We start from the raw sequence: 142,396 nt of genomic DNA on the forward strand, positions 1-142,396 counted from the left end.
AGCTTACATAAAATGGAAAGAGTTGAAGGAGTTCAGAGGTGTCAGAAGCCTGGCAGGACGCCGACGGTACACACACCCACGGCAGCAATGTGATGCCTGTCACTTACCTGTCAGTTATAAAACCATGGGTAGTGCTCGAGGAGCGGACTCAGGAGTTTGTCGGTTTGAATCCCGCTGCTGACGGTCGGCGCTACGGCTCCCTGACCAGGACCTTTGACCTCAACTGCTCTCCGGGCAGCCGATCGCTCCTTAACGTTAGCAATGAATGCGGTGGATTAAACACAGAATAAACCCCCCGAGGGGATCAGTGAAGAGTGTTTAATCCATAGTTGTAGCTGCGCGCGGCGATGCTTATTGACAGTGTTTGTATTACAAGTCAAGTACGTAGAGGTATTTAAAATGGCACCATTGTTTGTTTAGAGGCGAAGTTGAATTTGTTTCGCTTGTTTGGTGTGTGAAAGGGTTCAAAGTCGTGATAATCAGAGGTATAGCGCATTATAATGCAGCAGTTACCTGTTTCATTTAGACCAAACATGACTTGACGATAAACTGAGGCGTGTGGAGAACGGGTCTGTTTGGGATTCATCTTCCAACAAAGAAAGACAGAGACGTGATCAGTGAATGACTCGATCCAATATTTCTTGTTGAGAATCATGAAAAAAACCTTCCCGAACCATCTCCGTCCATCTCATCCTGTCAGATGTCTCATGCAGGTTAATTTACACTTTGGAAGTTCACCACTCTTTTACGTATTCTGGCACAATTTTACTCCGTTTTGATCTCTGTGGAATCATGAATGTTTTACTGCCTCTGCAGTCTCACATTCACCCATTTACTCACTCAATCACCCCCACATTCAGTCGCCAGAGGTAGATTTACATGACACTTAAGTGAAAATGGAAAACTTTTGTTGTGTGTGTTTGTCTGTTTATGCAACAACAGAGCAAGTAGTTTCTGTGCAAACTGCTCAAACGCCATCAGGAGCAACTTTGACCTGTGGACAGACGGACAATCGAAAGCTGCGATGTTGGAAACGGACGTCGACCCACACGACCGACTCCACGTCTGCTGCACCAACTTCTGAATAAAAACAGTTTTGTTTCATGTGATGCTACAGCAGAGGCTGCAGCCGTGACAGTGACGACCCTCCAGGTCAGGACCGAGGGGGGCGGCTCAATCGGCGCGCTCTGGTAATCCGGCGAGCGACGCAGCCGCGGAGCGCCTCGTCCACTTTCATCTCCATGCGCTGCCATGCGAGTCCTGGCCTGGGGAGACTCAGGAAATCAGCTGGCTGGGGAGAGTGGCGTCAGCGGGGCTGCGTGGCTGAGACCAGCCCGGGTGGATTTAGGGTCACACCCAGCGTTTGAAATTAACACCAGCCTAACGCCAACCAAATGCTGATAGATGTAATCTGCAAATGGTCTCCAGCTTTCTGGAAGGGGGAAAACCTTTAATATTGTCTGTCATAAAACAAAACAAAAAAAAAAAAAGGTGATTTGGAGGCATGAGAACTGGACTGAATCAATATTAAAAATCCCTTTCTCATGGAAATGAAACCTTATATGAAAACACGGTGTGTGTGTGTGTGTGTGTGATATACTCTGCCGTGAACACGCTGCGCTCCAGCAGTGTGTCATATGGAGATATCAAGCCTTCTAACAGCTTCTCTTTTTTCCCTCCTGCCCGGAGTGCAGCTCTTGTAAATCATGAGTTCAGCCGCCTGTCAATCAGCTCTTGTTTATTTGTCCGCGCCGCAGCTTAACTGAAATCGCCGCTGAGCCCCGAGTTATTTTGGAACTGTTTGTCACTTTGTTCGCGTGCGCGCTCACGCCCTGCTACACGCCCTGCCGAAGCCCGGGACTTAGCGATACAGTTGGACACAAAGAACGCACGCTCACCTCCCTGCGCCGCCAGCGTGCAGGCTTCCACTCGTTTACAATACCCGCTCACGCACAAACATGCACTACATCGCTAACTTTTGCCCAAACGCATGCCAAACCTGAGTCACGCCGTTTCGACTCGCCCTGAGATAAGCCTCCACCCATCTTCTTCCTCCTCCGCCCTGTCCTGCTGGGTGGGTGGGGGGGTTACCTGTCTGTTTTGTCAAGGCGTCAGAGCTTAGAGGTGCGATCCTCCCCATCTCTCTGAGGGAGGTGAAGATCCCAATTAGCCGAAGGCCGCCGCTCCCCCTCCCGGGCCGGCGCCAGGATCACAGAGGACGGTAACGCCGCCATCGCGGAGACTTTACATTTTTGCGGCCTGCTTGTTGAAAAGCTGGCCAGCTGTTGCCAGCGCCTCCCAGATGTGCCTTTTTCCTTTCCTCTCATTTCTATGACTTTGCGTGAGTGTGTGTGTGTGTGTGTGTGTGTGTGAGTGTGTGTGTGTCCCCTACACTTCCACCCCAGCCTGGTTGTTTCTTCTCTCCGTTCGGGCTCTTTCTTCTTGCCAAACCTCCACGCTTTGATACCCTTCATTTAGCATGTCAGCGGCGATGACACATGGACCCATTCATCCACCCCTGACTGCTCTGTCCAAATCAAGCAGCAACAAGCTCAGCCCTTTGCTCCCCATTCAACATTTTCTGCCCAACAAAGCCTCCAGACATTCACCCGGCTGAATATTTGGCCTGTTCAAAAGGGTTTCTTCTCGGAGATCTCCCGCACAAAGCCGGCAGAGAGTGTACTTTGCGCGGTGTGTTTTCAGTGGGATCCCCTCCTGTCAGGGGTGAAGGGTCTTTTATCTCCGGGGGCGTCTCCAGTGGCTCTGCCGTCTGCCTCGCAGTGACGGGGCAACGCCGGCTTGAGTGGCAGCGAGGTCGGCAGCGGTGCCTCCGACAAATCCTCCTCTATCTGTCCCAGGATCCTCCGGGGCTTCTCGGTGAGCAGCGGCGAGTCACCTTGAGCTTAATGATTTGCAGATATCCAGAGAGAGGAGCGCCGGATCCTCCGGGGCCGGAGTTTATCTGCTGGACCTGACCCTTTGATCTGGCCTGCAGATTAACCCTGCACACAAAGAGATGCCCTCTGTGTGTGTGTGTGTGTGTGTGTGTGTGTGTGTGTGTGTGTGTGTGTGTGTGTGTGTGTGTGTGTGTGTGTGTGTGTGTGTGTGGAAGTGACAAAGATCCTGAGAGCATGCATGCAGAGTGTGACTGTGTGTGTGTGTGCAGATGTTGTAGTGTTGTATAACCTCAGCGTAACCTTAAAGACGCTGGCGAGGCCAATAAAAGCAGTTTACAACGCGGCGGTGATGCTTGACTGACCCTGTTGTTCTGTTCTCACTCTCAGCGTTTGTCTGAGATTCTTCATGCAGACGTTTCTGTGTTCGAGACCCTCCGTTCCACATCTTATTCACTAAAACGCGGTAAAATATCCAATAACTGACGGGTTTAATGTCTGCTAATGAGACAATTCAGACAAAGATATTGATCGATCATTTGTAATATTGATGACGCGTCTTGGGTGAAAGTACTAATTTCCATTTCTATAATTTAGAATATGTAATATTTCAAGCGTTATTAATGTATAAACTAAAATAATGGCAACATCATAAAAAGCTCATTTGTAAGTAAAAAAGATTCCGTTATTATCCTTTACTTTCAAAGCTGTGAGAATATTTTAATATTTCTTAAGCCATAAAAATAGAAGTGCAACATGGTGACTGATTTTCTTTGTACCAGCTTTTCTATTTCAATATAATCAACCCATTAATTTACGAATTGCTGATTATTGCAGACCTGCACGAGTCCTCAGATTACATAAAAACACTTTGAGCTCAGTACTGAGCCACCGCCTTACCAAGCCTGGATTCCCATCAACACTGTTCATGTATTCAGGCTAATATTACTGATCGTGATGGAAATTATCACATTAGAACTTAAAGCATTAATTCATTCTTCTACTTTATGTGTTCAGAAACAAAGGATCTTACAATCAAGATGTCTTGATCTTTTTTCAGTCGACTCCAAAGTCTTTTGAACATCCTCAACATTTATCTCACATTTATCAACTCAAAGCACTCGAACACATTCCGTGTTTATTCCACCTGCTCTCCTCTTATAGGCTGTTCCTGTAAAACGCCTGATGAAACTACAATCCCGCTGTGATCAAAGCGAGCTGCTCAGACTGGTGTGAAAACCAGCAGCAGATCAATGAGTAAAAACGCCACAACACTGCCAGTGTTGTTTCAGTGGCGTATTAGTGCCTAAGCCAGTTTTAACGTTTCTAATCTTCAGATTGTCATCAAATGATAACTTAAAGTAAAGTTTATTTAGAAAGATCCAGTATCCCCTGTTTGAAGGTTGCTTGGTGAATGAGTCATGTGTCTCTTCTCACTTAACGCTGTGCAGATGGACAAGTCTGGGTTTCGGTCGCATCTCTCGGAAAACTGCAGCAGGAAAAGGAAAAAAACATATTTTCCAGTACGTCGACATATTGAATTATTTCATCTAGCTCTGGCCTTTTAATCTCAAGAATAACCTCCCTTGTTTCCTTCATCGCGGCGACAGTTTCGCTGATTTGTTCCAATGTTTCAAAAGCTCCTTAGAAACTCTGATCCTGCTCGGCTTAAAGTTTTTACTCTGTTTTTTTGGACACCACCATGCTTTCAGGCGTCAGTGTAACATCATTTTTTGTTGGTGCTGTAGCAGCATTCGGCTGTCGTACAGAGCCATCTAGTGGTAGCTGATGGTATCTACTGGTATTTTTTTTAATAAAACTCAAAGAATGGAGAAACACAAAGTGTTCATTTATTCTCAGTAGCTGAAATATTGAAGAGAGACTGCATTGTGTCCTCCCCGGGTATTCTACTCAAAATATTTTGTGGATCCACTGAGGAGAGGTAATAAAGCCGACCCAGAAGAGGAAAAGCAGCCGTACAGAGCGGGTGCAGCAGTCTCTGCCATAAAGCCCTCAGGCCTCATGTCCTCCATGGACAAAACTGCTCTGTCTTTATTCCAGTTAAATGAAATTCTGTTCCGGTTTGATTGCTCAGCACACTGTGGATGAAGCTCATGCGGCGGCCACCCACCGCCGCTCCGGGATCACACAGGAACAGCTCACCATCCGTGTTTGTCTGCTGCTGACAGATGAAGAAAGACGGGATCAAACCCTCCGTCTCCATCCCCAGGCCGACGCTAAATGACTCATTTGAATTCATAATTGAAGGCGCTGCAGCGTGAATTCCCCTCCCGACAGCCACATCGGGCGACGGCCTCGGTTGGTAAAGTGAGAAGGAACCTGTCAGTTCAGCTGGAGAGCCGCTCCACCGAGCAAAATAACATCCTGGTGTCTGAGAGCAGAAGACCAGTTAAGAACAATTAAGACTCAGTTTACATGTGAAGAAGTTTTCAGGTGAAGAAGCGTCTTTTTTATGTCTTCATTTCAGAAAAGTTTCTTGCTTATGCAGCAACAATATCTGTTTACATGGAAATGGAAGAAACACTGAAAATTATATCTTTTTTTTATATGTTTGGCCACTGGTGGGTGCTGTTGGGGGATTTTGTAATGAAACCACACACAGAAAAAAAGGAGAATTAGGGTTCATGAAGTTGCGTTTCTACTCTGGGTGTTAATAGAACCTGTGTCTCCATTTTGAAACGGAGGTGCGCTCGTGTTTCATCCTCCCTGAGCGGCTCTGCCAGGCGACGCTGATCAGTAGTCTAAAGGCGTCTTACCGCCTTGTCCTCCCTCCTCGGCCATAAGACCGGTGGCTCTCAGAAAGCCTCTCACACTGCGGCGCGGCGTCGGGGATCAGGACTGAATATTTTGTCTCTCAGGCTCTTGAGCCACTGGGTGACACGTCTCCATCCCCGTCCTCGCCGCGCTCTCTCCACGGCGGGGGTTTATTCCCCTGTTTTCTCCTTCCTGACCCCTCGCAGTGACTGACAGCTGAACACAGCCTTCATTATTGCCACACAAAAGCCATATTTTAAACCATATTTACCATTTTCCTCAGCGGGGCGGAGATTGATGGAGCGGGGCGGTGGACGACGGGGGGGCGGTGGACGGGGGGGGGGGGGGGGGGGGGGGGGGGGTGGTGGGGGAGCAGGAAGGGAGGGAAAAGCTCCCCAGATGAAAATCCTAAATCAGTATGCCCTGCCGCTGCAGCTGAGGCCTAGGTGGGGATTGCATTTAATTTATTCTCCTAAGCCTGGGAATCAGGCCATCAAAAGGAACCAAACTATCAGGTTTCCTGCACTAAATGGCCCAACAGTATGATGTGGCCAGACCGCCGTCCCACTTAACCCTTTCGAGGTGGCAGGCGAGCGGCGGCGGCGGCGGCGGCCTTCCCTGTCCGGTCCGAGGCAGCGGGCAGAGGGACGCCCTGGTGACACGGCGGCGGCGGGAAGCTCTCCCCTCCCACTGGTCGGTAGATGCTGCATATCCCTTCTTTAGCCGTGTTTAATGGTCATGGATCAGGGGATTAAGGGACACGGGCTTCCTTTTTAGTAACCTGCTGAAACGCCAACGTGGTCCGTCCGGGAATTCACATCCCCATCAGGCAGCCGGACATATTTTCCCTCCGATGCCAACGTACGGGAAAGAGAGGCAGGAAAAGAAAGAGGGGAGAGGTTGTGGGGCCGATGGACGGGTATGGAAAGCAGCGGTTATGTTCTTCATCTAAAATCAGCTGCATTAACACTGACATGGAACGAACGGCAACAGTCGACCTTGTTCTGCACATTATGAACATAAATGAACAGTTTGACTGTATAACTGATATAAAGTATATTGAAATGAATGAGCCTGATTACTCAGTTACTTTTTCTTGTGTACATGATTTCATATCGTTAGATTTTATGTTCACGCCAGCAGATTGCTCCTCCGTGTGTTTGATTGAAGAGTAAACCAGGAGGGGCAGCTTGTGCAAACAGCAGCGTTCAAACCAGGGCTTCGGCGCGTCACACGGTGTTTACTCTGATGTGATCTGTTGGAAACTGTCGCTTCGGTTGGGAGCGTTTGGAAGAAGCGCGGAGCCTCACCGAGCTGCACGTTCAGGAAGTGGTGGAACGCGTGGGAACGTCGCAGCGAGTAAACCTGAATTTAAAAAAGAAAAACAATCCAGGAGAAGATCTGCCACTAAGAGTCTGAGGAAGCACGTTTCTGTGTGAAGTATAAATGCTTTTCCTTGTTTTCTTATTTATCGGTCCAGATTTGAGCCTCTTGCGGGCCAGTTTTGGCCCACGGGCCTTATGTTTGACGCCCCTGGTGGACATGCGTTCACCCAAACTGAGCTGGGATGAATTCCAGTCTTAAGTGGATAAAGTGATGCTGAAAGTGGATTAATCATAACATTATCCATCCGGTTGGAATGGGGTCACTCCGATCCCACATTTCTGGGTCACCTGAGGTCAAATCAACCCCTCCCCCCCTCCCCCCCATCCCGTGTAAATCCTCCTCCTGGGCTCTTGGACATTATCAGATTTGGTGTTGTGCTTTTGTTCTGGACCGCATGAGAACCGGCTCTGACCAGAAAACAACCGAAGGCTGCCGCTGAGCCTCCGCCGAGAGGCACAACACGACGGCCGCGGCTTTATTTCCTGCTCCGGTTCCACCGCAGAGGGCTTACCAGGTTTTTTTATTAACTTATTCAAACATGAGGAGCAGTCTGGCACACAGGACTCCACAGTGAGGACAGTGCATATCGATGTGTCCCGATCTGACTCTGGACGTCCAGGAGCCTCACAGGGGCTGGGTAAACGCCCCAATAACCCTGCTGCGGCGCAGAGTTCGCATCGTGACGATGTCTAACAAACAATTACCACTGAAAGTGACTGCAGTCTCGGCACAAAGCCAATCCAGTTTATTTAGTAATCCAGAAAGGAGTTTGGTTTCTTACTGGAAACTGCAATTCAAAGTGAGTCGTGACCTCTTGACCTCTGAATAAAGTCTTGACTTTCTGAAGCCTGTTTTCTGAGTGACATTAGAGCAGTTTGAATGTCCCGTGGCCGCCGCCGCCGCTCCACGCCGGGCCGCCGGGGCCTCGGAGCCCGGCAGCACTTCCAAGCAGACGCTTGTTGTTGTTCTCGGGCTCCAGCCATAAAGAACATAATATTGCTTTCTTCTTATGAACACAGTGCAGCGCGGGGCAGATCTGCGATGACCAGCTCCTTACCCCCTCATCTCCTCTCCTCCTTGATCTTCCCACACTGTTTGCTTTACTTTATTTTCTGTTTTTTCTCCCCCCCCCCTCCCCCCGTCATTTTTTCGTGCAAAGAATAAAATTTCATCTGCGCGGGCTCTGGGAAAGGCGGCCCTCGGATTGGCCCTTGCCCGTACAGATGCTTTGAATTTACGGGGGCTTTTCTGCTCGCTGGTGGAAAGCGAGGGAGGGACGCGGGGATGGATGGCGAGATGGGAGGGGTCGGGGGGGGCGGAGGGGAGGCGAAACCTGCCTGTATTTCCTGGGGATTAGGCGTCAGATGGGCGCCCTCAGAGGAGGTCTCAGGTCCCGGCCTCCCTGGATGGCTGGGAAACTGACCCCCGTCTGACTCCGCCGGGCCCCCGGCGGCATGTGGCCCCGGGACAGGAGCGGGGCCCCCGCTGCAAACCTCCACACCTCCATCTGGCTCACTCAGCTTCAACCAAACCGCCGCCACCGGAATCAATCCGGCTGATTAACTTTCTGACCGAATCCCATAATCTGAATATGAAGTTTACGTCTGATTCAGGGAAATCAAACAAAAGACCCGCAGGACGAATCCGGAACACGAGACACTCCAGACCTCACCGAGCAAATAAGACACCGATTCCTTTTTAACACATTCGCAGCAGACGACACAACACTGCCGACCAGCACGAGCCTCAAGGCCATGCTGTCAGGGTGAGCTTGTAAAAACACCCATAATGCAACAGCTTTACGGACATTTCACCAGAAGGTTTCATTAAGATTAGCTTTACGTTCAGATTTTTGTCCTTCTCTGCAAAAATTTAAACATTTACATGACATGTAGCTGCATGTCACAATAAAGAAAATATTTTAAAGTTTAAATTCAAAGGTCTTTCTGGCACTTTGTTGCCAGGCCAGCCCGCTCAGGGCTGCTGCAGCCCCTCAGCTGACTCCCTCCCGACTCCTTTACTTCAGGTCATCAGGTTCTGATTCATTGAAAATGGAAGTTTAAATATTAAATATCAGAGAATTCCAACAATCTGCTAAATTGCTAATAATCTTTGAAGACACACTTTATTTTTAGTGTTTGTAGCTTTTTTAGAGTCACTCTAATGCAACAAAATGTCAATAATACAGAATAAAAATCAGAAATCATGAAATCATGTCATATTTCACAACTTTTCTCTAAACTGGCTGAAATTCTCTCAGATTTCCTTCAAATAACTTTTATCATCCTTTGATATAATCCTGTTGTTTTACAGAAACACAAAGCTTCAAGTGACCAAATAAAGAAACAGACCTCAGCAAAAGCTCTTTCCTCTTCCACCATGTTTCTGCTCCATCTGTAACTTTTAAATAAAGGAACATTTGGATGCTCAGAAGCAAGCAGGCCATATTTCCATTTAAAAAACTGTCCATTTCCAGACCCAACCGAACACAGCTGGCAAAAAAATACTCACATTCTTTGATTTAAAAAAGAAAGCCTTTGGTAAAAAGTACAGACCGAACTCCTTGACTGAAAGACTAAAGTCCTTTCCTGGCACTCGGTACCGTTTCAAGGCATGTTGCACCTTGTCTTTTGGTTGTTAGTGGTTTTGCACAAACATGTTTCTTGGTGTGTTTTGCCAGTGTGGAAACAGCAGATCAATCACTAATGACACAGATCAGGACTTAACTTGTATCCCAGCCGTGAGTCGGAAATTAATTTATTTCTGAAATCAGAACGGAAAGTGTCCACGCTCAGCTGTTTTTAATGCAAGCTGTCATGAGACGGTTTGAAGGCTGTCGGCAGCAGAAAGAACAAATATCTCCGTTCAAATGTGGGTAGAAAGAGAAAAAAATGAAAAAATTAAATATAGACAGCTGAAAAATCAGCTTCTGATATAAAAAAATGACTGATGGAGCCGAGAGTGTGGTTCAAAATAAAAGCCGAAGGGTCTTTATCAGCACTGCTCCTCCAGAGATCTTCAGCTTTCTCTTCATTTCTTTGATGGGCCTGATGCCTCCAGAAAGCCTTATCCAGACAACTGTTTCTACAAATACAGACATTAAGAGCTGGGGTGTCAAACATAAGGCCCGTGGGCTAAACCTGGCCGTCAAATCCACAGAGCAAATTGAAGAACATTGATTTTTAAAGATCTCGGTGATGCTGCTATGAAGGCTATCAAACTGCAGCACTCGTCTCAAGGCCATGATGTAAGACGTTTTCATGACATTTCACTGAACTCTGCATCATTAAAATTAGCTTTAAGATTGCAGCAATTTTTTTTAGCATTATTTGTTCAGCTTTGGAAAAAAAACTGACATTTTCACCACATATCTTCTGCACCACAACAAAAAAAAAAACCCTCTAAAATTTTAGTTTATTATATCAATATAAATATATTCAGATATTGTGATTTTTTTTGTAGTCACAATTTTCCCCCACTAACAATGTTTGATCCCCACATATTTCCACAAGCGCTCTAAAAGCTTAATATGGCTCCATCATGTGAGAAATGATTTTGTAGTATTTCTGACCCCAGTAGACGATGGCGTGGGCTTGTAGAATATTTTAGAAATGATGTCTTGTCAGACCTGAAGCCCTCCTGACCTTCACCAAACACAGCAGAGATAGAAGAGGAATACTTTAATAATCCCGGGGGGAATTCTCGTGGAGATCGGAAGGTGCCAGTGGAGCTGTGGACTCTCATCTTCCTTCCATTTGTTCTGCAACACTCCAGACTGATCCGACTTCAGTCCAGCTGACGACTCTCTCCAGAGGCGGCGTGAAGCGCTCTGTCAAAACTCAAGCACAGACCGCTGTCAGAACCGTGTTTTTAAAGATATTTTATTACCGTAGTGTGTACAGACCTTTTGTAGAATCATCAATTGTAGCAATTCTTTAGAAAGCGTTCGATTTTTTTATTATTCATTTGTCTCATAAGAAAGATAAGCTGCTGAACAGTCCAAATGCAGCAGAGCGGTCCGGTTCCTCGTCAGCGTCCTTCAGTCCCAATTCAAATCAGCGTGAAGAGGTCTGCTGCTGCTGCTGCTCTGAAGGAGCCCACGCAACAAATCCAACTGGTGAGTCTACAGCGCCACCTGGTGGCAGAGCAAACCAAAAGCAGCAGCAGCAGCAGCAGGGGAGCTTCTCAGTTCCACTACAATGATGGCTTAACAGAGACAAAACACACAAAAAACCTCAAATGCTTCTTCTTCTTTTTTCCTTCTTAGAATGATTGTGAAAATTAAATTAAATAAAAATCTGTGGTTAAAGTCCAATATTTATACTAGAACATTTCACAAATACTCCATCTATTTGAACACTTATAGGAACACACCATATAAACTATCGGTGCCCTGCAAAAACCTCCAATCTCCAATTCTCGGACTTCGCCTGATCGAGTGTGAATCAGTTTTTGTGGTATTTGAACTGGTCTGGTATTTTCAGTACATGCGGCGGGTATTTTACATTACACAGTGATTATTTGTCTTTGCTTGGAAATTCAAGGTCTCTGCAGCACACTTAAGAAAAAAAACGTTACTTTTGCCAGTGCAAAACAAAGGCAGGAGGAGGAAACTGCAACACACAACACAAAAACTGTCTCCTGAAGACCAAAGAAGAGCAAATGGGAACTTTTCTTGAAGCGTTTACCGATACTGTAATACAGTACTGAACCAACAGAGATCCAAAACCAAGAACACACACCACAGAACCCGGTGTCTGGCGCTAAGAGCCGTCTTTCGCGTCCTCACCGCCGTCACATGCATTAACCCGTATTGGCTGGACTTCCCAGGAAGCCTGTTAACTGAGGTGTAGCTACGTCTCCTAACCTCCGTCTACCTCTGATAGTTTCTTGAAAATTAAATCTGTTTTTTTTCTCTTTTTTTTTTTTTTTTTTATCTGTGTAGCACTGTCTCGAATAAAAGACCGCAGAATCAGCAGTGCCGCTTCTAACATTTAAACACGGAAATAAGAAATTGAAAATATAGGAAAAATATCAAACGTAATGCAAAAAACGAGTTCCCGGCCTGGAGAGGGATCCTTCATGTTCACGCCGCCGCCGGCGTCTCTTAGCTGGCCTCCAGCTTGGCCATCTCCTGCACGTAGATGCCGATGCTCTCGCTGTCGAACAGCACGAAGTACACCGTCTTGATGGTGGAAGACATGGTGGCCACGAAGTAGCTGGAGATGGCCTTGAGGATGAGCTGGGCCGCCGTCTGCTTGGGGAAGCCGTTCCTGAGCGGAGAAGGTCGCCGTTACCGGACTGCGGCCGCCGCCGGACAACACACAAACAATGTCGGCGCGTTTTCCGGCGTTTCTACCTTCCGCTGCCGATGGACGGGAACGCCACGGACTTGAGCTTCTTCTCGTCGGCCAGAGCCAGGCAGTTCTTCACCGTCTTGTCCAGCATCTCCTCGCACTTGTCGGAGCCCCACACCGGACTGTTGCAGTGGACCACGTACTTGGCGGGCAGGCTGAAGCCGCCGGTCAGCACGGCTGAGGGGAGAGGAGACGAGGCAGGACTGACTCACACACATCTGGAAGACTGATGAGAGGCAGGGAATTATCAAAAAACACTTCTTCAAAAACACACACAGCGTGTTTTGTGACAGTGGGAGGAAACCGGACGGCCTGAAAACTCCGAAAAGCACCGAAAGCCTCAAATCTGACATGAAACCCACCATTATTCAAACTGTATGTTTAGACCGTTTTCCTCCAAAGTGACGTGAATCTGAGAGAATACTTTGATGTTAAATGTTGAAAACCTCGCTCGCAGCTGCTGTCAGGGTTCTGTCAAGATTTCCACGCAGCATGTGTGATTTTAAAGCGATTACGGCGCTGCGGCGTCATGCTGAAGCCTCCAGGCTGTGAACTTCCTCCCGCCGGAGCGAGTGAAGTCCGCTAACCAGTCCTGTCAGGAGTGGAAACCCGAAAGCCGAGTCCGGAGACCAGAAGATGTTGAGAGGACTGAGTGCAAAATGAAGGGGTTGGACCGCAGTGTGGCAGAGAAATGGATTCTCCAGATGGCTGCGAGGGACAAACGGGAAGAAGGAGGAGAAGAAGAAGAACACGGAAAGAGGAGAGCAGAGAGAAGTCTGATCTCTGGAGTTTAACATTCGGTTTCGTTTTCCACCGACCCAGCAGCTGCAGAAGGTGAAACGCGGCCAAAGCTGAGACAGTGGAGGGAGGAAGCCTTCGGCCACAGAGACGGAGACACTTAACAGCAGGTAGAGAGACACGACTGAGGGTTTCACCACCGCCCGCACTGGAGGACACATCAGGAAGTCACCTTCCATCAACTGTTGGAGTTTATTCTTGTGCCTGCACCAGATTCTGACCTTTTGAGCTGAATTTGCCGCCCAGGTCACTGGTTACACCGTCACTGAGAATCAAAGATTCCATTTATGCTCTTAAGGAGCGAGCATGAACGGATTCACTGGATGTCGGGAGTTACTGAATGTTACAGAAGGTGTCTCGGCGGTCAATACATCCGATCATCGATCCATCCCTACTTCCTGGAAATCAAAGATCCAAACTGTCTCAATGCTTCACATCAGAATGCCAAACATTTTTCAATTTGAGTAACCTTATTCGCAAAGATAAACTAAATTCACCAAGTATTTGGCATTATTAATAACCTAATTATAATATTTTAATTTGATATTTGCAGTTAAAGGTCTGTTTAGTCTTTCAACACCAGCTTACTCTAATTCAACATTTTCTGTTGTATGTTCTTCAGAAAGTGTTTCACCGTCTTCTTCATTATTCCTAGTTTATTTGCATAAAGGTATTTTAAGTGCAGTTTTACTCCATTTTAATCATCACTACAGTACATTCTAATGCTTCTTTTCTGTTTCGATTCCTTGTTTACTCCCATTATGTTGACTGTCTGTGATTCTAAACACCGTTTGGTTGACAACCTGATCTAAACCGACGTGAGGATCTTCCTCCTGGTACCTGCTCGGTGCTGAAATTAGCCCGATCTGTATAAACCTGTTTCAGGGCTGCTGTGGAGTCGGTCTGTTCGGGACGAGCGCCGGGCTGATCCAGATCCGCACAATCCCTGACAGGCTCGGCTGGCTCGGTGTTCAGTCACCTGGTAATCTATTTATGAGCTCCACGCCGAGGCCGGGATTAGGACGCGGAGCTGACTTGGCTGAAGGTGGGGAAGTGTTTGAGAAAGTGAGCGTGAGGGACGGGTAATGAGAGAGACAGACGGAGCCAGAGAGAGTGAAATGAACGGCCGGGCAGACGGAATGACCCGTGAGGGCTCGAACTGCGCGGCCCTCTGAGGACCGAAGCCTGTTAGACCAGAGTCACCGGGAACAGACACCGGGTGTCCGGACACCGCGTCTCCGGTCAGCGCCTTCATTATGGAACGCTGAAACTCACAAAACGCTCCACTTTCTGCCATTAGAGGTGTGAAATCTGTGTGTCCCCGTCCAGAGAGCTTATCCTGGCTGAAGGTGTTCCAAATGTGGAAGAAGACGCCAAAAGCTGCAGCTGGGTGTGTGTGTGTGTGGTCCAGCATCAAAACTGATGTATTTTTCATGCTGGGCCACCAGTAGGTGCTGTTGGTTGTTTCTGTAAAGAAGCCACACACACCTGTGCACAGAGAACACACACACTAACAGCGACTGCAGCCTGCAACAGGACTTTCCAGCCAACTAGAAAGTGCCAGGAGAACAACGGACTGGGAGTCACGACACTCTGGAGGGAAACGCTCTCATCGCACGGTCGCAGCGTTTTAGAAATAAACGCACACATCCGCATAAATGTGTGGCTGAGGTGGCCTCTCGCCCTGTGTGCGAGTCAGGTGCAAAACCTGGTTGCATTTCAATCCATGGGGATTTCTGCCAACATGGGACTAAAACCCAGCTTTAAATGAGAAAATTGTGTTTTTTAAAACCGGTTTTATCTTGTACTCAGGTTCTCATTGGACTAAAGGTTATATTTAGACAAGTGGTAGTTATGGATCAGTTTTTATTATGTCTGCAGGAAATGAATGAAAGAGAATAAAATGTCCGCAGAAGGTATGATGAACTGTGTGTGTGTGTGTGTGTGTGTGTGTGTGTGTGTGTGTGCTGAGGGATTTACTGGACGCGCTGACATCAGCCTCATAAAAGCTGGGTGGCGTCTGGCTGTATCAATATGGACTTTGTAAACTGTGTCACAGGGAGAAAGTCATGAAGCCGAGGAACCGGCCGAGTCCGTCGCAGCGCGGCGCTTTGTGGCGTGAATCTACGTTTAGACGCTACTGGTTATGTTTTTTTCTTCCTCTCCAGTGGTTTTGGAAAGGTCTCCTCTGAACCGTTTTTGCACAACAGAAAACAATCAGCGGCTTGTGATGGAAACACGTGAGGCTGTGATCCGGTATTGATTCATGTTTACTGTGAGTTTGTTAGAAAAACAGCGAGCTCCAGTCTGGGAGGAGCAGCAGAGTTCACGCTTCTTTCACAGGAAGCGTGTGACTCCACCTTGATCGGTGACTCTAAAAGGTTGGGTCTCGGCTGCTTGTACTCACCACCGGCCACCTCCAGGGGGCCGTTCTTCTTCTTCACCTCCTGCACCGCATCGCTGAACTCCTTCCCTCCCTTCTTCTCCAGGGCAGAGCCTGAGAGGCGAGAGAGGACGGAGTGAATCAATCGTCCTGCGTTCACACACACAAACGCGCGCACACACACACACACAGATCGACAGCCAGACAGACAGACCGACACCGGGGGAGGTGAGAGCTGATTGGTGGTCAAGCAGACAGGCGAGCAGGCAGATGTGAAGAGAGACACACAGGAAGACGAACAACGATGCTGTCAATCATTTCAACTGGCTTCTCTCCGTATCTTACATCTTTAACTTAAGATCACTCAGTTCAATCTTCACAAAGGTCAGTTTTTAGATATTTTATCAGTCAATTTGCGAGATAACGTCCTAATATCCTCCCATTCTGACTGATCTAGAGTCAGGCTCGAGGCTTCAGCTGCTCTGAGGAAGTCAAAATCTAAATGTCTGTGTCCCCTGAAAAAACAATTAAACACATTTTAAATTCTACAGCAGACTAGAGAAACTGTAGGATCCAGCGTTTGTCTTAACTGTGACGTTCCGGCCAATCACAGGCTGGAGAAGGGGACAAGTGCATTTCTGAAGGCCAATCTGACTTTGATTTCACGTGCATTAAAACTAAAATATAAACGGTGCCAGTCTAAACTGTCAGAGGAGCACAGATGCAAATTTAAAGGCTCTCGTCAGACTTTGACTTGTAGGAGTCGTTATTTGTGTTGAGATTTCCAGATTTACTGAGAATCAAATAGAGAAAGTGGAGAGGGAGGAGGCGGTCCATCTTCACCGGAAGCAAAGAAATACATGTTCTGGTTGAAAGTTCACTCAAAGAAAACTCAAACAACACATCTGTCAGCCTTTTAAAACACTGAAAAGATGCAGGTAATTGAGAAAAAGTCACGTTTTCAGGAAGGCTCGGCGTCTAACCAGCTGATCTGACAGCATGGTCGAGGGGTCAAAGGTCACAGAGATAAAAGCGATTCCCAGAGCGCCCACGTCTCAGTCCGGAGGAACAAAGCAACAACAAGCAGCAGCTCCAATTTCAGCACAGAATGTAAAGATGCGTGTGTGCGTGTGTGTGTGTGTGTGTGTGTGTGGGTGTGTGGGTGTGTGGGTGTGTGTCAGTCTTCTTTCTCCTCATCGTCTCTCTGATCGTGTTTATTACGATTCATCTGGGACGTACAGACTGCGTGACTTTAATCACACCAGACGAATGTCCGGGTATTTGCCGTTTATAACATGTTGCTCAACAGCACCACTAGTGGCCCAACATGCTAACTACAGCATGTAAACAGACAAGGTTTTTAAAAACACTGCAGTGGAAACGTGAAACTTGATGAGATGAAAATACAAAAAATGCTGGTTTTTAACTTTGATCGTCATGGAAACGGGGTCCAGATTAAACGATGTGTGTATCGTAACGAGTGTGTTTAAGCTGCAGACGAGTAGGACGACTTAAAACAAGTTTTCCCTGCATGACAATCGACAATTTTTTCTTTGGGGAAAACACCTCTGGGCAGAGATAAATTCTTAAATTAGCAGAAACCTGACTGGAAAGCATTTTACCTTCAGGAGTTTCAGACTTGTGAAGTAAAAATGTGATCAACAGCTTGTCTTTAAAGTCGTCAGGAGCTAAACTGATCTTTTTGTTCATGATTTCCTCATTTATTTTCTTCCCTCTGGGTGGACATGTGACCACGGCGCTCTCCGTCCAGTCCGGCTCGTTTCAAGCCTTTGCAGTTCCAGTCCCGACGCACTCGAGTGCTTTCTGTAAACGTGGAGCTGGGTTTGGAAAGTGTGCTGCTGCCGCGCTGTCGGTCCGCAGACGGCAGCGGTGAGCATGTGGATGTGCAGAGAGCGGGAGGGGGGAGGGGGGGAGAGACAGGCAGCCGTGGTCTCCGCGGAGCCGGTGGTTCCTTTACCTACTTCACCACCTGTATAGAGGGAGGAGTTGGTCGGGTGAACGACAGCGTCGCTCTCCACGATGGAAATGTCGGCTTGGACAACTTGCAACTACAGACGACAACAACAACAACAGACGGACAGGCAGACAGACATGGTGGCAGAAACACAGTGAATGGTCAGGAGCAACACAATGAGATAAAAGAACAAGAGAGACAAGGAGGAGTGGAGGTCCGGAGAGAGGAGAGAGGAGAGAGGAGTGGGCTCCGGTTCGCTGAGGATGACACAGGAAACAGGGAGGCAACAGAGGAAATGGTGAGTCATGTTAGTCATCTGGAAGCAGGACGGCACAGCTCCTTTAATTTGATCCTAGAAACACACCACCAGAAAAACAGCTGCATGTAGAAGTGCAACTTCAGATTCATCAGTGATTCATCGTTTATATTAACAGATTCTTTTTTTTTTGGTCCATTTGACTGTGTTGTCCTGCATCCTAAACTTTGTGGATCATTCCAGGTGAACGACCTCCCAGCCAGGCTGCACTCCCCCACCTCACAGTCTCACCTGAACTACGCTGCTGATTCTTGGAGCAGACGGCGAAGTGGCAGCCCGTCCGAGAGGACGACACCCGGAATGAAGCGTCCGCGGCGAGAACGAGCTCTGACGAGCCTCGACTGAAATCCTCCAAGCTCTCGGCAGAAACTCTTCCCTAAAAATTGAATCTGATCTTGATTTTCTACCCGTCTGCCCCTCGTGTCGAGGCTCAGAGCACTGTGGGTGACTTCAGGTCATGTGGCTTCAAAAGATCTCATCATTTATTCACACTGTGAGCAGCGCTTTGATTTCTGACCATTCTGCCCACTCACAGTATAACTACTAAAACTGCTCAGTTACTTATTCAAGCATTAACCATAATAAAAAATGACAATAATAATTCATTAAAGGTCATTTTTGATAGATTCACTTGGTGTTAATACATGAAATTAAAAGTGCACCTACTGAGAAGTATTTTCAAAAAAGGTCAAATTATGTAGATTTAGCTTAAAATCTTACATCACTGAATCCATCACAGCCAATACTGTCGCTTCATTTTCACACAAACTCCAAATAAATTCAACAAAAGGTGTGAATCAGAAGGATTTAAGGATCAGAAATGAACTCATGAGGCAGCTCTTCTTCTATGGTGTCGACCTGCATTACAGGCCATTATCGCCCTCTACTGCTTGGCAGTGTGAACAGACATTCAGGATTACGCCTCCCACTTTCGGGGTCGCCACCCACCAGTTGAGAAACACCGTTCTAAAGGCAGCGGACTCAATTCTGCTGCTCCCGCATCCGAATTCTCCCAAATTCGCAAAGGAGCAGTAAATTAAAAGCTGTGGTTTGACTGCTGGAAGATTGAAGGATTTCTGCTCTCGGAGGACGGGGCGGAGGTGGAGAGGTGGAGAGGGCGGGGCGGGGCGAGGGAGGGGTGAGGGTGGAGGTGGGGGGAGCTCACCTAGGTCGTCTTTAAGTTCGAGTTCAGCATTGGTGGGATTGATGACCCCCTCCACGTCAAAGCCAGCCAAGTTACTGACCTCGCTGTGGATGAGGTTGAGCTGCGGGGGGAGGAGGAGGAGGAGGAGGAGGAAGGGGGGGGGCATGCCGTTGAGGAGGAAGAGCAAGAAGGAAGAGGTGAGGAAGCAAAGCCGTTAAAAACCCGATTGACACAGCAGCTCAGAGGGTACCTTGACTTTCTGACTGATTTATTGTAATTTGTGTGTGTTTTCAAGTGCGTGCAAAGCACACACACACACACACACACACACGCACACACATTTGTACATGTGCAGTTGTATATCGGTAAATATTTCACCAGCGAAGCACTTTGGCCTGATTTTATTGTCCGAGTTTAACTTGACATATTTTCTAACTGTGCAATGCAAAGCTGTGTGCCATCACAGTCAGTCATCAGGCTTTTGATCATTTATTGCCTCCTGAAGAATGTTAATGTGCATTGTGCTTTTGAGAGAAACTAATAACGCTAACCTATAATTAGAACAAATAACATCTTACAACCTGAGTGCAGTTAAAAATGTCAGCTTTAAATCGATCTTTAAATCAGGGGTGTCAAACATGCGGTCTAAAAAGGTCTAACATTAACTAAGAAGATAATAACTGCAATGTTTCACAGAGTTTCATTTAGGGCAAAGGTCACGACGACACCCATAATTACTGTTGTGAGGATAAATTTGTAAAAACAAGCAGAAATCCTGATTTTCTGAGGAGCAATTCTGTTTTCATGAGTCTGAAAAGAGATTTAAAGTTGAATTTTATTGAAAAAACAAAAAGACCTGCTCTAAATGTGATCCTTTTCAAGACGTATTTCCTTCTTTGCCACTATAACATAAGATTTAGTGTTATTTTCAGTGATTTTTAAACTGTAATTAGATTGATATTTTTGATCAGGAACCACATGGATGTTATGAGTTTGACACCCCTCATCTATATTAAACTATGCAGTTTAGTATTTGTGTGTAATTTTATAAGCAGGTGCATTTAATAAATGCTGAATAATTTACCAGAACGAGACGAAACACTCAACATATCTGAACGTCAAATATATTTACAGATGAATTTAACTTGCTCTGTGTATGGACGCGCTTTTTGCAAAGCTTTTGTGCTATAAGTGGATAAAAACGAGCCAATCTGATTGATGTGTGTTTCACTGAAGGCCACCTCCCTCCCTGCTTCAGGCTAAAAGCAGGTCTTTCTTGATAAAACGATGTCAGAATGTCAAGGCAGCAATCCCTCTGAATGTTAACGCTGAATGCAGGCAGCGTCTCTAAATTTAGGATTAATTCATCATCGGTCCATCGAGCACCGCGTTCAACAACATGAAGAGGTAAACGGCCTCGAGAGACGCTGAAGCTCAACGCCAGAGAAGAAAAGAGCAGCTAGAATAATCGCGTCTATAAAACAGACTGAGGAAAGCGCTCGCTGCTCACGGCTTCATTATCTTTATCAGTGGGAGGTTAACTGCGATCCTCTGATTAATGATCATCCACTGATTTCAACGTCTGCGGTCACACTACACACACACACACACACACACACAATCACACACTCCAGCTCTGAGCTATTTCAGTAATGAAGAGAGTCAATGAGAAGAGACAGGCTGCAGCTCCACAAACAGCCTCCTGCTTGCTTCCGATTACTCCGGGTCACGTTTGAATTCTTTCCACAATCACACACACACAAAAAAAAAAAAAATACTAAGACTCTCTTGATGTTTTTCACCACTTGATCTCACATTTTGTTTCCCCCGCTGAAATATCTTATTCATCATCTGAAAAGGCAGGTCGATCGCGCCTCGCCGTGTTCGCGCCGCCGCTCGCCGTCTCAGCCAATACGCTTAAAAAATGACAGGAGCGGTGGAAGGCGGCGGCGCGACCCTCCACTCTACTACCGCCTGAACATCAGGTTACTTAGCATGAGCTGACAGTATCAGCCACACGAGCACAGCCAAGCAGATCATGCCATGCCACCAGCCGTCAAGCCACGGCCTGAGCTGAAACGTTCGATCCCAGAAGTAAACTTCCTCCGCCGGGGGTTTCCCCCGCTCGCTGTCGAGCGGCGGCGTAATGAAGCGCCGTCACGAGCCGCCACGTTGCAAAATAACTGCACATTATTTTCAGCGTCTGATCCAATACAGCGCTGCGATGTGGTGTTTACTGCGCAGCGCGGGAATAAAACAAGCGATCATGAGCTCCAGCTGTAAACATCTGTCTGCCTCGAGCAAACAGACGATTCAATTTCCAGCCGCCGGAATCACACTGAATCAGCCACTGGCTTTAAACGGTCATGACACGATCTTGCTTCGCTCTTGAGTCACTGGATCGTTTCAGATCGACTTTCATGTCTCCTCAGACCGGCTGGACTTTCAGGCAAATTTACTTCTGAGTTTCAGCTCAATCAGAAAAGGTTAAAAAGCAGATTTTGTGCTTGGCGGGAGCAAAGCGAAGGGAGCTAACAGGTCTGAGATAGGTAGACTCAACACAGTGGAAGAACTGCTTCTCATACAGAGGAGGTCCGCTTGAAATCAACTCCATGACGTCTGGAAACGACTCTATGAGGATACTTACTTTTATTGAACAATCATGACCAGATGACTATAATTAAACCACTTCCACGCCATCTTTGATTGATTTCAACTGGACCAGTCAGATATAATAAGCAGGTTTCAGAGTCAGTGTCTGGTTTAAAGTCTGCAAACATCTCAAGCGTTCCCTGATCCGCTCCGTCCACACCGAGTTTTGTCGTTTGTTTGCTTCAGAATGAGAGATCAGGTTTTCTCCAGATAAAACAAACATGCATCTTCTTTGCTTTGTGGAGGAAATATCTAGAATTGGAATTTAGGGATTTGCTCGCACTGAATATCTTGGATTTGCTTCGTGTTTTAAATAATGTCTTTTCACCCAAAAACAAAAGAAATGTGTAAAATTTACTAGCCTTTTAGCAAATGGCTCAACAAAAGTTACATTTTCCATATTTTCTCAAACAGCCACAACCCTGGGGAGGTTTTAAGCTAAAAAGAAAAAACAATTAATTGATTGCAATCATAGACAATCGGGCTTGTGGAACATAGATTCCCTCAGTCAGCCCTGAATGCTGCTCTGAAATCGAAATATCACACATGACGACCCTCTTCAAGTCTCTGGGCAGCTGCACAATAGTACGAATTACAGATGACAGATTCTCTAAATGGTCCCTGAAAGCCTCTTCAAAAACTGCAAAAAACATCTCGGGTGTTCTCCAACAGAGACTCGGGAGGCAATTTCTCTCTTTATACGGCATAAAGGACAAAAACAACAGCCTTGTGATTGAGGAAATACACACATCATCCTAGTTTTACACAAGCGCATGGCTGCCTCCAGGCGCTCCGGATGATGTGAAGTAATAACCTCAACTAGTCTGGCATGCTGCAGTCAGGACAATACCATGGGTTTTTAAGTATTATTACAAAAATACATTAGTATTTCTATTAAAAAAACAAACTAATGGAATGAAAAAGTCTATCAGGTTACACTCAACACCAGAAAAAGTAGGTTTTAATAAATTGGCCAGATTTAAATTTGGCAGCTTGAACTAATTAACATTCTACTCAAGCATTTCGACACATTTCTATTATTAATATGAAGCAAATCCAAGACATCATGGGATTCTCACCCAGTATAACCACTCCTGTCAAATCTGCACAGTCTCCATGTGACATGTGATTTAAGGCAGGTGGCTCAGCGAGGAGAGAGGGACTGACCTTTTGACCCAGGAAGAGGCTCTTGGTGGAGAGCACGGTGAAGCTGTCAGCCGGGGACCCCTCTGTGGTGCTGTCTGCCGACGCCGCCTTGCTCACCTCGCCCTGTTTCTGTTGATCACACGGAGAGCGGGACGACATCCGACACTTCATTTCTCGGCGTGCAGATTGTGTCTCGCGGCCGCGCCGCGGGGAGGTCAGAGGTCGGGGCTCGGCAACATCCTCACATCCGTGACTGAGACTTTAGAGCAGTGCCTCAGTTCTGTGTCTAAGATCTAAATCTCACTCACCTCTGACTTTAACCCACTTTAACATAAAGACATGTACGTGATTTTGATTTTATTGCTGCGGAATTATCTAAACAAGGTCATCGAGTATTTCAGCCCCGTTTTCCAAGACAATCTGCCCACATTACTGTGATGACACCGAGAAGCTCAGGTTAGAGACCTGTTTGTGATTAAACTACTGCAGAAGCTCGGGAGGACACTGTGAAGACATTTTTCGGCTGAATGTAACAGTTTTGTGCAGCTGTCCAAACAACAGCACCAAAAATAATTTAATGAACGCTGAGGGTGGGTCATCTCTGAAATTAAGAGCTCATTCGGTGTGCTGAGAACTTATCTCATGAATAAACCAGCATCCTAAAACAAAAGCGGTTCTATGTAAACCCAGAGCTGCGCCGTCATGGCGGGGGGTCGGTAACGACCTGTGACCCTCATCCTCCCGTACCTTGGCCCGTCCTCCGGCCTTCTTCCCGCTGAGCTTCTTAGCCACCGCTTTCTTCGGCGCCTTGGGCTTCTTCTCGGGGGCCGGGGAGACGGGGGTCTCCAGTTTGCCCTTGGCGCCTCTCTTTTTGGCCAGCAGCTCCGGGTGGATGTTGGGCAGGACTCCGCCAGCCGCGATGGTCACACCTTTCAGCAGCTGACACACACACACACACACACACACACACACACACAGGGGAGGACGTGAGTTCACATCTCCTCGAAGGCAGGACCGCCGGGGCAGCTCGCGGTGCCGGTGCCGACCTGGTTCAGCTCCTCGTCGTTGGCGATAGCCAGCAGGATGTGTCGCGGCGTCACGCGGCCCTTCTTGTTGTCTCGGGCTGCATTGCCGGCCAACTCCAGGATCTCAGCTACATGGATGAGGACAGCAGAGAAATCAACAAGGAATACTCAAATGTGCGAGAAGATACGAGAATCTATTTACAAGCTTGATTCAGTTTTAGCACGGTCAAATATATATTAATAAAACTAAATAACACCACAGTCCACTTCTGCTATATTCAGAGGAAACAGTGCTTCCATGTCACGGTTAACCAAAAATATGAACGTTGCAGCATGTCACCAGTCACCACAACAGGAGCTTGTGTGGCGAAATCAGTTGCTCTTTTCTGGCTACGTCTACGTTTTGTTTTCACACCAACGTCCTCCCGGTGGGTGTAGGAGTCAGTGTGAACATGTTTAATAGGCAAGAACCGGCTCATCGGCCTTCCTTCCTGGCTTGGAACTGGCTTGTACTCTGATCTGCAGATGCACAAAGGGGCCATAAAGCAGCCGCTCTTGTGATTTAAATGCTGATGTGTCAAAATCCGACAGCTTCTGTGTGAAAATGGGATCTGAGTACTGAAAATAATGGCTATCTGAATTTAAAAAGGGCTTTTACATAGTAGTAAAAATAACTCCAGTATTTACAGAAAGCTCTTGTTGTCGTCATCCATCAGCTTTTATCGCGTTGAATCTGAATGAGTGCTGCTCTATTGGATTTTTGAAGGACGTAACATGACTAATGGTCTTTATCCATTAACATCCTGACGGGCGCTTGAAGGAAGAGTCATTCGGCTGCCAACAGCATACGATTAGCTGTTGTTGCAACACACTGCAGTATTCCCTGACAACAACAAAAAAGATCCCCTGTGAAAAGTAGACATACCATTCTCCATATTTAATTATGCACTTGCAACATTTTACTCCTCGCTTCCGTCCAGAAGCAGGACTCACCAGTGAGATATTCGAGGACAGCAGCCAGATAGACGGGCGCCCCCACCCCGATGCGATATTTGGGTAATCCCCTCTTGATGTAGCGCAGCATGCGTCCCACGGGGAAGATGACGCCGGCCTTGGTGGACCGGGACGTCTTGGTCGTCTTCTTCTTTCCTCCTCGGCTGGACATGGTGCTTCAGACTGCGGCCAGTGTCGAGCTCTGCAGAGAAACGTAAACCACACTCCGTTCACAAACCTGAGAGAGGCTGATTTTCCCATTTCGACTTTTATCGCCTTGAAGTAATTCGACAAGAAAATGACAGATTAGAAAACGTTTTTGAACTTCCATTTTTACAGTTTCTCCCCGTGGTTCTTCAAACTGGTTAAACTGAAGAGTAGACGAAGGCTTTGACACTCCTACAGCGTAATTCACTCCTGAATGGGCTTTTCTAGTAAACTGATAGTAAAACAACCTGCATGCTCTCCAACTGTGGCACTTTGCAGCCTTTAGTTTGCATGTTTCACAGATTCAGCCTCACACTTTGGCTTTGATGCCACTTCCCGAGCTTTCTCTGCTGTGTCGTTAAGTCTGCTGCTACTCCTCTAATAACTGTGAACCTCAGGAATAAATCAAGAGCGTCCTGCAATTCTTACATTTACCACTGTTGTTACCTGTTCTTTAGAAGAGCAGGGGTTTCAAACATAATGGACCCTCTGATGGACCAGTTCTGGCCCCCAGGCCAGATATTGGACACCATTTGGGGGTTTGCACATACTGACTCTACAGTTTTCCTTCAATAGCACCAGCAGGCTTCATTAAAAACTACAAGATTTAATGGTGCTGACAACCCGAAGGTGACTGTGGACACACACACAATGAGCCGTTTTCAGTCATAACTCCCATTAAAATCGTATTTTGCCGAGTTAATTATGTTACACGGCCCTGAGGCCAAATAACATCTTAAATGTCACAGCCGCTGTGTGGGAAAACATGGACGAAATCCCTTCTGCTAACAATTATTTAATTAATACCACGCCGCTCTGGTCCTCGCATCCTCCATAGGTCAATGCATTAACAACAAATGTCACATGCAAAGTGGAAACTGTAAATGAAACTTTAACATTCAGAGACGGTCTTGCTGGGATTTTCTAAATGTGAATAATTAAAATCAATGCTGCTGCAGCAGATGCAGACTCCAATTATCCGGTGATCAATTAGCCCTCGACAGGCCAAACCTGCAGCCAAGCCAGATAATCACACCTCACAATATCGAAAGAAAGGTAAGAAGCAGATGGTGAACAGAGGAGGGGGAGCCGCGGTTATCCTGCTCTGACACAGAGACGCTTCCTGCACCCAGGTGGAGGTGAAGGAGGAGGAGGTGAAGGAGGAGGAGGAGGAGGAGGAGGATCGGCCACCCTGAGCACCATTTCCGCATGTCAACAGCCAGCAGAGCCCCCGACACAGGTGGGCTTCATTCAGCCTCGGCTCGGTCCGCTCCCATGTCCGCTAGAACCGAGCTGACAGCCGACCTACGGACGTCTCCCCCCCCCCCCCCCCCCCCCCCCCCGCCCCCGCTCGGGTCAGCGAGCTTTCCGGGGTGAAACACCCCGCCGCGGCTCCTCCTTCCCTCCGCTCCCAGCCGCTCGGTCGCCGCTGCTCCCTCGGCCTCCAACGTCAGAAATTACCGGGGAAAATAAACACACGGCTCGGTTTGACGCGCCGGTGGCGCCGCGGCAGCGAGGCAGCCGAGTGGCGGCGGCGGCGCAGAAAACCGGAGGGAATTACTCACAGAAACGGGAAACCGAGCGCAGCTGGAACGTTTGCGCCGTCCTCCGGTAACAAGCCTGGGCAGAGTCCCGGACTCCCACAATCCACAGCGAGCGGATACCGGAGCGAGCCCGCTGCCCGCGGAGCGCGAGAGCCGAGCCGAGCTGAGCCGAGCAGAACCGAACCGCCGCCGCCGCCGCCGCCGCTGCTGCTCACGCGCTGCTTTAACCCTTCACGGTGCCGGCGTGTCACACAGCGCCGACCCGAGCCGCTCCAGCTTCAGCAAGGCTTCCTGAGGCTGGCAGCGGGAGGCGGCTGACCTGGGCTGACCAGGGGCGGCACCACGAGCTGCCCGCGCAGGGGGCACCGGGGCACCGGGCCACCGGGGCACGTAAACACCTCACTGCACCACCATGTCATACAATGCATCAAAGAAACATTTTTTCATGAATGTCTATTTAAATCAAACACTGAAAACAGTGTACTTTATACAGGAACACTCGTGGCCACACACACGCACAGAACAAGACACTATAAACATTAAAGGTGCTGTAGGCAGGATTTTGCTAGTCAATGCTAATTTCTCTGTGTTTTCTTTGGATTAAATGTTAGAGTATCCATTGATAATCCTTTAGGAGTGCAGCATAATTGCACTACCGCGAGGGCGCAGCTTTTCCATCTGTCTCTGTTCTGAGCTGAAAAGGAATCTCAACAGCTCCAGGTATCTTTGACCAATCAGGAGAGCCCATGAGGCTCTAACCGTGATTGGTCGAGGGGCGTTCGTCACACAATCTTGTGGGAGGGGCTTAACTTGCGTAAGGGCGTGATGTCAGAGAAAACAGGACAGGATTGGCTGTGCTGGGTTTCAAATCGCCATCTTAGATGGGTCAAATCGCCATCTTGCTTAGGTAACCCTAAGCAAGATGGTGGAGATGCGGAATCCTGCCTACAGCACCTTTAAAGGGATACTTCAACATTTTGGCAAATTGGCCCATTTAGCGCAATTCCTTAGTCATTTCGAACCGCGTACTTACTTTTTTTTGTGAGGGTGAGCTATTGTTTATTCAGAGGTGAGTCGGGGAAGGTTTTCGGGACGGACACAATGGAAGTGAACGGTGTTTTTGGTTCCCCTCGTCAAACTCATCAAATACACAATCCAACAACCCCAAAACACTTTGGTGGACACGTTATAATCCGCACATTCACTACACTGTGAAATATTAATGCAAAATTACCAAATTGAGTTGTTTATGCAAAGATTGCTAAGACGGAACTACTTACTAAACATGGCGTCTGGGCGTAGTGATCTCAAAAGAAAAAGTATTTCCCAGTATTTGCTTCAGTGTCGTAACGCTACAATATTATTTGTTCGTGTTCCACAGTGTAGTGAATTTGCGGATTATAACATGTCCACCAAAGTGTTTTGGGGTTGTTGGATTGTGTATTTGATGAGTTTGATGAGGGGAACCAAAAATACCATCCACTTTCATTGTGTCCGTCCCGAAAACCTTCCCCGACTCACCTCTGAATAAACAATAGCTCACCCTCACAAAAAAAGTAAGTATGATGTTCGAAATGACTAAGGAATTGCGCTAAATGGGCCAATTTGCCAAAATGTTGAAGTATCCCTTTAACAATGGCGACTATATGAATATTCAAATAGGCAGACAATGAAGACGGATTACTCCCAAACGACCAAGTCCCAGGAGGAGGTCGCCATGGCACATGGCACATGGCATTGGCAGCATTTGGGCAGTTGTAGCGTTTTCCGAGGCGTAGTTGGAACATTTTAAAAGAGTTGTGTTTTCATAACACATAACTCGGAGGATTTTCAAGAAGTTTTACTTCCCCCTCCATAGACAGAGTGACAGAGTTTCCAAAATGATAGGCTTTGCCCCGTTTCCGCAGAGGCAGATTTGGAGTGTTTTCTAAAAGCTCCACCGACAGAGTGTGAGAATTTTCAAGAAGATCCATTTTCCCCGTTTCCATGGAAAAAGAGTCAAAGCATTTTGACTAAGTTCCATCTTGAGAGCCATTTTCCAAAAAGTTGTATTTTCAGAGTCTCAGAGCACCACTGCAGTAACCTAAAGACACCTAAAGCTCACCAAAAGTTTTCCCTTTTCACCTCAAAACACTCTTTTGTAAAGTGGGCCTAATTACAGAAGAAATAAGACAGAAAAAAGTTATCACAGCACAAAAGATTACAAGAATATTTAGGAATGACTGACAAACACATTGGAAATGTTTTTAAAAAAGTGGGAATAGATGCATATCTAGTTATTTACAGTGGATTATGTTGGACTGACAATGTTAAACCATCACGACTTGTTGGGATCAGAAAAATTCCACATTGAATATAACCGCTGTACATGTGGTAATGCCAGGAAAAAGGTTTAAAAGGCTGTAGTTTGTGTGTCAGGGTCACTGGGCTGCATTTTTTTGTCACACAAGCGCCCAACAATCGGTAAATACACTGTAATACCAACAAAGGTAAAACATATTTTTGTGGTAATAAAACCTCCTGCTCCAGAGAAAAGTACTATGTGAGCATTCAACTCATTTAAACTGTCTTTGTTCATCATGTAGGCTCCTCACTGTCTGGATTACCGAGACATTTGTCTCTAATATTTTGATCATAACAGATCAAGTTGAGCTCCCTTCTAATAAATGACTTTCTCCCTTGTACCACCAGAGGGCGCTCACGCACCACTGCTGGGACACCGACCACAGGTTTCTTCCTGGAAAGCAAATCTAAGCTGCATTGAAATGTTTTACTTACTTGATAATAAAATAAACGCAAGTCATCACTAAAGTATTATTTGTTGCTTGATTAAATTAAAATCATAAACTAGCCAAAACACACAAGAATTCTTCAAACTCGGCTGAGATCATTTAATAATTTCATAATAAAGTACATTTAAAGACAGTTCAGCTCCCAGTGTGGCAGCGAAGAAGCTGCGTGTGGCAGAAGTGCGCCAAAACTAAAACCCCGCAGAGAAATGATGCAGTGGCAGGATTTGATCCAGCAGAGGGCAGAACTGAGCCAGTCTGCTTGTTCTGTTTCGAGTTTTGTTAAAGCCTGTTAATAATAAAATCAGTATTTGCTAAAATGATTAAATAGATTTATCTTTCTTTGGCTGCTAAATTGGGGTGGCCCCTGACCTATTTGAAGTTTGCTCAGGAAAATATCTTTTTTTTTTATCTTTTGGGAAATACCGGCATATCTTTGTAAGTGGAACCAAAAGGGAGTTATGAAAGCAATCAACAAAACCTGCTTAGTGGTTCCACCTTCACATCCACAGAATGTACAAAGTTGGGAAAAAGGTACAGATGTTTGCTTTTGAAGGGTATTATCTGTGCACAGTTTATAACAGGAAATAACTGGAGTAGTGTCCATGTACTGCTTATAAACCAGTTATGTAGAAACAGTGTTTACTTTTTGTGTATTACATATTTGCTGTTCAAAGAATACAGTTGTGGGCGGAAAAGTTGTGTTTGAAGATGAGGTTCCATCAAAGCAATGTTTGTTTGTGAAAACTGGAGCCAGACTGCGTGTGTCAACAGAAACCACTCAAAGGTTAAGAACACAAAGGGAGAGCGTGGTTTGCATCTTCTCTCCAGCTCCCTACTAAAATCTTCAGACTCAAGCCATGAGCTTATCGGTCACTGTGCATCAGGCTGTTTTGCGTTACACTTTGCAGTGTGATGGAGATTAGCTGATACTCCGAAGAAGAAAAGTTATGGGAACCTTTTGGAAGCTTTCAGTTTTCTTTATTTATTGTCCTTAAAATCTAAAATCTGGATCTTTTAGTGTCAAAGAAGGTCATAACGATTAAAAAAGCTGAGTTTGCCACAAAAGAGTCATGTAATTCTACACGTGTGGTTCCAGCTAACAGAGGAACAACTCCAGTGTGACACTGATAGCACAAGCAGTCGCCCAGCGATAGGAATCTAGATCGAATTATGTAACTGCTCAGTCCCATTTGTGCAACATGTCACAACAGGTGTCATAAATATGTTGGAATCATGACAACAATTAAGATTTGTAAAGTAATAAAAGCAGACTGACACATGCTAACACAAGTCGGTGGAGGAAAGAAAAGGTTCTCAGAAATGTGAAAACAAGAAATTCACTCACTGTGACAAACATTTATGAAACCATATAAATCTTACATAATGATCACAGTGTGCCGGCCCCCTGCGGGGTAACGAAGACTGATAAATCAGGCCTGAAAGGAGCTGTGGTCAGGTAGGGTCAAGTGATAAGAGTGGAGGTTTTATGATGAGATTTCAGAGGAAAGCACATCGCCCCGTGACTGTCAACATGCTCGTTGTCTAAAAGCAGCACTGGAGGGTCATTTTAGTGAAAACACTTTCAAACTGCAGCTTAAAACAGCAACAGCAGGCCTGATAGCGGTGGGACGGATGCTCCTGGAGTTGTTGGAGGCTGTGCCAAATGAAGACAATTAAATGAAAATAAAGTGTAGAGGAACAAACCAGCTTAATGGTGAGAAAATACATTTTTAATGAGAAACTGGAGGAGTGTGTGTCCGTGCTTTGGCAGACCTGTCGCACTCGCCTGAGGGGAGCAGCTCAAACCGACCGTGGCCTGGGTGTGTGGAGTCTCTCAGGATGTTTGAAAGCTATTTTGTCCCTATACGGTACACCCAGCGGCATGTTCCTGCACGACGAATCGACACAACAACTCCTGGTTATTTATCAGGGTCCTGCCATTTATCAGCAGTTTCTATTTTTCTGTCTATTTATGTACAGCGCGATGTTGCAGCGGAGGTTGTTTTTAAAGTGTCAAGTTGAATATTGACCTTGATGAGGTGGGACAGCTGCAGGGTCCCACAGGGTCTGAGGAGGAACGAGGACAGCATTACCAGAAACAGTTACAACATCTTGACAAACAGACACAGAACAACCACTAAAATGAAGAATGGATGCATTAATGGTTCATTTCTGGTCATGGAAATGACCAAGAAAAGAAATCCAGTGGCTTATTTCAGCCCATCATTTAAATCCTGTGGCATAATGATGAATATGTGCACCTTAAAAATCCCAAACAATAAAACCATGCAATCAAAAGGCATACGAAAAGATAAGATGCAATAACAAACATCCCAACAAGCCAACATGAGGGAAAAGACACAAAAACATTGTTTGGAACAGAATAAAAGCAGCCATACAAACACACACATGATCTAAAACTGCCTGAATGAGTGAGGAAGAAACACGAGCAACTGAAAAACAACTTCAATCAATCATCAAACAGAGTGAAGTCATTCCAATCTGATGAAAAACAAACACTCTCAAGGGTTGAATCTGTCTAAAATATTCAGAAAAATAGCATAAAGGGACATTTAGGTGAACAGAAAAGATACTTAAGAGATGCATAACAGAGACAAACACAACAAAGTAAAAAAGTCAAAATGTGAAGTTGAAGTGAAGAAAAACAAGCAGAAAGAAAGAACAGGGCACAAAAAAGTGCATAAACATCCAAAAGTAAGACTCAAAGAGATGGAAATATTGATTCACAGTTCCCAAAAGTACTCACACTCTTTATTTAAGAGGTACAGACCACTGAGGGGAGCAGAATTACAGGTTCTGTATTAAGCTCAATACAAAATACAGTTTTAACTTTATTGATTCACAATATCTTCAAACTTTAATGTGGAGGAGGTTATCTTTTTGGAACACTGCCAGCACTGATCAAGAATAATTAGTTAAACACAGATTTGGGCCACAGCTTTGAATCAAGAACTAAACTTATCAATAAAAATCACTGAGCTCAAAGAGATGAAAATAACCACCACAGGGTGCAACAATGGATGTTTCGATTGAATTGGGGAAAAATCTAAATTGTGAATATTCTGTTGTAATATAAGCCAGTGAAGCAGCCTCCACTGCAGGTTAAAGCTGACATGAAGTGACCGTGGTGATGCTACTGATGCTGTTTCTGTGAATCTCCCATGTTGTTGATGATTAATTTTTAACCGAGACAGATATCAGTCAGCAAGATAAAGAACCACAACAGACAGAGACCACCCAGCAGTCTGAACTTCAACCTTGACCTGGATAAATCTCAGAGAGAGAGAGAGAGAGAGAGAGCGGGGCGAACACACACGCTGCATAACAACAGAGAGGCAGCAGAGACTCACTTCCGGGTACCACTTCGGTCAGCTGACCTTGAGTCAGCCAATCAGAAGAAGCCCGCTGGTGTAAATAAACCGAGCTTGTGGGAGGAGAAGCCGATACACACACACACACACAGAGGAACACACACACACACACTGAGACATGACGGCGGGGACTGAAGTCTGCGGTGAGTGTGTGCCTCATTTTCACGAAATCAGTATTTTATTAGATATTTTAAGAAGATGATGGTAAACAAGGTTTTCTAGGCTAACGAGTGATGCGTTCATGGAAAATCAGTGCAATTCACTTTCTTTTTCTCGTTCATCAATATTTCATGATCGATCACTCTTATCTTGTTCTGTTTGACCATTTTGCAATACATATTTATTTCAGCGTAATTGTTTTGAATTGCCTCCGTTAGAGCAGTTCTGTAGTGCATTAATTCTAAAAACTGCATATTATTATTATTGGTAATACCATTATATATATATATATATATATATATATATATATATATATATATATATATATATATATATATATATATATATATATATGAAATGTCTTCAATGTTGTTACTACTGTGGGAAACTAACTAGAGCTACTTAACTGTGTTTCATTGTTTTAAAGCAATGACAACAAAAAACTTGAACTATTAGCATCTAATGATTAAATAAATATAAAATCAGAGATGTGAATGTTTGACGATGCTCAAGCCTACTACCAGGTGTGTCAAGTTGTGTTGGAGCTCGTGCACTACAAGTTTAAAATATGTTTGAAATGACTTCCCTATTCCCAATCATCCTTTAAATTCTCTAATCATCTCTGAAACTGGTCCATGGGCTGTCGTTTCATCATGAAGTGAAAACGATGTCTATGGGTCTTAATTTAAAGGGCGTCCTAAGTTAAAAATAATTTCTGTCACAAATACTGTGTTTTGTGACGAAGCAACAATTTTGGTTCAAAAACCCAATAAACTGTAATCAGTTGAGTGTATTCAGTTGTTTTGCAGTGTGAGACTTGAAAATGTGGTTCACACACTTACACACGTCTTTAGAAACAAACGGCTGTTGTACTTATGGAAGGATTATAGAAGTTGGCTCTTGGTGAAAGGCACAGGGTCCCACAGGAATAGAGGGGCTACAAAGGCACACGAAAAGAGCAGAAACAGAAAGAAAACAACCACAAGTACATACAAATTGTTCAAGAACAGGAAGAACCACAGAGAGATTGCAGGCATGAAATTAAAAAAAATGTACACAAAAAGTTAAAAACTTTAAGATTAATCGATAACCCACCAAGTAATCGATTCGAGTTGTTAATAATTGAGTGTGAGAACCAGCCTGTATGTTTCTATCACTCGGCTGTTCTCTCTTCTTCTCCCCGTTTCTAAAAACAGAGAGACACAAAGTGGATGTGAGGCAGGTTGATCCCCAAGAATTTGACTGAAAAAGTGCACACTGGAAGGATGGATTATAATAGGATTATGTGTGCATAATCCTCCAGCTGTAATTTTTATTCACTGCACTTAGATGATTACTGTACCATGGAAAGATGAAAAGCTCTGAGAGATGTGAACATAACAAAAATAATGAAAAGGCTCCTATTAGTTGATGTCTTTTGCAATAAAAGAGCCACTGTTTAAACTCTGATATAGATTAATTCAGTCGACTTCATTGTGGAATGAAAGCTAAAGCTGTGACTTCTATTGAAAACACATCCAACGTTTCTCCCAAAATGTTACACATTAACATCAGTGATTGACTTCAGATATGTTCTGAAGCGGTTACACCTGGAAGCTGAGACGGCGAAATAAAGCACCTGTTTGATTGACTTTACAGACTCGAGAGGAGAGGAGGGGGGCACGACCGGCTGCAGCCGACAGGTAACAACACAACACCTGAATAACAAACTCTGCTATTATTATTGTTCATTAGAGCAGATGGACGGTCAAACAGTGACTCACAGCCAAACCCTTCATCTGTCATGCATTAGTCATTTTCTGAGTTTTCTAACATGTCGTTTGGTTTCTCTGCTCCTCAGCTGTTACATAAATGTAGGCATTGTTCAATCTGTGCAATCAGACGTCTCTCAGGTGTTTGAATCTCTTACATAAGCTGCTTCCAGCTGCTTCCAGGTGTCAGAAAGTCTGCATTCAATCCTAGAAATGTTTGTTTGCTACTGTGGGCTTTGGTCGCCCTCAGTAACGACTCACAGGCTCACTTTTTTTTATTCAAAAGTATTCAGGTGTCTTGTTGCTTAGTGCTGTGAAGGCTGACAAAAGACCTGGTAAGGTTCAGGTAGTTCAGGCCAGAGGAAAATGTCTCTATATGAGAAAAAACAAACAAACAAACAAACAAGCAAACAAAAAAAAAAACCAGATCTTTGAAAGACGCGTGCTTTGGGTTAAATAAAGTTCAAATGATCCAGCCTGCCAGTTCAGGCAGTCCTCTGACCAACTGCTTTCTTTCTTCCAGCGCTGACTCCTCTGATTGATGCCTTGTTCTTAACAACAGGTTCAACCTGACTGGGTGCATTTTTTCTTTTTTTTTTAACCCAAGCACATTTAGGGAGTCGTGCATAAAACAAAGCGGCAGTGGTGAATAAGAGACTGTCACGTTATATTAGGAAATATTTACACCCGATGGACGCTGTAATAAATGTTCTTTTGCATCCATAAGAGTTGATTGTGCAGAAATGGTGGAGCGTGTCGATGTTTGAGAGTCTTCTTCCCACGCCGCTGCCCCGCCGGCGCCGCAGGCGGTCTGCGTTAAAGCTGCTGTTTTACAGGGTCTGGCGAACGCGACATCAATCCCTGGACTTAATTCCTGCTGAGTGAGCTGATCCACTTTCTCTCTGCACTGCTGTCTCATGCTGGGCATCTGCCGACGCATTTGGCTTTTGGTGTCCGAAAGAAAAGAAATGAAACAGGAAACAGTTTAGTCATTTAATGTCAAATCTTCGATGAAGTGATGTTTTCTTTTCTTTTCATCTCTGTGGATCCGCCTTCTCCATCATATTATCTGAAAAAATAAGTCATTCCAGGCCTGAATGCTGAAAGATCCTCTGTTTTCAGGAACAGCCTCACTGTTGTTGTAGAGACGTCTCTGCACCGTGAGGGGTTTCCGTGGGAAATGCTAATGCAGCTCTGGATCAGGAGGTCTCACAGTTTGACCAGAGAAACAGGCCTCATGCTCTCCTCCCTGCTCTCTCTCTGCCCAGGGCAGCCCGGGGAGACTCTGGGACTCGGTCAAGAAAGCTGCTTTTGTCATCGGATCTGGGATCCTGTTCCTGGCGGCCTTCGGCAACTCCCTGACCTGGTAGGAGCCCCGCGCCGCCGTCCGGCCGTCCGGCATGAAGGAGAATGGGGAGCATGCTCGGGACGCGGCGCTGCGTAATGTGATGGGACGGAGCGTGACGGGATTTAATATCACGGGATTAGGCGTGACAGAACAGGGACTAAAAAAAAAATAAAAAAGTACCAAACATGACGGGACTTGATGGGATTAGATGCTGAGACTTGTCTCATGAGACCGGACCAGCAGAGGTAGTTTTCATCAGTGAGTTAGTCTTTCTAACTGGAGGGTTAACTCGTCTTTACTGAAGACATCCAGGTTTCTGACCATGAAGACACACTGGACCGGCCATGATCAGACAGCAAATAATATCACCAGACATGACGTACCACCGGAACAGACGTGTGTGTGTGTGTGTGTGTGTGTGTTTGAGAGGTTAAAACAACTGTGTTTACAATGAGGTCTGATCGAACCTGACTGGTTCTCTTCTCCAAGGCACCTCCAGAGGTTCTGGGGAGCTTCAGGAGATTTCTGGCAGAACCTGTGGACCAAGCTGTACGTGGCGTTCGAGGGTCACGATGAAGCTCTGTTCTACTTAGGTAAGAACTGAATGTGAACCTCAGAGAGAGGCTGCCTGTTCTGCTCTGTGAAGCTGCTTCTGTTCAAACTGGAACATCTTGAACGAGCCGATTTTATCGTTCTGAGTCCTCTGGCAGTTTCCAGCAGCTTCTTTCTGTTCGTCAGTCTGATCGACGGCCGGAGGAGCTTCCACAGCTCCACCGCTGATGTAGAAGAATTTTGTTTCCAATGTAGTTCATGAACATGTTTGTGGTTTCAGTATTCAGAGAATTAAAATGTAAGTTTTGAGGATAAAGTTCCACACAGTCATGAAGCCGAAGAGTTACCTTCAGTTCGGGTAGTTTGGATTCAGATGGGAAAACCAGGAATGTAAAGTCGCCTGTCTGTCCCTCCAGGAACCATGTTCGCTCCCACCGTGGTGTTCTGGGTGTCCAACGGGGTGCTGCTGATTGCCGACACCACCGGGAAACCCAACTTCATCACCCGCTACCGCATCCAGGTGGACAAGAACAATCCGGTGAGCTGGAGGAGCCGCATGAACCAAGTCAGACACCGACTGAGATACCGAAAAGCCCAAATGTTCTGGAGGGGTTGAACTCTGGTCCTGTTCCTGCGGCCAAAGTCCGCTCGCCGCGTTCGATCAACAGATGTGGAGATAAAGATTACTGACTGAAAGGTCGCTTCAAGAGCAAACCACTTCACATGAGCTCCGTTCATCCACGCACCCCGGCGCCGGTGTTTAGATGCTATCTGCTCTGTAAGTTCAGGTCGGATGAGTTCACGGTGTGGATGGAGGTAATCTCACTGGAGCGCCGTATCGCCACGACCGGGAATAGCACATCCCGTCTCTGCTTATCGCCAACGGGTCTGAAGTTCACTCTGAGACTTTATCTCGAGCAGACCTGGATCATAAATGAAAAGAGCTCAATTTACAGATTAAGTTTCCTTTTTATGGATTATAAAGTCGCATTGTGCTAATCTTGGTCAATTATTGGTCGAACAGTCGTCAGTAGATATTAACGTTTTGATAGAGTCCGTCAGATAGAAGCTTTCAAATCACAGATTATTAGATTTAAAATGTGTGTTTTCATTCAAACCTTCATATTTGGACACTCTTTTATGCTGTTGATCAGAGTTTGGAGCAATTTTCATACAAACCTTTAGGTAAACAAGCTGTCTCTTTGTGGTTGTTTTTAAGCTTTGGTTGGCTCACATGTGACATGCGAGGTTCATGTTGTACGTACAAACACAGAAACACGCACAGGAAGGGTTACTGCAGGTCGTGCGTTCTCAAGTCCAACGGTCGAAGGTGAAACGGTGGAGCTGCAGATATTTTTCGTTGATGGAAAACTTGCTGATGAATGTCTCTTTATTGCTGGAACTGATTTGGAGAAAGGCATGAAGCTGTTCTGTGTTTCCTGGCTGTCGTCTCCTCCCAGCGGGCCTCGGACTGAATCTGGACCGTGTCTCTGCAGGTGGACCCGGAGAAGCTGCGCCACGCGGTGAAGACGGTCCTCTTCAACCAGGTCTTCATCTCCGGGCCCATGGTGGTGGCCTGCTACCACCTGATGAGCTGGACCGGAGACCCCTGCGGACCCGAGCTGCCCACCTTCCACTGGGCGCTGACGGAGCTGGCCATCTTCTCCATCATGGAGGAGGTCATGTTCTACTACTCCCACCGGTGAGAGGCGCCGGCTCCGCCCCCTCCGGCGGAACGTAAAGGTGAAGTACAGGTGTTGACTGTCGGTCCCGTCTCAGGGTCTTCCACCACCCCCGCCTCTACAAGCGCTTCCACAAGCAGCACCACGAGTGGACCGCCCCCATCGGCATCGTCTCCATCTACGCTCACCCACTGGAGCACGTGGTAGGAGCTCCTCCCTGGACCTCGCGGTCTGCTGGATGCCCCCCCCCCCCCCCCCCCTCCCCCCGCTGACCGCTGCCGTTTCCTCCGTCAGATCTCCAACACGCTGCCAGTGGTGATCGGCCCGGTGCTCCTGGGCTCCCACCTGACCACCGCCAGCACCTGGTACTGCCTGGCTCTGGTCAGCACCACCATCTCCCACAGCGGCTACCACCTCCCCTTCCTGCCCTCCCCCGAGTACCACGACTTCCACCACCTCAAGTGAGTCCAGGCTCCAGGAAGACCCCCCTTCAGCCAGGTTTCTCTGACGTCTGGGGCTGTTTTCTGTGTGAAGCACTGGAACAACAGTGTTGTTGGAGTTACTGTTGTGAACTCTCCTGGTGATCACGGCTCCAGCTTCCTGTTACCACACAGCGACCTCTGGTGGTGCCAGCTGGGTTTTACTGCTGCAAAATTCAAAGAAGGGTCATTTATAGTCTGGAAAATTTTACAGAATCCACTAATTTAGGACTGTAACTAACAACTGTTTTTATAACCAATCCATCATTTTTAAAATCATTTGATTCATCAAATTCTTAAAAAAAAAAATACACCTCTTTTTGAAGTTTTATTTTATTTTATTTTATTTTGTGGTGAATGAAAACAGTTGTAAAGAAGATCATCCCTGTTACTATTTCACTAAACTCCTGTCTACTGCTGGAGCGCCTCAATAGTAATATTAAAAGCAGAGATCTGCAACTTTACGCACTGAAGGAGATGTTTTCACCAAGTCAAATTTGTCTGGAGCCACAATACATGGAAATTCTGTGAACATAATTTAAGAAAAACAAACATCTCAAATAAATAGCTACGCAAACAAAAATCTAGGTTGCGTTCATTAAGTGTCGAGGGTAGAATTGAGATATATTTTATTCCATATTTAGTTATTCATTTTTAGAGATTTTGCCATTTTTCATTGAACTGTTCACAGCTGTGTTTCCTCATCCGTCCAGCAGTTTTAACTTTACTTCATACTTCTTTCTTTTGTCATCTTTTCCCCATTCTTCTTTTTTCTTTTCGTCTGTTGTCTTTTTTCTTTCCATATTTATTTTCGTCCCCCTTTACTTTTTTCTTTTATTCTTTTTCATCTTCTTCATGTTGTGTTTTTCTTCTGTCATCTTTTTCCCTTTTTTCATTCCCTCTTTTGCATTTTCTTCTTTTACCTTTTGCCTTTTTTTAAGCTTTTTCCCCTTACCTGTTTTCCTTCTTTAAACCTTTTTCCTTCCTTTTCATTTTTCTGAAAAAAAAAAAACAACCTCATAACCATTTGTCACCTTTTTTTACCGTGTTATTATTTTACTGTTTTATTTCATTTCTCTGCTTTTAGACCATTGTTGAAAATCAGTTTTGTCGGCAAAACGTCTCCGTCTCCAGATGTAAAGTCACCTCCGCTCATCTTCTCGCCGGTTTCCAGGTTCAACCAGTGCTTCGGCGTCTTCGGCGTGCTCGACCGGCTCCACGGCACCGACGCCAAGTTCCGGCAGACGAAGCAGTACGAGCGCCACGTGCTGCTGACCAGCCTCACGCCGCTCAGCGAGAGCATCCCCGACCACCCCAAGAAGGGCCAGTGACCTCTGACCCCTCAGGCTCCTCGTCCCCCTCACGCAGTGTAACTCAGACTGGTAGGAATGTGATTGTAGCACTTTACCAAGAGTTTGGCCTCTGACTGCCTGTGAAGACGTTTTATCTTTTGTTTAAAACTCGTTTTATGATCATCGGTTGAGCTTTCTGACTTCTGACCGCAGGCGTGTCACATTTATAGGAAGGTAACGTGGAATGTAAAGAAAGAGGGTGAATGATGAGATGAGAAAAGCTGTCTTTACTCTGAAAACCTTGATGTAAAATAACTCAAATTAAATCGTTGTGATGCCTTAGATGAAAAATCTACCTTTTAACATTTTTATTCAGATCATCTGAACAGATTCTGGATTCATAGGAGTTTAATAACATTTTTCTATGGTAGGAAATGAAACTTTACCGTATTTCATCATACATTAAACTGACAGTGGGGCATCATGTTCTCATTTTTCTTAATTTATCTGAAAACCAGCTTTCTATTTCTGGCGCGTCTGGTGTGTTCAAGGACCACTCAGACTGTGGGAAATCTGCCTTCTATGATAAAACAGTGTTTTTGCACTTGGGTAGCGATTCACGTCGACTGTCGATGTTAAAGATGGTATTCATGTTGACATTTCAATCAGCTGATACTGGAACTACACGCAGCATCCGCTGTGTAATTTGACATCAGCCTCATATCCGTGAGAGAAAAGCATGTTTTGTACGAATGATGCCGTTCTGATGGAAATGTTTATAAAGTTTTTTTTTTTTTAAAAAGGAAATGAGCTTTTTGTCTTTTTTGCATGAAAGAAAACACGAGTCGCAGAGCAGCAGGTTTTTGAGGTTTTTTTGTGCATTTTCTGTTTTTTTTCTTTATTAAGGAAAAGCATTACTACAAATTACAAATAACACTAAGAGCGAATCACATCAGCCTACAAAGCAGATATTATGAATATTAAATGTTATAATACAAGATCTCATTCAAGTATTTTACATTTTTCCATTTTATATATTTTTTTGTTCATTTTTATTTTATTTTCATCTTTTTTTCCTCAAGACAAGCCTAGGATATTGTAATGTCATGAACTATTTTAATGGTTCATATACAGTTATTTCTTATTCATATGGCTTCATGGAATCGTGTCCTCTGTGTGTCCAGACATCATAACCAGCCATATTTCCTCCGGTCAGGCTTGTCCGTCTGGCCAGCGAGTGGTGGGGGTGGGGCGGGGCGGGGCAGCGCCCCCTACAGTCTGTGTTTGGAAAAGACGGGCGGAAAACTCCCAGAAACACCTGAATCCTCAAAAAAAAAAAAAAAAAAAAGATCAAGTCCAGAGTCCAGGTGACGGCAGAGGATGGTGTGACTGTCCCAGGAAGAAGACCGCCGCCTCAGATCACCCACTCAACGGCCAGGGAGGGGGGAGAAGGGAGAGGGAGGGGGGTTCTGCTCTTTAAGGGAAATGTGATTTTTTTCTGAGTATTTTACGCTTCCATCATAAATCCTCTCATCCGAACGTCCCTGAAGATGATCCAACAAAAGGAGGAAAATAAAGCAGCTGCAGGTTTGCATTTTGTTTTGTTTGTTTACGTCCGAGGAGGAAACCGAAGGAGGGAAACGCCGACGGGACACCGGTGGAAACACGGAGCCAACAGGCACAGGAGTACGGTTACAGTACAGTTCGTCTCAAAGCCTTCCTGCACATTCTGGGGAGAATCCTCCGAGCAACGGAAACACGGTTCATCATGTAGGAAATCATTGTTCTATTAAGACTTTATTCACTTTTTGATGACTCCAAACCCCCCAAAAATTGTTATTTTTGTATTTTTTGGACTCCTCAAACTCTTTGAAGAGCGTTTTGGAAAGAAAATAAGGAAGTCAAGTGTTGGTAAAACTGGCGACTTGGACATGAAACGAGACTGATTGGAGTTTTCTAAAAACACGTCGACTTTCCCTTTTTATGTTCCCGATACGAATCCCACCGTCCGAACGCAGCAACACGACAAACACTGCAAAATTGAAATTAAAAGCATTAAAAGATAATCATGAGACACTTAAACAAAAAAAAAAGAAAAAGAAAAAGTTAGAACATACATGTGTAAGGCAAATATATAATCTGTTATAAAACAACAACGCGGAGCAGGAGAAGCTGAAATCATTCCTCTTCATCTGAACAATTCACATTTACACTGAGAGGGGAGGCGGCGCTCCTCCGGCCGACCGCGGCAGTTCTGGAGGACCCGGGATCCCCGGCCGGTCCGAGCGTCCGTACCTGCGCGGCTCCACCCGCCGGCCGGAGGCCGGGAACGTCTCGGAGTTCCTGTTCTGTCGCGTCGTCTCGTCTCCACCCCGGCGCGGCGCGGCGCTCCTCGTGACTTCAAGTAATCCAGATTGATGATTCCAGTCCTGCGGCGCGGACTCGACGGATGGATGGATGACGGCTGGATGGAAGGATGGATGCAGCGGACAGAAAGAGAGGAAGCACCAGAGGGGAGATCGTCTGGGATTCTCCCATCAGACTGTTTTGTTTTTAGTTTTTGGCGGGGGGGGGGGGGGGGGGGAGTTAACGGTAACACACTTGACCCTGGTTGATGTGTTTCAGCACAGAAAAGCCACAGCTTTGCAAAGACGGGGAAGAATTACAGGACTTGTAACAGACCGAAGACACTTGGAAGACAGCTCAGAGTGAGAGAGTGAGGAAGAGGAGGAGGAGGAGGAGGAGGGCTTAGTGTGACGAGATATATGGGTGATTTTGATGCTGTACAATCGACGGTAAGGTGGCGGGCACAAGTTAGAAGCAGTAAAACCATTAAAATAAGGCAACTTTCAATGATCCAGTCCAGAGTGGCGGGGGAGTGGGGGTGGGGGGGGTGGGGGCACCAGAAGGGTCTCTATCCCATTTCATCGTTTGGTTCGCCCAGATTCTCCCCCTCGACGTCAGCCGAAAAAGGAAATTAAATAACTCTGCCGACGGAAAAGGGCCGCTTTGGTCCGGCGAGGTGTCGGCGGCGGGGGGGCGGCGGAGGGGGGAGGAGGGGGAGGAGGGCTTTTCCACGGCTCTGATCCCACCTCGTGCTGACCGAGGGAAAAAAAAAAAAAAAAAAAAAAAAAGTTATCACTACTCTGAAAATGAAATTCAGCCGGCAGCACAGCGACGATCAGAGGGGGGAGGGGTGAAAAAAGAAAAAGACAAAAGCCGATCCGGGATGTTAAATCTCCATGAAAGTGTCCGGCGCTCCCCGTCTTCGCCTCGTTAAGACAGAAAGAAACCTCTCAGCAGCTCCAAGCCGAGCCAGACTCAATCACTCTTCTGGTTTTGTCTTCACAGTTTTTTTTGGAGGCAAATGAAAAACGGGGTCATGCGTGGATGAAGAGCGGGAGCCCCTCCCCCTCCCCCGGCCCCTCCCCCTCCCGCGGCGCAGACACAACCGCCGGCTCGCAGATGGCGCTCGCTCCTTCCCCGGAGTTACTTCAGCGTCTTGGCGTCCGGGGCGGCGGTGGCAGCGGCGGAGGAGGAGGAGGGGGCGGGGCCTTTCTGGCCTCCGGGTTTGGCGTCGTCCTTGGCGAAGGGGGCGGGGCCTGAGCCGGCCTGGCTGTGGGGCCGGCTGGAGGGCTGCGAGGGGTGGCGGCGGCGGCCGTCTCCGCTCGACGAGTGTCTCCGGCGGCCTCCTTCCTCCATCGGCGGCTGAGAAACACACAGGAGAGCTACGTCACACACACACACACACACACACACACACCCAGAGCGGCGCAGCGCGGCGGAGGGTTTCCCGTCAAGGAAACACTGGACTCACGTCGATTCTGAAATCTTCCAGGCGCTTGAACTTGCTGAGGTACTCCTGCAGCTTGGGGTCGATCTCCATGGTCTTGGCTTTGGAGTACTTGAGGTACGCCCAGAACTTCTCCAGTCCGTAAAGCTGACCTGTGAGCGGCGCACAGAGGGGGAGGGGGAGGGGGAGGGTAAACAAAACATTTCATAGCAGAAGTGACTTTCGAAGCTCGTCTTGCTGCAGCGCGGCGTCTCGCTTCTCCTCACCGGCCTCGTAGTCTTTCATCGTCTCCTCCTGGAAGTCCTTGAAGATGTCCGGCCTGAACTTCTTCTCCAGCCCGTAGCTGTAGTACCTGAACAAGCACTCCAAACCGTACCTGAAACACACACACACACACACAAACACACACACACGCGTCTGGAGGTGAGCCAAGCGGCTGGCAGAGCGCCGGAGGAGACCCGGCGGCCGACGCCTCACCTGTACCCCTCCTTGCCGTCCTCCACCACCAGCTGTCTGAACTCCTCGTACATCTTCCGGTTGAAGTGGTCCCGCAGGAAGAACGACCAGAAGCGGAAGAGCGTGTTCATCTCCTGCGACTGGCCGATCCCCAGGCGCTTCCGCTCTGCGATCGGCGGGAAGAGGAGACGGCGGGTTATAGCCGGGAATCCTGAAGCGGGGGGGGTCACGGCTCGGCCGGTCTAGAGGGCTACGCACCGTTTAGGCAGCGCCGGCGGTACTTGTGGTAGACGTGTTGCGTGAAGCCGTTCTCCTTGAGCAGCTCGTGCGACGGGTGTTGGAACTTGGGCAGCGACTGCGGCGTGCAGCCGATGTTACTCAGGGCGGGGGTCCCCTCCGAGGGGCTGGCGTTCGAGCTGGAGGGGGGGGGGGGGGGGGGGGGGGGGGGGGGGGGGGGGGGCGATCACACACACTGCATGTTAGCTAGCAGACCGGGCTAGCTTTAAAATCAGATTATTTTTAATCCAGGAACTCAGAAAGCTTTGATCAGTAAAAATGGCACCAAAAACCAAAGCTAAACTTCAGATCGCCATGGAAACCAGACCAGCTACGACGTCTCAAACTTATTCAGATGTAAAGCCAAACATAACACAATCAACAGTTTTCACAATACAGTGTTTGGGTAATTAGATGACAGTCATAAGAACTAAAGGCTGACAGTTAAAAACCAATAAACTGTCGTCACTACAGTCAGCAAACAAACAGCGTCCATGTTGAACGTGTCAATTCCTGCATTTTTGCTTCAGTCTGTGATAAAAATGCTTTTTAAAGAAAAGCACATGTTCCTGACTGAAGCGGAGCGTGAGCCCACCTGACGGAGGCGGTGCGGGACCGGTGCTCCCTGGAGTCCATCACCCAGCCCACGTGGCACTCCATGGGCGGGTTGGAGCTGTGTCTGGTTTTCCTCTTCCGCGGCGTCTGGAAGAAGACGGGAAGATCTCTGAGCCGTTCCTCTGGGTAAACCTTTCCTCGCTCGCTCTCTCTCTCTCTCTCTCTCTCTCTCTCTCTCTCACCTTGGCGTCGACCGGCCGGCTCTCCTTCACCACCGGGTAGAAGCGCGGCGTCATGGTGGGGTCCTTCCTGTGCGGCGTGCGTGGCGTGCGCGGCGTCCGGGCACTGCGGTAGTTGGGCGAGTCAGGCACGGTGGTGGGGAGCGAGCGGGCGGTGGAGGAGGGCTCGGGGGCGCCGAACAGCTTGTTGGCCAGGGCGTCTGTGGGGACTGGGGGCGGAGGGAGAGGTCAGACCGGCGAACCGCTCGCCGCCGCGCTGGCGCCGGCGCCCGGGTCGGTACTCACTCTGCTGCGGCCGCGGGGGGCCGGGCGGGACCTCCTGGTTGGGGTCGACGGGGGGCTCGGGGGTCAGGCAGTCGAACTGCTCGCGGCTGATCAGGTGGACCTTCTTGAAGTTCTCCACCTCTTGCTGTGGAGCGGAAGAGACGGCGTTTTTAACGGGAGGAAGTCTTTCCCCAGAGCGCGGAGGAGCAGCGAGCGGCCGTCGACCTGATGTGCAGCAGTTTGGACACCGAGACGCAGCAGCAAAACATGGCCGCCAGAAACATCTTTTTCACCCTCATGTCGGCGCGTCCGTCCGTCTCCGCTCTGACCGGAGCGCGGCCGGCGGCGGGGGTTACGTCGGCGAGCGCGCACCCTGAACCTTCCACGGGTCCGGACCGCTGCCGCAGCTTTTGTACGTCGCACAACAGCAGCTCGCGAAAAACAACAAGGCGCGTACGTTCACGTCTGACTCACTCTCTCACTCTGCTCCTCGTCCCACCGGGGCTCCTCACGTCTTCCAGCGTCCATCTCTCTCTCTCTCTCGCTCATTCACTCGCTCTCCCCGCCCGCGGCCCGCCGCTCCGACCCCCTCAGGCCGCGGCCTCGTGTGCGGGGTTTATTTAAAAACACAGGGCGCCGCGCTGCCGCGGGCCGGCGCACTCGTGAAGGTCCCACAAAGACAACAGCGACAACAAAGCCACAATGGACAACAAAACCCGGACAGAACGCCGTGGACGCCCGGCTCCCACATCCAGAAGCCGCTCAAACCCGCGAAGAATATGAGCCGTCGGGACGCTCCCGGAGGCAGAAACGCCTCCAACATGACAGAGACGGAACCTGGAAACTGGCAGAACGACGGGCGCCAGGCAAACAAAGTACCAGAGACGTTATTCAGCCCGGCTTCTCGATCATTCGGCACGTTTACACGCTCCCGTATAGTCGGCTTATAGGGCGGAGCGGATTGTAAATGTGTCATGTAAACGACCGAGTGGATCCGCTTCACTCGGAGCGGATTGTACGAGGTGGTGTTCACCGATCGACAGTCCGCTCCGTGTCTCATATAAACGCCGCCTGACAGCGGAGCGATTAAACGGGGGATTATTTGTTCTGCGCATGCGTTCCCTCGTACGTAGTGACGTGTGCAGTAAACAGACAGTCAGAAACAAGCAGGGGAACACGACGGTGGTTGAAAAACACTTTTTTGATAAAAACCCCGAGAGAACAAACACTGGAGAGGAGAGATGGAAGCAAATCGACCAACAGCGAGTTGTATAAAGAGCTCCGTGGCAGAATACGAGCGACCGTCCGGCCGGTGTTATGGATTAACTGGTTCCCGTGTTAACAAATGACAGCGGAGGTCTGTGTAAACACAGGCTGATTACAGCAGCTGCTAAAGTAAGACTCACAAAAAACTTTAAATGTATTCACTCACTGTAACTGTCGATAACCGACCATCGCCAGAACGACTACAAGTTTCAGTCATCTATTGGTCACAAGTTAACACGGGCACCAGTTAATTCGAAACATCAGCATGGAGCAGAGCTCACACCGAGATGTGGCGCTCGGCGGCGGTGCTCCGGCCAGGGAGCCGCCGCTCCTTCAGCAGGGCATCATGGAGATGTTGGGACATTATTGGAGCAGATATCAGCAGATAAAAACTCTCTGCTCGGCGCTGAGGACTGCTGCTGCAGAGAGGAAGACCTGGAAGTTCCTCCAGAGACTTTGTGCGCCTGTCACAGGACGCTGTACAATCCGCTTCACCAGGACCCTTGTAAACGAGGATTCATGTGGATCGCTTTGTATGCCGTCCACGATGTATACACGTGCGTTAAATACGATTGTTTACAATCGGATTGAAGAAACACCCATGTAAACGGGGCCAGTGCGTCATTTATCGTCACCGTGCGGCTCGGCGGGTCGCGGCTCCCAGTAACTTCCTGTTTCTTCTTGCTGCTGGCGATCACAGAATGTTGAACTTTTCTCTCTGAACTCTAACTTTAATCTTCAGTCGCTTCACGGGTGTCAACCGTCTTTCCTCGTACAGATCTCTGAACAGCAGCGCGGCGGCCGGAGCTCCGGCTCTCACCTTGATGGTGGCGTACTCGGGCTCGTACGTGTCGTCCCACAGGTCCTGCTCGTAGTAGAAGAGCCCGTCGTTGATGACCTTGGCCAGCTCGCTGGTCAGCTTGGCGCGCGACGTGTGGTGGCCCGTGCGGTCGCCGCCCGGGTGCTTCCTCAGGTACGGCGGCGTCTGCGTCACGATGAGGATCTTGTTGACGTCCTGGTCGTCGATCTCGCCGTCCGTCTCCTCGTCCGACCAGTCGGTGAAGGTGTTGCGGCGTCCGTCCATCTGCTCCATCTCCTCGTCGAACATGAAGTCCAGCTCCTCGGGCTCGTCCGGCTCCGCCCCGTCCTGACGGAGGAGAGGAAGAGTCAGAAGCGTCCAGGTGGGGTTCAGAGTGTTTATGACGACTTGTCAGGGTCAGACGGCCGTTTCCCGCCTCACCTTATTCCCAGGAGCAGCAGCCGAGGGCGAGGAGCCGGGCGGAGGCGCCGGGGAGCGAGTCGACTCGTCTTTCTCCTTCTGCTGAGGCGGCGACAGCTGCTGATGCTGCTGCTGCTGCTGCTGCAATGAGGGGGCCTTCATCAGTCAACCCATCAGAGACAGCAGGAGGAGGAGGAGGAGGAGGAGGAAGGTGCAGAAAGAGATAAATCATGAGGGAATTAGGAATCATGCACAAAAAAAAAAAAAAGAAGTGATTCAATGAACAAAATTAAAAATAGCAGAGGTGTAATGAAGTACGTATAAATGACGTGTAAATGTCTGCTGTCTGTTGGGCATCAGGGCTCATAATATCCAGACTCAGGTTGTTGTGACGCTGTGTTCCAGGACATTGTCTCCTTTTTGTATCTGAACTTAAACTTCGCTGCCCCAGAACTTAAAAAAGCCACTTCCTTTTCTCTAGTCTGAAGCTCAATTTAGCAGATATGTCATCAAATTAAATCTTTTTACTTAATTATAGTTTTTCAGCCATAACAGAAGAAACATTTTGCCATTATTTGACTTATCTTTTGGTCCAGATCCAGACATTCCATTCGTTCAGTTTGTGTCATGTTTCAGTATCTTCAGTGTCAGACACTAGAAGTTACTTTTCTTCTAAAAACTTTTATCTTCATGAATTTCCAGAGCAATAAACTCTAAACAAAATCAGTGGGCCTATTTATGAGAGGGTGAATGTGACTGTCACTCTATTTCACCCTCTAACATCAGGTTTAAAGTGAAAACGTGTGAGGGCAGGAGGGCTGCAGAGTCCTCCACCAGCTGTGTTGCTCGACGGTTCCTCGGCGCTGACCTTGGGCCTGGCGGGAGACGGTCTGGGCCTCTTCTTCACCTCGATCCAGGACTCGGAGTCCAGGTCGGGCAGGCTGGCCGAGAGGCCTTTGGGCATGGTCTTGAGGTTGGAGATGTCGGACTCGGTCTTGGCTTGCTGCTGTGCCGGTGTGGAGGCCCCGGGAGACCCTGACCCCCGCAGAGGAGACACGGGATCCGTCAAGACCAGAACAACAGACCCTCCCCTTCAGGACTCCTGTGACCGCCGCTCCCGCTCACCTCTGAGCTCCTCCGTCAGCTGCCTGGGGACGAACTCGGGGCAGTTGATGAGCTGGGAGAAGTCGGTGTGGGTGTGGTTGGGCATGGCCAGGCCCGGCAGGGGCCACTTCTCCGGGTCCACCTTCCGGCGGATCTTCATGTCGATCAGCTCCACCTCCTTGCTGTCCTTCAGAGCCTGCGGGGGAGGGGGAGTCTGAGTCGCGGCGCCACGCCCTGGCTCACGAGCGGCGGGCGGGCGGGCCTACCTCCAGGATGAGGTTGACGTCGGTGGTGAGGGCCTGCACTCTGTGGAAGCTGGCGATGAGCCCGATGGGCAGGAAGCCCTCCTGGTCCATCTTCCTCCGCAGGAAGAAGTCCCGCTCCAGGTTGTCCAGGCTGAAGTAGTACTCTCTGTAAAGGACAACAGAAATGTAACATTTAAAATGACGCCGTCTCCCATCGAGGCGCGGCAGCGGGTGAGGCCGGAGCTGATCGGGTTAGAAACGCGCCACTCACATCTGCCTCTTGATGTAGTCCTTCAGCAGGTCCTGGTCCACGGTGTACAGGTCGTTGCTGCTCATGTTGTCGTAGTAGTAGGTGACGGAGTTGCTGAACTTCTGGCCGTACGGCCCGTCTTTCACGTCGTACGACTTGTAGCCGTAGTGGTAGTCGTAGTGACCTTCGGGAGGCAGAGGTGGAGCGGTTAGCGATTAACGCTATCGTCTGGCAGGACGGGCGAGCCCGGGAACCAACGGGAAGAGGAGTGAGGGAGGCAAGAGAGGAGAGGCGGGCGCTGCCAAAACCAGCAGGCCTTCGGTGGACCGGCTCACTCCGAGTCGGTACTCCGGCCTCGGCGGGGTCACGGCGGGGTCACGGACCGCCCCGTATGACAGCTCCAAGCGAAAACAAGGAAACACGAGGAGCAGCGGCTCCGTCCAGTTCAGGAGACCTAAGCTTGGCCTTCACTCGCGTTTTTAAAACTACTTTACTCATTTTAATGAAGATTAAAACCAAGTGCAACGGAGAATAAAGCATCGTATGACAAGAAACTGATTTTTATCATCACACTCTGACATTATCCAGCAAATAAACCGTTTTATCCCTGATTTTACTGGTTTACGATCTCAAATTCACTGGTATGAATTAAGAGTCGATGTTCTTGATTAAAAAACAACAATCATAGGAACTTAGATTTTAACACGATGATCAACATACTTAAAGATACTGAAGGTCAAATTCCACTTAAAGCAGAAACAATAATTGGAAGACACCAAGATTCACAACTGCAATAAACTTTGGGAAGCTCATTTATAATGGAAAAAAAAAAACAAAAAAACAAAAAAGACAACTATTACTGATTTCATTATTATCAAAATTACTGTATTTAACCAGACGGATCGATTCAGAATCAAATGTACTGCCTGTTTTAGAATCATTCTAAAAACTCTCAGAACCAAAACAAGAGCAGTTAACGTTTTATGAGCCTCTTCACTGATCCCAGACGGAGCGACGACCGCGAAGAGCAGAGCCGCCAAGCTTCTCTCCACGCGTGTGAGGCCTGGAGGTGACGGAGGCGTGTGTGTGTGTGTGTGTGTGTGTGTGTGGTGCAGTGATGTCGTACCTCTCCCTCCACCTCGGCCCCGCCCCCGGCCCCTCCCCCTGCCGCGCCCGCGGCCTCTGAAGCCGCCGCGGAACGGCGCGCCCTCGCTCTTCACGCTGGACACCTCGTCGTGGTCGTCCCGCCACTCGCGCTCGTACTTCTGACTGTGCCAGTCTGTCGGGAGACGGAGACACACTCCTGTTAGTGACCGGCGGCCGCCAGCGGACTCCCTCCCCGCCCCACGCCGTCCACGGCGGCCTGACCTCGCAGGTCGTTCCTGGCGTTGGGGGGCAGCCGCGGGTTCTCGTTCTGTCTGCTGTTGTTCCTGGAGGCCGAGCGCTCCCTGGGGCCTTCGGACTTCACCTCGATCATCAGAGGAACCCACTTCTGCTTGTTCCCTGCTCCAGAGAGAAAAATGACACATTTAGAGGCCAGATCCATGAATCAGGTCAACATCAAACCTTCAGCACCGAGCTTCGTCTTAATAAAGGAACAAACCGATTTTATGACTCAAATCCACATTTCTCCTGACAGCATTATATCTAAACACTACTTCATGATCGCAGATGAAATACTGATGCATCAGATGAATCGGCATCTTCAACCAAACAATTATTGATGGAAATCATGACGTTCAGCTGAAACCACAGGATTAACTGAATATTTCATTCATTTACATTTTCTATTTTTATAGAACATGAAGAAATCAAACTTTGCCATCACAATATGATTAAATTGAATTCACAAAATTATAAAATAAGCAAGCAACTAGCAAAACAAAGGGGAAAAAAAAAAAATCAGTGGAATTAATTATTTTACTTTGGGGACAACATTTTCCTACAAGCCTCTTGAATTTTCCCACAGAACATCAGAAAAACCAAAATGAAAATTATGATTACAATAATGCAGGTTGGAAAATCCAAAAGAGACATTCACATGAAAAAGTCTATTTTCTCCCGCTTCTTTTAAGCGGCAGTGAAATTCAAAAATATTTAAAACCCCTCAATTTCAATATGATAAACCTTTTCAGTTTAACAACTTCGATAACTTCATCATTTTAACTCAATATTTAAAATAAAATAAAAATAAGTTCAAACTTTTATGCAGAAATCATGACTGCAGTCCCTCCGATGACCGGCAGAGGGCGGCAGCGACCCGTTATTTCACATGACAATGTTGTGTGTGTGTGTGTGTGTGTGTGTGTGTGTGTGTGTGTGTGTGTGTGTGTGTGTGTGTGTGTGTGTGTGTGTGTGTGTGTGTGTGTGTGTGTGTGTGGTACATCCCACAGGCTGTCACACTGAGGAGAAGTGGTCAGGTGACGTGGCCTTTTGTGTTTCACAAAGAAATGCAAAATGTCAAATGATGATTTTAACCTATAAAGGGATCATTCAGCAGATAACTCATGTCTATAAAGGTTAAACAAGCAGAAGACTTGATGTCTTTAGCTTGATTTCAGCATTACTTTCCATGATATTTATAAGAGTTGATTTTATTAAACCACATCGAGCTCACGTCATTAAATCTTTTCTGGAGTTTAACCAAAACTAAACTCCGAACTGGTCGAAGTGAAAATGCGCCACAAACACAGCGGGACGATTCCCTGCCAGCACATTTGTATGCCTGCAATGTGGCAGAGAGGGAAACAAGAAGGAGAAAGGCTGATGACTATGAGAGAGGGAGAGAGAGAGAGAGAGCGAGCGAGAGAGAGCGAGACAGGAAGTTCCCCCTCCTCTGCTGCTCAGGTCAGAACCCGCTCCGAGCTGAACCAGCCCTCGTCAGTATTCCGGGATCAGCGGCTGCCGGTCGGCACCGACCTTTCTTCTTGGGCCCGTTCTTCTGGGAGTCGTCGTCTCCGTTCTTCTCCTCCCCGGAGTCGTCGGACTTGGCCTTCAGGTTCTCCTTGCTCTCCTCGTTGCTCTCCCGCTTCTCCTTGGACTCCTTCTTGGCCGCCGTCCTCTTGGGGCCCTGGAGAGTCGACAGGAGGACGGGCCATCAGGATCCCCGCGGATCACAACCCGGAAGGTCTTCACACACACCGCCGCGCCGTGTGTGTGAAGACCGAGCGAGCGAGCGGCGTCGGGCGCCGCTGGCCGAGTCGGGCCGGGGTTAGACTTCTTAACAACAGTAAAGTTTAGTGTCCGCTCCAGCCTCATGTGACGGAGCGGAGCCGATCACTCCCGCTGACCTCTCACTAACACACACACACACACACACACACACACACACACACACGCTGCTTATCTCGGCTCGCAGAGCTGATATCACAGTTTATTCAAACAGAGTGTGGCCGCTCCTCCGAGCTCTGCAGCTCGGCTATCAGCACACACACACACGCACGCACACGCACACACATCTCATCCGAACCTCCACACACACTGCAGAGTCTCGACCATCAAAGAGGAACCGAACAAAGAAACGATCACGACTCGGAGGAGCGTTCAGCTGCTTCCATGTGGAAAACTAAACGGATTTTTTTTAATAATACAACTGAACGATGCTCCTGCATCTTGAGGATTCCTAGTGTGAAGGCTGGCTTTCATTCACACAGGTGTGTGTTATGTAATTGCGCGTTGTGGCTTTTTGAAGCATAACCTGATTATTATGTAATTCTGTCGTCACAAACATCCCAGTTCGTCTGCATGATCTCCACGATAATGTTCATTTCTCTGCACAAAGACGCGGCGCTAAGAGGCGAGGGGGCACGGTGGAGCAGTGGTTGGCACTCCTGCCTCACTGAGCAGGGTCCAGTTAGTTTACCTGTTTTTCAATATTGGAAAGGAAGTGAACCGCAGCAGATTGATCCAATTTTCAGAAATTCTTCTAATCCTACACAAAGCTCCACGTGTCTCAGTGCATTGCACAACTATTTAATCTCGTATTATTTAATTCTGCAACAGCCGACAAAACATGAGGAAACACAGAAATGACTCAAACGTCCAAAAAAAACAAAGTGAACAGTGAGTGAGCAGCAGGGAGCGATGAGCGATGAATGGATGAATGAAGAACAGAGTGTCTATGAATTCCGTCTCTCTGGGTCTTTTCAGCGTTTCCAGCGTCGGAGAGACTCCGGCTGGACGCCCACACTGTGTGGTGCTTAAATTTGGGTGTTGGTCTGGTTAATAGAACAGCAGCGTGTCAGCGGGCAGCGGCGGTCCCGGTTCCGGTTCTGGTCCCGGTCCCGGGCCGCGAGGTCAACTTACAGCGAATCTCCACGAGTCTCTGACCTGCCTGACAGTCGGCGGGCAGGACACGGTCCGTGTCACCGCCTCAATCTGAACAGAGGGAGGAAGAGGAGTTTAGAAGACAATGAGGTGGACCGTGATATGAACACAGACACACACACACACAGACACACACACACACACATATTGTCAGCACCTGATGGGGGTAATGTGAGAGTGGTTTCAATGCGGTGGTTTTGAGAAATAAAAACGCTGATTTGCTGCTCAGTGAGTTCAGGAAACGAGACGAGACGATGGAATGAGAAGTGAGGCGGTGACGGGAGCAGGTGGAGGGGGTCGGCCGCTCCGCACGGCGGAGGAAAAACACGGACCGGGCTGAACACGTGAGGCTGTTTTCACTCTGCTGAGTCACTGAGAGCGGATTTCCCTACTTAACCCGCTGACCCACTGAAAACCCGGCTGGCCAAACTGAACTGCGGGAAACAGAAAGAGTCCCGGCGACCCCGGACCTGGCGTCTGAGCTCCACCTGCCGTTTCTATGGAAACGGGCATCGGCGTTTTAAAGTGCTGCTGCGTAACGTGAAACTTCTCTGAAAGGAAAACAATGAGTTTTTGATGAGAAACACTGCCGTGTAGACGGAGCCTGAATCAGCTGCAGCTGAAAATGTGAGTTCGTCTCCGCCTGTAATGGTTTATGTCGTTCAGGAAACACTTTCAGTGATCTAAACGTGGGAAGCAGGGTCAAAACGTTCGTAATCAGTCAGTGAATAGATGAAGCTGCCACATTTTCTGTTCCTATCAGGTAATATCTTTAATCGCTGCAGCTCAGAACACAACATTTTGTGTATTTCTGATTCAGGTGAGTCTCATTACAACATGTTTCCAACGAGCCTTTGTTGGGAGCAACTAATCTGCGTTTCCACTGATGAAACTGCTTCAGGACGGTTCGCAGCGGCTAAATCGTTAATGTAACGCTCCGTTAGACGCTCCAGGAATCTGGGGGGTGGGCGCCGCGGCCCGGAGGACCTGCGGGTCGATTTACGGCTCCGGCGGTTACGTGATGGAGGGCGCTCGCCGGCCCTCCTAAGAATAGCGGCGGCACGGATCCCGGGGTGGTTTCTGTGGTGGAGGGGGTCCCTAAAAGGACACCCTTTCCCAGGCTTCTGGCGTCCACCTCCTGACTCCGCCCCTCTCAACCCTGGATTTGTGTCACCGGACCCCCCCGCCCCCCCAGCAGGTTATTCCTGGCCCTGATGAAGTGACCCACATTTCCGCCCCCGGCTGCCTTAAATAGGGGAGGTGAGCCGGGTCGCTCGCCCGGTCACGGTATCAAACGGGGATCAGAAATAGACCACGGCTCTGGAGGGGGGAGGGGGCGGAGCTGAAGGGGAGATGTTGATCACCTCTCCCTGTTTCTCAGTTAACGGTAATACGGCAAATCTGGAAATCTTTCATTGCAAAAGCAGAAAACAGAAGCCGTTTCTTCATTAATCCGCGGTAATCGGCGCGGCGGCATTGCAGCGGCTCTGAAGGCCGAGAGGGACCGCTGGTCGGAGCGCGTCCCCCGCTTCCTGGTTCCTCTGCAGCTTCGCCGCTCTCGGCACGGCGGAGCGTCTCCACCGACCCGGGGAGGCCGGACCAGCGCGCGGTGCGGGAGCAGACGGCTCCGTCTGGGAGTGACGCTGAGCCGCGGCGCAATCACAGCCACTAAAACACCTATTGTAGAAAATTCCACACATTTAGCTCAGGAAAGTGGAGCCGCTTGTTCCGATCGGCTGCTGGACGCGACGCTGAAACTCCAAACTGCCGCCACAGCTTTCTGCTCTCCTCGCTTCAGCTGGATCATCTTTAAAATGTTCTTGTTGGGAAACATTTGGCTCCATCTGTCAGATTAGGACAGGCCTGCTCGCAGCATCTTTAGACGCCGAGTGCAGCACGAACAGGACGAGAAGCAAGTGGCCCGCATTACAACACCCGGAAACACCGTTTTCTGCTGGACACCACTTCAACTTTCACACACACACACACACGCGCGCGCGTTGAGGCTTCCTGCAGCCTGCCGTGCACGTGCAGCGCTCACACCGGCACATCCTCTGACTCTACACACACACACACCCCGAGCACCAGCACCTACCTGCATGTCTTTAGTGGCGATCTCTCCTGGAGTCGGCCAGCTGTTGGTGTCACCAAAATCTCCAACCTAAGTAAAAAACAAGAAAAAAAACAGATGAAACCTTTTTCCCAGGTGATACAAGTAAAGAAGTGCTTTGTTTTGTTTTTTTTTTAATCTAGAGCCAAGTGTTTCGTATTGTTCGATGCCATTGACTGATTGAAGCTTGATTTTTCAGGGAGCTGCGGTCGCCCAGCCCGGACTACTGCTGCCGACAATCAACGCCGGCTTTGTTTCATCTGCTGAGGGGCTTGTTTCATCTGGGAGGCGGCTTCATGCAAACGCGATATGCAAAACAGATGAAGATCAGCGCCAACACACCTTCGCTGGCCTGTTCGGAGCCGTTTTCACACTCACTTAGCAGACCTCTATTCCTAACTGCCGGAGACGCACCCATACCGGGTAGATCACACTCCCGACTGCTGCGAGATCCAAGATGTTTCAAAGGTGTACATCCTATTTGTTGTAATCTACATATCTACACGTTGTCAGAAAAAAAGATTATGCACTCGGCAAACAAGCGGTGGAGGGACGTGGCCTGGGAGCTGTGAGTCAGACAGAAACAAACCTCGGGACAAACATGTTCACCTTCTCAATACAAACATCCTGCGGGACCACGTTCTTCTCCCCGCAGGCAAACCCTATTTTTACCCAGCAGAGCCGCCGGCATCAAGCGCAAAACACACAAACTGAGGGCTATTAAAGTAAAAATCAAACTGTTGAATTCAGCAGCTGTGTGTTTGGATCGGCTTCGCTTGGCGTTCTAATTTCAAACAGAAACCTTCACTTTTTCTTGGCTTATTTTACTTTTGTGTTCCACTCAAGAACTGCTATTTCTCCGTATTAAATTCACTTTTATCCATAGCAGGTTTTCATTTTCCTATATTTTTGCATATCATCCTATTTCTTAGCAGTATAATTGATTTTTTCCACTCTAACAGTCACTTTTTGTAGTTTCACTGCATGCCGCTGCACCAGCCACTTACTGCATGGAAGCATTAAATTAACAATTGGGCTTGTTTATTTCTCAGATCACCTTATCAACACTCCACTAAGAACGTTCACATGTACTGAACTGCATCGAAGCGTTTGAGATACACTGATCTGACTTTTAACAGACTGAGTTTGACTACAAGTGTTCCCATCTGGGTTCCTGCCAATCCGGGGATGAATGTTTAATAATGCAATGACCATTCCATCATCTCCTGGGAGGGCAAAAACCACCATCTGGCGCTCTGCAGCAACAGTGACGCTAAGAGGAAAAGATGCCGAGAGGAAAAAGCAATCAATCCTGATCAATGCGATCAGTTTGATGTGAAAGAGCTCTGATGCCACTTTACAAGTGACCCAACACGGGCATCAATACATCCCTAATAGAAGCTTTGTTTTCCAATGAATGGCTGAATGTTGCACAGACACACACACACACACAGGAAGCGTTACCTTTCCTCCACGTCTGGCTTTCGGTGGGTTCCCAGCTCTCACCACCTTGGCGGGGCCGGTCGACTCTGCAGGAACACAAACACACCGGAGGTGAAAACCAGCTCTGCAATTTCTTCAGTCTCTTCAACCTCAAAATTAACAAAAATGAGACGTAATGATAGATTTCTACCAAGAAACTAGAAAAATACCAAATGTAGACCTGAAAAAGGACAACCATGAATCTAAACCCACAACACAACAATACACGAGGCGGAGTCCGGCGCCGGCGAGCAACGGTTCAACACTCCTGTTTGTGCTGGATCTTTATGGCCGGAGAAATTGCAGCTTTTTAAAATTAAGCTCCAGTAAGAAGCCCAGCGAGAGTGTTCGGGGGCCGGCGGGGGAGGCGAGCACAAACACTGCATTTACAGTTTGCTGTATGTCAGTGCTCCGGGCCCTGGGGCAGAAGGGCGACCTACCGGAGGTCACGTTTGTGGGGAGCATGACTGCAGAGAGAAGGAGCTTTGTACGGAGGCGCAGCGAGTGGAGCCGCCCACAGGAGGTGTGCTCCACGCGCAATCTGAAGACCGGGTTCCAACTGTACGTGCAAAAAAAATATGGAACTGCTCTCTAAATCGAGGGCTGAGGACGACGACTCAATTCAGGTTCAATCTGTGACTCGTGAACATTCAGGGAAATGAACAGCTAACAGGATCGTTTGTGGGTCAGTGTGGCTCAAGACCGGGTGCCGTCCAGGCCAAACACCCCGTTACAGAGTTCTAATAAATTTCCAAGAAAACACTTGTACTTAACGCCAGAGTGCTGGATTAATGCCTGTTAGGACTGAAATGGACTTACAGTTTAAGATAATCTGGACATGACTTCCGAAATGGAAACAATTATCTTTTAGCTGAAGTTGATGTCTGCTTTTTGTACATCCAGATAATAATACTTGGTTTTTTGCCAGTGTGCCATATATTCTTTCATTTTGCTTCAGGAGGAGAGCCGTTATGCTGTTTTTACCACCTTTCTCGCTCCTGCGTTTTGTCAGGTTCGAATAATAAAGTGAAATAGGCTCGGTTGTCAGTGCGATCCAGTGCAGCCATCTGATTGGCTCAAAATTTGCCAGCACATGTAAAGTTCTGTCGTCTGCGATGAATGCTGGCCTCGCAGCGACCACAGTTTCGCGATGTGATCTTCATCCTTAATGCACATCGACTTCAAAATGTGTTTTCTGCAGCAAAAATCCATCCAGTGACATTAAACAGTAGTAATCAACCAAACACACGCTGAAGCATTCTCCTGTCTAAACCAAACTCCAAACTTTACCCTGCACACTCAGATGTAGGCCAAAGTCCCAGAAATGCAGTGTGTGTGTGTGTGTGTGTGTGTGTGTGTGTGTGTGTGTGTGTGTGTGTGTGTGTGTGTGTGTGTGTGTGTGTGTGCGCGCCTTGTGAACTTTCAACCGTTTGTTTAATGTGGAGTCATGAGGTTGAGAAATGCTGCGGCGCTGGTCAGTCTGCAGCTTCGCCCTTTGCCTGAGTTAATCTGCCAGGTCACGCCTCGACCACCTCCTCAGCTGACGACACCCGGCGACAGATTCCCCCCAAACCACGGCGTTCTGCAGGTTTGGCTTTTCTCACTAATGGAACCATCACGCTTACTCCTCTACAGAAACCTGAAGCACGCTCATCAGCATCGGACCCTGCTGCTGCTGCTTGGAGCCAACAAAAACTCAGATTCAGCATTTCTGCCGTTGCCGTGTCAACGGACACCGTTATCAAACATTGCCGTGTGCATTAAGACATTCACTTGGCGGCGCAGGGATCTGATTGTCAGAAAGTCCCAGTCTCGGGTCCGGGTTCTTTTCCGTTTGCATGTTCTGCTTTTTCTACAGAATCTATGGTTTCCCAACACAAAACATGAATTCAAGGTGAACTGGTTACTCTTAAAATACCGGCAGAGTGAACGCGTGTGTGTGGCTGTCCCATCACTCAGTGTTTGTGCACAAATATTTGGCATTTGTCACGTTTTCACAACTTCGAACTTTCCAAGTTCCGAGCAGAAGGAAAGTCTCTTGTCTTTCTTTTTTCGCTGAAGTGGCAGCGGCTAACACGACCTACAAACGACTCTCACCCAACTGAGTCTTGTCTTCACTCAGTCTCCTTAAAATACCATCCTATCATATCCAGCTACCCGTAATGTAGGCCAGGAGTTGAAACGACACATTTGTGGTCTTTAGCAAGAGTGTTTACAAATTTCTCCAGCGATAAGAGAGTCGGCGTCACGGCGCCTTTTATTCACCGAGTCTGAGTTGAACAAGCACCGAAGTCCGTTTAGCTTGAAGTCACACGGTGAAAGACCAGAAGCTTACTCAGGAAAAACATGTTATCAGATGGAAGGGTTATGAGCACGAATGAATTTAAAGTGCCGTCAGCGAAGCTCTGACGGCAGCTTCCAGTCAACTCCTCTCCCATGAGCCCCAGCGGAGGCAGTTTTAATTCACGGCGGCCATGTGAAATACCCCAACAGATAAATGTTTGCTTTGTGCCGCAATCTTCTTAACTTCCTAACCTGCCTCCTTTTTCATAAAGAAGAATGAAAGCTTCTTATGGCGCGCTGCCGTTTTCAGGGGTCAACTCCGTGTCTCGCGCTCAACAAGCGTATAGTTGTTTAAGTCTAATCGCGCTTGATGGCGTCACGTTGTCCACGCAGTCGGTCAAAAATCACAGATGACCACAGAAATAAGAGGGTTTCCCCACAAGAGGGAGAGCAAATCCAGAACCAGACACTGGTTCCAGAAAGAGCTCAAGTTCCTCTGGGTTTTAAATGAGTGATCATTTAAAACCCAGAGGAACAGGCCTGCAAAAAATAAATAAATAAATAAATAACTGGCTTCTTTCAGTGCAGTCAGCTCAAATTCAAATAATAGACTTTTCGCTGTGAAGCAGAAGTCAGGAGAGTTTTAATATTTGAAGTCACAACGTGAGATAAACAGAAATCAACATGTCACATGTCTGAAGAGCCTGCAGACCGGACCCGGCATTTCAGGAGTATCTGATGCTACGACGAGCAGATTTTCCTGCTCCGTTAGCGTCAAGGTCAACTCTGACGGATTCCGACGCTCACTGCGGTTTCTGACCTTTGCAAGAATAAATGAGGGGTGAAAAATGTTGGACAACATGAGCGATGCCGCCTCCGCTCTCAGAGTATCAACAAGGACGGTTTCCGGGGCGTGAGGAGGCAGGAGTCACAGGTGCAGGAAGCGCGGCGGGCTCGGCGGACGACGGCTTTTTAATCTGATCAACTCAGTTACAGTACGTTCAATCGCAGGTTCTGACCAGCGCGAGGGAAGAGACGAAGCCCGTCAAAGCTGGAACCAAACGCTTCCTAAAATAAAAACTAAAGTCTATTTTTAACTGCTGCTTCACTCAAAGTCACGTTCACGGAGTTAATAGAGGTTTCTAGTGTGGTCCTGTTCTATTCTCAGCAGAACGAAGCAGCGGCGGTGGCGGCGGCGACGACGTGCTCCGGTAAGGCCAGGGAATCAGCCTGAATTCCTCCGGTGTTTAACACCTCTTATCTGCTTAGCTCGCGTCGCGTAAAGAACAGTGGCTTTAAAAAACGTCTCATGGCTCCTGGCTGAGCATGACGCAGCAGGTTTTCCAGGACGCCGAGCCGTCTCCAGGCAGACGCTTCACTGAGCGCCACGGCACGGCGCTTCGCGACCAAAGCGATCGTCAAGGAAAACAACTGGCTTCACATTTCACTGTAAGAACACTTCAGAGGTTTCCTTGGATGAACAGCAAATCCTGGAACTTCTCTCTTTCTTTCTCGATTAACTTTGATGCTACAGCTTTGAAAAGGGCAACACTTATGCTCCCGTCCGTTCGCTCTCTTCATGAGATCCAAGCGCAGGCCGCCATCTTGGACTATTGCGTCATTGTGACGGACGAGCAGAATGACCAGAATAAAGTCGTGGCTAATTTATCTGTCATTCCACTCCCCAAGGAGAATAAACCAGCTGGTTTATTTAGGTTTAAACTTAACTCCAAGAAGAGATTTCAGGCGTTTACATTGTCATTTCAGAGTGGAATTATTTTCTATTCGGATATAAAGAGGAATAAAAAGTCTCATGAAAACACACCGACTGTGGCGCGTGATGGATTTGTGAATTTTTAGAAATACAAGGCTTTAATATTTTGTCTTTATTTCCCCAAAAAGAGTGAAGCAGATACATGGAAAACCTCTGAACTCACATAATATTTTCAGGTTTTGTAACTGATGATGTGATTGAATGTCATATTGACTCCTTATTTTTTTTCACTCAAACAAACAAACTCATTATTGTAGTTTTATGGCTTCAGGATTGATGCACAGTTTGACTGTGGCCTGAGGCCAATAATAACCCGGCTGTTGTGAGGTGTTGGGCTTCGATCAGGCGCAGAGTGGTCTGACAGCACCGCACCAAAGACTTCCCAACATCTCACACATTGGGTTATTGTTACTTACAGCCGGCGAATCGGTGAAAAGGTCAGGTCCGATACTCCAACCCAAGACCATGACCAGTCACAAAAACACACCTCAAACCAGACCGGCTTTTTAAAATGCCAATTTACACACAGAGCCCACCAACCGCTAAACAGTCAGCTGTTAAACGATAAACTGGAGGGTATTTCGCTGCCAACGTCTCCAGCGATCGGCGAGTCTGCATCACTCCCAGGGTCCTCAGTGTCAGCAGCGCGTCAGATGACACCGGCTGATGTTTAGGGTCACAGGACAACCTCCCGGGGTCAAGGCGTCGCCAGCGGTAGGCTGCTGCTGCAGCTCGGGCGGTCACACGGTCAGCGACGCATTCAACTGAGACAGCTTTCTACGACTCTGCTTCTTTTAGAATAAAAAAAAAAAAAAAAAACTCTGGGAAGATTTGTCCACGCACAGCAGCTGTTTTAATATAGTTATTATACTAAACTTTCCACCTAATGCTGTACTTAGCAATTCCCTGCCTTTGATACTCTGTTTAAAAGGTACTTTTTAGAGTGCACACCTGTATATTTAGAAGCATTTAAGGAAACCCTGGAAACCACAGGAATCCACGTTCACATTTAGCTCCTGCCGCCCAAAAAAAGTCCCTGATCCGTCAGTTCAACTCCACTTCTGAAAATAATCACACAGCAGCTCTGCGAACTGCCTTTCTCACAGGAAAAACAAGCCTCGTGTTACTTGGACAACTTGTTTTTAAAAACAATATCGAGTTCTTAAGGTATACCACTCACTCTCTCAGTATGTTCAGTTTCACCTTTGAAAGAATTCTTCGAGAGAGTTTAAAAAGACTTTTTCTTGTGAAACAAGTCAAATATATCTGATGACTCATCCTGCACGAGGATATTTACTCTTATATGAACATGAAACCTTCCTCATCTCCTGACAGACTCTGGAGCTGTCCCGTCTGTGCACGAGTCTCATCTGCACCAACATGGGAATCAAACCACCGACTGCCGCAAAACCTTCAACACAGACTAGTTCTGCGTCGCCCCTTTGTGACAAAAGTAATCACTTCCTCAAATCAGGAAGTCCCTGACAAGAGTTTGATTCCACAGGTGGAAGAGTATCTGAGCGCTGCAGCAGCCCTGGTGATGGCGCCGTTGCGTGCCGTCGCCAACACTCAAGGTTTGTGTTTGAGAAACACGGCTGTGCTAGGAAAAAAAAAAAAAAAACACGGAGAGAAGACACAATGAAGACGGAGCATGAGAACCGGAGGAAAGGGGAAGGTCTGGCTTGCGTGCGGGTTAGCATGAGGAGCGGCGGCTCCACGGACAACATGTCTAAACAACGCGAGCAGAAACAAACCCAATCAATTGATAAAGACGCAGACGAAAATACGTCTACGGGACTCGCTGCGAGGACTCATGTCTTTCACAAAGCCCAACAAGCACCAGCCAACTGGGCAACACAACATGCAGACGGGTTGGTTTATTTAAGAAAAGTAGGGTGGCTGTAAAACCCAAAAAGCACGTTAATATTATAACAATCCTGCTCCATACTGAGCTGAGAGAGCTGTTTACGTCTGCTTCGTTGTGCTGAACGGCGGAGTGCAATGGGAACGCGGTCGTGTGCTTTCACCTACCAAACAAAGCTCGACCGCTGCCTCCACCCGACTGTTTACATGTGTAAACTGCTCCGCAACAACGGATCAAACAACGCACAGTCAAATACATTGACGGCTCTAAATCAATTCAGTCGATGGCGGCTCTCACCGCACCTCGCCAGTGTTACTTTGAAACGCGGAAAGATCAGCTGCCGAGTGAAACGCGACCCGACCCACATGACGTTCGGCCGAATTCGAGCCTCATGTCCAACACGGCGAGCAGCTGTAATGCGTTTACGTACTTAACATCAACTTAACCACAATATCAATTCCTGGTGATGTTTACAGGTGCTGCAGATGGAAATTAAAGTCTGTCAGCAAGAAAAAACAATCTCGTGGATGAACCGGTACCAGCATCGATTCCTTTGGGCAGGTACTTGTGGAATTGCTTGAACCGACACCCGCCATCAACTGAGCAGCCTCTCAGCAGAGCAGATAATGAGTTAAGCCTCTAGCGCCCCCTGCTAAGGAGGTAAAGGTCAGAGGTTATTTTCTGCCAAACAACAGACACAAAAGTGAAGCACTGAGCTTTTTCAGGGTGGCTGCTGAACTGCTGCAGCTGCAAGAACTCCGAGAAACTCCTGACGCGCTTTGGGGGTCGGTGGTTCGAGCGGCTGAAAACGGCTCCTGAGGTGCAACTTTTCGAAACGAAACAAACATAAACGTAAAGCTTTTTCCTAAGCAGCTTGTCCCCAGCCATCGGTTCGTCACACACACATTACAACCATCAGCCTGTCCTCCACACTCGGCGTCCGCCGCCTCACAGTTAACCACTGTTTTTCCAGCCTTACATGCGGACTGGAGTGAGTGGTTCAAATCTGGCAAAACTTCGTATTTATATTGGAATACGGTCACTTCCATTCCGTCCTCCAGTCGCCGTTATCTCCGCGTACCGTCCCGTTCCCAACACCATTTTTCTAAGAAAATAGGGCACACTCCACACACTCCTCAGGTGGAGGCCCAAGGCAAATTCCCACGGGTATGGAGATACCTGCGCCGAAGCCCACTGGGCATCGCCGGCCGGTCCTATAAATACACTTGATCAGAGACACCGGAGTGGCTGTAGTACAAACTGTTACAGCACTGAGAAACTGAACTGGTCTCTCACAAGCCTCATGGTGTATAAATCTTAGCAGCTTTAGTTTTTTTTAAAAGCTTCCATATGTACTTCATCATCACTTTAAGTTCATATCCTAAAGCACTGGCTTATACGCGACGTGTGGTGGACGTGGGGATTTTCCCAGACGGCAGCGGCCAGTCGACATGCAGCGGGTTTCTGCAGCTGAGGACTGAAACAACAGGACGGCGCGTGGCCCGAGCGCCCGCCGTCGCCGAAGCGCACTGGGACCCGTCGAGGAAACTCCCGGAGTCACATGATCACACTTCATCTCTCCAAGCCGCCGCAAAACCCACACAGACACAAAAGGTCAAAGGTCATGTAACAGGTGAGTGACCTGCGATCAGACGTGACCTCTCAGGTCAGCAGACGCCACACACGTCTTCATGAGCAACTCAAGAGTCGTCGGGTTTCCAGGGGGTGCGACCGGCTCGTGGTTCAGTGAACACACACACACACACTCCCGTTTCGAAGGCACACGCCATCAGCAGGCGCTGAGTCATCGTTTCTCTGGGGCTACATCATCAGGCGCTCACATCCTTGAGGCAGACGGTCCACACCCACACCTCCGCCAAGGGCCGTGCCGTTATCGCCGGGGCCAGACACAACACCGAGGTAGATAAAAGTCACTGGAGCTGCTCCTCCGAAGACAAGGACTCTCCTCCAACAGCTGACAGTGTGTGTGAGTGTGTGTGCGCCTGCGTTAAAGTGGGTGTGTGTGCAGCGGGAGAGCACGCACGCAGTAGATACAAGGCCGCCGCAGAGCTCGGCTTCACCGGCCTGGTTCATCTGGTCGGAGGGACGGCGGATCTGACGGTATATGCCGCTTTAGGTCGCATCAAAAGGCGAACAACTCAACAGGAACTCTGAATAGAATCGAAATCAAGAGTCAAAAAAACACGATCAGTCATCAACTTACTGGTTTATTAATCAGACCTGGTGTTCAAAAGCAGTTTTCAAAGTAATGCTCCCGACAATTGAGATGTCAGACAGCAGCAACTCCAGCTACAAGACAACTTAATCTCCAGAGCTCGATCAATCAGCCCCGCTTGCGTCAACACATTCTTTCAGCCGTTCATGATCAGCAGCTGCAACGGTAGTCCGCCTTCACCCGTTCACACATCAGCACTTCTCCCAGGACCGCGACCTTTGCCAGGTCCCGACACCTCGTAAAGCCCCGGGTAAACACGGGTCTGAGGCGTCTGGTGACAAGAGGGTGAAGGTCCGACTCGTCACCGCCACAACAGAGAAGGCAGGGTCCGACCGCCGGGAGGGACGGCGTCCTGTCGGCGCTAATTTAGAGAGACAAAAACCCCCGGCGGCGGCTGCAGGAGAGCTGAGCAGCTTTTAAATATCACATCTGACATTTCTGTCCTTCAAATTTACAGCTGAGAGACAGCAGGACGGCCCCGAGGCTGTCATGGTAATTAGCAAAAAGAAAAACCTCACAACTAACCTACACATTCACCGTTCACCAGCTGAAATCCAACATTTAACACACGATGACCGGAGGATCGGACCAAGAAGACAGCGCCGTAATAACCTGCAAGTTTAAACTAGAGTACATGTCATGAAAAGGTCTGACAATGTTGATGTGTTTTGTTTTCATGGTGCAAACAGCATTTACATGTCGGGGCAATCAGGTCAAACAACTCCAACGCGATGTTAGCTCTCGCCTAACACTTTTCACAAGGCCGCATTTGCATACACTGAAGGTTCCTCCGTAAACTGAAGGAATGCAACTGTACCGCAACCTTAACCGCATTGGTAAAGCAGCAGATCGGCTCGTCCTGACTGGAGAACCGAGACAGAAAGGCAACAGGCTGATACGCCATCAAGAACACTGAATTCTGCCGGAAAAAAATAAATAAATGAAACTTCAGTCTCGTGTTCTGCTGGTCGTTCAGGATGCCATGTGAAGGGAATCGTTTCTGGTGCCATCAGGCACCTTCTGTTTACAAGATCCACACTTCACGCTGCGGTGCAGAGCGTGACAGACACAAAACAACCACTTCTCCACCGCGCCAGTATTTCATAGTAAATAACGTGTGAGCCGGTCGGTGACGGCAGCCGTCACTTTCCGTCACGATTCTTTGAAAGACGCCGTCTTGAAGTCGATAGTTAAACATCAAATCACGTCAGTTGAACACGGAATATTGCTCAACTCGTATCTTTGAAGTTCGGCTGCTGGAAACCAAAACAGTGGTGAGTTCAGAGTCCAGACGTCCTTCTGTTGCTCCTGGGCCAAAACTGAGTGGGTTTGTTTTTTTCATGAGCTCAGATAAAACTGAGCTTCTGACAGGAAGAAAGCCAAAACACATCGAAACATCCTATCAATTAGAAGAACACCGCGCAGAGTCAAAATAACCCTGTTTGGGTGAAATCAACCAAAACCTCCTGACACTATTTTTGGAACCACACATCGCTAAATAAGTAACTGCTGGATTGTGGCGCTGGAGGCGCCGAGGCGGACACATAAACTACTGACAAATCAGCACAACTGCAGCCTCCTCACGGGCCATTTTCGGCTCGATTCACTGCCATTTCGGTCACTCCGCTGCAACAGTTGCAGCCACAAAACAGGAAACTAACTTACTTCACCAAATTAACTGCACTTTGGCAGCAGTTAGGAGTTGATTTTCAGCAGTGGAGTGATCGCCTTTATCATTTCTTCCTCACTGTGACCTTGTTAGTGGCTAATTTGCTTTCACGGGCTTTTGCCTTTATCTCCTCAACAGTCAGGAAAACACAAAACAACAACAACAATGCAGCTGCTGCAGGGAGCACAAAGCCGAGCAGTGACTCAGCTCAACGCGCTGGGCTTCGGCCCGACGCGATCCGGTAATGATGAAGCAGGACCAGGTCACACGCTGTGACGTACGCCGTGTGAATGAACAAAACTCAAGTCTGGAAGCGGAGCAGCTGAGCAGACGCTCCACGTCTTTACATTCACAGAAACTGGCTTACACGTGTTTTTGAATTGAAAGCCCATGAGAGTGAACACATCTGAATTCCAGCCACTCATGTGATTACAGTAGCTGGATTCATCTTCATTTTATGACTGTATAATATAGTACTGAGAAATTCATGTTATAAATACTGGCGAACCTCATTTGTGACGGCAACTAATTAATACCGACTCATTTTTCGGAGCTTTATAAAAGCTACACACGAACAAATCATACACACGTAGCTATTTTTCAACAATTCTCATTTTCTTCCCAATAAGTTGAGAAAGTGAAGATTTTATTTTGTTTGGACAAATCTCAAGGCTACACTTCCACCCTGACGTTATCCCCTGCCAGGGAAAACGAACCAAAGGTCAAGACATCACACCATTCTTTGTTTTGTTTTTTGTTTTTTTTTTAAACAAACTGGGACACCTGGCTCACATGGCGAAAAAACATGAATCTCTGACGTAATCAAACCGGTGAACATTAATCATGATTCAGCTGATGAGGCTCACATGTACCAAGCGGCGGGTGGTGATCCTAATCATCCTTAAACCATTAATTACTGGGAGGGATGGGGAAGGCGACATGCACCTCGGGCTCTTACACAAACGCCAGTGGTTCGTTTCACAACTTGAAGTCCATGTATGCGAGTCTGCAGGAGTTCCAGCTTCCCGAATGATGAATCCATGGCGGCGGCACAACAGAGCAAACTTTAAACCGCATTGTTGAAACGTGATCTTCCTTCAATCACTGTGATTCTTCTGAATATGTTCGCAGCCTTTCCGCTCGCCTGTAACTCAAGTCCGCGCCGTTGTTTGCCTGAAAATGACTCAGCGATTCATCTTCTCCAGATTTAAAAGCTATTTTGATCAACTCCCAACTTTTAAAGACATCACCGCTGGAGCTGCAACTATTAGCTGATTGGTGGAGTGACTGAGAATTTCCTGGATCGTCCATGAAAAGTTACTTTTCTTTAAGCTGTGGTTGACATCTTTACCGTCACCTGCTGTCCTCAAAACCAGTTACATACTAAACCTTCCATTTTAATCATACTGGTTCAAAGTCGCTGACGAAAATCACCAATCCAACCACACTGACCAATATGTAAAAGATACATATCTCCCTGTGTTAATGTAAGACTGACAACGTAAACAACATCACTGTCCTGTCTCACTAATCAGAGGGAAATTATTCAGACTTAGACATATTTTCCCAGAGAACACTGGAGCAGCAGCTCTTCTGTCAATGTTAATCATTCATATAAGATGTGGCTGTTAGCAAAAAAAGTTTGAAAGAAGTTATTGAATATGGTCATTTGCCCTATAAAGAGCACATAAACCATGAATTACTTTGTATTAAGACGAATCACAAGAAGGAGGAATAAGTTCAAACACAGCTGAGAAAACAGGTTTCCATTTGCATTAGAACATTTGCGGCCTTTAGGGTAAAGCGGAGCCTGTGCTGGTCTCTGCCACTGGACCCCCGCCAGCTTTACATGCTGATGTGACAGCTTCTGGAGCACATCCATCCAATGCAGCCCGATCAGTCCAGATCATGGGTACAGCCTGTACCCTCAAGTCTTCACGTGCATCGGCACTGCAAACAAACCAGCAGGCAAAAAAAAAAAAAAAAAAAAAGAAAAAGGGGGAAAAAAAAGTGGATCAGATAGCTGACAGGACCAGGTCCCAGCCAGGAGGATCTGACAGAGCAACCCCCTGAGAACAGCAACACATGGCTGACAGATCACTCACTCAGTTCTACACTCAGTTACAGTATATTTTGATGATGAAACGCAGTAAAATGCTCCTTTGCTGTCTTGATTAGGAGCCATGATGACTGTGCCTGCTAGCATCCATGCTAACGGCTGCTATCAGGGTGGGCCAGCTGACAGGAGCCAGGCATGACAGCGGACACACGGCATGACAACAGACGTGCTGGTCCCGACCCAGGCCTCCTGGGCCTGTCGGTCCACACGGGACACGCGGAAAACACCCCCAGCGGCGGGTCCGGCCGTGATACATCTCGCTGCTAACTAGCCGGCTAGCTAGCAGCGCCCATGCCTTTCTCTCGGGGAACACGTGGAGTGAACACGTGATGTCTCATAACAAACCTGCTCCTTTTTGGAGATTAAACGAGCAGATGGCTCATGCTGGACTGTGGTTCACGGTCCGGATGGGAAAATTGGGCAGACAGCGGCGCTGACAAGTTTCACACGGCGTTACTGTGAGTGTGGAGCAACAACAGAGAAGCTAAGCTAACCTCTGAATGGGGAGGGCTTGACTACAGACTAGGCCGAGGAGAGACAGAGGTGTGTGCGTGCGTGTGTGTGTCTGTGCTATTGTTAGCTAAAATCCAACACATCCAGCAATCCTCCTAACTAATGCAACTGAAGGCAGATGCCTTAATATCTTGGGTGGGAGTAAGTCAAACTCTGCCCCATGAACAAACACGAAAACAAAGGAGAACACTGGTTTCAGTGAGAGCAGTGTGTGTGTGTGCGTGTGTGTGTGTGTGTAACAGCTATAATCAATCTTGCTGACTTGGTGGCAGGAGATAGGAGGAGGAGGAGGTGAACATCGTGATGAAGCCGTTTTCTACTAACTTGAAAGTTTCTGCAGCCGTGCATGGAGAGTGACATTGCTGAAACAAAGATGCTCCTCCCATTGCAAAAAAAAAAAAAAGAAACTCACAACCACGAGATTAAAAGAGATGTATGCAGTGTGTCCAGTGCAGGGCAGCCCCACAACACACAACTTTAAAGATCGAAACTGGAGAAAATACACGGTGGAAAGTCCAAAAAAATCATTACAAGAGTACACACATGTAGCCTGAATGGATCATAAATGGAGCAGAAATCAAATTGAAAGCACATGAAGGTACTTTAAGACAGAAAAGTGAGCAATCACAGGACAAGTAGTTTCACAGGGTGTGATCAGTAGTGATCCAGGAATAGCTCCGCACTGTGAGGAGCAGAGGAGGGCTGAGCCTCATTCCAAATATAACCACCCGGCAGCTCGCTCGTCAATTAAACTTATGATTTTTAATAAATAAATGGGACCTGCGGTGTGTGTGTGTGTGTGAGAGAGAGAGAGTGTGTGTGTGTGTGAGTGTGAGCAGCGTGTCTGGCCTGCACGGACACATCAACACAGTGACAGCTGAAAGAGCGACGTGCATGGAGGTACCGACCGTGGTGTGCTTGTCCATTCACGCTGACCACGGTCACCGCGTTCATTTTCCTAGTCCACGGGTTCACCTTGGGCGGGGGAGCTTCGGTAAACTCCTTTCTGCCTCTCACGCCCTCCTCGCCGGGCTTGTCGTCGCTGTCACAGCCCTCCCTGCCCTGCTCCTCCGAGCCGGCGGTCCCTCCCTGCCCGGGGCTGCCGCTGCCCTGCTCGGCGACACCCGTCTGCCGCTTGGCCCCGTCGCCCCGGCCGCCCTGCTGCTGCTGCGGCGGCCGCTCCTCCTCCTCCCCCGGCTGGCCTCGGATCACCTTGCCGTGCTCCTCCGCTTTGGCGAGCGGGTTGCCGGGCAGGAGAGCCTCCACCTGAGTGGCCATTTCCCACCGCCGTCTTTCTTCCCCCCTCAGGATTACCAGTCCTCCCCCCGGCCCGAATTCGCCTGCAATTTGAGGGGAAACGTGAGGTCTGTCCGCGGGTCTGCCGCTCCTCTGTCGCTCCCGGACCTCACGGGCTTCGGGCTAAGGCGCGGTGGGGTCGGCGGCCGGCGAAAACATGCGAAATAATGAAGAAACGTGCGAGTCGGCCTCTCCGGATTACAACCTTATCTCCACCACTACCAGCAATATGGATGATCCCCACCACGCGATACTGGGGAGCGCGCACGTACGGCGTGCAGGGGGAGTAGCCACGTAAACGCCGGGAGCGCGCTTGTGGGTCAGGTCGACGTGCCGCGTTCAAGTGCTTCCTCATCGTGGAGACTTCTAATTTCCAATTTCGGAAATAGCAAAGCGTGTCATCGCGGGGTGCATTCAAGTGCTTTCAGAAAACAGACGTGTCACCCAATCACTGTATCCATCCGGGAGTGAATCAGCACTTTGATTTCAAGTCAGACAAGGCCTGATTTTACCTTCCATTGTGCTGCAATGGGACAAAGCATAACACTCACAATGCATAATTTAATACATAATAAAGGTTATATAACATCCAGAAATAGAACTGAGCAAAATCTAACTTGCGCCCAGCATGACAGTAACATTTTGGCTATAAAGAATGTAAACGTAACGTCAAGTTATCAATTATGAGCCTTTGTAAGGTGGCATGAAAAGTTCATTTGACTCGTATTCTCAGTTTAATTCATTTGATGTGTGTGTCTGTGTGTGTGTGTGTGTGTGTGTGTGTGTGTGTGTGTGTGTGTGTGTGTGTAAGATCAACAAACTGTTGATTGCTGAAACAAGCAGCCAATGCACGCCATCCATCCATCCATTTTCTAAGCCACTTCATCTTTTTCAGGGTCGCGGGGGGGCTGGGGCCAATCGCCGGCTACTTTGGGCAGGGTACATCCTACACAGTGCATGCATATTAACATATTGCAGGCATTATATATGTTTCTGTTTTGCAATAAGCCATTATACCTGGGGTGTCAAACATAAGGCCTGTGAGCCAAAACCACCTCAAACCAAAAAGCAAATGGTAAAAATTTCAAAGAAAACATTGATTTTGTTTAAACAAGTGTTGGAAAAAAAACAAAAGCATGGATTAGTTTGAAAAAAGGTGAAAGTTTTCGTTTCGTTTTCCCTCATTCTGCCCCACTTCTGCTCACTTGGCCCCCAGGAGGGTAAATCTGCTTGTGTGGTAGTCGTTCTGCGTGAGGTTTTTCCGACAGTCCTGAACGCAGCACGGATCCCTGGATGACGTCGGCCTCGCCCTCCGGGCTCGTCCACAAATCAGCGTTACCGTGTTAAAGATCCGTCCAAAACACGAGCCTTTCTCTGTAAATAACGCTTCATATAAACTCACAGATGCCGTCCAGCACTTCTGCGGGAGCCTGCTGAGTGATATGCATCATTCTTTCTCCTGTAATGACTGAATCAATGTGGTAAAACCGTCTCGATGCCCAACAACACGTGTCCACACCGGAGCTGCACGTGTTACTGATTTCGACACAATTCACGCATTTTTTTTTCAAACCCTGAAACTTGAATCCTGCAATAAATAAATAAATAAATAAATAGTAGTTCGTGTGTGAGATCTGTGAGTGTATTTGTGTGTGCAGTGCCATGCAGTGTGTGTGTCACTGGTTGAATGTCCTGTTTTTAGTCTGTCTGCTGGATTATATAATATCCTTATAGGAGAGAGTAGGGCTGACCATGTGCTGTTGGGTACTCACTGTGGGTGTGTGTGTGTGTGTGTGTGTCTGTGTGGGGCAGTAGGTGTGTATGGGAAAGAGTCCGCGTGTGCTCTGTCAAAGTAAAAATGTGACATCTGGAGAAACAAAACTGGTTATACAGGGAATATGAATGAGTTGCTACAGCAGTGGCGTCAAACACATTTTACTTCACTGCCCAGTTTCATCTGGAGTGGGCTGAACCGGTAAAATAGTGCTTTAAAAACAGTTTTTCTTTGTTATTGCGATCAACGTGATGTCCACAATTTACTTCATTAATTTTCTTAATTTTTTCAGAAATTGATTCAATCGAAAACAAACTTAGTCAATCACAAAACACAGATTTGTCATTTTATTTAACTGTCATAATCTCAAGTAAGTGAGTAAAGAAAATGTGTTAAAATTTAAATGTCATCAGAACTCTTTTAGATCAGGTCTTTAAAACCATTTAATGTTAAGAGAATATGTACTGTTTTCATGTTCATACATGCCCTGCATTTTCCTTTGGAAGATGCTGGTTGGCAGATTGGAGTGTTCTGGAGGTCTGATATGGCCTCCGGGCAGCTGCTCAGCATTATGTGGAAATACTTCAGGTATTCTTCAAACAGTCCTGTAAGTGAAATACAAGTTGTCTCCTCGTGTCTCAGGAGCACTTCAAAGTGGATTGAAAATCTGCACGTAGAGAAAGACTCAACCACTTCTGCGTAGCGGCAATCTGCAGAGGGAAAGTGAATGCTCAGTGGCAGCATTTCAGAAAAGTTGTGTTTTGCCTGTTTACATGGAGACAGAGTTGGAGCTTTTTCCAAAAGTTGCATTTTCACTGGCATCACTGTGCTGGAGACAGACTCCCAAAGTGCAGTGACATTTTTCCATTTTCACTTTTCATCATTCTACAGTTTTGAAAAAGGAACAGACGAGATCAAATATCAAACCTGAAACCAAATTGTATATTGAAATAACGACATATGATTTCCAATAAATGACCGCCAAAATTAAACGGTAAACACTAAACAGCTGATTTTACATGTTCAATAAGTATTGAACAGTCAGAGGATTACAATCTTTCACTGTCATGTCAAAAGAGAGGAGCATGGGAGCTGAAACACTGTGTGAATCTAAAAGGGGAGGATCAGCTGCTGCACACACACACACACACACACACACACACACACACACACACACACACACACACACACACACACACACACACACACACGGCCTTCAGGATTCCTGCTGTGTTTTATGACTAAACACTGTAACACGCTGCCAGTCGGCGCTCTTGCTGGCCTAAACGCAGTTTCTCAAAGCGTGCTCTAAATAGCTTCATTATTTTGAAGGGCGCAGCATCGAGCGCTACATTTGAGTGCATTCGAAGAAATATCTGGGAGACGAAAGGGCTCTCAAAGACAGACCGAATTCATTCAGAGAAACCAGTTTCAGAAGTTATTATTATTATATTTTCCTCCAAAGGGTTCTTCATGATTGAATTCCCACGGGTGGTGCTAGGTAATAAAACCAATAAAAAAAAAAAAAAACAATAATACACGCCTCCTGTAGTTCCAGCCTCGCTGTTTCACGGAGCTTGTAAACCAACATGACCTGTTCTTAAACTGACACAGTGGCACAGAAAGCTGGACAATCCTGCAGTGTATTCATATTTTTCATCCCTGTCAAATGAAATAATGTAGAATATGTCTATTTCTCAGCGGGTTTTCATTCAAACCCAGTTTTAGATGTGGAGATTAAGTCTACTGGCAGTGACGCTCCGGGGGAAGGCAGTCTTAATTCACATGAAATGTTAGCAAAGCAATGATGAGGAATCCCAGGACCCTCGCTGGAAGCCAGATCCCCTTCCCAGAGTGGGTGTGTGGGACAAGACGGGACTGGCCGAGCTGCTCGGGCTGCTGTCGAGCCTCCGGCTGATTTTTCTGGTTTGAGTCATGTGACTGTCAGTCCCGAGGCCCAGAAAGCAAATATCTACCTGCCTTAGTCCTGCCTGAACATAATGCAATGTAGAAAGAAAAAGAGAGAGAGAGAGAGAGAGAGAGAGAGAGAGAGAGAGAGAGAGAGAGAGAGAGAGAGTTTAGGTGTGGAAATCAGTCCCAGATAAAGATGGAAAAACGTGTTATCTTCGTTCATCAGCTCAGTTTTGAAATCCCGAGTGGAACAAACTAAATAAAACACGACAAAGCAATCAGGCCGTGAGATATAACGCACTCTCTGACCCTGTTCGGCAGCCTGGTTATCACATCTAAGAATATTGGTACAACTTTCTGATGGCTATGTGTTGTGTGTGTCTGAGCCAGCCAGCCCTGTTTGTTACAACACCCGACCCACAACAAATCCACATCTGTACACACAGAGTGGGGCAAATGTTGACTCTGGTCGAGTCGGTTTCTTCACTGAGGGATGAAGGTGTGAATGAAAACCAGCAGTACACAGAGAGTCAACCTGTCAGACGTCACGGGTTTATCCGTCATCTCTTGATGATATTAAGGGGTATAACTCTTTTTTTTTTTCGGTCTTAAAAACAGATGAGTCAGTATTTAATTGGGATCATGGTTAACTGTTTCGGTGCATCTGGTTAGTTCTTGACAGAGAGCTGCTCAAAATCAGAAAGGAGAAAAACATTTTGCAACTTATGGAGTCGAAATAGAGCATCTGAACAGACGGCCGCTGCTTGATTAAAGCTTTATGACAGAAAGACGAAGATCATCCTTATGGTTTCTTCTCGAGGTCAGTTTGTCTCCAGGACAAATTTGACGAAACAACATGCAGCAGAGAAAAAAGAAACAAAGAGAAACTGCCAAAGTGGAACAGTCCAAACACAACACTGACAGGCTGTATTGAACTAACAACAACACACTTTCTGTGTCTCATACAAATGTAAAAATCAGCTTTTCTTTCTTTTTTTTCCCTCACAGAACACGAGGCATTTCGCCCACCTGTTGACAGATGATATGTTGACCGGAGAGGCTTCAAGCCGAGGACCTAAAGATCAGGGTTGTCGAGCCTGTAGTGTTTATGTGGAGTAATTACTGTGGCGGGACCTTCGTCTGTTTGTGTTTATGTTATGGAACAGGAGTAAAACCATGCAGTGGTTATGGTTATGGTGAGGGTTCGGCACAGAGAAGCAATCACTGATCAAGTAAACATAACCACGATATCCACCGTTTGACCGTGTTGAAGTTTTGTGTGTTTTTTTTGTTTTTTTTTGGTTTAAAAAAATCATGAAGTTAGTTATTGTGTAATTGAAAGAACTCATCCTGTACATTAGGAAACACAAACATACCTGCAGGGAAAAGAACACACACACACACACACACACACACACACACACACACACCCTTTTTACCTGGAGCTGGTCACACACCCTATATAATCTCTGCACACACACACACACTGTAAAGCTCTTGCATGAACACTTGCAGGCTCCTATAGGCAGTGGCGTGTTGACACAGACACACACACACACACACACACACACACACAGACACACACACACACACACACACACTGCCTGCCACGGAGGCCCCACACTGTAAACAGGAGAACCGGAGCTGAATGGCGGCTGCCTATTCTCTGAGGGCCGATGACACTGGTGACATGTAAAGCTCTCTGGCATTGTCCGGCTCACTGGAGCCCTTTAGCAGTGTAATCACCGGTGAAATGGCAATGGGCCACTGGGATGAAAATACAAGTCAGCAGCTGGTCAGCAAATCGCCGCTGAAAGCCGTTAAATGGTGGATTTGCCCCGTAAGCAAGACGAGCTCGGGGGGCCTTTGTGCGCCGGGTCTGTGAGCGCACTGCGCCCAAAGAAAAGATTTCCCATAACCCATTATGTGGGTTAGAGTTATAGCTCGTCATTTCACACCTCAAATTGCATCAATCAGGTGGAGGAACAAGGGTAAGCTTGATGAAATTATAAGGTTTATGAGTTAAACTCTGAGTAATCTATTACACTAAGTTTGGTTTGAGGGAGAAGCAGAGCTCCAACCGGGGTACTTTTACTGTGAGGTGACAGAGCTATCCACTACACCAGACAACTTCAACATATTGGACGGTGGTCCTGCTAAATTGTCACCCCTGTGAAGCTGAACCAGCATATTGATCCGGTCATCTTCGTCATTCCAGTGAAAGAGATAAAATCTTGATTACTCAGATTCCTGTTTGAAACCGTGGAGTTTACACACTCCTCTCTCATCTCTCTCCTGTGGCCATGTGTCTGCTGTGTCTAGGAAACTGATGTAATGAGGTCTGAGAAACAGGCAACATGTCACCATGTGGCGACTCTGTACGCCACCTAGTGGCAGCTCCGGATTAAAACACCCTGATGTTGTCTCTTTAAATAAATAAATAAAAAAAATCATTTTCAGTTTCCTCTTTGACCAAGCAAAGCAGGGCTGAATTACAGTGCACATGTTTCAATACATTTCACTCTCCTCCTTAATAAAAGTTTGTGTGCTAAAGCAAAACAAATCCATAACAAAGTAAACCATTACAGCAAAACTTCATTTTGTCAATTCAGGATTGCACTGTTTTAAAAATCAGGCTGATCAAACTAGGCTTAAAAAAAAACGGGGATTAATCGTTAATGTTTTTTTTATTTTTTATTTTTATTTTTTTGGCTGGATGGGGCATCTAGACTAAAATTTTGCACGACAGCTAAACATTACGATTTCTTCATGAAGAAAAAAATTGTATTCTTCATCCTGAAAATGCGAAAATACAAAACTCGACTGTATGTAATCTGCAGTCAGCACTGAAACACTGGGCTGGAGTGTCAAGTCAAAACATCCACATTATAGCTGTTTTTATTTTTAAAGCTGCTTTTCAATGCCAATTATTGTCTGAGTGTTACATCCTATCATAACAGCAATTATGTTTGTAGCCACAACTGTAAGCACATGATTTACTCCTTCAGACTGTTAATGACAGTGAAGCTGCAGAGCAGGCCTGGGCCTGCTGACATGAGTCCACTGGCGCCCCCTGGTGGACGTTAACGGTGGAGTCTGGGAGCCTGTGAGGCAGTACGTTCATATTTCTAAAATTTGCATACGTCAAATTATGCATGCACATTTTTTTTTTTTTAATATCTGCAAATCAGATTACTGGTGGTGTCGACTATGGGACTTGTAATTCTGATAAAAGTTAATCACACTTTAAAATGACCAGTTAAGCACCTGATACTTTTTTTCTTCCTTTCTCAGGATTAACCTGCCGGTTTACTGTCACTCAAGAGTGTAATTATATGTAAATTAGATAGAATTTTATTCCGGTCATTCTGCACATGCTCGTTCCCTGGCCAGGATGCAATATTCCAAGATGGCGGCCCGCAGCAAGCTAGACTCTTCTGGAGACAATTTATTTAACGAGAGCCTCAGTAGAAATATATCATGAAAAGAGTGGATGGATTGAAGCATAGCTATGCAGACATTTTTTAAGCTGTAGCATAAAAGTTAATTGAGAACGCTTGAGAAAAAGCTCTGGCACCGGGATCTATTTACCTCCGGTAGATGGAATTACGTCACATCAGCCCCCTGCCCAATCAGAACGCTTCAACCCCCAGCCTGTAAGCTGAATTAAAGCTGCTGTAGGCAGGATTTTGCTAGTCAATACTAATTTTTCTGTGTTTTCTTTGGATTAAATGTTAGAGTATCCATTGATAATCCTTTAGGAGTGCAGCATAATTGCACTACCGCAAGGGCGCAGCGTTTCCATCTGTCTCTGTTCTGAGCTGAAAAGGAATCTCGACAGCTCCAGGTATCTTTGACCAATCAGAAGAGCCCCTGAGGCTCTAACTGTGATTGGTCGAGGGGCGTTCGTCGCACGTTCTTGTGGGAGGGGCTTAACTTGTTTAAGGGCGTGATGTCAGAGAAAACAGGACAGGATTGGCTGTGCTGGGTTTCAAATCGCTATTTTAGATGGGTCAAGTCGCCATCTTGCTTAGGTAAACCTAAGCAAGATGGCGGAGATGCGGAATCCTGCCTACAGCACCTTTAATTCGTCTTTCACATGCAAACACCAAGCTAATCCATGGAATTTGGAATTACTTAATGTGGAATTAACTTAATTCCGAATTAAAAACGCCATGTAAAAATGGTCACTGACACACGTTGTGCTCCGTGTCCCCCCACTCTGAATCCTCTGGGTGGTTCTCCACACACCCCCCAGCATAAACCAACCATGGTTGAGAAGTTTCATTAAATATTTACCTTAAATAACAGGAAATACACAACCCTGTTCATGTATTTGTTATGTTTCACTCTCAAGGACTTTGTTTTTATGAATATAGGTTTTAAAAGCATATGTAGACTGTGTAAATCAATTTATCATTACTCTGTTGGTTAAATGACTTGAAATGACTCGAAACTAAAAGTGCAGGACTTGGGACTTGACTCGGGACTTGAGGGCAAAGGACTTGAGACTTACTTGGGACATATCAGTGACTTGTTCCCACCTCTGCTTTCATGCACTTCTTTTTCCCCCCACCATGTGCTGCAACATGCACAGTCATGCCAGATATGACTGTGTGCTGACGTCTGAAACACGGGCTGCTGCAATGAAAAAAGAAGGCATGCAAATAGCTCATGCAAGTATAGACTCACTGACAACTGCTGCATTAAACATTTGAGACAGAGGCAGGGCTCTCTGTGAGTTCACAATGAGCCGATTCTACTTAAACAGGAGAAATATATTCCTCTGAACAAGCTGCGTTTCGCTGTTCATTGTAAACACTTGCAGAAAGCATCAATTTTCTATCTGAGATCAGTCTGATTCATTCGGAGATGAAAAGGTTCAAGTGTGAGAGTCTAACTCACGGTGAAAAGATGTGTTTTACAGGGAAGTGGAGGATTTGATTCATTTGTTGAATTGTTTCTTCTTCTTGAAGTGTTGCAGATTTAATTTATACCCATTTATTGGAGCTGTGGTCAAAATTCGTCAATGAAGCCTATTTTAATTCAATTAATTTCTTCCGTTTAGTGTAAGATAGTTTGTTTGAGACCCTGAAACTGAGCTTCACATTTTATTTTACATTACATGTTAACAACAACCCTGCTGTCATTCCATCCATGGTGGAGTCCATGTGTCGGTTCATCAGACTGACCTCTATTGGCCGGTCTGAACATTCCCTCAAACTAACAAACTGCAGGTTCCAGCTTCAGTTTCCTGGAGAAGAGGCGTCCTGCTGGGCGTCACGGTGAAGGTCATGATGATTTACCCTGGGATGAAGCTGGATCAAGTCTTTGTTTGTTTTCTTCCAGGTATTGTCCCACCTTTTTTCCTCTCTCTCCACAGCAGCAAAACAACCTCCAGAGTGAAACCTGAGTCCTGACTGTGATGACGACCTCCGCGTCCTGCCTGCTTGTCCCGGCCTGCTGTGGGCCTGAACCTCCTCTGCTCCTCCTCCCACCGGGCAGAGAGGAGGTACAAAAGCCTCTGACAGCTCTCCTCTGACCCAGACTTCTGCTGAACTCTTCCTCTCAGCCACAGAAATGTCACTGGATGGTAAAGCTGCGGTGGTGACCGGGGCGGCCGTGGGGATCGGAAAGGCCGCGGTGGAGATCCTCCTGCAGAACGGAGCAAAGGTAAAGCTCCTCTCCTTCCTCTTCACATGGAATCTGAACGTGTGAATAAGTTTATGAGTGTGATCTGAACATCCTCATTTGACTACATATGTATTGTATGTAACTGCATTTAGGTGAAAATGTTTCACTTTAAAAGGCAGATTATTGATGAAAAACATCTTCTTGTAAAGTATTTTGTTGGTTTTACTAAATCTTATTGACATACTTTAATCCTTCCCAGTAGAAAAAAAACCCAGGAATACTGCCAAATGAAAGAGAAAAGAATACAGCTGAACTCTTTATTCTCAAATGGATTAATTCACTCTTTGTGCCTGATTATACTGTCCGGGAAACATAATTATGGTCATCACTAGTTTCACAATGTCTTTAATTCAGAGCTGCTTCAAGAGAACGACGCTCGTCTGGAAACAAGCTGGCTCAAATCAGAAACATGTTGGAGCTTTTCCTCTTTTCCTTCTCCGCTGATGAGAAACTTTTAGCTTTGCAAGCAAGATAGCAGTGAGTTTTTCTTTTTTTCCTGCAGATTATCTTGCAGAGACTGAAGGTCAGCCTGAAGCGGCTGTGAAAAAACACACTGAAACTGTTGAGTTCATGCTTCAGGAAGACGGTTTATGTCATGTACTGCTGAAGAATGTGATGGAGGTTTACATGTCACATCCTGCTCAGGCTCTCCGTCTTCATATTTAATGTTCTATGAAAACCAGGTTTTAAACAACAAAACAGACCAATAAATCAGCGGGCTGTCCACACACACACTAATCTGAGGCACGGCTCATATGACGACACACGTTGCGCTGATTATCGATAATTTACTGATCTTTACGACTAAACTGTGTCTCGTGTGTGAAGTTTCATCAGAAGGTGAGATTCTGTGCTCTCAGACTGACTGATGTGAATGACAAATCCAGCAAAAGGTGTGTTTCTCTGCTCTGTTTGAGTTCTCAGAGAGGGCTGAGTCAGTGCTTGAAAGAACTGATGTCAGGTGGTTAAAGAGGAGAACCTCCTGGTTGACGTGAGACGGTTGACAAACTGAAAGACAGTGGCTCGGACTTCATGAGTCACATGGAAACTTTGGTAATCAGGCGCATTACTTCACATTTCGGGGAACAAATGGCACCATCGTACATTGCGTCGACTCATCCAGCGTCTTTGTGCAACTTGAGCATCAGGATGAGGTTCAGCGAGGACGCAGAGCCGCAGTCCGTCTTTCCGGCTGTGACGGCCTTCCCGGTGCGAGCCGAAGAGGTCGGCCGGCGCGCGGGCATCTGGAGTCCGGCTGGAGGGCGAAACATCTGAGTCACGTGTGCCATGATTCTGTTAAGCGGAGATCATTTTACCAGTGGCTGAATCATCAGCAGCAATCAGGAACTCTGTGGTTACAGGAGGAAGTCATATCTGACGCTATATCTGGACGCTATTGTTCCTAGAAGGAACGCTTCCTTCACATTTGGCTGTTTTTTTTGGGAAGAAATTTGAGGGCTGGTTGTGTTTGTGTGGACAGGTGGCCATCCTGGACATCAACAGAACTGCAGGAGAGAATTTAAAGGAGGATCTGAACAAACAATACGGAGCAGAAAAAACTTTATTCTTGCAGTGTGATGTGGAGTCAGAGGAGCAGTTCAAAGGTGACGCACTCACACACACACACACACACACACACACACACACACACACACACACACGAAAGAGGAAGTGATGAAACAGTCGGATTGGTAATTACTAAAATAAACTGACAAAAAATAAAAACAGAAAGACAATGAGAAGATGTGACACTACAAGCATTTCAGTTTTCTTGAATGAGGATATAAAGTAAGCTTTGTGTTTCTCACTCCCAAGCTGCCTTTGAGGAAGCCGCAAAAACGTTCGGAGGAGTCGACATCCTGTGCAACAACGCCGGCATCATGAACGAGGCGGCGTGGGAGAAGAGCGTCACCATAAACACCGTAAGATTTCACAATCACCCTTTTTACTTTTGGCTGTTTGAAATGCATGATGGGTGCAAAACTGAGGCCTTCTGTCCTCAGCCGTCCAGTCAGTTCGTCCTGCGTGCTCAAATATCTGAGACGTAAAAAGGGAAAAGAAAAAAATCCTATTTGATTGAAACCCTGATCACGCTGTGGGACCTCTGGTGTAGATGGGGGTCATCCGAGGGTCGTATCTGGCTCTGGAGCACATGAACAAGTTGAAAGGAGGCCGGGGAGGAGTGGTGGTCAACATGTCGTCCATGGCAGGTGAAAACCACAATGCTTTTCAGCATTACTATTATTTTAAGGCCCATTCAAGGTGAAACTGTGCCGCATGTGGCCCCTGAACCTCTGTTGACGGTCTTGCTCCGCAGGCCTCGGCCCTTTCCTGAGCTGTCCGGTTTACACGGCCACGAAGCACGCCGTGCTGGGCTTCACCAGATCCATGGCGGTGAGGAAAGACACCATCCGGATGACCTGGAACTCCAGAATGTGAATTCACATTACTATAAGATGTTAAACTGTGGATTTGTTTTTCTGTCTGGAACCAGGCCGCTTCTGCAGTGTCGGGCTACGGTTTACGGTTCAACGCCCTCTGCCCGGGTTTCGTCCAGACCGACATGATCTCCGACGTCACGTCCAGACTGGGCCGGTTTTCTCACCTGTCCGATGCGACCATGCAGCTTGTAGAAAAGATCGGGATCATAAAGTGAGTGTGTGTGTGTGTGTGTGTGTGTGTGTGGGACGGCAGACATGAAGAACGGCGTGTGAGAGCCAACGTGTGTGACGGTGCTTCCTGTGATGCAGCGTGTCTGAGGTGGCCGAGTGTCTCCTGGAGCTGGTGACCGACGAGACGAGAAACGGAGAGGCGCTCCTGGTCTTCCAGAAGGGAAGGAAGTACGTCACCTTCCCGTCGTTCGTTCAGTAGCTACAAACAGCCCGATTTCACCTCCAACCGGTGAAATAGTGCAATAATAACCTTTAAATTTAAGCTTTTCTTTGGCATGGTGTAGAGTATGCCAAATGAAAATGTCTATATTTTCACAAAGCTACACAAAATGACTATAATATCAACATAAAGCCAATATTAATGAGAACTTCTGGTGTAAAATCCAGTGAAATGTCCATAAAACATCTCCTTATCTGTTGCATTATGGGTATATTCACACGCTCACCCTGACAGCATGGCTTTGAGACTAATGCTAGTTAGCTAGCTAGCTATCATGGCAGCATCACTGATAGCTCAGCTCGGGGCTCAGTGTCGTGTTGTCTATTTAAAGCAGGGGTGGGGAACCCTGGTCCTGGAGGGCCGCAGCCCTGCATATTTCCCATGTCTCCCTGCTTCAACACAGCTGATTGCAATGAGGCTCGTTATCTGGCTTCCTGCTGGACTTGGCCATGAGTCTTGATTCGATTCAGGTGTGTTGAAGCAGGGAGACATGGAAAACATGCAGGGCTGCGGCCCTCCAGGACCAGGACGGCCCACCCCTGATTTAAAGAAACTGTTGAAAAACCAATGTTTACTTTCAAATTATCTTGTTGCTCATGGCCCTCGGGCCTTATGTTTCACACCCCTCTCCAATTAAATCCTGAGACTGAAGTGTAAAATCCTTTGAGTTTTACAATCCTCTCTTGAATTTTTTTTTTTTTTTTAAATTGTGAAACACTGCCAAGTTGAAAGTAATGAACTATAATAAATTAGAATAAAATGTGCTCGCGTCTTCATTTCTATTAAGATTTGTAAGAATAGAAACGAAAGACTTCCACAACAACTTTTTCCCCCCCATTTAGCGTCTTTACCAGGAGTTTAACAAAATATATAAACCACTCAGCATTTCCAAACTTCAAGGTAAGGCCTGTGTTTCAGCATGTAATTTATTAAATAATGAATTAAAGAACTGCCAGTTGCTCAGTCGGTTTCTACACAGATGTTTTCAGTTTGTTCACGTTGTCCATAAACTGGAGCTTCATCCACATGTCCACCAGCGACACATTGAGTGGGTAACACGGAAAGACAAAACGCCATCGACACCGACAGGATATTCTCACACACACACCCTCAAAATCTGTCACATTACAATAGACAGAACACAGAAGTCAGTATCGAAGTTGCAAACTTTATTGTCATGTGCATAAACAACAGTTTCAGCAGAATATTTAAGACTGAAAGTGTTATCATTGTGAGGCGGCCACGATTTCTCAGGCTGCTCACGGTGAAGGGAACGTCATGTATTTCTTCTCGTCGTGTTTGAGGATGAGGGCTTCCCCGTTCTTCGTCTCGTCGGTGAGCAGCTCCAGGGCGCCCTCAGCCACCTCAGACGCACTGAAACGAAACAGACCAACTTTAAAGTCCACAGCAACCAGAGGTTTGAGTTCTCATTTGGAGAGGTTGTGTGATCGACGGGCTCAAAACGTGACGTACTTCAGAACCCCCGAGCGGACGGTCATTTCCACCAGGTGGTACAGGGTGGAGAACTGCCCCATCTGGGCCTCCATGGTGGTCAAGAGGTTGGTTTGAACAATGGCGGGGCAAAGAGCATTGAAGCGAATACCATAGCCCAAGACAACAGAGGCAGCCTGGGAAAACACACACACCATCAAATTACAGTTCAGCACAGGATTTTTCTGAGCAGTGACCTTTATCGTGAGCTTACCGCCATGGATCGCGTGAAACCCACCACGCCGTGTTTGGTGGCCGAGTAGACGGGGAAGACCGGTGCTGGCATGAGACCTGGAATCAGAACGGATCATTTTTTTAAGTTTACAAGATCCGGTGTGTTAAATGAGAATTTGGGGTTTTACCTGCCAACGAGGCCGTGTTGACGATGACTCCTCCCCGACCTCCAGTTAGCTTGTTCATATGCTCCAGAGCCACGAAGCCCACCCTGATGACCCCGGCCTGTCGAGACAGAGCGACACATGAACATTTAACGCCGAGTTCAACTGTTATCGGGAGAAACTCACCAGGTTTGTGGACAGAGCCTTCTCCCAGTTGTCCTCATTCAGGATGCCAGCATTGTTGCACACAATGTCGATCCCGCCGAAGGTCTCCACTGTGGCTCGGAAAGCATCTGGACAGGGAAACGGCGGACAATGGCACAGTCAGATTTACATTTTGCTGCAAATCCTGCATGTTGTGCACGAGTCCTGGTCTAATCAGTCTTGGAATGAGTGAAAAAGAGGGATCATCAGATGTTTGTGGATGAATGCGTTGTTGCCGCAGCCCTGCATGTTTCCCATGTCTCCCTGCTTCACCACACCTGAATCTCATGAAGGGTCGTCACCAAGAACAGCAGAAGGCCTGATCACCAGCCACTCATTACAAGCAGCTGTTTTGAAGCAGTCTAATGTAACTTTTCATCACCTTTGACGTCCTTGTCAGACTCCACGTTGCACTGAAGGAACAGAGTGCTTTCTGCTCCGTGCTCTTCATCCAGAGCTTCCTTCGCACTGTTTCCTGCAGTTTCATTCACATCCAGGAGGGCCACCTGCACAGAAAAACATGAGAAAACACATGAGAAAAAAACAAAAACAACTGCTTTTATGGCTTCCTTCCTGTTGTTAAATTACAGAAGGATTGTAATAATTTACTGCTGCGTGATTCAAAGGTGGCTCTAACACAGGAGTGTCCGGAGTTGGTCCTGAAGAACCGCCGTCCTGCATGTTTTAGTTTTCTCGCGGCTGCAGCACAGGTGATTGCAATGAGGGACTCGTTAGTGGACTTTTCTACAGGCTTGAGGATGAACATCTCCATGAGATTGAGGCGTGCTGCAGCAGGGAGAACATGCAGGACACCCCTGCTCCGACAGGCTGTGCTTTATAAGAAACTGAGATAAAAAGAACAGAAGCCGAGTCCCTCGTTTGCACAACTAGAAGTGGAAATAAGTGACCAAAATGTGTGGCCACAGAATCAGGAAAAACCCAGAACTGTTCCCTTAAGACTGGCAATAGCTCTACTCTGTGAAGTAAATGCAGTATGAAAATCAGCTGGAGCCACTTTACCTTGGCACCTTTCTGCAGAAGTAACTCGGTTGTTGCCTGTCCGATCCCCATCGCCGCTCCAGTCACAACTGCAACTTTACCTTTCAACATGACTCCGGCCGTTCACAAGCAAAGATCTGGAGGCCGCTGCAGGAAACACGCAAACCTGGTGGACCGGCACACAAATGAGGTCTGACTGAGGTGTCAGGAGGGCTCTGTGCTTTTAACCAAGTGGGTGCGTTGTGGTTGGATGCCAGGGGCCGATGGGGGAGTGGCATAGAGGACCTTTGATTATTGACTGTTTCCTCACCTTGTTCCCAACTATCAACAAGACGCACAAAACAAGCGCCATCAAACTGCAGGTCAGCCGAGTGTGAAGAACTCACAGAACCCGGGAGGAACAGAGGCTGCAGGCTCAGGTGAGAGGTGAAGGTGATACACTGACAGCAAAATAAAAACACCAATGCAAGAAAAGGGCTTTATTTATAATTCACAGTAATCACGGTCCAGCGTTGGCATCAGCAAAGAAAAGATTCTAATCCTGAAATTCACCTGAAAATAAAAAACATTAATAATGGTACGGCAGCTAAAAATCTAATAAAATCCATTTTAATAGAACCTGCTAGACTTCATTAACTCACCTCATGAAGCTGGTGACATGCTGTGAGGTTCAGCAAAGAAGAATGTTTAATAAATCGCATAAAAATATAAAATTGTGACTGGTTGATGTGAACACACTGCAGTTAAATGTTCGGTTTAAAGTCGTACTCCTTTCCACATATTTTGACTCGAGTCTGAGGAGTTGAGGTTAAACTGCAGCGTTTTATAAAGAGCAGGAATGTTCCCTTCTGACTTTTACCGGAAAAGATTCTTAAGAAAAACAGTTTACATGTTTCTTGAACTGCTTTTTCTTTCAATTTTCTATAAATAAATCCACATTATTTTAAAAGCATATTTAACTCACTTTTTTGTATGTTAAAGGTGAAAAGAAAAAGAATCCCATTTATGATGAGCCCTCGTCTTTAAAGTTTGTCCCACACATCGTCTCGCCTAACAACACTCTCATATTAATTTAGCTTGAATAATGTATCCAACCTTGCTAATAACTTTAACAACAAATGGCAACAAAACACACTTAGGACGACCAAAACGGAAGGAGAAACGCTCCAGTGGAGCAACCACCTCGACACTCCCTCCTTCTAAAAATATCTGCTCCTGCTGTGTTTCAGTGAAGTGATTTCTCTACACTTCTTTCCCAGCAGAATATGTTCAGTCCTCCTACTAAAAAAAAAATACTTCCTTACACTAAGAATAGAAATAGAACAGTTGGCTCCTGTGTGTGTCGTTAAAAGGTTTTGATCAGCATGTAATCCATCTGCGGCTGGATGTTGATCTTTAAATGTGTCTGTCACTGTTGCATAACCAAACTGTACAATGTAAGGTCAAGACGAGCCGTGTGTGTGTGTGTGTGTGTGTGTGTGTGTGTGTGTGTGTGTGTGTGTGTGTGTGCTTGATTTGAAGTTTAATAGGAAACAACAGGCAGAAGGAATATGTATGTTTCCTTAAAGGTAAATCAATGTGATCTTTAACGGAACATGAATTAAAGTCCCCCCGATTTGTATGTTTATAACTCACACTAATGATTCTGTCATCAAATTTTATATCCAATAGATTAACAGCAACCTTTAAGCAACGTAAAATCAAAGAAAACTGCACCATACTTTGAGAAAGTTTTCCTTTGAAAACTTAAGATCTGAATCCAATAAATCAGAAGCAAAACTCAAAGTACCGTTTCTGTCTTTGTTGTCTATACTGATAGATATTAATATTATTCAGTGTTAAAGGTTAAAACACACACATAGTTCGTTTCAGTGGATGCAGACCGGTAGACATATTTCAGTGTGAAACCTTGCTTAGATAAGATAAGGACATGAAGGTAGCTTCAGTTCCTGATTTGATGTTATTGTAAGGAGGATCATTGAGACCACCTGCTGATGCAATCAGCCACTAAGGAGCTCAAGCTGAAAGGACAACAAAATTATGCAACAAGGCGGACCCTGAGAGAAACTTCACCTGGGATCAAGAAAGACTGAGGGCAGACTGGTTTCAGGGAGGACTGCAGAGGCACGCTATCAGCTGAAGGAAGCCAGACCGGGCTGGAGAGGGGACGATGCAGGAGCGAAAGAGTAGACAGACTTGAGATCTGGTGAAACATTTCATCTGTTGTTGTAGTTTCATGGCTGAATAAATGCTGGCAGGGACACTGAGGAGTCAGCTCATGAATATCACTTCCAGCGGCTTGTGATCACTTTCTGCAGGGACAGGTCTTCCATACGAGGACACTTTTCACAGCTGTACACGACTGCAAGCAATTCTTTTACAGCTTGTTCATTCAGTTCAGTAATTTGTTCATCTGAACCTCATTTTAGTTTTACATGGAATAAAACTCCAAGCCACCGCTTCTCAAACTAATCAGTAGTGGTTGTGTGTTGCTGTAATACCAAATGTTCACCACCAGGTGGTGCAGAAAAGTCAGTCTGTGGTTTGAGTCCACCTTCAACTTTTGTTTTTGTTTTTTTTTTTTACATTTCATCCTGGCATTGTCAAATGAAGAAAATTTACAAAACAAACACTCTCATTAGCGTTTATCTATTATATTTTTAACACCAAAGTGCTCACAATGTAAACGGTGGCTCCTGTTCTTCACTTCTCTTGGTGTGGAAGTGTCTTCACAGCTCCAGCTCAGAACTACACTTCAGTAGACAGTGAGAGTTTTTTACTAACATGTAGAGGTGAACAAGTGAGTGGGGTGAAAATAAACAGAGACACTCGGTGCTGGTAAGAAAACATTTTAATCCTGTTTAATATATGTCCGTCAGATGGTGGGACATATGGATTAAAGTCAACCTTTTTCTTCAACCAACTGCCCTCGCCGGGGAAGCCAACTGGTGATGTTTCCTGCACAGAGGAGTTAACATCCTGACATTGGTGGGTTGAACCCTTTAAGAGTCACATGCTCAAATGGAAACTCAAACCATATCAGGAAGTCATCTCATAACACTCTGTTGTTTGTGGGGAAAACTCTTCATTCATCAATGTCAGTACCACAAGATCAAGGCTCGAAAAGTTCAAATAATCACTGGCTTTATTCACCTTAAACACAGAATGGCCCAAGGAATTGTTATATTTCAATTTGCAGTCTTTCAAAATCACAACAGGTCAGAAATATCCAAGCCATATAACAGACAGTTACACAAATTAAGCAATTAAAGCAGTACTATGCAAGATTTGCTGTAGCACTCCCCCACTGGTCTCCTGTGAAAGCTCACTGTCGTAAACGTCCTCTGCATCATATTTAACATTGCAGTCATTTCACAAACAGGCAACATCAAATTTGTCTCCACCACCAGCGACAACAACGATGATAAAGTGCCCAGTACAACATAGCAGTGCATGGTGTTTGATCAAGGCAATGTATTTAAACTGCAGCTCTCAGTTCAGGTGAGCTCAATCAGTGGTGTGGAATTTAATTTACATAACTGGCTAACAACTTTCAGTGCACCAACAAATGCAGAACAAAGCTGCATAGCATTGCCTCTGAACGGAACTGTACTAACATACTGTATGTGGTTGTGGGTACTGATTCCATCACAATGAGATTGACCAATATTTTTCCCCAGCAGCGAAAATCATTCACCCTTTGATTAGCAGCAGTTAAAGATGAAAAACCAAAAGGGAAAAATGATGAATGTAGCGAAAGTACATGATCTGTCAGATTGATCCACACGTTGGGTCCTGCTCACCATCGGTGCCAGGGCCCTAAAAACGTGCATTCACAGGTTACTGCACAGCCAACGGAGGGGATCAGACTGCTGATTGAAATGGACAGACCACAGTCCTTTAAAAAAATCAGACAATCTATTACAATCCTTCTTGAGCAGTTCTGAAACACCTTCGCCCGAGCCATTGGTTCCCATGTGAATGACGATGAGACTTACGGTGGGAGGAAGGTTTTCCAGAAGGAAAATGGATCAAACTGTAGCTCCTGGAAAGCAGTGAGTGGCGGAGTTGAAAAAGTGGATATTCCTTATGATGAGCTCACCAACAGTAAGTGTGGTTGATGGGAAGAGTGGACGGGGGTGAACTCACTGCTCCGTCAGAGGACACAGCTGCTCGTCCGGCGAAGAGTCCCGCTGGTCTTCTGGAGAGTCCCGTCCGTCCATCGGGGAATACGGTGCTGGTCGTGAGGACGTCACAAGCCAGAGGGTACAGCTGCCCCGGGCCCGCGGTTATGAAGGGGGGCACTGCCCACTGATGTATTTGTAAGAATACAAGTGTAAAAAAACGGGAAGATACGAGGGTTGACATGTACATCCAAGCGTCAAGCACTTGGAGTGAAAACAGCACCCCCTGTTGGGAAAGGGAAGAACTTCTCTCTCTGAGACCTCACTTTGTTTGAGGCTGGGCATGGTCTGACTGCTGCATGCAGGGAAGGGAGAGTTTAGTGTTTTTTTTTGGTTTGTTTTATTTGATTTTACAGTGACTCGTTTGCACACAGGATTCTGGGAATGCTTCTAGTCAAGCCTTCCAGCCTGGGGGAATGTTTGGTTGATGATGCTCCAGAGGTAGGCTGCTGAATTGATTAAATTGTCATTGAGCCCGATGTGATAAGACATTAGTGATACGTCCCTCCCTGTTTTCAGAAGTCAGCCCCTTGCCTCTGTTTGTGCTCCAGTCCTCACTCATGCCAGTCCTCTAGCAGGCCTCCATCTGTGATCAAGGTAACTGGCTGGGTAAGATGAGAAGGTTAACCTCCTCTGCAGTATGGAGAGAGAAATTGACGATCATAAAGTCTCTTTTTCCAGATGTAAGTATGCTGCTTTACCCGGACTAGAAAGATCCAGGCTTCTCCAATGCTTTTTCTTTTACTGTTGGTTTAAGTTGGAGTCATCATTGCATAACTTCTATAAAAAAGGTCTGCTATTTCAAACTGACTTTTATATGAAAAAAGTTCTAGCGGACAGATCCCACCTGGGCAGCACCTGTTTAACCTGTACTCAGCACGGTGGCTGAGGAGTTAGCACTCTTGCCCCTCACAGCAAGAAGGTCACGGGTTCAATCCCCAGACGTTGTGGGTCATCTGTGTGGAGTTTGCATGTTCCTCCCCGTGTCTGGAAGGATTTCCCCCATCACTGATAACATGCACTATAGGTCAGTCCTTGTTTTAAGATTATGTTGACTATTTATAATGCCCTGTATGCACCTTAAAATGGCAGCTTCTCTTAATTTCATCATGCTCTAAGTAGGGCTGTCACAATTATTACAATAATCATTAATCGTGATTTTTTTTCATATTCGTGATTACCGTGAATTATTTATTTTATCCACAAAGATGCATAAAGCTCAGAATCTGACATCATGGTATGACGGTGGAGCGCCAGCAGCAGCAGCAGCAGCAGCAGCAGCCTCACTCACCCTGCCGTTTCCCTCTCGTCTCGGCTGGACGGTTAGCGAGGCTAGGCTAGTAACACGGAGGGTGAGGAGGTCCTGGTTCCGAAGGCACGTACCAGAGCACCGCTGTGGATGCATTCCAGTTTTCAGCCCAACTAAGGGAGAGCCCAGTGACGTGGAGGAAGCGATGTGTTAATTTGGCTGTAAAAAAGTGCCGGTCAAAAGCGCTAACATGCTAATGCTAATAATATAATACTACAGCGATCACCAACTGGTGGGCCGCGGGCCGAGGCCGGCCCAACGAACCATCCAGGCAAGCCCGCGACTAGATTCCAACACACGCACACACAACAACACATGCACACACGCCTCCACCCCCCCCCGCCACCCCCCCACCCCGTGATTTGACGCATGCACCCCCCCAATATATTCGTCAATCGCGATTTTTTTCCTGAAAATTAATCGTCTCCAAAAAATCCTAATCGTGACAGCCCTAGCTCTAAGTTCGACAAAGCATTCAGTTCAACTTGTTGAGCTATTGGATTTTCTGTTTAAAGGGATACTTCAACATTTTGGCAAATTGGCCCATTTAGCGCAATTCCTTAGTCATTTCGAACAGCATACTTACCTTTTTTGTGAGTTCGAGCTGTTGTTTATTCAGAGTTGAGTCGGGGAAGGTTTTCGGGACGGACACAATGGAAGTAGATGGTATTTTTACTTCCCCTCGTCAAACTCATCAAATACACAATCCAACAACCCCAAAACACTTTGGTGGACACGTTATAATCCGAACATTCACTACGCTGTGAAATATTAATGCAAAATTACGAGATTGAGTTGTTTATGCGAAGATTGCTAAGACGGAACTACTTGTCTGGGCGTAGTGATTTCAAAAGAAAAAGTAGTTCCCAGTATTTGCTTCAGTGTCGTAACGCTACAATATTATTTGTTGGTGTTCCACAGCGTGGTGAATGTGTGGATTATAACGTGTCCACCAAAGTGTTTTGGGGTTGTTGGATTGTGTATTTGATGAGTTTGACGAGGGGGAATAAAAATACCATCCACTTCCATTGTGTCCGTCCCGAAAACCTTCCCCGACTCACCTCTGAATAAACAACAGCTCGCCCTCACAAAAAAGTAAGTATGCTGTTCGAAATGATTAAGGAGTTGCGCTAAATGGACCAATTTGCCAAAATGTTGAAGTATCCCTTTAAGACAGTGTGTGTGTGTGTGTGTGTGTGTGTGTGTGTGTGTGTGTGTGTGTGTGTGTGTGTATGTGTGCGATTCATTATGTATTTGCACTGAGATGTGTGCAGTGATCACAGTGCACCTCTGAGTGGGCCCAAATGGATGGTTGGCTAAAGATCGTCAGCTGCTCAGAGGGTCCGCCTTTTCTTAGGCCTCATTCACACATACGCAGCTGTGCAGGCGCGAATCTGTCCGGGTTTACACGGTGTCTGTGCGGAAAAGTCAGAACTGCATGCAAACAGATCAGTCCTTTCACACTCCATGCGCGGGGAACGCACGGGCCTCGCGCGTGGCCCCTTCAAATCCGCAAATCAGCAAATTTCTCAATGCTGATAAACTATTTACATTTTTTATTTGAATGTGTTAATTTTTTCAACAATGCAAATTAACATAGCACCTCTATAAAAGTAGACTATTATTTTCTGGAGGGCCTATATTAAGATGTGTGTCTCACAATATGACAAGATTAAAAAGATTGTGTGTACACTATTTACACTCTTTAGCTTACCTCTGTAGCTACTCTTGGCCAGCTGAGATGCACTGCCTAGTTGGGGAATCTGCGTCTCCAACTTCCTGCCTTGATCGGTCTGTCGGCTACATGTCAGCGCCTCCCATGACGGGAGGGTGGTGGTACGAAAATAATCCTTTTGTATTCCGCTGTGGGCGCATGAAAGGTGAGCCCCAACATCGCCCTATCTCCTGTATTGAAGGGAAGCTACTGGGCAGGTCCAGCTTTCAATGAGAGTCTATGGCATGCCCTAAATATACATAATAAATATATCATATCCTGAATATTCATAATATTCTTCATATTAGGCTCCATGTTCAAATACTTACACTGGGATATATTTATAGCACTTATGAACAATTTAGACAAACCATACATGTCCACATTTTTAGTTTTGTATGAAAATATTTTAAGATGTGGCAGGGCTGCAGTGGAGGCTGCAGATAAACTATTTACCCACCTGAAATTTCAGAAATACTTAAAGGTGCATTGAGGAGTTTGCACGTTTTATGCGAAACACCGCCCCCTGCAGGCCTTGGGCATAATGCAGCTTAGCGAAATACTCGTTCCTGTGGCTTGCATGCACGGAAGAGGGGAACTCCTTCCTCGCTCTTTTAGTAGCACTCGAGTAAAATTAAAGTTTCTTTTACCTGGTGGAGTCTGTGCTGGAGCTGTGGCAGAGCTAGAAGCCAGTCTTTTCTTACTTTCTGGAAGATTCTGCTCAGTTGTTGCTCACTAAGCATCTGGCGGAGTAATGGCGGACAAAACGAAACCTAACTAAATCAGGCCAGCCGGAGCGTGCATTACGTTATTCCTCTCAAATTCTCCCCCCAAAAATTCTGGTGCCGGACCGGCACTGCAACTTTCAAGTGACAATTTAACGCTGTTAGCGGTACTTGCAATGAATATGTCAGGGCACATTGTACACATCATTAAAAATGTGTAACATATTTATGATGGAAATTAAGTATTTTTAAAGTTGAAAAACTCCTTAATGCACCTTTAAATCTCATGAACCTATATTGCATATATTATATTAGCTTATATTTATTAAAATATAACATTAAACAGTAACCTTCCACATTATTAAATCTATTGTGAAAGTATAATGTCCCCCCATAGATTATTTGAACATGTAATAGTGCACCAGAAAACACATTGTTAAAAAAATATTGAATTAGGCATTGCAAAAAATTATAAAAGGAGCTCAGAAAGTCAAATAATGGAATTACAGTCGCAATATAATTAAGTAAATGAATAAAAGGCAACTGAGTGAATCTCTTGATCAATCAATTTTTATATAACTCAGAGTCACAACAGCAATTGCCTTATAGTGCTTTAAGATGTTCCACTTAAAAATTTCAGCGAAATAAGAGTATAAACGTCTGCACAGATCACCAACCTCACATTGCGTTCCACAGAAACTCTGAGCTTTCCCGTACAAAGATGGCCGACCTCTGCGGACGTCGTGGAATCTGCCGTGAGGCATCTAGTGTTCTATAAGATATCTGTCTATGCTATGGCCAAAGATTTTTGCGCCCCAGAGCGGAAACCGGAAATGCGTCACTAATCCGACAACAACCTAATTCATCATCATTCCCGATATATTTTTTTATTATGCTAATAGAAAAATAGATAAACGTTCACTCCAAAATTTTTCCAACTCATTATTTCATTAAAATGTTTTTTTTGTATGTATTTATTCAAGATAATGAGGTGAGTGGTGAGTGATGAATGGTGCGGCGGCACCGTGGCGCCCTCTACTGGCCGGCCGTCCCTGGTGCAAAGGCAGAATGCAGTTTCAGATGCCTGAAATTAATTAAAAACCACCTTTGGGCATACATGAACGAGCCCAGACTCTCAAACCTCACTTTGCTATCCACATGGAGGGACTTTGATATTGATAAGAACAAGGTGGCTGAAAGGTTTGCGAGGATGAAGCAGAGGAAGACGGTGCTGTAAGATGGTGCTGTTTGAGTTTTTATTTTTTTAACTGGACATTTCATGTTGGTTGCAGTGGATTTTTTGCTGGATTAGATTTCTTTTTTGTTCTGGATCAGATTCAAACTCCCTACTGCTGGATGAAAACATCATCAGTAAGTTGAGCCTTATTCAATATTTGTAATGACAGGCTAAGCTTGTCATAGATGTTGGCTCTCTGGACTTTTCCTTAAATAGCGTTGTTTTCATAGCTATCTGTGTTGTGGACGGCCGTGTCTGTTTGGTAATTGCATTAACAACAGGCCATACATGTTGCTTGTACACTTGTTTGTTTTTTTTTTGTCCTGTCTAGGTTGATCATGTGTGACCTTATTGTTCAGCTGCTGTATTGTATCCATCATTGCTGAATGTCACTGACCTTCTGTCCTTCTTTTCCCACCCTGTTGGTTTTGTCTGCTTTACTTTTTTACCTTTATCTGAGCAAATTACCGGTAGAGTTCGTGGCGCTGACCGTGGTGCTGAAATAGCCTGTCGGCAGTTGTGGTGCTGGATTATCAGCAGGTTCAATGATAAATCCATGTTGCTGTCCATGGTGCTGAAATAGCACAAATTGTGTTGCACAACTATGGTAATCGTAATCCGCGCTGTCTCCGTTTGGCCCTTCTGTCCCTGTGGCCCATTATGAACACTACTATCTGATCCGCTGTGTCCTATAGGCTGTCACTGCTCAGTGTCTAATGTTGGATTTACTTTGTTTTGTGTAATATCTAGCCATTTATGAACCGAATTGAGTCTCTTTGATGATCTATGGTTTTATTTCATATTTTGATAGTTCAAAGTGTGACACTTTTTTTTTTTTTTTTTGAAGCTGGAGCTGTTCATTTAGTCCCTTTTTGTCAGCGGCTGAATACAGCTCAGATCCAGACCAGCTCTTATGTGAATACTTAACAAGTGAAATAGCCAAATGCGCTGCAGGGGCCTACTATAAGTCCCTGCCCCCTCTGCAATGTGACACTGGCTCTGGTTTCAGGTCTTTTTTTTGTTGGTACAGGAGCAGGATATAGTTGTCACAAGCACAGAGCACTCTCTTGTAGCTGGTCATGTTTGCACCTTTCTTCATGTCAGTCAGTACATGATAAAGACAGATAAAGAACTGTCAAATCTGACTATAAGTCACAGGAGCAGCTAAACTATGAGAAAAGGTGTGACTATACTCTCTGATGAATCTATGCATGGCGAGTGCCAACCGGTGATAAGTACTGGTGACAATATGCTTGAGTGTGATGCAAAAGAGATTCTGTTCACTGCTTGACATAAAACGCCAGGAACCGGAACATGCATGGATGCAGAAAATTGTTAGAAATAAATACAAGTAAATAAAAATGCAAGCTTTAGTAATAAAAAATGACTTAAATGGACCAGTGCGATTTTTACTGTGCAGAAATAAACTGAGATCATCAAAGGGTCATAACAGACTGAATCACCTCTCTGATGGGCATCAAGCCTGATTTTGTCAGAAAATTGGACTTTACCAGCCTGCTGTAGCAGAACTGGATGCTGAAGTCTCCAAAACCTGCAGACCAGCCATACAGGCTCCTGTGTGATGAATCCAGTGGAGGGAACGTCAGCTGGCAGATGAAGTCCTCTTCACTGGGGCAGAGACCAGAGTTCCTCGGAAAGTAAAACAGATTCTTAGGTGACAAAGGGGACCAGGAAAAGTCTCACACACACACACACACACACACACACACACACACACACACACACACACACACACCACTGCCTCAGTGCTTGATTTAGTGTGCGTGTTGGTTTAGAATCTGTAATAAAAAGCAGCAATTTTTTGTTACTGGTATTGCATGTGATTGTATATTGTCTTTGATTTTAATTAATATTAAACATATTTGTTGAAATCGGGGGAGCGATGTTGCCGGTGGAGAGTAACAACCACTTTACGAGAGAATCTCCCATTTTTCTCAGCCCAATGTTGGCAGGTTTGGGCTACTGTGCTTTTTTTTTTTTTTTTACAGGATTTGTCCTGTCATGACACATTTGTCTTGTTTATTCAGTTTATCCATTTGCACATTTGAAGCCCGTTCCTGCTTTTACTCTGTTTTTCAGTAATTTTAATCCAAGTCAGGTTCCTCAAACTAAACAGTGGCTGGTGTGTGTGGTTGTAATGCCAAGGTTTTGTCACCAGATGGCGCCTGAGCTCCGTGGTGCAGGAAAACCTGTCTGTGGTCGGAGTCCAGCAGGTTCACAGTTCCTGTAAAGAAAGTCACTCCTCATTTTCTGACTACATGGTTAAGAAGAGGGATGTTTGTACTGAAACTTGCTCTATAATCCACGGAAGATGTAAATTAGTATGAGGTTCACACTTGGAAATTGAAGTTTTTTTTTAATTGTTGTTAGTAGACAATGCTGTTATTATTTTATTATTTTTTTTAACTTATTCTTTATTCAAAATCTGCAAATCAAATTCCACCATACAGCTGTAACATGCAAAATTTAACAGATACTCGTACAATGTGGTACAATAGTACTCCTTGTTGCCATCAAACACTTTTTTTCCCATATTACAATGAAAAAATATATTTTTTTTCTTTTCTCAATAAACAAGAATTCAATTACAAATATAATTGTGAATTGAAGACTATTTATCTTTAAATATCTCAGTTTTAATTTGCAGTCTTGCAGTTATCTGCTCCATGTGACATACTTCCTTCAGTTTGTTCTTCTGTTGTGTAATGCTGGGAGATTGAGGTTTAAGCCAGGAGATAGTAATCATTTTTTTTTTGCAATCAAAAGTAATATTTTTAATTGAATTCTGTTACAGTGTGGTATAAAATTAATTGGGAAAATTCCCAGAATTATAAAATTTGGTTCTAATGGAATTTTGATACCCAAGCAGTTTAAATTTTTACTCTGAATGTCTTTCCAATAGTTTGTTAATTTGGGACAATCCCAAAATATATGAGTATGGTCCTCCACACCACCACAACCCCTCCAACATCGGTCTGAAGTTTTACCAAATTTGGATGTGACAAAACGATTTCTCAAAAAATCTAATTTTGGTTTTCCATTCAAACTCTCTTAGTGTTGGACTGTTTGTTAATTTATAACCCTCCTGCATCGTTTGCTCCCACTCCTCATCCGTGATTATTATGTTCATTTCCAGTTCGCATTTTCATGCTGTTATTATTTGATGCAACTAACAAAATGGAGATGCTTCAAAATGTCTGAATTCTCTTCTTAAAGTAGAATCTGATCTTCATTTAAGGTAAAAGAGCAGATTGACATGATGTTTTTAACCTAACAATTAATCTAAAAAATGTGGATTTTGCCCCAAAAAATAAACACGGGAAAGGTTTAAAGAAAAAATTTGTAAATTTTACATGATTAACAGACTCAACAGTAAGGCCTGAGTCGCAATAGCATAGCCACCTTGTTGCTATCAAACTAGCCTCAAAGCCATGTAGTCACAGCGACTTTATAAAACACCCATAATGCAACAGCCTTAGGGGAGGTTTTTGGGCATTTCACTTTAATCTGCTCCATTAATATTGAGATCGTTGTCATTTTCAGTTGAAATGGTCAATTTTGTGAATTTTGCTCAGGTACACTCTAAACCAATCTGAAGGTTATTGTGCCAATGTGGCCCATTCAAGGGGAAACTGCTGCATGTGACCCCTGAACACCTCTGATTTGGATCTTCAGCCCAGCTCATGTCTTGCTCTGCAGGCCTCGGTGGGCCCTGGTGGGCTTCTTCATAATGAGCATTTCGCTACTCATAATCTAGAGAGAGTATTTGATGATTAATGTCCATAAATGAAAGTTTTCAAAAAATAACATTAAAACAAGCCTGATTGTGACTGTGGGCTTAAATGTGACCTTACTTTTCCCTGTCTGCCCGCCTCACCTCTCCAGTGGTTGTAGACTCTGTCCAGGTTGATGGCACCGTCAGCTTCCTGCTTTGACTTTATGCACATCAGCCAAATGTGCCACTTCGAGACAATTTCTGGATGCTGTTCTGATTTGATCCATTTAGCTAAATTCTCTGTCACAATCGTCACTGAATGCTTGAAATGTGGAACAAATATCCACAAGCTGGGAGATCTTCTTCAGCTCTTCACGTCTGAGTGCTGCAGCATTTCTTTTTTACCGTGGCTTGATGAGTGGATGTGCTGCAGCTTGTTTGTTTATCCATAGCAAAGGGTTCACTGCATTTACCTCTCTTAACTCCGCCACACCGTTTGCTGTACGCCTACTTGCTGAAGAGCAGAATGTACACACACACACAGTATAATGGTTATATTACCACATACACAGCTTGGGACACCAGAGAAGTCGCCGGTCTTATTAAGGATTCCACCAATAAGTGATTAACAATATAAATGAATGATATGGATTTAAACCAACCAGTTTTGTTTGGGGCTAATTCACTGTCATCCATCATTATCTAGTTTATGAACACACTGAAACTGAAGAATGATGAAGCACCACACCTTAAAAATTTACCACCAGCCGTCACTCACTCAGTTGCTTTACAATATGGCACACATTATTTACAGTCCAGGCTGAATTTTATTTTATGTGGTGCATAGATTTATTGTGTGCAGAGAACAGGGGAGCACTGCTCAGAGGGAACGCTGGCCGCGGTGCAGTACAGTGGGTTCGTTGAGACGTCTCTTGACGGCCACAGTTAAAGTCACCTTCATAGTTTTAATGCCATGGTCTTCATCCGTTTCCTTGGTCGGAAGTCTCATTAAAACAGTCGCAGAAGGAATAACAGCAGATGGAGATGCAAACACTGGACTTTAATCCACATGTCCAACAGCGACATATTGTATGGGTAACACAGAAAGACTGAGACAGTTAAACACTTACAGGACAGTTATGCACCAATTTACCCTCAAAAGCTTATTTTTGTTTTTGGCCTGTGAAGGAAACACTGGGTGAATATGCACATGTTCTGTCACATCATGATGTACTGAGAACCTAACATTACAGATTCAAGAAAGTTACAAAATGTATTGTCATGTACATGAAAATGATGAGCAGTTTCAGCTGAATGCAAAACAATGTTCTGGCCTCTGTGAGGTAACGTTTGATATGAAATAATGAATGAGAAGAGGTGCAGTCCTTTTTGGTTTTCTGATGAAATCATCGCCTCGGTGTGATGGCGTCATGATTTCTCAGGTTATTCATAATGTAGGGAATATCGCGTATTTCTTCTCATTGTATCTGAGTATGAGGGCTTCTCCGTTCTTGGTTTCGTCGGTCGCCAGCTCGAGGGCGCCCTCAGCCACCTGAGACACACTGAAACAAAAACAGACAGTGATTCTTAACGACGGGAAAGTTTGACAGCAACAGTCAATGAATGCAATCTTCAAAATATACACTTTGAAGACTCCCCCGTTTCCATGGAGAGGGACTTGAAGCATTTTCAAAAAGTAGCCTTTTCAGCGGCTTCGACTCCAGCTGCCTTGCAAACTTACACCCAAAACGCAACCAAAGGTTTGTGCTTTCATTTGGAAATGCCTCAAGACATAAATAAAATGGCTTACTCTAGAATCCCTTTCTGTACAGACTGTTCCACCAGGTAGTACAGGTCGGAGAACTGCCCCATCTGGGCTTTAATGGCATCAAACAGGTTGGTTTGAACACCGGCGGGGCAAAGAGCATTGAAGCGAATACCGTAGCCCAAGGCATCAGAGGCAGCCTGGGAACACACACACACACACACACACACACACACACACACACACACACACACACACACTCTTTATTAAATTACAGCTCAACTCAGGATTTTCCTGGGCAGTGATCGTTATTGTGACCTTACCGCCATGGATCGCGTGAAACCCACCACGCCGTGTTTGGTGGCTGCGTAGGCGGGGAAGACCGGCCGTGGCGCTAGACCTGAAATCATACAACATATGAGAGACTTCAGGACCAACAGTTTCTCTCTCCAACAGAACTCTGGGTCGATATTTTACCCTTTGAGTTGCATTCTTTGAGTTTACATGATTTGATTTGTACATAAAATGAGAATTTGGGGTTTTACCTGCTAATGAAGCCGTGTTCACTATGACTCCCCCCCGACCTCCAGTTAACTTGTTCATATGCTCCAGAGCCACGAAGCCCACCCTGATGACCCCGGTCTGTCGAAACAGAGCAACACATGAACACTTAACACGGATCCTGTGTTATTAAGAGAAACTTACCAGGTTTATGGACACAGATTTCTCCCACTCGGGCTCATTCAGGATGCCAGCATTGTTGCACACAATGTCGATCCCTTTGAAGGTTTTTACTGCGGTCTGAAAAGCATCTGGATAGTGGGAAAAGTCAGAATTTATATTTTGCTGTAAATCCTATGATAATAATAATAATAATAATAATGCATTGGTTTTATATAGCGCTTTTCTGGACACTCAAAGAAGCTTTACATTGCATTATTCATTCACACCATACTGGGTGGTGGTAAGCTACTATTGTAGACACAGCTGCCCTGGGGCAGACTGACGGAAGCAAGGCTGCCAATCTGCGCCATCATGCATATCCTGCATGTTGTGCATGTCTCTCTGCTTAAAGGTGCATTAAGCAGTTTGCTCGTTATATGCGAAACACCGACCCCTGCAGGCCTTGGGTGTAACTACAGCTTAGTGAATTGCTGGTGTCTGTGGCTTGTGCCCATGTACGTGCACAGAAGAGGGGAACTCCTTCCTCGCTCTTTTAGTAGCGCTCGAGTAAAATTAAAGTTTCTTTTGCCTGGTGGGGTCTGTGCTGGAGCTGTGGCAGTGCTAGAAGCCGGTCTTTTCTTACTTTCTGGAAGCTCCATCCTCAGTACTGCTCAGTTGTTGCTGCTAAGCATCTGGCGGAGTAATGGCGGACAAAAACGAAACTTAAGGATATCAGGCCAGCGGGAGCGCGCATTACGTCAAGCTCAGAGCAATTCGTACCCGAATCACTCATGTTGCTGTGCCTTCAGTGCCCTGCACAGGAAAATAGGAGCGACTGCGATCTTGCAGAAATAGCTCTTGCTGCCCATCAGGCAAAGGTGAAAACGTGTGTGGGTGTGAATAATTGATAATTTAATATTTAAAACTGCGCTGTGCTCTTTTAATTTCTCCTGAATTTGATCAGCACGGTATGAATCAAAAGGAGGGATCATCAGCATGTCACTCCAAGTTTGGAGCTGTCTGTGCATGAACGTATTGCATCGATTGACATATTTTCCTTTAAATTATATTCCTTCTTGTTACAGCTAATAATCTAATAAATCGTGACATTAGGAGGGTAACCCGAGTTTGTGAAGGAGATTGAGAGGCAGATATAGTTGGGCTCCCCTCCACACACAGCCATGGCTCCAGAACCCAATTGAAAGGACTTCAATGCACTTGTGGGCAGGGAAAGTGAGAACTGAAGGGAGATGATTGGGACACAAGGCCTCCCCGATCTGAACCTGAGCAGTGTTTTCTTATTGGCAAACCCTGAAATCAGTGGTGGACAGCAGAAGTAAGGGCTGCCATCAAGCTGAAGAAGGAGTCCTCCTGAGTCTTGTTGGCTCGTGGGACTCCAGGAGCAGCTGACAGGTACTGGCAGGCAAAGCGAACTGTAGTCCCAATGGTTGTGGAGGTAAAAACTTGGGTCTGGGAGGAGTTCAGAGAGGCCATGGAGGAGGACTACCGATCGGCCTCAAAGAAATTCTGGCAAACCTCAAGAGGAGAAAGCAGGCCTCCTCCAACAATGCTTATTGTTCAGGTGGGGATCTACTGACCTTAAAGCTCGTGTCCAGAGTTTTGAAAGAGAGATTTTTTTTTAATCCTATGTCTCGAGGTTCCGCCCTCTCTCTGCTTTCATGAGCGACCAAGCCACGCCCCTTTAGTTGTGCATGCGCATTATCTGTCGGGTGAAAATGAGAGCCTCTGAGTCCTCCAGCATCCTACATGTTTAGCTGTTTACGGTGGATGTTCAGCAGACAGTGGATATATCCGAGGTAAGCGGGGTGGCTGCTGCAGAGCTAACTCACCTCTGCCTGGGCGAGTGGCCGTGCTCTCTGGCTGCCACGCTGTGTGCACACTTTGATTGACAGCATGACAAAGCGGAAGCTCGAAGTCTATTGGCTGAAGCTGACCAGCGCTTTTTCGGATAACATGGGGGTCTATGAGACGAAGGCGGGGCCCATAAATAAATTTTTATATTGCTTTATGCTAATATTATATTGTAGTATCGAACCAGACTGACACATTTAAGCTCTGTTAAAAAATGATACATACATTGGAAACGAACGGAAACTCCAGACACGAGCTTTAACTGGGGATATTATCTTACAGTGGAAGGAATACTTTGAGGACCTCCTCAATCCCCTCACCACTTCCTCTGAAGAGGAAGCAGAGGCTGAGGTCTCAGAGGTGGATTCATCCAACACCCAAACTGAAGTTACCGAGATGTTTGGTAAGCTCCTCGGTGGCAAGCCACCAGGTGTGGATTAGTTTCACCCTGAGTACATTAAGTCTCTGGATGTGCAGGGACTGTCTTGGTTGACATGTCTCTGTAACTTTACGTGGCATTCTGGGACGGTGCCTCTGGATCAGTGGGTTTTTAAAAAGGGGAACCAAAGGGTGTGCTCCAGAGTACTGGAGAGGAGAATTCAACTGATAGTTGAACCTCGGATTCAGGAGGAACAGTGCGGTTACCATTCTGGTCATGGAACCCTGGACCAGCTCTGTTCACTCCATAGGGTGCTAGAGGGCTTGTGGGAGTTCCCCTAACCAGTCCACATGTGTTTTGTGGATTTGGAGAAGGCATTGTACCAGGGGGTTTACAGTCAGGTCGGCACCACTCCAAGTCGGCCCCGGCCAACTCGGCACCGCCCCGGGATACAGTCAACTCGGCATCAAGCCAACTCGGCATCAAGCCAAGTCGGCATCAAGCCAAGTCGGCCTCACGGGCGGGGGGGCTCTCGAGTGACCGAGTTGGTCGGTGCGGACTTGACTGTAAGCTGCTTACCAACTCGGCCAAAAGCGTCTTTCTTTTTTTTTCAATCACGATGGTGGATAATGTACCTGGGAGCTTCATGTTTGACGTCCGAGTAGCTTAGCTACAAGCGCGCAGCGCTTAGCGGCTGTCTGGTCATGTGACCGGTCCCAAGGCATTCTGGGAATCGTAGTGCAGCGATGCCGGCTGCGCCGCGACGATTTGCAGTTTTTTTCGTGCCGGCAGCGCCGCTTCTCCTCACGTAGCAGGCAGGGGACTGGAGGACAAACTGTGTGGTTATGGTGACTGACAGGCTAGAGGTGGAGAATGGACCTGGAGCTTCATGGTTGACGTCCTGTTTGAACCGAGTAGCTTAGCTACGAGCGCACAGCGCGAGCGGCTGTCTGGTCATGTGACCAGATCATGTGACCAGCATGTGATCCGCGAACGCCGCCTGATCAAACCAGTCGCCTGCATTATAATTTTATTGTAATGTTCTCCACCCCCGAAGTTTGGTCAGCCAGTACAATTAATTTATTTTTACCCAATCAGTGGAAACCTAGAAAGACCGAAGCTGCATGACGAACTCGATCATACTTGTTGTATTTCATCCCAACCACAACATAATACCTGTATTGCATTATGCTTATGCTGATTTGTTCATTTCTGATCAACATTGTTAGTTTATCAGTCATTATTCTTTTCTTTAACAAACATTGTCATTTGCAAAAGCATGTATTTTGTTGTAAATGTTGTTTGCCCGCCATCTAGTGTGCGTCAACAGTAATAGCAACTGGGACTGTAATATCAAATGATTACCAGTAGTACATGTTAAGCTGTTCATATGGTTTCTTGGCGTTCATAAGCTCATAAACGTAGCCCTCCGGTAAAATATTATATACATTTCATTTCACTGAAATGACGGTCGTCATGTTTACATTTAAATCACGTGTCAAACTCCAGTCCTCAGGAGCGGTGACCCTACATGTTTTAGATCTAATTGTAAATCTAACTGTACTGGCTGACCAAACTTCAGGGGTGGAGAACATTATAATAAAATTATAATGCAGGCGACTGGTTTGATCATGCAGCGTTCGCGGATCACATGCCGGTCACATGATCTGGTCACATGACCAGACAGCCGCTCGCGCTGTGCGCTCGTAGCTAAGCTACTCGGTTCAAACAGGACGTCAACCATGAAGCTCCAGGTCCATTCTCCACCTCTAGCCTGTCAGTCACCATAACCACACAGTTTGTCCTCCAGTCCCCTGCCTGCTACGTGAGGAGAAGCGGCGCTGCCGGCACGAAAAAAACTGCAAATCGTCGCGGCGCAGCCGGCATCGCTGCACTACGATTCCCAGAATGCCTTGGGACCGGTCACATGACCAGACAGCCGCTAAGCGCTGCGCGCTTGTAGCTAAGCTACTCGGACGTCAAACATGAAGCTCCCAGGTACATTATCCACCATCGTGATTAAAAAAAAAAAGAAAGACGCTTTTGGCCGAGTTGGTAAGCAGCTTACAGTCAAGTCCGCACCGACCAACTCGGCCACTCGAGAGCCCCCCCGCCCGTGAGGCCGACTTGGCTTGATGCCGACTTGGCTTGATGCCGAGTTGACTGTATCCCGGGGCGGTGCCGAGTTGGCCGGGGCCGACTTGGAGTGGTGCCGACCTGACTGTATCCCGTACCAGGGACGGCTGGTATAAATGGGATAGTAGGGCTAAGCTCTCCCAGCACAAAAAGACAGCTAATACAAAAAAGATGAGAAAATTATTTTTTAAACAACTTACAACAGATTGTTTTAAGTTTAGATAAAACCAAAGGCAGCAGCAGCACCAATCATTCAAAAGGAAAACATAGAATATCTCTAAATGGGCTGATTTTTTACAGCCCATCAGATACATTCATTTCCTTCTTGTCAGTGATTGACAGGTGTCATGTCCCGCCCACCGTGGTTTACTGAACATTTTGGGCTAGCTTCAGTTAGCCCACAGGCCACTGACTTTTGACCAATAGCGGCGATTTAACGCAGCGGGGCTGCTGTTGGTGCCAGAGTTGGGAAAGAGGTAGAAAAAGTTCAGCTGTGGCGGGCATTAGCATGAACCAGGTGGACTATTTGCTTTGGATAATCCAATTATTTGGACCGATTGAATGCTCTTGCCACGCTGTCTATCGAGACGGAATTCATCCAAAAATTACTAGACTTCAGCGACATGGTGATTAACCTGTTTGCATCCCAGAAAGGCGTCGATGTGAGCTTCTTTTCAAATAAGGTAGGCCCATCTTGACCTGTTAAAGGACTGTGACGCCTTGTTTTTGCTGAGGTTATCTGTTGTACTGAAGGCGTGTTTGGCTACATGTCACCAAGCAGCTGTAATAAGACAGCTGCAGCAGGCTATCTGTGGGCAGTTGCTGAAGTTGGGTTGGAACACGTCTGCAGTGCCGAAATGTGTGCATGTGACAGAGAGAGAGAGAGAGAGAGAGAGAGAGAGAGAGAGAGAGAGAGAGAGAGAGAGAGAGAGAGAGAGAGAGTTGATGTAGAGCACTAAAAAAGTACAGTGTTCCTGTAATTGATGTAACTGTGTATCATAGGTGATGTTGCTTTTGCAGCTCTGTTATTTAATTGGTATTATGCAAGCATTTGTAGCCCCCCCCAACAAATTTCACCACCAGCCACCACTGTATTGTACCATGTCCCTCATGGTATCTTGTGGGGGCTGCTTTGGGAGTATGGAGCCCGGAGCCGGAGCCCCCTAAGTGCCATCCAGTGTCTCTGTATGACCGGAGTAGGAGTCTGGTCCACATTGGCTGCAGTAAGTCAGACCTGTTCCCGGTGCATGTTGGACTCCTGCAGGGCTGCCCTTTGTCACCAGTTCTGTTCATAATTTTCATGGACAGACTTTCTAGGTGCAGCCAGGGGCCTAAGGGGGGCCAGTTTTGGGTACCACAGAATTCTATTTCTGCTTTTTGCAGATGATGTTGTCTGGTTGGCGTCATCGAACCCGGACCTACAGCATGCACTGGGGCAGTTCGCAACCGAGTGTGAAACGATGGGGATGAGGGTTGGCATTTCCAAATCTTAGGCCATGGTCCTCGACCAGAAGGTGGTCTAGCCTCTCCAAGTTACCGGAGAGACTTTGTCTCAAGTGGAGGAGTTCAAGTATCTGTAGGTCTGTAGTAGAGAAAAGATGGAGCTTGAGATTGACAGGTGGATCGATGCAGGGTCCGCACTGATGCGGTGGTTGTATTGGTCCGGAAAAGTGGTAGATAGTGAATGAATGGATGGTTTTCTAACTGTAGCTATACAGCAGCAGCCACATGCACATAATATTCAGGCAAAAGTTTAAGCAAATCCATATTTGCCTATCTAATGTAATCTAACTTTTCATCACCTTTGACGTCCTTGTCAGACTCTACGTTGCACTGAAGGAAAACAGTTTTTTCTGGTCCGTACTCTTCATCCAGAGCTTTCTTCACACTCTTTCCTGCCCTTTCATTCAGGTCCAGGAGAGCAACCTGCACAGGAAAAGGTCAGTCAGAACGCGAAGCACATTTAAAAAAAAAAAAAGCCTTGCTGCTTTTATGGCTGTTAAACGCTGTGAATTTACAATATGATTGTAATAACTTTTATTGCAGCGTGAATCAAAGGTGGCCCGACTCATTCATTGCTTGAACAGGCTGTGCTTGTGTGTGCTTCATAAGAAACTGAGATAAAAAGAACAGATCATGCACAACAGAAGCTGAGTCCCTCATTTGCACAACTAGAAATGGAAATAAGCGACTAAAATGTGTGGTCCATTAGAATCACAAAAACTCAAACGTGTTCTCTTTAGACAAGCAATCACTCAAATATGTGAAATAAATACAATATCAAAATCAGCTGGAGCCACTTTACCTTGGCACCGTTCTGCAAAAATAACTTGGTAGTTGCTTGTCCGATCCCCATCGCTGCTCCAGTCACAACTGCAACTTTACCTTTCAACATGACTCCAGCCGTTCACAAGCAAAGACTTGGAAGTCAAATGTATGATCGCAGCAGGAAACACAATCCTGATGAACTGGCACAAAAATGAGATCTGACTGACATGTCAGAATGGGCTCCGTGTTTTTAATCATGTGAGTGTGTTGTGGTTGGGTGTCAGAAACTGGTGGGGGAGTGGCAATCGAGGACCTCTGAACCACTGGGAAACGTACAGCGGCTATAAACAGCTAAATAACATAAGAAAAAATATATGTTCATTCATCCCAGAAGTGAGAAATTGCTGCATCACAGTAACATAATGGACAGCCACACAGTGATTCCTGTCAGCAAAGCAATATAGAGAAAATAAGCAGGAAATCCATGAAAATAGAATAGAATAGAATAGAATAGAATAGAATAGAATAGAGAACTTCATTGTCTCTCCCCAATGGGAACAGAAATTCCTCTTTGACAGGGCTCACAAACACATTCACACATTCCCATTCAAGACACAATAAAAATGAACAAAGTGTTTAAAAGTGTTAGAAGTGTGCAGTGTATCATTTGAAGTTGTTCAGGATGGTTACAGCAGATGTAATGAAACACTTTTTGTAAGTGTTTTTCCGGGCCAGTGAGACTTTGTATCTTCTGCCTGATGGCAGAAGCTGGAATGAGCGGTGAAGGGGACGGGAGGGGTCCTCTGGGATCAGAGTGGCCTTCCTGATCACAGAGCGGTCGGACAGTTCAGACAGCGGGGTGTGGGGTGAACCACATATTTTGCTGGCCTGATGTATTATACGGGAGAGTCTGGTCTGGTTTTTGGTGGTGAGCAAGTTGAACAGGAGGTGATGTTGAATGTAAGAATGGATTCAATGAGTGAACGGTAAACCAGAGTTAAAATGTCCTTGCTGATTTTAAAAGTCCTTAGATTCCTCAGTAGGTAGAGGCGCTGATGTTCTTTCTTGCATATGGAGTCTGTGTGCTGTGTAAAGGACAGACAGGTGTAAGTCTCAGTCCCCAGGTATTTAAAGGACTGGACCTGCTCTACAAGCTAACCCCCTGGATGCTGAGCAGCTGGAATAGAGATGCTGTTTCCTTATTTCTGCCTCCACAGCACAGTTCTTTGGTCTTGGTGATGGTCAGCTGGAGTGAGTTCTCACTGAAGGTTTTGACCAGATTGCCGACGGCTTGCTGGTCATGTGGGCCACCAGGGCCATGTCATCTGCATATTTAAAGTGTCATTCCTTCACTGCTGCATAAAACACAAATTTTAAAAAGCCTTTAAAAGGGGGGGGGGGGGGGGGGGGGGGGGGTGGGGGGTTACGTGTTTTTTTAGCCCTTTAGTATCAATCTACAGCACTCTCAAGCAACAGCTTTGCCCAAAGTTGGATGGTGAAAGCTGCATGTGTCAAAAACAACTTAAATCAAATTTGCCTCTGCATGGCTGCCTGAAATGACTGGAATGAGTCCCTGTCTCTTTAAGAATCTCCTCAGCTTATCTACACGCCCCCCCCCAGAGCGTCCGTCTCGGCTATTTGCGGTGTATTTGGGCGGGGGAGCGTGAGCTGTGCAGGGGGAGCTGTGCAGACTACGTCAGAGCTGGGGCAAAGCTGTGCATTATGGGTGGAGCTGTGCTGCACCGAGCGTTTCAGCGCTCAACATGGCTGCCAGGGGGAGATTCAGGGATTGCTCAAATATGCGTGAATGGTTCAAGAAACAACTCAATGCGTCTTAGGGAAATGACACTATAGCATTATACAAAGCTCAAAAAAGTGGATGTTGCATAACACCCCTCCTTTAATAACATTACAACTAAAAAAACAAACAAAACAAAACTCTTTAATAAAGTCACCTGTGTATGTACACACATGGGAGCAGACCACTCAGGTGTCGGCCATCATGGCTGACGAGTCACGCCTCCAGCTCCCCAAACAATCGACAGCACCAGGTCCCAAGGCCTGGGGATGTTGCTCAAAACTAAGTTAAGGGATTACGCCTAGATATCTTTGTTATCCTGGTGGAAGGAATCCATGATCCGATTGCACAAAAGCAGGATAGGGTAAAATGACATATGCTTTGACATACGTTACCACAGAGATTTATTCTGTGGAGTTGGCCTGCTCCACGTACGTGCTGATCCTGGTCAATGGTGTGGTTGCAAAGGGAGTGGTGTGGGCACGCAGTGGATAGAGGGTGCTGGAAGAGCGACGGGTGTGGAGGTGTAGGGGGAATGGTTCGGGGGAGCAGTGGGTGTGGAGGTGTCAGGAGTGGTGCGGGGGAGAAATGGGGTGGGTGGGAGCATCATCAGAGGACTGGAGAGGTCTTGACTCCTCATGTGGCCATTTAGTCAAGTTCTAAACTATGAATGTTTTATATTTAAATTCACACACTGAGTTGAATAAATTGCCTTTTTTAAACTTTTTATTAGTTTTGTATCCAGTTTATCCTGATTTTATTTAGAAGTTCTTGGACACTTTGAACAATCAAAGATCCTCATATTTTGAAAGGCACATTTGATTAACTTTTCATTTTTTATGTTATTTGGTATTAAAAGTGAAAAGAAAAGTTCCATTTATGTTGAACCCTCATCTTCAAAGTTTATCCCACACTTTGTCGTCATTAAGAAGATAACTGACCACCAAACACTAACCACCAGAGCAGACAGTGAGTCAGTTCACGATGAATTTGCATTGGTGTTAGTTGCCCCACATCCAGGAAACTTAACAAAAATTAGAAAAAGGATGGTTGATATCGGGATCTCTGTTACAGTGCGGGTCAGAGGCTCAGGCGCAGAAAGCAAGTGGAGTCAGAGATGCAATATTCAATGGAATTTAATGAAAAAATGGTCTTTGACAATCAAATTAAACTTGGTCCCAGGTGCCGAGGATTAAGTAGCTCCTCCTGGACAAGTTCAGCCACGGAGCAGAATTCATGCGTGGGCAGGCGGACGACCAGAGCTAGGATGCAGAAATGAATTTGGAAAGCTGGCTGTGCAGATCATCAGACAGTGAACGAGGTACCAAAGTACAGCAACTGACAGCTGAATCACCTTTCATTTAGTGACTGAGGTGAAAGTTACGTTACAGTCTCACACCAGGTGGGGTCTAAGGTCCAGTTAAATAGAGCCACAGCTCATCAGGGGAATGCCAACATCCTGGGTGGAGGAGGGGGACGGATGACAGAGTCAGGCAGAGACACTGATGGGGGCTCAGAAAGAGACAGAAAATGCAGAAAAGAGCAGAAGGTCATCAGAGACACAGACTCGCTCAGAGGTGCACACAAATACCCCTTTCCCACTGAAACTAGCGGGTCGACCCGCTAACAATCAGCAATCCACTCCTTTCCCACTGCCTGCAGACAGCCAGGTCTAATCACCTGCAAGCGAGCTGCATGGTTGTGTTTTCCCGCGCTGATGATGTCCCACCTTGATGACATCATTAGCACAATGGAGCACAGCAAAGTAAACAATGCAGAGGAGCACAGTTCCCGTTGCCTGTTGGTGGATCTCCTCTGTACCACGGATTAAGAGAAGCTATCTGATCTCCCTGTCTTCCCAATGCTGAGTCATCTTGATGAAGGATATCTCACACTGTGTCCAAAAACAACAAGTGTGTTGACGTAGGCACACGTCATCACGTAAATTACAGCGCCGACCCGAGTCTGGCTTTCACACTGAAGCCAATCGGAGGCGAGCCGATATAAACCGGGGTCGCTTGCAGCGTCAATCAACCTGGGTCAAAATGCCATTTAAACCCTTTCCCATTGCTATGAGGAGCCGACTATTAGCGGGTTTAAATGGGCACAGGAACAGATGGACACAGGGGCACAAAGAGACGGACACAGAGGTACAAACAGACAGACACAGACCCTAAGACAGACACTGACAGATGCTGAAAGAGGCAGGGACACAAACAGAAAAACAGAGAGAGGCAGAGACAAGGAGCACAGAGAGAGAGTCCAGACAGGAATTCTCCCTAAGATCGGCAGCTATTGCCAAAGATCTGTCCCTGAAGGGAGAAGTACAACTCAGACACCATCGTCCTCCCCCTCGGAGCTGTTGTTGAAGACAGAACCGATTAGGAGGGAACTCCCTGGAGGGGAAACTGGCAGGCTTGGAGCTGACTAACTGGGGACTGACAGGCAGCGATCTGACCGACTGGGGGCCGGCAGGCTGACAGCTGACTGACTGGAAACTGGCAGGAGGCAAACTAACTGACTGGGAGTCGGCGGGCTGGAAGCTTGCTACCTCGGGGACAAGCTGGATGTGCCCAACCCGAATGCTAACTGAGGTCTGGCCCTTCATGGGATGCCGGGCCAGGTAATGTCCAAAGTTGCCACAGTACCTGGAAAAATTTCAGGCTCGTCTGGAGCACATAACAACCTTGGGCCGGGACTGGGCCCATCTAACATCAACTTGTCCCAGGCCCAGGCAAAACTGTCCGCTGGCCTGGACTCATCACTAGGTTTTGTTAGGTGCTTGGCGATGACAGAATCAGTAGAGTCAGGTGTGCTGAATCAGGGAGAGAACTAAAACATGCTGGATAGGTGCTCTCCTGGAGCAGGATTGGGCACCCCTCATCTACATACTGTAGCGGCCGTGGGGGCCGCTGGGGGTCGCTGGCCTTATTGACTGTGGACCAGCCTGCTAAGAATGCTGGGAAGCGGGACTGTTGGGCTGTTTTATGTGTTTATCATGTTTATTTGTGTTCCATTTCATTATGGTTGTGTTTTGTTTATTGGTTGTGTGCTATCGCCACGTTTTTCTGTTGTTTTTCTGTTGTTTTATTTTTACATCCTGCCGTACCGTGTGTGAGGGGGGTTGCTGTGGGAGTGACGTGGCCTGTGTGCCAACAGCGGGTACACTAGTGTGTGCAGCTGGGTTAGTTGTTTTAACAATAAACTCCAGTCTGTTGAACTCTAAAGAGCATTCATTCTTCCTCGCTGCCTTCAACGTTCCAAGATCGCTACAATACTGTTGCCCCCTTAAGCAATCATACGTGCCATGGGACAAGGCCATAGAACAAGGAAATAGGACAAGGCCATAGAACAAAGCAATAACACAAGGTCATAGCACAAGGCCAACAAAGTCTGTTGTCTAACTCAACCTGAATATTGTCCTGTAAGCCTCATCACCAAAATCTTGTGGACAAAGAAAGAAAACAATCTCTCTTTTTCTAACCAATATCACCCACCGGAGACATATTTTGTAATAGTCACAGAAGTGTATAGCTATCTCAGGTGCTATTGTGATATAACAGTGTTACAACTGAAAGAGTACACAGAGCAGGCAGTGATCTGCTGCACCGCTCTGCCTGCTCCATGCTGGGATCACAATTGCGTCTTTGGAGCGTAGGTTTTCCTGGAGACATAGTTTACACAGCTATAAATTCTAGACAGTACAACTGAACTAATTCAAAACCATTAATAATACTGATGGTAATAACAATAGTAATACTGATAATAATAATAATTAAAAAAAACAAACAATAACAATTACAGTGCATTGGTCTTAAGACGACTGGTAGTTGGATGCTTCCCATGTTCCATGTGGGAACCACATATCAATGCCCTAATTCTTATGTAAAGAATTATGTTAAATATGAGAATTGAAACAGTACCAACATTAATTTTGTGAAATTATGGCATAACATTCATGTCTGGTTGTGGCATCCTGAATTGATAGGTGACGACGACGTGAACAAGCATCGCCACCGTGACACACACATGCCGGCCAGGGCAAACCACAAGGTAGGCGAGGAACCCCCGGTCTGCCACCACTCAGGAAGCGGCAGCTGGCAGAAACCAAAAACGGCGAGCGGCAAATGGGAAAGCCCCAGACCGCGGCCCCGTACGGGACGCGGAGACAGTCCAGAAAGACTGAAACGGTTAAGTGACAGAACCCCTGTTCGCGCTAAAAACCGACAAGGCCACAGAGTCTGTCCACATATCCAACAGATATGAATGCACAAAGGTGGACACAGAGGCCCAGGAGGCAGCCTGGCAGATGTCACTCACCGTGACCCCTCTCCACAGGGTCGCAGAAGCAGCCACACGTCGTGTGGAATGAGCACGAATCACTGCCGGTGGCGAGAGATTCTGTGCCTCGTAGGCAGCTGCAACAGCGCTCCCCACCCAGTGGGCGAGACGCTGAGAGGTCAGTGGGACTCCACGCCCCCGGGCTCCAAACCTCACACACAGCTGGTCCGTGGTGCGAAAGCCAGCTGTGCGCTGGACATAAAGACGCAGAGCCCTGACCGAGCACAGCAACCGCAGCCGTGGGTCATCCCCAGACAAACCAGGCATGGAGTCAAGCGTCCTGATCCGGATCACTCGCGACCAGAAGTTCGAAGTGATCACCTTAGGATGAAAGGCCGAGTTAGGCAAGAGATGTAGGAGTCCCCCATCCTCGCTTAACACCATGCAGGATGGGTGGACCGACAAAGTGCAGAGATCCCAACCCTCTTGGCGGATGCCAGCGCTAACAAGATGGCAGCCTTGAAGGAGAGAAAGCGGTCCTCCACCTGCTCCAAAGGCTCGAAGGGGGGTCCCTTAAGACCTTCCAACACAATGTGGAGGTCTCACGGAGAGACCACATACCTGGGGGGTGGCCGAAGCCGACACGCCCCACGCAGAAACCCCTTCACAAGCTGATGGCTGTGCACAGAGAAGCAGCCGAAGCCGCCATGACCTGCTGCAATGGCTGATGCAAACACCGCAAGGGTGGATGCAGCATGGCCGCTGTCCAGCAGGGCCTGGAGGAACTCCAAAACTCCACCGATAGCGCAGGAGACTGGGTCCAAGTCACTCTCCGACACTACGACGTAAAGAGCTGCCACTGAGACCTGTAGGCCTTGACAGTGGAAGGGGCCCTGGCATTCTGGATGGTGGACACCACCGCTGGGGGGAGGTCTAGTTCCACTAGTCTCACCCACTCAGCCTCCAAGCCAGGAGCCTCCCGCCCAGGAAGGGGCTTGATTGAAGGGCACGCCCTGCTTGCAGCAGCGCGTCGGACCTGTTGGGAATCAGCCACGGGTCCTCGACCGCCAACTGTACCAGGTCCCGGAACACTCGGAGTGTCCGGAGCCACCACGATCATGTGGAGATTGTGCACCCTCACCCTGCGCAGCAGCGGGGTCAAGAGGTGGACTGGAGGGAAAGCGTACAGGAGGCCCGATGGCCAGCTCCTCTGTGCGAAGGCGTCTACCCCTAGAGGGGGTGTGTCTGATGACCTGAGCGAGAACCAGAGTTGGCACTGTGCGTTCTCTGCACTGGCGAAACGGTCTGCCACTGGGCGTCTGAACCGGAGCCAAAGCTGGGCTGCGACCCACGGGGACAGACCCCACTCGTTGTAGAGTGGGCCTCCCCGGGACATACTGTCCGCACCGAGGATGAGAACCCCAAGCATGCACTCTGAGAGACGCCAGGTGCCGGTCCGCCCACAGGAGGATCTCTGCTGTTTTGCGGTGAAGAAGGGGAGACCGAGTCCCCCCTTGCCTGTTCAGGTACGCGACCATCGTGGTGTTGTCCGACCTGATGAGTACGTGGCTGTCCATCAGCCTGGCTTGGAAATGGAGCAGGACCTTATGTACCGCAGTCATTTCCAGCACATTGATGTGAATGAGAGTGGAATCCCAAGCACCGCCTACCGCGTGGTGGTCTAGGGTGCCTCCCCATCCTGCGAGAGACGCATCCATGAACACCTCGATGCAATGTGACACGCAGCCCAGGGGGACTCCTTGCATCAGGAGAGCCGGATCCATCCAGTAGATGAGATCCTGGCGTGCGTGGGGTGGGATCGGGAGCCTTCTGTGACCGTCCCGCGCCCCCATGCAGCGGCGGCGTGCAAACCACCGCTGCAGCCTGCGCATGTGCAGGAGGCCCAACCGTACCACTGGGTGGGCAGCAGCCATCAAACCCAAGACGGTCCTGATCAATCGGACCCTGACCAGGGTTGTGGTCATCACAGACCTCAGGGCCGAGAGAAGGGAGGTTCATCTCTCCTCGGAGAGGCGGGCCGTCATGGAGAGCGTGTCCAGCTCCAAACCCAGGTAAGCCGTGCGCTGAGCTGGGGTGAGTGCACTCTTGTGTCGGTTCACCGTGAAACCCAGGAGCTTGATGTGGTGCAGGACATGAGTCGTGTGCAGCACAGCCTCTTGCTGGGAAGACGCCAGTTTGAGCCAGTAGTCGATGTAGGTGAGGATCCTCAAACCGCGACGATGGAGGGGCTCCAATGCTGCTTCGACACACTTGGTGAAGGTGCGAGTAGCGAGAAAGTAGCCAAAAGGGAGCTGGGTATCTTGGAAATACCTGTCTCCCACGGCGAACCTGAGGAAGGGCCTGTGCCACCTCAGAATGGGGATGTGGAAGTAGGTGTCCGTCAGGTCAACCGAAGTCATCCAGTCCCCAGGTCGGATGCACTCCAGGAGGTGTTTGACCATCAGCATGCGGAACCTCCTGGTGGCTATGTGAGTGTTGAGGACCCGCAGGTAAAGAATAGGTCTCACTCCCCCGGACTTCTTGGGAACCAGGAAGTAGGGGGAATAGAAGCCTGAGTGCGCCTCTTTCGCGCTCAGCTCCGTGACCGCGCCCCGGCGGAGGAGCGAGCCTACTTTCACTTCGAGAGCGGCCACCCTCGCAGGGCATGCGAGCCTCGTATGAAGGATGCCGTTGAAGAGAGGCGGGCAACAGGCGACCTGCAGGGCATAACCGTTTCTCAGTGTCCTGTACAGCCAGGGACAAAGCAGTCCCATCATGGCACTCCACGTGTGAAAACGGAGCGTCAGTGGCTGCACTATGGCCAGAGGGGACAGCCCACCTGCCATCCCGACCTCGGGAGACGGGGGGCCCCCGACGAAAGGGCCGTGGAGGGGGCGTCCCGCAATTGAGCACGGGCGGCCGCTCCGGGGCCGCGGACCGGCTCTTTGTTGGAGACAACCCGGGCAGAGGCCGTGTGATCCTGAGTTTTCCGGGTCGCTGGCCTTGGCGCTGAAGCCAGAGCCGGGACACTCGATAGCGGGAGCAGTATGGCTCCTCCGCTCTGACGCCTCATTGCGCTGACGCGTGCTGGGTCCACTGCTGGAAGCGTGATGAATAACGCCGGGAGCGGGGCGCCCGATGGCGGAGACCCGGGTCGGCGAAGCTCCGCTGCTGAGACGCTTCGTCATGCTCACCTGAGCCGAAGCCGACGGAGAATGCAGCCTAAAGTGTTTATGGGGTGCCGGAAGGACCTTGGCAGCGCTATGTTCACAAGGCGCACACAGCAGGGAAGCTAGCGGTCTCAACGTGCTGCTGCATCCCGCATATGCAGCTGCTGTGCAGCAAGCGCGTTCAACTCACCGATCTCGGCCGCTTTATCCCGAGCGGGAGACGAGAGAGGGAGAGACCCCGCCGATTTTAACACTTTTCGATCGTGTAAAACACAGGGGAAAGGAAAGACAGCTGCACTGAAATAGTTGTAACGTGCTCGACAGCCTTTATTTACAGATTTCACAGCTGGAGTTGGACGAGTGGACGGGGCGCTCCAGGACTCGAAAGCGTGGGCCTGTTTCGGCTGGTCGGCTGGAGGGTCAGCGGGAAGACGGTCGAGTCTGGTCAGACGCCGGGGAGCTCCAGGGGGCTGGGCGCCGATGGTCCGCTGGACATCGTCTCTGTGGCGGCGGCGGCTCAAGGTGAGGCTGTTGGGAGCCGCGTGCTGCTGCCTCCAGGCGCTCGATGATGGCCTGAATGTCAGGCCCGAAGAGATAGGAGGTGGATAGGGGGAGGTCCAGGACTCCCAGCTGGTCTCAATCAGAGAGCAAGGACAAGCCAAGCCACAGATGCCTCATGGTGAGCTGTGCGCTTGCCATGACGCGGCCTCCGTTGATGGCGATGGCTCTGCACATCTGCATGAGGATCTCGGCCACGTTCTGGATTTCCTCGATGTCGTCTGGGGTGAGCTGGGACCGCTCGTGGCAGATTTTATCCACAGAGCCCAGCAGGATGCTCATGTTGTTAGCTAGGTCGAATATCTGATTGCTGCTAGCGTAACCACGATCCAGGAAGGTCGCCATGCGCCTGTTTCTCTCAGACGGCAGCATGGGCTTGCCGCCTGGCCAGGTGGAGGACTTGGGGAGAAGGCACAGTCTCATGGAGTCCTCTATTGCAGGCACTCCGGGACCAGCGGCCAGCCGTCCATGCAAGAATATTCGCTGTAGCCTTTCACCGTGCCTTTGGCAGTGAGCGGCGTACCCCAATCTTTCCGCACGTTCTCCTGGAATGATGGCACAGCGGGGCATAACACCCCAGTCCGGGACCGAGTCTGTGACTGGGTTGCTAGCCTGAGTGCAAAATTGGCTGAACTGGCTCCGGAGGCTGCGCGGCAGTGTGAGGCCGATGCGCTCAGTGGCGGAGGTGAGGAGCCCCGCAAAGTGTTCGACAGGCTCGCGGGGGGGGGCTCACGGTGGCTGGTGCCGGAAACGGTGGAGGCGGAGTCGCCAAGGCGGGAACTCCGTGACACCGAAATGCTGCTGCTGCCGGCGGCTGATTCCCGATGGCGACTGGTCACGGGCCGGCGAGTCCATGTCTTGATCTGTGGTCTTGATCCAAAGAAAAGGCTTCTAAGTCTCATAGATACTGAGGAAGAAGAAGGATTTGCAGAGGGCACCCTCAAGGATATATACCCTCGACAGGGGGTGTGGCGCTGTGCCATCGCGCGTAGGGGATTGGTGCATCGAGCTTCTTTATTGTCCCAGTGATAGGTCGAGAGGACTGAGGTCCCCATAGCGAAGCCTGTTGGCGGGCTTAGCACTTACGAAGTAGAACTATAGCTACACATGTTATAATGGCAATATAATGCTTTATAAATGTACTTACAATGTGTTATACAAGGGGGCTTCAAATAAAGTATTACCGTTATTTTAATTTAAAAGGGAGTGATCGTACAAAAAAAAAAGCCAGTGATCGTACAAAAAAAAAAAGCCATTTGCTGAATTTCTCTCCAGAGAGGCACTTTTTTCATTATTATTTCTAAATCATACAAAATACAAACTCTCGATGAGGATAAACAACACACTGTATATACCAGAGCTAAGCAGAAAAAGCACCTTAAAAAAACACTCATTCGTACAAATAGAAAGAAAAAACAGAACACACTGTGTCATATAGCTGACTACTCAGTTTGTGAACAAAAGCAAAGAAAATTCAACAGACAACTAATCAAATTACACCCTGTGAACAGAGTCCTATAACTATGGGTGTGATGAGATCTCATGCCACAAAATCTCAGAAGATCAAATCATGATATTTCTCTTTTAGGTGAAAAGCTATCTCCTGGGCACAGGGGCAGAAGTACATCATGCTGAGGGCAATTCGAACTTTTATTTGTGACCTATGGGGGGCAGTCATTCACCTGTAGTCTGCAAGTAACTAACAAAAAGAAGGGGAAGGAAAGTATAGCAGTAGCTAAAGAAAGGGGCAGCCGCTGCACATCACATAACCAGAATGACATTGGAATGCGAATATATCGGCACTGAAGATGCCCCAGACACTTTTAAATCATTTGTGTGGCAGCAGTGAGGATACCCTGTGGAAATGGTGAACGGCAGCGACAGACAGAACATGATGATTGCAGGCACTGTAAGAAAACAATACTGTACACCGAGCAAACACGAGTGCCATGCAAAGTTACATACAGACACACCACGGCTCGTTACTACAATCTGCTGCACCTTCACCTGTGCTGAAAATGGCTAAAGGCCAGACAACACTGACAGGGGCCTTTGCACCCAAACTTCCAGAGTCAAGCACCAGGGCCATGGAAAAAACGAGAAATATTGGTGTTTTCATATGAGGCCAATTTCTGTGATACACCACTGAAAATGCTCAGTGACAGTGGTCCCAAAGCTCTACAAAGAGTCCAAGACTATGGTTGTACAGATCCTTAAAGACGCAGAGAGCATCGCCTTATCATCAGACGGTTGGACATTGAGAGGTACGGAAAGCTATGTCAGAATTACAGTCCACACAATCAGCAGTGACTGGGAAATGAAGAGTCTTGTGCCACTGTTCGAGTCCCACACAGGGGCAAATAGTGAAGTTTTACAAGCAGTTGTGACGGACTGGTAGTTTAAAAGAGCAGACCACAGCATCGCTACATTGATACACTTGACAGCTGCGATATCAGAGAATGCCGAAGACCTTGTGAAGCTGCTGCATCCTTTGAAGACAGCCACCACGGTCTTGTGTGAGGAGAAAAGTCCCAGTTTTCATTAAAACTGGCTTCATGTTGAGATGGTTGAACTTTTTTGCAATAAAATAAAATGCAGAATACACAATATTGTTCCACTTAAGGACATGCGTCTTGGACCATAATTGCCTTGACAACCACAGTGACAGTAAAGATATCTCCACAACAATTACATAACAGTATTACACATTTTCCATTACATTGCACATAACACATACATACGCCGCATGATAAAATAGTAAAAGCACTATAAAAAAGTATTGCACAATCTTCGGCCTCAAAAGCAGCATTGTGTAGGAGTTTGATGGAGGTTGGAACAAATGAATTTTTAAAACGGTTGAGTTTGTTATCCAAGTGTTCTGACTAAAGGTTATCTGATGGTTCAGTCAGTATCCTAAAATCGTGCCTTCTGTGTAATCTGAACTGAAATATTTGACACATACATGTTACATAATCCTGTTTCCACATCTGATGTATAACTGGTGAACTTGGGATAATCTCTCAAAGGGCCTTCATGTGAACAACCTTTCTGATAGCTGATTGCTAATAATGTCCTTTTGAGCAGATCAGCAGAGGACATGTTGGGCGTCTCAGTCTCAGATGGTCAAGCTGGCTGCCGGGAGCTTTAGAAATAAAGTACTTGCATTTTAACTCCGACTCCGTGTCAGTTTTTTTGAGGAGAACCAAGAGTTGCTATAGTTGAAGATTTTCTGCAAAATATGTCTTTGGGTTTTTTTTTTGCATTGCGACTGTCCTAGGACACTTTATTGATAAAATCCACGACCACACACAGTGGAGCTGCTTATTCAGGGGTTGTTCCTGCCAGGTGTTTCCCGTGCTTTACGACTGGCAGGTCAAAACCAGTCCAGCAACCAGATGGACGACATGGATTATACTTATATAGCGCTTTTATGCTGCATTGACAGAGCCCAAAGCACTTTACACTGCATGATCACATGCATCCATTCACACACCAGTGGAGGCGACTGCCATGCAAGGCGCTCAGTCCATCCACTGGCAATCCAGGTCAGTAATTGTCACTCTGTTTCCCCCCAAACACGGTCTATGGTCAACGAAGCCTGTCGTGTTGTAGTGTTCAACCAAGTTTGTGATTGTGGGTTGGGAACATAACCAACCCACAGATTGTGCAGACACCCACTGAGTATTGCTCAGTGTGCAATTGGTCCACTCTTGCAAAGAGGACAACCATCCTATGGACTTTTATTGGAGAGCATAGCTAGTAGTTATCTGGGACAGATAACAAACTGAGGATCCATTTTTCAAATTAGGCAGAGTCATCAGTAGAGACCTAACACAGACAACCACTAGTCTAACACGCCACAAGACAACAAGGTGATTGAATCCAAATGCAGAAAATAAGGTCTGATTAAAGATCGGCGTGATCAAGAAAATATGTCAGTGATCATGCATATATGACCTCTGACCCCGGAGAAGACCAGAAGCAGGCCAGAGAAGTCCTCTTGGGCCTGGACAAGTGGCCATCCCAGAACCCAGATGTGAGCCACCACCCCAGGCAAATGTCCAAGCACCAGCCCAGAGGGGGGCAGAGGAAGACCCTGGCGGGGACCCCCAGGGGCAGGGGCGGGCTGGTCCAAAAAAGAGGCTCGGGAGTTTAGTATGACTGGCCCACTCAGGGGCCCAGGGCGGCGGCTGATGACGGCGAATGCTGGTGGCTGATGATGGCGGTGGATGATGGCCTCCCTGCAGGCACTTTCCTTCTGAGAGGACGGTGGTGGCTCAACCTGGCAGGAGATATGAGGAGAGACATTAAGTTGAAGCCTTGGGGAATTCTCAGATGTTTAGGTGGCAAAAAGCTGCATTGCAATTTTTTATCTGTGTCAGTAAAGTTTTTTTAGTAGGTGCCATGGTGTTCAAAACAGTCAAACATTGGCTACTGAAATTTGTTGTAAATGATTCGACTTTATCACAGTTTTCAAAAATAGGGGGTCAAATAAGACAGAGAAGGCACTGACTGTTGAACATTCTGAATACATCTCTGCATTTTCACACAGTGAAGTAGAAAGTGCCAACATGAAAGACAACTTAAAGAAGATACAGCAGTGATCAGTTATGTGGAAGTGTTCCACACTCACTTGATCAATATTTAGGCCATGAGCGAAGGCCAAATCGAGAGTGTGGCCTTTAACATGAGTCGGGCCAGAAACGTGCTGAATAAAATGAAAGGAGTCTATGAACGTTATCAGTTCAACTGCCATAGAACAAGATGAGTCGTCAATGCGGAGATTAAAGTCCCCGAGAATTAACACATTCTCCAGTTTAATGATTGACGACAAGCCGAGCTGGACAAGGAGGACAATACATATCTCCAACCTTACTCATCCGAAGCTGGAAGGAGTTGAACATGTAGGCGTCCATCATTCTGCAGCAGAAGGAGTCACGGTAGACGAGAGCCGGACCGCCTCCATGGGGCACCTAGTGGGATAATCCAGAAACGGAGCGGTTCGAGGGGCACAGCTCTTTAAGATGAATTAACTCGTTCTCCTGCCGTCTCCGTAGGGTACTTAAAATCCAGTTTCTCCTCAGTGAAGAGGTCGCTCAGGTTGAAAGTCTTGTTTGCAATTTCTTGTGCAGTTAGAACAGTGATTCTGATCGGTTGTGCATGTAGAGTGCGTTGATCTGGCTCTGGTATGGTATAATCCACCTGGCAGGTAACCACTGGACACAGATCACACCCGTGGGGAGGAGGAATGTGAGGGCTCCGGGATGGGAAGATCCGGTCAGAGATGTTTCACCGAGAAGAAGACGCGCGGGCTGCATCCTGATCTGACCTGCAGACTGGAACCGTCCTCAAGCACCGCTCCTTCACTGGATCTCCGAACCTGCTGAACCAGGATGAAGATCCACAGGATCGCCATTTCCTCCTCTGGACCTGAAGACCTACCCTGGACCCCCGCTCTCTTCTCCTTCTGCGCTGCTTGGCTAGCAGCAGGGTCTCTGGCGGTGATGTGGAGTACTTTTGTTTTAAGGGGAAAAACTCTGTGTCGCTTTCCCGGGTAACACAGAAGCTTTCCATCGGCCCCTCAATTTGGAACAACGTGTCCCAGTCATATAACAGCTGCGGTAATGCCACGACTTGGCAAGTTTGACAAAGCAAAATACATCACCACAAAAATCACGGATATGCAGGAGAGCCCTGCAGCAGGGACACAGTCGAACACAGGCGCCATCTTGAGCAGATCATTCCAACACTCCTCAACGTTATTTTTATTAAAAGTTTGAAATTGCTGGAGGGCATCATAAAACAACACTGTGACAACCATTTCTCTCTCCGACGCACGACAGAGTAAGACACAGTGTGTTGTAAAATATGCGCACGCGCGGGGACGCTGACACATTTACAACAACATGAAGTTGTTTAGTCGTTCGAGATGAAAACACGGCATATAGAATTACTAATATTTCGTAATGCAAAAGTACTCCATAGCAGAGGTGGGAGTTTGGAGCCTGATCAAGTCATGTCCATGCCATGTTTTTGCTCTGACCATGTATTACACCAGGTGAATCTAATCAACCCTGCTCCTCAGCTTGTCTGTGGTACATGGTGAGGGCAAAACCATGGCATGGAGATGACTTGACCAGGCTCCAATCTCCCACCTCTGCTCCATAGTGCTAGGGGTACTAAAATAGCTTATTATTGACTGTAGGCGACTTTGGCAGGCTTGGAAAAGCATGATGCAGCTCCTTCAACATAATACCTGGCAGTACCCAATAATGTGTCTCACCCTCTGGCTGGGTCTCCCATCCCCTCCTGTGCCCATGTCTTTCCCTTTGCCTGTCATCAGGCCCACATGTTGTCTGTATCTGCCTCACCCCATGTTCCTTACAGCCAATGGCCTTTCCCCGTGTGCTCATTATGCCCCTCTGTGCCCTTCCGTGCATTCACCCGGTCACCCTGCAGCCTCCACCATATTTGAATTTCATGACTGGGACTTTCCTGTAAATTATTCCCAACTCCACCTGCGTAGTCTGCATTTGAGTCCTTCCTCTGACCATGACGATATCTACCAGTAAAGTTATTCAATGTAACAAAGTCCATAACTTTTTAACTTGCGACAGTGTCATAAAATATTTGATCCACTTTGCCATAACCTTGTGCCAGTAATACTCTCAGTCATTGACTATTCTATTTTACTATTGACCATCATGCTATTATTGGATTGGAATATTTATGATCATAATTATATAATGCATACATAAAGTCTTCAGGTTTTTTCAACAGAAGCCTCTTTCCTTTTCTGGTTGTTAGTGGAACCTGAATATTATGAAGAAAGTAAAACAATGAAGTTCCATTTGATATCAGGACATGATTTAATTTAGTTTGAATAATTTATCTAACTCTGTTAATAATTTTTTGGAGCAATTACACGTTTCAAGAAGCAACAAAACACACTTAGGATGACCGAAACTGCAACAAAAATGCTCCAGTGGAGCAAAAACCCCTGCTTATTGTTCATCTGTGTTATTGTAAAGTGAAGGTTGCATGAGCACTCATGTAAGAGGAACGTAGCCGGGTTCTGAATTGTTTAGTCTGTTGTTGAATGGTGCTCACGGTTCTCTGCATTGAAAAGCTGAAGTGCCGTTCTGTAGCAGATGGTAGATAACAGTTCCTTAAGAAGATCTCTTGTTGTGCTCAGTGCTTTACATCCAGGAATGCCCAGAGGAAGGCATCGAACTGACCAAAAGGTCCAAAGCACAACAATACTGAGACATGCACAGCTGGCAAGACAAGAAATAAAAATGTTGGCTTCAAAGTGAGGCAACTAAATGGCGGTCAAAAAACTGTGTGCCTCTCCCAGTAAGCAGCTCACCTGTCAGGTAATCTGCCCTCCTCCTGAAATCGTGCATGACTCATTGTCTTAATGCGCCACCTGCTGTGGAAACTGGGTACAACACAGAAAAAAACAAACGTCTTAAAGGGGCTGTATCATGCTTTTTTAGCTAGTCCAAACCCTAGAAATGGCATTAACATGGCAATAGTTTATTTTCGGCGCAAAGGAAAAGTTATTTTGTGTGAAATAAAAGATTTTCTGGGGCTAATTCTGAAACCCGGAAGAGAAAACGCTCCGTTTCACTGAAAATCCCGCCTCTCCCCCTGTGGACTTTGACTGACAGCGTACTTCAACCAATCAGCGCTTCGTTAGCATCTCTAAGGGTTAGCTTTAGCTCTTTAGCTCTAGCTTCTCTACACGGAAATACACGCGAAAACGTCTTTTCCTGTTAGAAACTCACCAAGCGCAGACCCTTCAGACTCTTGCTCTTCCTTGACTGTTGCTTTCAGACGATGGTTAAAGTTTATCTCCGTAATCAGAGTTAGAAAAAAGCGGCAACGCTGATTACCGAGGGCCTGCGGGAGGGGGGCTCAGGGGAGCCATCTTCTCCGTGTGACGTGAACGTGGGAAACAGAGCGTTTTCACGGGTGCGGGAGGGGCTGCCTCTCTGAGCAGCACGAACAGGAGGAAAGCTCAAACACGCAGGCACGAAGGAAAAAAATGCTTTGGGGGTGTTTTTGGTGAGTACATAACTGTATAACAAGGTTAAAACATACAAAAAGTGAATTTTGCATGATACAGCCCCTTTAAAGGTGCATTAAGGAGTTTGCATGTTTTACGCGAAACAACGGCCCCTGCAGGCCTTGGGTGTAACTGCAGCTTAGTGAAACACTCATGCCTGTGGCTTGCGTCCATGTACGTGCACGGAAGAGGGGAACTCCTTCCTCGCTCTTTTAGTAGCACTCGCGTGAAATTTAAGTTTCTTTTACCTGGTGGGTCTGTGCTGGAGCTGTGGCAGTGCTAGAAGCCAGTCTTTTCTTACTTTCTGGAAGATCCTGCTCAGTTGTTGCTCACTAAGCATCTGGCGGAGTAATGGCGGACAAAACGAAACCTAAGGAAATCAGGCCAGCGGGAGCGCGCATTACATCACATCATCTCAAATTCTCCCCAAAAAAATTCTGGTGCTGAACCGGCACTGCAACTTTCAAGTGACAATTTAACGCTGTTAGCGGTACTTACAATGAATATGTCAGGGCACATTGTACACATTATTGAATATTTGTAACATATTTATGGTGGAAAATAAGTATTTTTAAAGTTGAAAAACTCCTTAATGCACCTTTAAAAGTTATCATCACAATCACTAAATACACACTACTTGGGTAAATTCTGTTTTTTCCTGATATTATCAAATCCAAAACACTCAAATGGGCCGGAATGCTTGCAGCTTTAACCAGTGACTTCTTCCAAAGTTGAATTAAGGCCATTACACTCTATATTTTTTGAAGTTATGCAAATTGCACAGAAGTTCAAACGCTATTAAAACTAAGTGAAAGAAATAACATTTGCTTGTTGTATCCCCGGTGTCAACTGTGCTGGCAATCTGAAACTGGAACAATTCAGCTGCTATCTGGAGAGCTTCAAGAGGAACAGGATGGCATGCAATCCTCAAAACTTCTCCTTGCTGAGCTGGAAAAGCTGTGAAGATTAACAACAGACCATACAAGACATGAAGGTACGGAATAAAAGAATTGAGCTGTAGCAGTCCCCAGAAGAAAGATGACGGAGATGGGTGGAAGATGTTCTTTACTGCACATGAAGTACCGTCATTGTACACCGCCATGTCCAGCAAGGTTCAGCTGAAACCACTGTGAAAACTACAAGTGTATAAACAAACAAAAACAAAATACATTTGAATCACATAAATAAAACTAAAGACTAAATTGCATTGTCACACAAACTCAGACCTCGCTCCGCTTTCCCAGGGCTGCAAAATATTCTTCTTTAACCAAAGTCCGTGGCTGCTTCGACGTGGTACATGCCATTTTTGTCTTGTGGAGATGTTCAAAAGGTATTCTCTTCTCCACCTACTCCAGAACTGTTCCGTGAGATATTGGACTCTACGACACCTTTTCCGTGCATATAAGTCCTCCTTTACGAACGTCCCTGCATTAGGTAAAGCGACTTTTGACTTCATGAGTATGAGGTGGTTTGGAGTGAGCAGTTCGAGTGTCTTTGGATCATTGATTGTATTGACACTTTAGTGGTCGACCATTGATTATTGACATTGCCTCATAGAAAAGCATCCTGAGAGAAGAATCATCCAATCTGCCCGAACACTGGACAATAGTAGCATTGAGAACGTTGCGAATGGTTCGGATCTGGTGCTCCCAAACACCTCCAGCGTGACTGGCAGATGGGACATTGAACAAAACTCACATTGTCAGCTAAGAACGATTGCAGAGCACCTGTATCCCATTGATTGGAGGCTTCTCTTAGCTCATTTTTTGCCCCTACAAAGTTTGTGGCTTGATCACAGTAAAGTCTACTTACAGCTCCTCTTAGACTGATAAAACATCTCAAGGCGTTGATGAATGAGTCTGTGGACAAATCTTCCAGCATTTCTATGTGGACTTCTCGAGATGACGGACAGGTGAAGAGTAATCCATATCTTTTGTGCTCTTTCCGGCCTTGCTTGGTCATAAATGGCCCAAAGCAATCCATTCCACAGTACACAAAGGACTCTGAGATTTCAACTCTCTTCTTTGGAAGCTCTGCCATCCGTTGTTGTTCAGTGGGGCGTCTTAGCTTTCGACATTGGACACATTTGGTTATTAACTTTGACACTTCATTGCTTTCGCCAATCACCTAAAATCCATTAGCTCTTAGTACCATCAATGTTTGGTTTCTGCCTTGATGACAGATTTTGGAGTGGCAGTGTGAGATGATCAGTCTCGTTATGTGATGATCTTTGGGAAGCACAATGGGATGTTTGACCTCTCGACCAGGGGTCAGCAACCCAAAGTGTTCAAAGAGCCATACTGGACCAAAAAAACAAAAACAAATATGTCCGGATCCGCAAAAAATTAAAAGTCTTAAATAAGCCTTATATGAAGGCAACACAGTCTGTAAGTGTATATTAGCCTACTATCAAAGTAAGCTACAAATACATAATGAGCAGCATCATGATTTAATGTTTATTTACCCTGCAGCACATCCTGGAGAGGATGAAACACCACATGACTACCCTGCTGTACCATACTTGGTGCTTTAAGTTTAACTTCCGTTACAATATTAATGTATTATGTTTTGTCACATTGATGAAATTATAGAAATACAGTAAAGAAATCAAATTGTTGGTGTCATTTTTATTTTGAGGATTTGAAAAAAAAAAAACAAAACAAATGGAATGTGCCTATTATTGATAGGCCTCCTGTCAGACCTTCCCATGGAAATAAAATGCAATCCTCTTCAAACTTCAATAATACAATCCTCTTCTCTTTTTCCATTATCTGGGTAACAGTGCAATAAAACACCTGCAGTTAAAACACAGTCTGCAACTATACAAATAGAACAGCAGCCTTTTGAAAAGGTAAATAGGTTATATAAAATGAAAATAAGCTGTTTAATTTTGATTTCAGTGCATTTCAGTGCATTTCTGTGCATTCTGCAAATGCAAAGTTAGGTAGCCTAAGTCAGTGCAAATGAATAAAATGCAGAACAATCCTTTTCTATTTTCCCACTGATGGCAGCAACAGACACAAATGAACAGGCCACAATTGCAAACAAGTAATAAAACAGCCTGCAGTTAAAAGGCAGCTTGCTTAAAAAAGTAAAACACAGTAGAATAGCTTTCTGAAAATGTAAAGCATAAAGTTAAGATCAGGCAGCATCCTCTTCTCTTTTCCCCCTCCTCTCTCAGCAACAGACAGCACAACACCAGCGCAGCAATCCTCAGACCTGAGCAATAAAACACAATAATATCCCTGCGTGTCATTCAAAGTACTGACAAAAATCGGAAACCTCTTTTTAAAAACAGACACTTTGATAATAAATATGTGCCTATGACAGGATTGTGTTCTCACCCGTTTAATGTGACTTCTGTTTTCGGACATCACTGGACAGCTCCTCAACATCGGACATGTGAGATGAAACTTCAGTCTTCACACCGGACTGCAGCTCCTCTGAGGCGGGGCGGTGTTTGACCTGACCTTTCTCTCACCGTCTTTGCGTAGAGAGGCAGTTTTCCTCGCGTTATTATCTCTCGGGTTGCAACAAAACTTGAAGCAGTAGTGGAGTTTGGAGATGCAATCCACTTCTTAAATCCATCTTTGCGCTCCTCTAAATTCTTCAGAAGCACTTTTTCTCTCACTGCGAACTGGGTTAATTTAGCATGCCTTCCCTGAAAATGTCTTTATAACTTCTCGTTACGAAGCAAACATGCAGGGAATCCTTCCGTATTGGCAATGAAAGCAAATGATTCAGTCCATTCTTCCTTGAATATCTATCTTTGTCTTTTTACCTTTGGGATCCATGGCCATGACAGACCCGCCGGTTTGTTTACAGCAGTCGCGCTGCAGCGCTGTCGCAGGCTGTGACGTAAATCTTCGTTGACGGAAATGTTAAAATTTAATATTTATTATGCACGCCTTTACAGCATTGTAAAACGCTAAGAATGTTTTTCATGTTTGTTCTCCTACAGAAACCATATTAAAACAAAAAATATATCCCCCCATATTTTTCCATTTTCATACATTTTTGAAGAGGCTCCAAGGAGCCACTGGGGGGCGCTAAAGAGCCGCATGCAGCTCTGGAGCCACGGGTTGCCGACCCCTGCTCTAGACCAAGAGTAGATTTCTTCCACCTGCCTCCAACACGGATGAGTCCCTGATCTAACACGGGATCTAGTGAAAACAGGGGGCTTGAACTCGGAAGGTTTTCGCCCATCTTCAACCTTTCTAACTCTTGAGGGAAGGCTTGCTGCTGCAACAGACTTATTACAGTTTCAGCAGCTTCTTTTCTTTCTTTGACTGTAACATGATCAGCTTGGCGAGTTTGCCTTGATCCAAGTCTCTTTATTCTCGCAAGTACTTTCAGAAGCATTGACCAGCTTGAAAACCTTGAGAAACGATCCAACAGATGGTTTTGTCTCGTCGCCTGTGTTTTAAGCACTTTGATGGCTTTGATCTCTCGATCTCCAACTAACAGTTCAGCTGTAGTGTTTGTTGTAACTGGGATTTCGGGCTCCCACGGGAACTTTGGACCAGCTAACCAGTTAGTGGTTGTCAGCTCTGATGCGCCGAGACCTCGAGAGGCATGATCAGCGGGGTTTTGTGCTGTATCCACTTAATGCCACTGTTTGGGGTCGGTAGTTTGTCTGATTAATTGGACACGATTTGCGACAAATACGTGGAACCTTCGCGCTTCATTATTAATGTATGCAAGGACCACTTGGGAGTCTGTCCAAAAATGCTCTTCATCAATATGCATTTCAAGTTCCGTCTTGAGCATGACACTTAACTTAGCTGAAGTGACTGCTGCTTAGAGTTCCAAGCTTGGAATGCTAGTGATCTCTGTGGGCGCGACCCTAGCTTTAACAATCACTAAACTACAGTGCACCTGACCTTTGTTGTTGTTGTACCTAAGGTAGGAACAAGCACCATAACCTACATTACTAGCATTGCTAAAGCGATGTAGCTCTACTCTCACAATGTTGTCAAAATCAGGAGGGTGATAACATCTGGGCACTGTGATTGTCTTTAGAATGTGCAAACTGTCTTTCCACTCCTCCCACCGTGAGCGCAAGCTCTCAGGAATAGGATCATCCCAGCCAATGCCTCTGTGACATAGCTCCTGCAGAATACTTTTACCACTCAGAACAAAGGGAGCTACAAAACCGAGTGGGTCAAACAGGGACGAGATCACAGACAGTATGCTTCGGCGTGTGGGGGTTTGCTCCTTTGTGCTGGTATTGAAACGGAAAGTGTCATTTTCAATAAACCACTGGATACCAAGCACATGACCATCTGTTGTCACACCTGGTTTGAGTTTGAGAGGCTCTGTGGTATCTGCTCTTTCTGAGGGTTTAAGATGGGACAGAGCTTCACTGTGGTTTGAGTTGAACTTGTGCAGTCGCAAGCCTGCTTCTTTACACAGTTCTTGGGCTTCCGTAATGAGCTCTTTGGCTTCGGTGACAGAAGGGACACTTGTTAGCCCATCATCAACGCAGAAGTCATTTTCGATAAAGGCTGCGGCTTTGGGGAAGCCAGATCTGTGTTGTTGGGCTAGATACTTGAGACCGAAATTCGCACAACCAGGCGAGGAACCAGCGCCAAACAAGTGGACAGCCATTCTGTATTCCTTGGGTTCAGTGTCTAGCTGACCGTTTCCCACCATAGGAATCTTAAGTACCGTATTGGCCCGAATATAAGACGACTCCGATTATAACACGACCCCTATTTTTCAAAGATCATTTTGTGAAAAAAAAAAAATGCTGAAGACAATAAGGTCACTCATAAAACAACTTTTTATTATACAATTATTATAAACTCAAAAACTCACAACTGAGATAACATTTCACGAGATATAAAATGAAAAAAATATATTCTCTTTCTCAAAATAAGAAACAATAAGCAACAAATAAGAAGCCTCAAGGGGTCAAAACTGCATAAATGATGTAAATAACTTTCCAGTGCCTTCAGCTGAATCAGGCTCTGGTGGTGGACATTCCGTCTTTCTGTTTTTCAGAGACGTATTCACTCACCCTTCTATCAGTCTCTCTGAAGCGTCTCTCTCGGGACCACGGAAAGCTTTTCTCATCGTGTTAGGTTCTGTAGGCATTTTTTTCTGTGCTCTCCAATATCGAACGAGGCACTCTGCTACACCATATCTCCTGGCAGCTTGGCAGTTGTTTGATGACTCTGCTGCGTTGATCACCATCAGTTTAAAGTTGGTATCATAACTTCGCCTCTGTTGTTTGCTCAGTTGTCCAGCGTTCAGCCCCTTTGTTCCAAATGATCCGCCATTTTTCATCAGATCATTTGATCTCATTTCATCACGCCACTCGCTCTCTGGTCAGTGATACTTTGGCTCCATCTAGTGGCGCAGATGCATATTGACCATCTACCATAAGTCCGCGATTATAACACGACCCCACTTTTGAGGATGCAATTTCTGGAAAAAAACATCGTCTTATATTTGGGCCAATACGGTAGTTACGCATCTCAGGTGTGACAAAGAACTGATGAAACATTTTCTGGATGTCACAGATCACAGCTAAAGCTTCTCTTCTAAAGCGACAGAGCACTCCCACCAATGAGCTAGTCATGTCAGGACCTGTGAGGAGTGTATCATTCAGTGAGATGCCTTGAAACTTAGCAGAGCAATCAAAGACAACTCGTAACTTGGCGGGCTTCTTTGGGTGGTACACCCCATGGTGTTGGATGTACCACACAGTTTCACTGTCAGATACTGGGGGAGCTAACTCTGCATCACCACTCTCAATAATGTCTCTCATGGAGGCTGTGTAATGTTCATGATACTGTTTGTCAGCCTTTAACCTTTTTTGGAGGTGCTGCAAACGGACAGTGGCGAGACTCTTGTTGTTTGGGAGGTCTGGTGGGACATTGTCTTTGAAAGGGAGGGGCATTTCGTAGTGCCCATCTGGCCTTTGTATGATTGTGTCACTCAGAAGCTGTATGAAGCGGACATCATCTTGAGACACATACTTGTCTTCATAGTTCCTCTCATTAAAGTCTGACTCACATCCACTGCTGATGGTGTGGGCACTTCTTTCACTGTGATATGATGCACATAGCTCTGGTTGCCTTCTCTGTCCAAATGGGGATTTGCTGAGCCAATGACACTCCAGCCCAGTATAGTTCTTTGAGCAAATTTCTCATTTACATTTCCAGTTACTACCTCTAGAGGAGATAAGGCTGATGGGCAGTCATAACCGATTAACAATCCTACAGCACAGTCCCGAAGTGGCTTAATTATGTTAGCAAGTGGTTTGAGATGGGGCCACTGAATTGCAGTTTCCTTAGTGGGAATATGGGACTTGTCAACTGGAATAAAATCTCGAGAGTAGGCTTGATGAATTTGGATGTGAGTGTCAGAATCAAACCCACGTACTTGTAAGTTGCAGGCAAGTTTACTCGCTACAACAGTGTTGACAGAGGTCATGGTACTTAATTTTAACTGCACTGGTTTTGACTCAACATTAAGTTCAGTGGCCAAATCACCTAAAATGAAAGATGAGTCACTCTGGGTGTCAAGTAAGGCACAAGTGAGGATTTCCTTTTGGGGGTTTGAGGCAGCTGAGACAAAGACAGGTACTATGCTGGATGTGGCAGACATTTTTCTTGTTAGCACATGGGACATGACCTTGTGTACTTCCTTGTGAGCACTTTCTCCTGAGATGTTCTCAGTGTCCTTTTGTTTTGATTCCTTTGGTTCCTCAATGTGCAGACAAGTAGGATGGCGTTGGCTACACTTGCCACAGGAGTGGCGTGCTTTACATTCCTTGGTAAAGTGGCCTTTTCTTAGACATCCGAAGCACAGGTGATTTTCATGAATGAAAGTTGTCTTTTCATCCATGGTCTTTGCTGCGAATGCAGAACATTTCACTATGCTGTGTGTGTCCTCACGACAAAATAAACAAGGTGACTTAGGCTATAGAGTCACAGCAGGGGTTGAGATGCTTGATTTGGTCTGATCAGTTGTGTTGAGTGCTTTAGCTCGCTTAACATATCTCTCTTCTGAAGCCTTTTCATTAATTAAGAATGGTGAGGCGACAGGATTACAAGCCACTTTGGCTTCCTTTTGCATGAAGCGTGTAAAATGAGCAAAGCTGGGATATTCCTGATTTTTGTCCATCTCATCCACAACAATATGACTCCATCTTTGTACGATCCACTCAGGCAGTTTCTTTAGCAGTTTATGATTTTCATCACAATCATTTAGAATCTCTAGACCCTTGACTTGAGGAACAGCCTCAGCACAACTCTGCAGGAAGTCTGCAAACTCTTTAATGCGAGAGGATCATTAGCGCTTATTTTGGGCCATATCATAAGCTTTGCTCTGAAGGCGCTTTGAATCATGAATGGACTGCCGTATCTTTCCTCCAACACATTCCAAATGCCTTGATATGCCATCTCGCTGTTTCAATAGAAGTAACCCTCCACTGCCTTCTTTGCCTCTCCTGCAAGATAAGATTTTAGGTACAACATTTTCTCGCATACAGGTAGTAGTTTGTTTCCGATTAATGCCATGAATGATACTTTCCAGTCCATAAACTTCAGTGGATCGCCACTAAAAATGGCAGGCTCAGTTAGTGGGAGGCGATTTAGTGTCAGAGAACTTGCCAGGGCTTGAGCTATGCTGAGCTCTTGCTGGGGTGGAAGAGGTTGGAATGAAGGGGCCTGAGGATTCAGAGAGAACGGAGCACCTTTGTTACTATTTACTGGTTCATCTGAATGGTGCGATGACAGCGAAATTCTTTCAGACACATCTTGGACACTGTAAGATTTAACTTGAGCAGCTGCCACTTTTACTTCGCTGTCTGCCTTCAGTTGTTGTAACTTGTTTTTCTCCTCCTCTATTTTTGCTTTAGTTTCAAGCTCCTCTTTTTTGAACACGGCGAGTATTTCACATTCCTTGATTTTCCAACCACTCTCCATTTTACTGACCTTTGCTTCCTGTACGAGTATTTCCTTTGTGACACAAGCCTGCTCCACCACAACAGCAAGTTGAGCTTCTGCATCTGCACGATTGACTGAACTGACCGTCTCAGTTTTGGTGTTCCCAAATACTGAGCCAAAATTTTCTACTCAACACCATTCTGACTCTTTCCTTTTCAAGACGATCATTAAATGGTTCCTCCAAAGTGTCATGTCGTTTTTTTAAATGAGCTCACATATTTCAATTGTGATGGTATTGCACGCGTCCATTCTCTTAACTATTTCCTGTGTCATAGCCTGGTTGCGTCGGAGGGGCTCATAGTTTAACTTGACTACATCACATTTAGCCCGAATATTGTAGCTAGCTTCTTTAAGCTCTTCAAATGTGAGGACCTGTTTCAGCCCTGTTCTGATTTCTCTTGCTGATTCTCTCCAAAACAAATCATATGAGATTTAGTGAACGCCCTTTCATGTTTCTTTATCTCTTGATCGTGCATTTCTTTGCCTTTCTGTTTTAGGCTTCTTTCACAGCTGCTGGATCTAACCTGTGGCTGCTCTGCTTAGCGTGTCTGTTCTACTTTTTCAGCAGGGATTGACATTTTGTTAATTTATTGTGTAGGATGCCGTAAGTATAAAGTCTGGCTTTACTTTAATAAACCTGTGCCTTATTTCTGCCTTTTGTAGGACACAATGCTCAGCATTTACACCTTTTTCCAAACCTCATAAAGCAATCACACATATGACAAAATGTCATAAACTTAAAAACTGCTAATAAGCTGCAGAGACTCACACAGGTAATATTAACAAACTGACCCAAACAGTTTTAAGAGTTTGCGTGAAATCCACTTGAGCTATTAGAAACAGTCTTAGCATTGCACTTGGTTTTTAAATGTAGTCAAACCAGAACTTGAAATGTCCTCCGGCGATGGGATGGCGACGACACGTGCAGTCTCTTCTGACCATGCTCTTGGCTGAGGGATCTTGCCTCGACATGAACCGTCGTGTGTCTTTAACGGCCGAGTTTTCACTGTAGCAGTCCCCAGAAGAAAGATGACGAAGAATTTTCGAACAGGTGGAAGATGTGCTTTAGTGCACATGAAGTACCTTCACTGCCATGTCCAGCAAGGTTCAGCTGAAACCACCGTGAAAACTACAAGTGTATAAACAAACAAAAACAAAATACATTTGAATCACATAAATAAAACTACAGATTAAATTGTACTGTCACACATACACAGACCTCGCTCCGCTTTCCCAGGGCTGCAAAATATTCTTCTTTAACCAAAGTCCGTGGCTGCGGGCTCCATTGCTGCTTGTAGCTCTCAAACGTATGTACAAAAGGAAACTGAAACCGAAACAACAGTCCACTTCCGCTCATGTGAAGAACAATCAGCTGTGTGCGAGCGCCCTCCAGAGGACGACTAGTAAAACAACAACTCTAACACAGAAAAGAACTAATATGATCAAATAATGTCCGTTTACATGAGCATACCATTTTTTATTCTTAAAACATCTTTTCATCAGTCAAACTGTACCCCTCACAAAATAATTTTAGTGGAAACGTTGGATGACAAACAAAACATTATCTATCTAACATGACTGAAATGTTTGAACGCTAACAAGGCCTCCATCCACTGCTAAGATCTGCAGTTCAAAATACGTTCAGGAGTTTTCAGACACACGCTGCTCTCAGCATGATACGTGCCTGTCTACAGTCATTGAAAATGACGAGGACATGTTAATCACACTGGCTGAGTGGAAAATGGACTCCAATGCCAAGCATAGCTCCACGGCATTCTCGCTGACTCGGGCCATGGAGACATTTCAGTTCATCGTCTGCCTCATCAGCACTCTGGAGCTTCTTCACTCCCAAACATCACTGAGCACTGGGCTAAAGAACCTAAAATGTGAACTGCCTATTGCTGCACAAATGGCCACAGATCTCAACACTGTGCTGTACTGTACATACTTTGGACTGAATAAACATTTTTGACTGTATTTATTTTCTGAAGTCACTAGATGCGCTATTTGTTTAAAGCTAGGGTTGGCGATCTTGGAAAACTAGCATGTAGCACGAATGTAGCATCTCCCCAAGGCTCCGCCCAGCTCCCACCCCATTGGAGGAGCTCCGTTGGGAGCGGAGACGCAGAGACGTTCCGCGCGCGCGGTGCGCGCAGCACTTCCGCGTCCAGTGCGTTCCTGGCGTAACCTGTCCTCAGCGCTTCGTTTCTTCGTTTTTCTTTATTTGCACTATGCCAAGTATGGCGCACTCACTGGTAAGTAAAGCCCCAAACATTCTTCCCCGCCATTCTGCAATGACGCTCCGTCCTTCTACGCGCGCACTGAATCAGGGTCAGTGCACGCCATTGACATGTACGCGCAGGGGGCAGGTCGAACGGCGAAGGGATTTGATTGGTTTAAAAAAAGGTGTCCCGTCAAGACGATTGGTTGCTGTTTTTCCCGTTTTACTCCTGCTGTAGATAGCGGATATTTTCCAAACTACTTTAAGAACACGCTATGAATTGTTTCCCATCGGGTCATAAAGATCATTTTAACCAGTATTTAAAAAAATGTATCTCATTCAAATCGCCAACCCTAGCTTTAAGAAATGTTTGAAAGCACACTTCATTATCAGACCCTCAGCCTCTATTTTAAAACCAAGAGTGCCATCTAGTGGCTTCAGAAAATAAAGACAGTGGTTCATGAGGCCTCATTTACCCATCACTACCTAGAGCATGGGGTCCCCAATCCAATCCAGAAAGGTCTGCTTTGGTTGCTAGTTTTTGTTCCAACCAAGCAAGAGCACACTAGACTCCACCTATTTCACCAAGTCTACATGAGGAATCCACCCATCCATTCATCCATCTTCTACTGCTTATCTGGGACTGGGTCGCAGGGGTAGCAGTCTAAGCAGTGATGCCCAGACTTCCCTGTCCGAAGACACTTCCTCCAGCTCTTCCAGGAGGATCCAAAGGTGTTCCCAGGCCAGCTGAGAGACATAGTCTCTCCAGTATGTCCTAGGTCTTCCCCGGGGTCTCCTCCTGGTGGGACGTGTCCGGAACACCTCCCCAGGGAGGCGTCCAGGAGGCATCCTAAAGAGATGCCCGAGCCACCTCACCTGGCTCCTCTCTATGTGGAGAAGTAGTGGCTCTACTCCGAGCTCCTCCCTGGTGACTGAGCTCCTCACCCTATGTACAAAAGGCCCCCTTGTGGCAGTGATGAAGTGGATCTCGCACTTGGACTATCTCACTCCCTACTTGCCTCATCTGGACTCTCGTACAATTGGAAGACAGTAAGCCCGCAGCACGTCAGTCCATCGAAGCGAATGCACGAAGCAGCCCACCGTAAGAACCCCAGAACTCGATGGGATTTCAGGGCAGTTTGGGCCATGTTTATTCATTAAGGTAATTTATTATGACATTGGGATTATATTGCTTTACTGTAATCCATACTGTGAACCCAATTGTTTGTTTGCATTGTGGCCTTATTGCATTTGTTTTTGTGGTTTTCTATTTGTCATTTTTCCCCATTCCAGAACCACACCTGTACCCATGTTTTTCCACCTGTTCTATGCAGCTGTTGCATAATAAATATCCATCCAAAGAAGATATCTGTCTGATTCTGACCGATCAGCCTACTGTGAGCTCTACATTAGCGATCCAACAACTTGTCTTCTAGGAAGCCAGTTCCTTCCTCACAAAGTGGTCCTCCGAGCCGGATCCAGAGCCTGCAGAGGAGCAAGATGTCTTTCACAGTGGATGAAGATCATGGTGCGTGTGGCAAGAGACAACGATCCTTTCCCACGTATCTGAAGGACTACGACCTATCTGATCTTCCAACCAGTCCCTACCAATCCCTAAAGCCTTCTCAATCACAGTCTGGAGAAAGTAGAGAAAGATGGATCTGATTCAAGCAGTGGATCTGATTCAAGCTCTTCCTCCTCCAAGAGTCAGCTGTCCTGCAGCCCAGCGCGATGGCCAGTCACTGATTCAAGGGAATCTGCAGCAAATGAGTGGAGAAGAGAGTGCCACATGCTACAGCGGGAGCACGAAGATCTCCTCGCATCTATGGAGAAACTCAAGACACAGAACGAGCAGCTCAGAGGAAGAGTGGAGCCTGGCACCTCCCGTCCAGAGTCACGTTCTGCAACTTCCAGAGACAGACTGTACAGAGAAGAGTGGGATTATGGAGGTGCTGTATCAAGGGCTAAGTCATCAGTCCACCACCAGGACAGAGAGACGATGTATAGAAAGGAAACGCCACCTCTATCATCCTCTGACAAGTGTCACGACTACAGCAGAGAGCCAAAGGAATACAGGGGAACATACCAGTATAACTCTTCCTCACCTGAGCACTCTCCTGAGCCAGTTTGACTGCCCCTCTCTGTGCTCATAGCTTCGACGCAGGTCCTGCTTGGGCAAGCTGGCTCAGGAGAGTGCTCAGGTGAGGAAGAGTTATACTGATATGTTCCCCTGTATTCCTTTGGCTCTCTGCTGTAGTTTGGCACTTTGGCACTCGCCTCAGCACCCCCGGAAGCCGCAGGGATCTCTGCTATTCCCCCCCCCCCCCCCCCCCCCCCCCCCCCACCCCCCACCCCCCACCAGGAATCGAGCTGCGCGTTTTTTTTGTACAATATAATTAGGATAAGCCAGGGCTTTCAAGGACTTCTGTTGGTCCCTGGACCTCACTTTCAACCCCTAATCTTTTCTATTAGATTATGGGTTCTCAAAGTTTTTCAGTTTACATATCAAATGTCCCAGAAATTGTGTGCTCAAAACATTTTTTTTGGTGTGCACGGATGGAGTGGGGGCCCAATTAATTTTTTTCTTGGAGCCCCCAAGGACCCTTGCCCCACCACTACTCACACTCTATCTCTCTGGGTGGGCTCTAAGGGAGCACCCAGCCAACCTACGGAGGAAGCTCATTTCAGCCACTTGGGGCGACAGTAGCTCAGTTGGTAGAGCAGGTTGTCTTATAACCGGAAGGTTGGCGGTTCGATTCCCGTAAAACTGTCGTTGTGTCCTTGGGCAAGACACTTCACCCACCTTGCCTAGTATGAAAGTTGTGAGAGTGAATGGTTGGTGGTGGTGGTCGGAGGGGCCGATGGCGCAGATTGGCAGCCTTGCTTCTGTCAGTCTGCCCCAGGGCAGCTGTGGCTACAGTAGTAGCTTACCACCACCCAGTATGGTGTGAATGAATAATGCAATGTAAAGCATCTTTGAGTGTCCTGAAAAGCAATGCATTATTATTATTATTACTTGTATCCGGGATCTTGTCCTTTCGGTCATGACCCAAAGCTCATGACCGTAGGTGAGGGTGGGAACGTAGATTGACTGGTAAATCGAGAGCTTCGCCTTCTGGCTCAGCTCCTTCTTCACCACAACAGACCGATACAACGACCGCATCACTGCAGATGCTGCACCGATCCATCTGTCAAGCTCACGCTCCATCCGTCCCTCACTCGTAAACAAGACCCCAAGATACTTAAACTCCTCCACCTGGGCCAGAGTCTCTCCACCGACCTGGAGGGGGCAAGCCACCTTACTCCCGTCGAAGACCATGGCCTCTGATTTGGAGGTGCTGATCCTCATCCCTGTCGCTTCACACTCGGCTGCGAACCGCCACAGTGCATGATGGTCCGGGTTCAATGGAGCCAAGAGGACAACATCATCTGCAAAAGACAAAGATGGAATCCTGTGGTCCCCAATCCGGATCCCCTCCGGCCCCTGGCTGCACCTACAAATTCTGTCAATAAAAATGATGAACAGAACCGGTGACAAAGGGCAGCCCTGCCGGAGTCCCACATGCACCGGGAACAGGTCTGACTTACTGCCAGCAATGGGGACCAGACTCCGACTCCGGTTATAGAGAGACTGGACGGCCCTTAAGGGGCTCCAGGCTCCGTATTCCCGAAGCACCCCCCCACAAGATACCATGAGGGACATTGTATACTGCCTTCTCCAAATCCACAAAATACGAAATTTGGACTGGTTGGGGGAACTCCCACAAGCCCTCGAGCACCCTATGGAGGGTATAGAGCTGGTCCAGTGTTCCATGACCAAAACGAAAACCGCATTGTTCCACCTGGATCCGAGGTTCAACTATCAGTTGAATTCTCCTCTCCAGCACTCTGGAATAGACTTTTTCTCAGGGAGGCTGAGGAGTGTGATCCTAATATAGCTGGAGCACATCCTCTGGTCCCCCTTTTTGAAAAGGGGAACCACCACCACAGTCTGCCAATCCAAAGGCACCGCCCCCGATCGCAAAGTGACCTATTGGCGACACTGAGTAACACTCTTTATTTTCAAATACTACACTAACAGTACAACGTGAAACCCTGTCTGCCTGACGTGCTGCTGTTGGGCGGTGCTTTCATTTCAGTCTACTCCAAAGCTCTGTGTGTGACCTGCAGCAGTCCTCTGCAGTCATTTCACTGAACAGCTAAAATGTCTCTAACAGGTAAATCCGCAGTGGTTACAGGAGCAGGGCTAGGAATCGGAAAAGCAATGGCGGAAATTCTTCTGCTGAATGGTGCAAAGGTAATGTTTTTCAAAAAAGCTTGTGAAAAGGCAGTTTGACTTTGCTGCAGAATGTTGTGTTTTGACACTGTTATACTTGAACGCATGCCAATAATATATTAAACACTGAAATCGTGCAGCGCAGTGCATGTTCAGGAGAAAAAGGTCATTTTTGGTTTTGCTATATATCAAAAAGAGAAAGAAATATCTCATTGGGTGTCACTGAGGTGACTTTAACAACATTGTCAATCTCTTCCTATTAACATTTATGCAGAATACTTTTTAGAAACACACTTTGAAGTTATATAAGTGCACTTTTCATAACATTGTCAAGATTATTATTTGCAAGCCAAGACATTTTGCCTTTATAAAATGTATCTGAATGATTC

At 46.7% G+C, this 142,396-nt stretch overlaps 6 protein-coding genes across 8 annotated transcripts in view; 3 read left to right on the forward strand and 3 right to left on the reverse strand.

The window, feature by feature from the left end:
- Positions 1–11,298: 11,298 nt before the first annotated feature.
- On the reverse strand, positions 11,299–26,888 carry macroh2a1 (macroH2A.1 histone). Of its 2 annotated transcripts, none has more exons than XM_030100974.1 (9): positions 26,617–26,888; positions 24,845–25,046; positions 23,873–23,979; positions 23,574–23,765; positions 22,848–22,955; positions 19,050–19,149; positions 15,618–15,707; positions 12,415–12,589; positions 11,299–12,328 (listed from the first exon to the last, which is right to left on the reverse strand). In XM_030100974.1, exons 2-9 carry the CDS (start codon positions 25,014–25,016, stop codon positions 12,163–12,165), a joined length of 1,110 nt encoding a protein of 369 aa, XP_029956834.1. In that variant the 5' UTR covers positions 25,017–25,046; positions 26,617–26,888; the 3' UTR covers positions 11,299–12,162. The 2 variants fall into 2 exon arrangements, with proteins under 2 accessions (XP_029956834.1, XP_029956835.1); XM_030100975.1 differs by lacking the exon at positions 19,050–19,149 and adding an exon at positions 17,572–17,662 and having other exon boundaries at positions 26,617–26,887.
- Positions 26,889–32,853: 5,965 nt separating this feature from the next.
- faxdc2 (fatty acid hydroxylase domain containing 2) lies at positions 32,854–40,816 on the forward strand. Its single transcript, XM_030100690.1, has 9 exons — positions 32,854–32,922; positions 34,577–34,620; positions 35,958–36,055; positions 36,527–36,630; positions 37,006–37,127; positions 38,086–38,291; positions 38,369–38,474; positions 38,566–38,732; positions 39,925–40,816. Exons 1-9 carry the CDS (start codon positions 32,898–32,900, stop codon positions 40,079–40,081), a joined length of 1,029 nt encoding a protein of 342 aa, XP_029956550.1. The 5' UTR covers positions 32,854–32,897; the 3' UTR covers positions 40,082–40,816.
- Positions 40,817–41,079: 263 nt separating this feature from the next.
- larp1 (La ribonucleoprotein 1, translational regulator) lies at positions 41,080–71,649 on the reverse strand. 2 transcript variants are annotated; one of them, XM_030100689.1, is made up of 21 exons: positions 70,994–71,649; positions 57,610–57,674; positions 56,131–56,196; positions 54,015–54,086; positions 52,629–52,779; positions 51,078–51,212; positions 50,836–50,988; positions 49,731–49,893; positions 49,481–49,625; positions 49,236–49,410; positions 48,979–49,145; positions 48,132–48,251; positions 47,712–48,038; positions 45,647–45,770; positions 45,365–45,570; positions 45,163–45,269; positions 44,550–44,707; positions 44,313–44,457; positions 44,102–44,211; positions 43,860–43,987; positions 41,080–43,750 (listed from the first exon to the last, which is right to left on the reverse strand). In XM_030100689.1, exons 1-21 carry the CDS (start codon positions 71,361–71,363, stop codon positions 43,532–43,534), a joined length of 3,306 nt encoding a protein of 1,101 aa, XP_029956549.1. In that variant the 5' UTR covers positions 71,364–71,649; the 3' UTR covers positions 41,080–43,531. The 2 variants fall into 2 exon arrangements, with proteins under 2 accessions (XP_029956549.1, XP_029956548.1); XM_030100688.1 differs by having other exon boundaries at positions 48,132–48,266.
- Positions 71,650–80,622: 8,973 nt separating this feature from the next.
- LOC115395487 (15-hydroxyprostaglandin dehydrogenase [NAD(+)]-like) lies at positions 80,623–83,996 on the forward strand. Its single transcript, XM_030101056.1, has 7 exons — positions 80,623–80,739; positions 82,241–82,364; positions 82,576–82,682; positions 82,874–82,970; positions 83,078–83,154; positions 83,255–83,412; positions 83,511–83,996. Exons 1-7 carry the CDS (start codon positions 80,647–80,649, stop codon positions 83,629–83,631), a joined length of 777 nt encoding a protein of 258 aa, XP_029956916.1. The 5' UTR covers positions 80,623–80,646; the 3' UTR covers positions 83,632–83,996.
- An 889-nt stretch (positions 83,997–84,885) lies between these two features.
- On the reverse strand, positions 84,886–108,822 carry LOC115395467 (15-hydroxyprostaglandin dehydrogenase [NAD(+)]-like). The gene is made up of 7 exons (XM_030101028.1): positions 108,710–108,822; positions 86,068–86,191; positions 85,668–85,774; positions 85,506–85,602; positions 85,358–85,434; positions 85,126–85,280; positions 84,886–85,026 (listed from the first exon to the last, which is right to left on the reverse strand). Exons 1-7 carry the CDS (start codon positions 108,797–108,799, stop codon positions 84,912–84,914), a joined length of 765 nt encoding a protein of 254 aa, XP_029956888.1. The 5' UTR covers positions 108,800–108,822; the 3' UTR covers positions 84,886–84,911.
- Positions 108,823–141,902: 33,080 nt separating this feature from the next.
- LOC115395003 (15-hydroxyprostaglandin dehydrogenase [NAD(+)]-like) overlaps positions 141,903–142,396 on the forward strand; it is a 2,891-nt gene continuing 2,397 nt past the window's right edge. Inside the window, exon 1 of the mRNA XM_030100342.1 lies at positions 141,903–142,028. Within this exon, the coding sequence (XP_029956202.1) occupies positions 141,936–142,028 (93 nt within the window). The 5' untranslated portion in view covers positions 141,903–141,935. The remainder of the gene's footprint in view (positions 142,029–142,396) is intronic.

The sequence above is a fragment of the Salarias fasciatus genome, chromosome 10 (genome assembly GCF_902148845.1).
Source record: "Salarias fasciatus chromosome 10, fSalaFa1.1, whole genome shotgun sequence".
Lineage (NCBI taxonomy): Eukaryota > Metazoa > Chordata > Actinopteri > Blenniiformes > Blenniidae > Salarias > Salarias fasciatus.

Coding starts and splice junctions, on each gene's coding strand:
- macroh2a1 (XM_030100974.1), bottom strand. CDS start 25,016: ATGTCCAGCCGAGGAGGAAAGAAGAAGACGACCAAGACGTCCCGGTCC. Junction 23,980..24,844: donor TGTCCTCGAATATCTCACTG/GTGAGTCCTGCT, acceptor TCATCCATGTAG/CTGAGATCCTGGAGTTGGCC. Junction 15,708..19,049: donor CGAACTTAAAGACGACCTAG/GTGAGCTCCCCC, acceptor CTCGCCTCTCAG/GCTCTGCCCTGGAGAAGAAG.
- faxdc2 (XM_030100690.1), top strand. CDS start 32,898: ATGACGGCGGGGACTGAAGTCTGCG. Junction 34,621..35,957: donor CGACCGGCTGCAGCCGACAG/GTAACAACACAA, acceptor CTCTCTGCCCAG/GGCAGCCCGGGGAGACTCTG. Junction 38,475..38,565: donor CTCACCCACTGGAGCACGTG/GTAGGAGCTCCT, acceptor TTCCTCCGTCAG/ATCTCCAACACGCTGCCAGT.
- larp1 (XM_030100688.1), bottom strand. CDS start 71,363: ATGGCCACTCAGGTGGAGGCTCTCCTGCCCGGCAACCCGCTCGCCAAA. Junction 49,411..49,480: donor ACGTCAACCTCATCCTGGAG/GTAGGCCCGCCC, acceptor CCTCCCCCGCAG/GCTCTGAAGGACAGCAAGGA. Junction 45,771..47,711: donor CCGAGTACGCCACCATCAAG/GTGAGAGCCGGA, acceptor TCCGCTCCACAG/CAAGAGGTGGAGAACTTCAA.
- LOC115395487 (XM_030101056.1), top strand. CDS start 80,647: ATGTCACTGGATGGTAAAGCTGCGGTGGTGACCGGGGCGGCCGTGGGG. Junction 80,740..82,240: donor TCCTGCAGAACGGAGCAAAG/GTAAAGCTCCTC, acceptor TTGTGTGGACAG/GTGGCCATCCTGGACATCAA. Junction 83,413..83,510: donor GAAAAGATCGGGATCATAAA/GTGAGTGTGTGT, acceptor CCTGTGATGCAG/CGTGTCTGAGGTGGCCGAGT.
- LOC115395467 (XM_030101028.1), bottom strand. CDS start 108,799: ATGTTGAAAGGTAAAGTTGCAGTTGTGACTGGAGCAGCGATGGGGATC. Junction 86,192..108,709: donor TTTTGCAGAACGGTGCCAAG/GTAAAGTGGCTC, acceptor TTTTCTGTGCAG/GTGGCCCTCCTGGATGTGAA. Junction 85,435..85,505: donor CAACACGGCCTCGTTGGCAG/GTAAAACCCCAA, acceptor TTCTGATTCCAG/GTCTCATGCCAGCACCGGTC.